Below are 144,179 nucleotides of genomic sequence, written 5' to 3'. Positions count from 1 at the left end.
TCCTTACTAGGTAGTTTTCCTTTATATTTTTGTGAATCTTCTTCCTGAGAACAATGGTTGGATCCTCTCTATCTTTGAAGATTCTATTGTTTCTCTCCTTCCATATGCTCCAGCAGTAGTGGGGTAAGATCTATTGAGATAATGGGTGTTGCACACATTGCATAATATTGTTATATTTTATAATTTTACTTTATCATGTAATGTTTTGCTTAGATGGATGTGCAACATGTAAAGATTCCCATGGAATATTCTTGATGAGTTGTATTCTAACATTGTGAAAATATTTCATGTAATTATTTAATATTGGGTAAAAGAATTAAATGCCCAATATTAAATGTGGGATCTGTGGGTTAGGTAGCACATGGTTAATGTAATACCACTTAGTGGTTTTGTGGAACTTGCTACTATATAAGTAGCCACAAGGGTAGTTGTTGATATGAGTGTGAGAAAGACAAGAGTCGAGCGGGACAAGGCTTGACAGGTTAGCCAAGGAAGCATTTGTGAAGGTTGGAAGCATCACATGGGACATGTGGATTCATGCTTGTTCACATAGTTTTCTCAGTTGTGGCTATGGCCATGAAGGCTTCCATGGTTGTATTGCAATGGTGTTTTTGCTGAATAATACATGGTGATGGATGCTTTTGGAGGCTAGGTTTTTTTCCCTCAATGGGGGTTTCCCAGGGTATATCTTGTGTCACAATTTTGTGGGTATGTTGTCTATTCTCTTGCATGTAAATTTTAATTTCGTGTTTATTTTAGATCTATTATGGGTTATGTGGAAATGGTTATATTCTTTGTTGCCAAGTTTCCTTACAAGATCCAAGTTCCTAATTCTTGCAAAATAGGGGATTTGAACAAGGATTTCCATTGGCAAAAGAAATCCAGGAGATTATCTGGTGTGCACTAGCTAATTCCTAAGTCTTGGGTCAAGAAGTCCTAGACCTCCCTAGAGAAGGAACAGTGAATGAACTAGTGGTTGTTTGTTTCTAGCTAGTTCTTACATAAACTACATTTGCTTGGTAGAATCTGTCCTCTTTTTATAAGGCTATCCTGAGTGAGAATTTTTTTCTGTAAGGCCAGCCAATAAAATATATTGATTTTAGGAGTGAGGCCTGGGATCCAAGCTTTTGACCAAGGAGGCTTCTCTTTTAAGCTCTAAAGAGCCATATACCTAGAAGAAATAGAGTAGTTTCCATGGGAGTTGTCCCCCCAGATCATTTCATCCCTCTTGTTGCTGAGAACCATTGAATTTAAAATTAACATGATTGGATTTAGATCATTAGAGATAATAGACAGATCTATCCAACCTTGGTCATTCCTATAGTTGCAAACTTTCAGCCCAAAAAGTTGAATACAATGGTTTGCCCAAACATCATAGATAGGATTGTTCATTAGGGGGGCCTAAATAAGCTAACTATTAGACAAGAACTAGATATCATCCCCATTTACCAATTTCCAAGATACGTTTGCCTTTGCCAGGTCCTTGGCTTTTAGAAAACCATTCCAGATAGCTGATCCTCTAGGAATGTCCTCACTAAAAAGGGTGAACTAAATAGAAGGTCTCTTAATGTACTTGTTGAGCAAGATTTCTCTCCATTCCCTAGTGCTATTGAAGATACACCATAATTGCTTTCCAAAAAGAGCCTTATTAAGATGAGTAAGCTTCCTTATGCCAAGACCTCCATAATTCTTTAGGAGACAGACTTTGACCTAGGCAACTAGTGGGCATCTTTTTTTCCCTTCAACTCCTATCCATAAGAAATCCCTCTGAATCTTCTCCATCCTCTCCATGAATTTAACTGGAATCAAAAAGAGGCTTAAAGCATACAGTGAAAAATTTTGAAGGGTGGATTTAACTAGCTGACATTTTCCAGCTTGACTAAGAATAGCTCCTTTCTAGCCAATAAGCTTTTTGCTAAACCTATCCATAATAGCATTCTAGAAGGAGTCAGGAGGAATCAAACCCATAGGAAGCCCAAGGTAGGTAGAGGGAAGCTTACCCACATTACAACCCAGAATCCTAGAAATTTTCCTCAATCTATCGTTTGGGGTATTAATAAAATATAAAGAACTCTTTTCCCATTTAATTAGTTGGCTCGATCCTCTGGAGTAGATATCCAAGACATCCTTCATGGCTTTTTCCTCCTTCATAGAAGCCTCCCCCACCCCCCACCCCCCCCATGATAGTATCATCAATGAAATGCTGATGCAAGAAAGGATCACTTTTAGAGGAAGGTTTTATCCCTTTGATTATACCTTCTTTCTTCTTACTATCAATAATCCTTCCCATACATTTAGCTAGGATAATGAAGAGTATTGGTGAGAGAGGATCCCCCTGCCACAGTCCTCTTGAGGGTTTGAAAAAAATTGAAGGAGCTCAATTAACCAATATAGTAAGAGAGGAAGTAGAGACAAGCTAAGATATCAGTTTACAAACTTTTAAATCAAACCCAAAAGCCTTGAGCACCATATCAAGAAAAGTCTAGTCAACTTATTCATAGGCTTTAGATAGGTCTAGTTTAAGTAGCATCCCTTCTCATTTGCAAGCTTCCATAGATTGGATCACTTAGTACACCAACATGACCAAGTCTAAAGTCTATCTACTCGAGACAAAACCCGATTGTTGCTATGATATAATCAAAGGGAAGAGCTTGAGCAACTTAGAGGTAAGAACATTTGAGAAAATCTTGTAAAAGGAATTGCACAAGCTAATAGGTTTGAACTTATCCAAAGAGTTAGCCCTGGGCACCTTAGGGATGAGGACCAGAAAAGTGGAGTTAATCTCCTTAAGAATGCTCTTGGCTCCAAAGAATTCCTGAACCGCCTTCACCACATCATCCATCACCACCTACCAATACATTTGAAAAAAGAAGGTAGGGTACCCATTAGGGCCAAGAGATTTATCCGCAGGAAAGGAAAAGAGAGCTTCACAAACTTCAACAACAAAAGGAATGGCTCAAAGCATTAAGTTATGAAGAGGTTGGATTATCTAAGGAATAGAAACAACCAAATCTTCTTGCTCCACCTTTGATAGAAGAGGATCCCAAGACAAGAGAGAAGAGAAGAAGGAGACAACTTCAGCTAATATTTCCTTCTCCTTAGTTAGTAGATCATGCCCTTTCATGATGCCAACAATTCTATTATTAGCTCTATTCTTGAGGGTGGTAAGATGAAAGAACTTTGAATTCTGATCACCATCTTTAAGTCAGTTGACCCTAGATCTTTACCTCCAAAACTTCTCCTCTTTGCTGATGGTATTATGTAAGTCTATAAGAATAGACAACTTAGCCTCCCTATTAAGCTCATCATACCCGTCCTACTAAATAGAGGCCTAAACAGAAATAAGTTTGTCAAACAAGACATCTTTCTCATGAAAGATATGGCCAAAATTAGACTTATTCCAAACTTTAACCATTCTCTTAACATTACTCAGTTTCCTGGCAACTCTAAACATAGCAGTTCCTTCCACTTCTAATCCCCACCAAAATTTGATTTTATCCAAAAGATCAGGATGAGAAGTCCACATTTTTTCAAATCTAAAGGGGGGGTTCCTTCTAGGTTCTATAGGAGCAACTAAGAGGGAGATGGGAGAATGATTAGATCCCGCTCTAGGTAGGAGAGCTAACCTACAAGAGAAAGAATTCCACCAATCAAGGGAGATTAAAGCTTTGTCCAGTTTGACCTAGATGCAGTCCTACCCCAAGCATTTGTTTGACCAAGTAAAGGCAATGCCCATAAGATCCAGATCCAGAAAAGCCAAACCATTGATGAAGCTAGAGAGGTCTTGTTTACTTTCCCATTTCGAGATCAGACCACCCATCTTCTCCCCATCCACAAGAGGAGTGTTGAAATCTCCCATAATGATACCTTTCTTTAAGTTACTACTTTGCACTAGGTTTCCTACTTTAGTCCAATAATTTTTTCTATATCTTTTATTGTTAGGAGCATATAAATTCAGCAAAAACCAATTTTCATTAGATTGAATATGATGAACATGACAGAGAAGAATATTACCCTCATTAAACACTGCTTCAACTCTGAAATGCTTGGTATTTAATAGGGTCATTAGACTAGCAGAGGCACCCTCTGCATCCAAAGCCTCCCCACTCATCATGCTACTAAACTTAACTTTCCTTAGAGATTCCTTTTTCATCTTAGTTTCTTGGATCATCAAAATATCAAGTCTTTGATCTCTGATCAAATTCCTTATAATTTCCTATTTGTGGGCTCCATTTAAGCCCCTTATATTCCATGATATGATCTTCATTTTCCATTCTTGAAACACTCCTGAATAGTTCTCTAGTGCCCATTCACCAAGCTTCTTCTGGTCTCCTCCTCTCTGGTTTTCTTCTTTGTTCTTCTACCTTTTCTAGCCACTGTTCCCACATCTGGTTTGTAGATACTTCTAGTTTCCACTGGAGAGGCCAAAGAGGGTTCTCTAAAAAAATTCTTCCTAGGTTTAGGGGAAAGAAAAGTTTCTCTTTCCAAAATAGAGTCCAAAGACCTAGGTGCTATTTGAGTTTTCTTTTGAGTTCTAGGAGGATCCTCCCATTCATCGAGCACCCTCACCAGAACTTCATTCTCGTTCTCCACAACACTTTCAGCTCCTACTCTGGAGGAAACAAAATTATCCTCTAGGCCTTGATAGATAATTATATCCTTATTAACTCTATCCTTTTCTTCGTCTTTGGTGGCTAAAACACTTCTCCCTTCAGACTCAGGAATCCCTTCCGAATCTGCTTCCTTCATAATCTATTGTGGAGCTCCATTGCAATCTTTAACCACAGGCTTTACCTATTGCAAATCTGTTGCCCCTTCCACTATCTGAGATTCATCTAACTCAACAAAGTCAACTTGGTTTCCTTCTAGGGCATTTGCCTCTGGCTTTTCCCTTAGATCAGTAGATACTTCACCATTTGAAGTTTTTTGGGCATGCTCTTCAGAATGGGGAAAATCCTTCTTACCTTTGGTCTGAGCTATTGCGGCAAAAGGTGTTGGCTTATGTGTAACATCCTTCTTAACTTCTCAAGCCTTCTAACCAACCATAATAGAATCAGCCTTGTGACCTATGCTAGTGGTCTTCCTCTTCCAAATTTTCTTGTCCCTATTGAGATAAGAGGAAGGGAGAGACATCTGCTTCTTGTCCACCTTCACTTTTGGACATTGAAAAGCCTTATGTCCAATCTTAAAACAATGATAGCAACCAAAAGGTATGCTCTCATAGTCCAACTATTGTATGTGGGTGCCAAGTTTAGACTCGAAGAACACCACTTCCATCATATCATCCCCTTCCCTTACTCCTATGCATATCCTCGCATAGGTAAGTCTACTCTTACAAGCAGTATTAGGATCAATTGATAATAGTTCTCCAAAGGATCTAGCCACACCCATAAAAACATCCTCATTCCAGAATTCCAAGGGCAGCTCAAGGAGTCTAACCCATACTCAAGCTTGTTGAAAAAAATATTCATTTAAGTCCAATTTTGAAGACCATTTCTGCAACACCAGATTTTCCTGTCCTATACTCTAGGGCCCTTCACATAGAATATTAGCCATGTCCTCATTACATGTAAAGTCAAAAGAGAGAAACCCCTTTACCATTGTAGTAACACTGACCTGACCTTTAAGATGTCATTTCTTCAAGGTGAAGGACTGCACCACATCAATGTTTGGTCTCTAACTGATAAAATTTCCAACCAGTGTGGATGCCATTGAAGCTATGCTATGATCAACTAATTCGTCTGGAATAGCAATCATGCACGATCCCTTTTTCAGACTTGATACAATCTTAACCAGAGGGAAAGATGACTTACCGGATGGTTTGACACCAAAGGTCGAGGCTCATTTCGCTAGAAGATTCCCTGGCCTGACCATATTGGGTTGCATTTTTGGCTTGATTTGGATTTTACCATCAGCACGTAGGTCCCCATCCCCATTTTCCTCCTCTTCACACTTTGCCTGAAAACCCTCCTTTGTACTTGGTTTTTGAGATCCTCCTCCCTGAGGACTCCCGCCCGAAACTAGGTTTGAATTTTGAATAGATGCTTCCCATCCGCTCCCCTGACCTCTCCCTCTCCCTCTCTCCATATCTTTATTATTAATAAAATGTTTCTACTTATTCAAAAATTATAATCTATCTTCAATATTTTTTTCCAATAAAAAAATTAGATAAACAAACTTTACATGGAAATAACAAGAGCTCTTTTGGAGCTGGAGTCCCTACCTTTTGGAGACATAGTGGAGGTCATATTTCTTTTGTATTGATGTTCAAGTAGTCTAAGTTAAAATTAGTTTTCTACATCTATGCATTTATGAATTGGTGTAGGAAAAACATAAAATATATTGTATACATTAGTGAAGTGGCTGGTCAAAGTGTGACACTGATCTAGTCAATGTCTAATTTTGAAGGTAGTCATTAGTACATAGAAATAAACACTGAAACAATGTACATAAAGCATTTTGAATATACAAAGTTTTTCATTTAAAATTAGCAATACAAGTATTTAATTAAGTCTATGAGCTATGAGCTATTTTTAGAAAGTTAAGCTATTATGTTGAAAATAATAATAATTAATATTTTCATTTAATTATTTCCAAATGTTTGACTCGATATTTTATTTCATAGTTTGAGTTGAATAAATAACTTTTACACCTTCCTGATTGATAATAAATGCATAGATTATATTTTATGAAAAAATAAATAAACACGAACAAAACTATTTTGGCCAATCATAAATTAAATTTAGTATATAATAATTTTATTTTTTAATCTAATTGAAATATGATATTTTCTTTGTCAAAAAGAAATAGGTGGAGAGTCAAATAAAAAAATTAGCGATCATCAGCTACCTGATATTACTCGCCATAATGAAGGTCCCTTTTGTAATGTTGATACACAAAAATCTTGTAGAGAAAAGTGCACCGTTGTTGAAGTAACTAGATTTCTAAGAGAGTGATTATACACACTTTTAATTTAATGAAGCAAAATCTATTGCTTGAATTCTCTTGTACTTTGTGAACTAATAGGATTTGTTTTGCAATATTTCTATCAAGATTCTGTCTATATGAATATGAACAACTATTTTATGGCCACAACAATCTAAATTATAGAAACTACAAGCCCCCAACTACAGGATAAACAAGCTATGTCTAGAAGAGGGCTTGTAGTATGCAAGGCCAAATGGTCCTATCTATCGACGCCATTATCCAACTAGGCAAAAGATTTGAAAATTCTCTAACATCTTCAAACTGCTATAGAATTCATGCTAGCTCTTATGAAAACCTTGTAACCATTGCAGAAGCCTTCCAAATCATGAAGAAGTGTATATCTCATGAATTGTTTCTCTCAAGTCTCTTTACAATGTTAGTTTAATGGATGTAGGAATCAAAGCCATGGCTAGTTAGCCTCACAGTCTTAAAATGTTGAATGTTTCAACACATTATAATTGCCCTTGCCTAGGTCTACACTATCTTAGTCTTTATGTTAGATATGTATAAACTGAATTGGAATCCATGTTATTAACTACGATGCAACATATTTGCACCCAACAACTGCCCACCTATGACGCCGTCTACATTGCAACTTATATGCATCATATTGCAATGAAAATAACATAGATTTATACTATTTAACACTAGCTATAGGTGCATGTAAGTTGCCCCATAGCCAAAACCTTCCACCTACATGTCCTATCCTGCTCGTCACTAACAGTAGTTAGTGAAATAAGTTTCTCTTACCGTGTAAATTAAAAGTTTATTTTTAAAGCCAATACATTATTTTTTAACCCAAAATATTTTCATATATTTTAAGATTTAGTTTAATGTGTAAAATTATGTAGATAATATATTTTTATTTCTATATTTATAATGACATGTCAAAAATATATATGTTATTAAATTTTAGATAAATATAAAACAAAAAATATTAAAATAACTTTAAAATAATTAGTCTTTATTTAAAATAATTAATTTTCAATACAAAATTTATTTATAATTAAAGAATTATTATTTCATAATTGTTTAGTTATTTCAAATAGGTACTCTATAATTAAGATTTAAATATTGCTTTATAATGTTGTAATTAAAGTATTCTTGAATACAAATTAAATAGAGTAATTATAAACTATTGACAACAATAATTGAATTATAAAAAATGAATTTAAAGGTTATATCTATATTAATATTTTTAATTAAAATTTGACCAAAACATTCTGTATTAATATATTTTTCATATTTTAATATATTGAAATAATTATATTATTAGATATGTATAATTATACAGAAAAAATAAACTTATAATTATTAAAAATATGTATTATTTTTTAATATTCTATAATATTTAAAACTAAACTATGTAAAGTTTTACCTATAATTCAAAATATTCAAATAAACATTAATCTATAATTTTTAATTATAATTTATAAATATTCAAATAAATAAATTATCTATAATTTTTAATTAAATTATTTAAATATCATAAAGAAAAATACTTTAAACTTGTCTTTCTAAATTTTCTTTATTAAATATTAAGTTAACTTATAATTTTACTTGGGATCCAACTAATTTTCATTTGTTGTCAGGCAAACAAATATAATTTTCAGTGTGAGAGAAGGATGATAGGCCAAGGGTAGATGGGCATTGCATCGTAGCCAATGCCGAAATCCACGGTATATGAGGACGCTTCAAAAACTTGCCTGTGGTTATACAGTCACGAAAATGCACTTCCTTTACATTGCTTTTTCTAACTTTTTAAAAAATTAACTAAGTCCTCTCCTTCGTATAGAAGTGCATTTTCGTGGCTGAAAAACTTTGCTAGAGAAAATAATTTTTATTATTATAAGACCATTGAATTTTTGCGTATGAAAATAGACATAATTCTTAAGAAAATATTCGATTGACTTGGTGTAGGAAAAACATAAAATATATTGTATACATTATTGAAGTGGCTGGTCAAAGTGTGACACTGATCTAGTCAATGTCTAATTTTGAAGGCAGTCATTAGTACATAGAAATAAACATTGAAACAATGTACATAAAGCATTTTGAATATAGAAAGTTTTTCATTTAAAATTAGCAATACAAGTATTTAATTAAGTCTATGAGCTATGAGCTATTTTTAGAAAGTTAAGCTATTATGTTGAAAATAATAATTAATATTTTCATTTAATTATTTCCAAATGTTTGACTCGATATTTTATTTCATAGTTTGAGTTGAATAAATAACTTTTACACCTTCCTAACTGATAATAAATGCATAGATTATATTTTATGAAAAAATAAATAAACACGAACAAAACTATTTTGGCCAATCATAAATTAAATTTAGTATATAATAATTTTATTTTTTAATCTAATTGAAATATGATATTTTCTTTGTAAAAAAGAAATAGGTGGAGAGTCAAATAAAAACATTAGCGATCATCAGCTACTTGATATTACTCGCCATAATGAAGGTCCCTTTTGTAATGTTGATACACAAAAATCTTGTAGAGAAAAGTGCATCGTTGTTGAAGTAACTAGATTTCTAAGAGAGTGATTATACACACTTTTAATTTAATGAAGCAAAATCTATTGCTTGAATTCTCTTGTACTTTGCAAACTAATAGGATTTGTTTTGCAATATTTCTATCAAGATTCTGTCTATATGAATATGAACAACTATTTTATGACACAACAATCTAAATTATAGAAGATTTGAAACTGCAAGCCCCCAACTACAGGATAAACAAGCTATGTCTAGAAGAGGGCTTGTAGTATGCAAAGCCAAATGGTCCTATCTATCGACGCCATTATCCAACTATGCAAAAGATCTGAAAATTCTCTAACATCTTCAAACTACTATAGAATTCATGCTAGCTGTTATGAAAACCTTGTAACCATTGCAGAAGCCTTCCAAATCATGAAGAAGTGTATATCTCATGAATTGTTTCTCTCAAGTCTCTTTACAATGTTAGTATAATGGATGTAGGAATCAAAGCCATGGCTAGTTAGCCTCACAGTCTTAAAATGTTGAATGTTTCAACACGTTATATTTGCCCTTGCCTAGGTCTACACTATCTTAGTCTTTATGTTAGATATGTATAAACTGAATTGGAATCCACGTTATTAACTACGATGCAACATGTTTGCACCCAACAACTGCCCACCTATGATGTCGTCTACATTGCAACTTATATGCATCATATTGCAATGAAAATAACATAGATTTACACTATTTAACACTAGCTACAGGTGTGTGTAAGTTGCCCCATAGCCAAAACCTTCCACCTACATGTCTTGTCTTGCTCGTCACTGACAGTAGTTAGTGAAATAAGTTTCTCTTACCGTGTAAATTAAAAGTTTATTTTTAAAGCCAATACATTATTTTTTTAACCCAAAATATTTTCATATATTTTAAGATTTAGTTTAATGTGTAAAATTATGTAGATAATATATTTTTATTTCTATATTTATAATGACATGTCAAAAATATATATGTTATTAAATTTTAGATAAATATAAAACAAAAAATATTAAAATAACTTTAAAATAATTAGTCTTTATTTAAAATAATTAATTTTCAATACAAAATTTATTTATAATTAAAGAATTATTATTTCATAATTGTTTAGTTATTTCAAATAGGTACTTTATAATTAAGATTTAAATATTGCTTTATAATGTTGTAATTAAAGTATTCTTGAATACAAATTAAATAGAGTAATTATAAACTATTGACAACAATAATTGAATTATAAAAAATGAATTTAAAGGTTTTATCTATATTAATATTTTTAATTAAAATTTGACCAAAACTTTCTATATTAATATATTTTTCATATTTTAATATATTGAAATAATTATATTATTAGATATGTATAATTATACAGAAAAATAAACTTATAATTATTAAAAATATATATTATTTTTTAATATTCTATAATATTTAAAACTAAACTATGTAAAGTTTTACCTATAATTCAAAATATTCAAATAAACATTAATCTATAATTTTTAATTATAATTTATAAATATTCAAATAAATAAATTATCTATAATTTTTAATTAAATTATTTAAATATCATAAAGAAAAATACTTTAAACTTGTCTTTCTAAATTTTCTTTATTAAATATTAAGTTAACTTATAATTTTACTTGGGATCCAACTAATTTTCATTTGTTGTCAGGCAAACAAATATAATTTTCAGTGTGAGAGAAGGATGATAGGCCAAGGGTAGATGGGCATTGCATCGTAGCCAATGCCGAAATCCACGGTATATGAGGACGCTTCAAAAACTTGCCCGTGGCTATACAGTCACGAAAATGCACTTCCTTTACATTGCTTTTTCTAACTTTTTAAAAAATTAACTAAGTCCTCTCCTTCGTATGGAAGTGCATTTTCGTGGCTGAAAAAATTTGCTAGAGAAAATAATTTTTATTATTATAAGACCATTGCCTTTGAATTTTCTGCGTATGAAAACAGACATAATTCTTAAGAAAATACTCGATTGAAATTAGTGTATTATAATTGTTTTTAAAAATCTAACCTTACAAACTTTATAATATGACATTCGATTTGTGTTGAATATCGATGAAGCAAGGGGGTCTAAGGGGAACATTAGGTCCCTACCAATAATACCTTTTATCATCTTCTACATATATTGAGAACTAAAAATAAATAAAACTTTATAAAGTATTATTCCTTATCACACATCGAAATATACATAAATTAATTTAAAATATTTGAAAAACCTCCAAGTCTTCACATAGAAAAAAGTATGCATTATTTTTACAATATTGTCTAAAGTCCTTCCTCCACATGTGAAAATGGCTAGGGCGAATGAAGTGCTTATTTGAAATGGAATGCAACTCTATGGCACAAAATAATTGCGACATGACGTGGATCTGATTGTGCCCGGCAAGGACCTGACTTTACCTATCATTTCACGTGGCGTCTTCTCTCTTTCGCTTAATTATCTTTTCTTTCCATTTCTCAAGGAAAAATATTGACTTTTGAGAGCACTTTAATAAAGTGCGAAAAGTATTTCCTTCTCTATTTTTCTTTTTAGAAATGGTCTTACGTAGACATTGCATTAAGCAGTTTCTAGCTTCCATCCTAAATATCAATGAAATGTTTTTTTTAATTTAAAGGTCAAAAGTCATAAAGTTTTTTCAGGCCTAACTTAAGATCCCAAGAGTCCATCATGAAGATTTCCAAGATAAAGGCTTGACCAAAGAGACAAAGTGAGGACATGAGGTGTAATAATTTGAGATTTGGCTAAAACGTGCAACTGTAATAATAATTATGAATCTTTTTAAAGGAGGATAAATGTTGTAGCCTATTATCTAGTTGTCATAATTTGAAATTTCAAGTGAGCCTTTAATGTTTCATTAATAGTCAAGATTAAACAAAGCACATATTTATCGTTGTTGTCATGGTTGGAACTTTTTAAGTTGTTTAAATTTGTGGATTCATAGTCTTGAACTTAGTGCCATTTTGATCTTCGTTCTCAACTATATCTACACGTGTCTTATTGGATTGGGTGGTGCTTAAGAGAACCACAATAGAACCTTTTAGTAAGTGGAAGAAGCATTACTTGTTTCCACTAAAATCAAGTCTTCTATGTTTATTATTTGATGTTGGAATAATATAACATGGTATTTGATTGAATTTTTAAAAAGTTAATTTAATTTTTTTTTTTCCATATTAGTATTGTTTAAATTGATATAGATTATTATAACATTTATTTTAAGTATGAGTTTGTGATTTAGTCACCACAAAATAGAAATGTGAGATATTTGATATAAACTAATAAATTTGTAATTAGATAAAGTTACAGTAAACATATCAAGAAGATATCACCTTCTATGAGGAAGTTGGAAGGGATTATAAGGAATTTTGGCTAATGTAGGGATACTCTTAGATAATTCTCAAAATAAAAATTATATTTCTCACGGAAAAGTGAAATACTAAAATAAATTAGAAATATTTCTTAAGAAACATCATTCAAAAGTAGAATGAAGTAAGGTGCAAGAAAATTATTTACAATTATATAAAGAAGAAACACTCGGAGAATATAAATACAGTTATAACAAAGTGCATCCTTCCCAAGCACCTACACTGACTAGCATAATCCATCTCTCGAATTGGCTACACAATATACTGAGGCATGGGCTTAAAACTAAAATTGTCGATAAAAAAAAGAAAATTAGGCATATTTTTAGGTTTAACCTCTATGTTATGCACATTTTCACATCTTTCTATTACATATAACATAATGTGCTAAAAAATGATGTACATAATGAGGGAAACTACAATGAACTGTTCAAGTTCCTTTCAAATGACTAGAGTAATATTCTCTATTGGTCATTGTGTGGCATAAAATCTATAAGTCGTGCATAACTCTTGTTGGATATGTTTTCTTTGTAGTTTTCTTGGCCTATAGAGGATTTCTAATATGAACATTTATTTACTGTCAAGTTCTTTAAGGAAAAATGCAGGTACCATGGATTGAATTCCTTGAATTGCCAAGATGAGCATGCCCTATTGCAATATCTCAATGGTAAGAAAGGGTAGATAATCCTTAGATCCAGATCTCAATCCAAGACATCATTTGTCCTAAAATAGTAGACATGTATATGATTTACTACCCTTCCAAATTTGTCAAGGTGACATGAATTTTTTATCCCTTCCTTTGATCATGGTTTTGTGTTGTTCGATTTGGTGAGTTTTCTTTCTTGTTATATATCAAAGGGATCATTATGCATTGTGGTATTAGAATAACTAGATAAATTAAATTGATAGTAAATTAATTATATTTCCTTAGAATATTGAAAGGTTAAATATAAGGTTGTTTAATTAAAGAAATTAATTAAATACTCATATTAAATTTAAGAGACGCAATTAAAAGTATAATTGTGGAATTTGAGAATTTAATTAAATAATAGAGTCAAATTGGAATTTAATGCATAAGTAATATAATAATAAATAGTGCTTGCATTGGGGCAAGGTGCAAGTGTATAGATGATAGGTTTGGGGGTTTGGAGAGTAACTTTAAGATTATGAAACTAGTTGCATTAATTTTGCATATTGTGTAACGTGGTAAATAGAGCTAGAGAGGTTTTAATGAATGTGAAGTTAGTAAGGTTGATGCTACACCTTGTTCATTAGTTTATGGAGGAGTTTATGTCTAAGCTCCTAATAACGCTTAATAGGTTGTCTAGTCAACAACATAAGGTATCAAACATTTTTGTATTTCTAAATTAATTCATATGTATGGATCATATTAAAGGACAAGACATTGTCAAGGAAATAAAGTGACATGTTAAAAGGCATCACTCAAGGGAGATAGATGATAGAAGAAGAAAAGGTTAGGACAAAAACACATCAAAAGATTAATAAGATGAACTTGGCACTGGAAAAATGAAGGATACATATTCAGATTAAGGACATCACCGAACAAGAGTTTACAACTAAACTAAGTAAACAACAAGAATATTAATGATCCATCATTTAGGAACTTATAGAGGAATATTTACAATAAACACATTTGAATTTTAAATAAGGTGGAACATAATTCATTTTTCCATTGGCCCATCAAACACTTAAATGACATCTTACAACAATAATAAAGTAAACATCATATGGTTCCAACAATAAAAACTAAGAAAAAAAAAGTCAATCTACCCTAAGTATATCAATTCTCTTAAGGAGCAAAAAATGTCTGGTAAAATTCCATAATTTTCTACTACCTTTGGAGGGGTTAAACATGAGAACAAATATATCTGTTACCAGTCATTGTAAGTATATTCTCATAGTCATTTTCCAGTGTTGGTGTAAATAAGTATTTACTATTTACACTTACTTAAGTTTACATAGGTTAATGCATATTTTTATTATTTATTTATTAGTCACCTAGGAGTATGCACACTCTTGTGAGTTGTCATGTTGACAACACAAGATTTAGCACACTAATTAAGCACATTGTGTCTACAACCTTGTCATTCTTATCCACTCATCTAGAATGTTGGATAAGGCATGTTCTTAGTCATTATGATGCTTATCTTATTTCTTGGTTCTTTCTAGAGACATTCTAGGTGCTTCCTAAGAGGCCTTTATGTACAGGCACTTCTAGTGTGTTTGTACATACTGAACATAGCAATGTATGAGGACATACTCTGTTTAATTCATCATATCCATTTTTGGTCTATAGTTGTGCTTGTGTTGAGTTCTATGATCTTGGGTGAATCTTGCACTAAGGAAAATTCTTACATGGTATTAGAGCTCTTAGAGAATCTCTCATCACAAAGTTGTTCGAGAGCATCTTCTTGCTTCAACACTATAGCCTGAATCTAGAGTATTGTAGCTATTGGGAGTGTCTAGAGCCAGATCTGACCTCACCATTGTGTTCAAAATGCTAATTTGGTGAAAATCGACTATAAATTTGGCTATCTTAGCCCAAAGTCGATCATCTGGCAATTTTTTTTTGCAAATTGGCACCTGGAGGCCCTAATTTGCAAGTTCAGGTATGATATTTAGATCTACAATTTTTTAATTCTGATCTGGTATTTTAATTTTTCTTTGCATTATTTTTAAAAAAAATTTTGGCAGAGATTTTTTTTTTTTGAAAAACCAGGCTGTTAGATCCTAGCCCTGCATAGGGAATATTTTGTTGAATATTCCATCCATTTTCATGGCATTAATCTGGAAGGATCATCACAGTACATAATCGGTGGCCTTTCAAAAATTGGCAAGTGGACTGATTGGCTACCACTATACACCAATGAGCTCACTTTATTTTATACGGCGAGGGCTTGTATTAAAAAACTCTAAAGTCTTCGTTGAACCCACAAATGTGGGATAAATAAAGAAGTTTTTTGACATCGAGCTTCTCCTTTTCAATTGCTCAATTCACTTTATATAGCCCATGCATTTAAACCCACTAGCATCCTGCCTGTTTTCTGGTAGCTGGATTGCTCCCTCCATCAAGTATTAGAAAATTTTATCCAACAATTGCCTTTTTAATCTTTGGCCAAACAAAGTAGCACCACACAACATATAGAGATGCTACCACATGGAGCCACCTATGACAACACATGGATCGACTAGCCTAGCAGACTGCCACATGGCAAATTTTGATCTAGTAAGTAGTACAACATACAATAGAGCCCATGTCAAATCCTCTACCTATGTTAGTAGCCACGTAGACAGCCACACAAACTGTCCACATTAGATAGATGCTACCTCTTTTTTCCATATTAGCATATGATATTTAACATGTGTCAGTCTGTACATCCATACAACCATGTCAACTTGCCATGTCATATCCTGGTATGCTAAATTTTTTCCTACATTAGCATTTCACTAGGTTAAATTTGACAACCATCTAACTGTCATTCCTAGTCATTTTTCAACTGCTGTGACGACCATTTGATTGTCAGATTTAAGCCAGCAGTTTTCCTACCAAACCCCTCTCCAGATTGTTTTTTGATTTGGTAGCCTAACTTTGAGAGGCCATAACTTGGACATCCAGACTCTAATTTGGTGCAAATTTTTTTGAAATTGGGTAGAATTTTATAAACTTTCCAGTGGTGGTGTTCTTTTCTAGTTTTGGTGCAAGAATTTGTTAGAAATTATATTTTTGGTGATTGTACCTATTCAATCCTACATTTTGCAACTTGAAATGCTCTCTATAGGCTCATTTGGACTCAAAAATAGGTTCCATTTTTTTTGAAAGTGCATTTTTTTGTCTACCTTCTAGATCTGTAGTTAGATTCTAAGGTTGTATGGACATAAATCTCACTTTCAAAACTAGGGCCTTTTCTGCATTGTATTGCTTTCATTTCTTTTCAGAATTCTTGCTATAGTGCTTAGTTCCATATTTAGGCCTCAAAAAATAGTTGTAAAAAGAAAAATTAGAAGTCAACTTTGTTCATTTTGACAAGTGGCCCATTGTACATGCACTACATATAAAGTGCCAAAGCATCTTTTTCGAGGGGAGTCTTTAATTCTTTGGAGGTTACATTGATTAGTCCATCATGGAAGAGGCAAATTTGATTTATTTGCACCCAGACAACTATCAGGAATGGATTCAAATTGCTATCAAATATCTCAGTCAGCACAATGCACTACCCTATGCGAGAGGACTTGACTATGATATTGAGACTTTCTCCTTCATTACTACTATTCTCTTTCTATATACGGATATGGAGGTTTTGGATTCATCGATTGACCTTAAGGAAACTGATCCATATGTTCATTGAATATATCTTTGGGAGATGTATGGAGATACAAACATTACTCCATTCCCAAAAGATCTCATACCTCTAGTTGTAGTTGATTGCTCTTTAGATGAGATCACACCTCCAGATACTCCTGTTGCTCCTATTGATCCTGTTCCAGCCATAGATGCTTTGGATTCAGTGCAGCAAGACCCTTTATGTCTTCCTACTCTACCTTCATGTGATGACTTCCTTCATACCTTGGCAGGCCTATTCATGAAGTCTCACATTGAAGATGTGGGAGACACTATTGATGATATTTGTCTTCTCTTTGAGGCGAATACTTCATCCATTGCTGCAGTGATAGATTCATGTACTTCAACACAATAGGGTGCACTTTGTCTTCTAGTTCTAGGCTTAGGTTGTGACTTCTTGACTGACATTTTAGGTTTGTTCGTAGAGTCACACACAATGGATTTGGAGGACTTCTTCGATAATCAATCTTTATAGGTTGGTGTAATTGTGGATACTTATGTACAACATCTATAGGAGGTCTCTTTGTCATTTGATAAGATAGTTGGTTCCTTGAAATATGTTCTACATCACTCCTTGTTTGATCTAACTTCTTCTCAGCATTGTTGGAGGGAGCCACCATTAGCATCGACATAGAGACAGTTGAATAGGTTTCAGAGACACTATTCATCATAGAGAATCCTTTTGATCATATCCATTTTTGGTCTACAATTGTGCTTGTGTTGAGTTCTATGATCTTGGGTGAATCTTTCCCTAAGGCAAATTCTTACAGCCAGAAAAAAATGGAAACAATTTTAAGAGACTACAAGAAATGAAACTTTGCATGCATGTGACATATCTAAAACCTACCTATTTTGTCCTTTTCACATGTTTCATGTTGTCTACCAAATCATTTTATGAGAATAGTCTTGTGTATGCCTTTTTGTTGTGAAGTCATTGAGGCTCACCTATTTGAGGCATTTTATCAAATATTTAAAAGGTCATGCCTATGCATGTTTGGTGGCTAAAACTTTGTAACAACCACTATACTTAAAGCCTACATATAAAATAATTTTAAATAAAAAGGAATATGTATGTGTGTGTGTGTGTGTGTGTGTGTGTGTGTGTGTGTACACACACACATCTACATATATACTAAGAGATGGTAAGAATGAAACATAATAATTAAATGTACTAGGAATATGGAAACCAAACAAAACATGCACTCAACTCTTTCTCTAGGGCCCATAAAGAAAATAATTATCCACACAATAGGTACAAATTTTCCAAATTTGCATCAGCTAGACAACTGATTTGAAGATTGTTATTTACACATGTTGTGATAATATGTGGTATAAGGTTACTAGGATATATCCAAATGAAATTTAAAAATAAATAAAAGAACCTCTAAAATGTAATAGGTGAAATGAGACTGCATTCCAACAAATGAAAACATTTAAATAAAATTAAAAAATTGAATGAACCACCCAAAAATGAAATAACCAAAAAGTTTATTTTTGTAGGTCTTCTCCAAAAACAAGAATTGTTTTACACTCATGCCCAAAAAAAATTCCTTAGAAAATAATTCAAAAAATTGAGCCAACCAATGAATTTCTTTTAATGGATTACCACTTCCTTCTCTCCAAAATTTAGGGTTGGACCAAGTTTTTTCAGTGAGAAAAATATAGTGGTATACACATGATCCTAAACCCTTACAGGAGATTTCATGCATCATTATTTAGAATTTTTTTCTTCCTCATGTTATATCTTCTTACTAGGGCCTAAAGCCTCATAAATCCTTTCCGGGATGTAACAAACATATTTCCTGAATTGATAAAAACATAATCTGATTTCAATAATGGGTCTTGGAAATGACAATATTTTCAACCTAGAAAGAAACTTAGATTTCTTCTAGTACTTTGCAAGCATCCCCTACAGGAATTTTTTATCCTATTAGCTACAAATATTTGGATTCAACCCATTTCCTGAGAAATAGAAGGCTTGGTGAGCCGAAAAACTCCAAAAAAAGTATAAGAAACTACAAAATGTCAAAGCCATAATAATGACATGCTTCTCACCACCCACATCCTTATTCTCAACTTCATTCTCCACTTTTGTTGTTTCATGTTGGTCCTCACATTGTGATTTTTTCTTCAACACCCATTTCTGCTTCTCTTTTGGGTTTTTTTAAACACACAAGGGACTTCAATTCATTGGCTAATACATCCGTCTCAAAGATGAAAAATGCAGAGTTGCCAAGTTTTAAAAGAACCCAAATACCTTTTCTTTGTTTTCTGCATAGGTTACTCCTCCTCTACCTCTTGAAGGGGAATGTTACCTTATATATTTTCTTTGATTTATCCTTTAGAAGAAGATCCAAATGCCCTCTTCACAACTCTAAGTTAGGAACTCCACTTTTTTAATCCTATTTTTTTGCATCAATCTTTACTCCATCTATCATTCAACTATAGGAGAAGCTAATAACATTCCTTGCCATGCCAAAAATAATCATTTGAAGAAAAATAAAAGTTTGGCGGCTGAATAGGAATTGACCTTCTTTTCAACTTACTTTGCATTAACTTTTCCATGTGAGAAGGTAATAGCCACTATGTGTCTATAGACATGTTCGATGTCTATCATTGCTCACCAAAAGTTGCACATTGTTCTATGAACTAATTTTTATATCTAACACAATCTTGTGTAAGATGGGGTTGTTATGAAGTTTATCTTTATTTACAAACAAGATATTTTTGAAACGTGTCACTAGTCAAGAATTTTTTTGTCAATGTACATCCATTTCTAATGCTAATAAAACCATTACTTTCTAGTTGTGTGAAATGATTTTAGCAGCTTGTATTGATAATAGATTGATAAAAGTATAATAAATGTATTTCAATCATTGTTTTATCACTGATGTCAAGCCTGGTATTTTCTAGTAAGACAATTGCTTATATGATTTAAGTATTGTCATTTATTTGATTGATGAAGAGGATTTGATCAAATGAGGTAACAATAGCACCTAGAGGGAAGGTTGAGTTATGATATGGAAAAGGAGTAAAAGGATTAGTTAAGATAGTGATATTATAGTGCATTGATAATCTACTTAAGGTACTAAAGGATGGTTACACTAATTAAGTTTAGAAGAAAAAGTTAAATAAAGTTTGTCTGCCAAGCTTAACAATCTACACAATAGGTGCCCAACAAAGTTAGTGTAAGCCAAGTAGAAAATTGCTTGGAGCCAGGAAAATTCAATTTCAGTGTAAACCAAGTGAAATAGTGTAAGACAAGTAAAGTTTATTTGATGTCGAGAAACACAGTATGTGCCAAACATCAGAAGCTAGTTAATGTCGAGTGTAAACATTATGAGAAAGATCAATAATTTGATGAATATGAGTGGAAAAGTTTGATTTCATGAATTGTGTGAACCATGTGGAAGATAAGATTGATGAGTTGGTGGGACAGAATTCATGATGAACCATTTTGAGCTAAATTCAAAGAGGACCAAAGGAGAACTTTATAGAAGGGAATATAATGAGATGATGGGTAGATTCATTGAATCCTACCTAATCTAACCTAACCCTAAAATGGATGATGGAGGATGAATAACAAAAGATCTTAATTCTCTATTTATAGAGATGACTAGTTAGAAGAAAAGGTTGTCATGTGAGAGAACCTAAATAAGACAAGAAGTCTAGGGTATTTCTTCATTCAGTGACATAAGAGAAGAGACTGCACTGAAAAGAAAAGAAAAAAGGTTTAAGGGTATGGATGCTTGAAGGATGAATAAGCTATCAGAGCTGAAGTGTGTGAAAGCCAAGTAGAATGGAGGACTTAAAAAAAGATCTGTAATATGCAAGTGTTTTGTAATTTATTATCGGATCAAGCTTTACTATTACTTTCTAATCATTGTATTGGTCCACAGTAAATCCTTTGGATTAAGGTTGACTTAAAAGTCATTTATAAATCCTTTAACTAGGTGACATTCCAAGTGAATGATATAAAGTCCTCTAACAAGGCCCACTCCTAATAAGGTGATTGAAATCCTTTAACCAGGTCACATTTAATAGTGTGCATTGTAACCTTTAATAGGGTTGGCCTTATACGGGAGATCACTTTAGAAGAGTGAGAATGAGTAGCATAGTACTAGTGGTTTTTCCCAAATTGGGTTTCCATTTTAAATAATTGTGTTAAATGTATTATTGAATCTGTTATGTTTCATGTTTACATTTCTACAAAGTTGATTTGATAGTAACCTACAAGTTTAAGTAATTGCATAACCTAATGGATGCATGCATGATGAAAATGTTTTATGGATATAGGTTCACTAAGATGTGAAAAGTTTTGATTGTACACCTAGGCCTTGGATAACTAATTCACCCCCAATCTCAATTATTCTAAATAATTCCAACAATTGGTATCAAAGCCATCTACTTAAGAGGACTAGTTTGAAGGTACTAGAAGTAAAATATCAAGATGTCAAAAAGAGAGGTACCCAAGCATAGTAGAGATAACTTTCCTACATGGAGAAGTATGATAAAGCTATACCTAGGAGGTCTTGGAGATCATGAATAATCTACTATTGTTGTTGAGCATGTTGATCCTGCTGGAGTCTTAACTATTGAAGATTTGAAAAAGAAGAAAGAGTACAACCATACAATGTTGGAGATTGCCTCTTTGCTAAGCTATGTTGAGTTTGATGATATCAAAGGTTGTGACAGTACAAAGAAAATGTGTGATTCTCTACAAACTATCTATGGAGGTGACAAGAATGTTCTAAGAGCCAAAGCTAAAAGTCTCAGAGGTAAGTTTGATGATATGAGAATGGAAGAAGGTGAGAATATTTCTCAATATTGTACTAGGATAAAAGATGTTGTTAATGCAATAAGAGGAGCTACTCGTAAAATAGATGATTATGTTATGCTAAGCAAATTTTTGAGAAAATTATTGCCTATTTAAGCTATTAGAGTTTTTGCAATACAAGAACTAAGATGTATGCAAGGGAATGATCTAACTATTGAAGGTTTGGTAGGTAGGTTCACTACTTTTGAGCTATCTAATTTTGACAATTATAAACCTAAAAATGTTGAATCTACTTTCCAAGCTAAGATATCATTGAAGGAACCTAATGAGAAGAAGAAGAAAAAGAAACAATATGTATCTAGTGACTATGATACATATGAGGAAGATGTAGACCAACTTGAAGCACTACTAGCAAAGAGATTTCACAAAGGTAAAGAAAAGTTCAAAGGTAAGTTATCTATTATGTGTTTTAATTGCAATGAAGTTGGCCATATTGCTGCTAGATGTCTAGAGAAGAAGAATTACAAAGGTAGTGACAAGTACAAAAGTAGAAGAGATAAGACAACAAAGATTAAAAAGAAAAAGTCAAGAAGTACTACTACATTGTTGAAGAGGAAAAAAAAATGGATGGATTTGCCGATCATCATCATGAAGTAGTGTATGTTGCAATGAAGGATGAATCTGATGAAGATGAGACATCTGCACTAGTATATTGTGTGAATAAGAATGACTGATGGATCATTGATAGTGGGTGTTCACATCACATCACTACAGAAAGGTAAGTTCATTATCTTGAATTATTATGATGAAAATAATGTAATTTTTGGTAATGATGCACCATGTTTGATAAAAGGCAAAGGTTATATCAAGCTCACGAAAAAGATTTTATGTAACAATGCTTACTATGTTGAAGGACTTAACTATAATATGTTGATTGTGTCACAACTAAATAATCTAGGTTGTAAGGTTGAGATTGAAAACAAGTTTTCTAACATATATGACACTAATGGAAGACTAATTGGAAAAGGTAATTAAACTAGAGGTAATCTATTCTACCTTAATATAGATGATGCTACTTGTTTAATTTTAGCATTTGATGATGTGCGGATATGACACAAGAAGTTATGTCATGTTAATTTTGATAACTTGGTTAGTATCAGTAATATGAAAAGAAGGTTTTCCTAAGTTGAAGAAACTTGATAATATAATTTGCAAACAATATCAGCTAGGTAAAATGACAAGGTCTAGTTTTAAGAGTAAGACTTATACCTCTAAAAGAATATTAGAGATTGTTCATACTGACTTTTATGGACCAATTGAAGTGTAAAGATATAAAGGAGATAAGTACATTATGCTACTTGTTGATGATTATTCTAGAATGATGATTGTTATGTTTCTGAAATAGAAATCTGTTGCTTTTCAAATATTTAAGTGGTACTTAGCAAGAGTTGAGAAAAAAATAGGTAACAGTCTAAAATGTTTGAGATATGGCAGAGGAGGAGAATTTACATCAAATGATTTTGAGATGTTTTGTAATGATAAAGGAATCAAAAGATAAACATCTACTCTTAGAACCCTTCCACAAAATGAAATTGCTGAAAGGAGGAATAGACCTGTAATGGATTGTGCTAGGACACTCACAATGGAGAAAAATGTTGCTTTGAAATACTGGAGAGAAGCTGAAGTATAGCTATCTATACCTTGAACCATGTGCAAGTCAAGAAAGGTACTCATTCAAAACCTTTTGAACTATGGTATGGATACTCACCCAATGTAAAATATTTTAAGGTATTTGGAATCAAGTGGTATATTCTCAAAGATTTTAAGAATTTAAACTAGATGCAAAAATTGAAGAAGGTATATTTCTTGGTCATTCCACAATAAGTAAAGCTTATAAGTGTTTAAATACTAACACTAACAAAGTTGTGGAAATTGCAAATGTGAAATTTGATGAATATACAGAAGTATATGATATTGAACCTATGAAGGAACTAGAAGAATACAAATCATTTGTATAATTTTATGAAGGTAAGCCTACTGATGAAAATGTTATAAATCAAGTTGCACACTAACAACAAGTTTCAATGACTATCGAGTCACATACTATAAATCTCAAGTTGCATTTAGGAACCGAGCTATATTCAAGTGTTGAGTTACATAATGAAGTTGAGGCACATTCTAGTTTAGAGATTAGTGTATATGAAAGAGATGTTGAACTACCTAACAAATATGTACATAGTGATTCAAAAGTTAAGAGACCAAGTGAAGAAAATAGAGAAGAACTAATATTATCTAAGTATGTCTAGGGACATCACCCTGTTGTACAAATCATTGGAGATAAAGATGCTGCACTAAGATGCCTTAGAAGATGTGGACTGGAGTAAAGCCATGGAAGAAGAGATTGAGAAAATTGAAAAAAATGAAGACATGGACTCTCGTTCCTATTGAGATAATGGGTGTTGCACACATTGCATAATATTTTTATTTTATTATTTTATTTTATTATGTAATGTTGTGTCGAGATGGATGTGCAACATGTAAAGATTCTCATGGAATATTCTTGATGAGTTGTATTGTAACATTGTGATAATATTTCATGTAATTATTTAATATTGGAGAAAAGAATTAAATGCCCAATATTAAATGTGGGGTTAGTGGGTTAGGTAGCACATGGTTTTAGCACATGGTTTATGTAATACCACTTGGTGGTTTTGTGGGACTTGCTACTATATAAGCAGCCACAAGGGTAGTTGTTGTAGAGAGAGAGAGAGTGTGACAAGGAGAAGACAAAAGGCAAGAGTCGAGCAGGACAAGGCTTGATAGGTTAGCCAGGGGAGCATTTGTGAAGGTTGAAAGCATGGCATGGGATGTGTGGATTCATGCTTGTTCACATAGTTTGCTCGGTTGTGGCTATGGCCATGAAGGCTTCCATGGTTGTATGGCAATGGTATTTTTGCTGAATAATACAGGGTGATGGATGCTTTTGGAGGATGGGTTTTTCCCTCAATGAGGGTTTCCTAGGGTATATCTTGTGTCACAATTTTGTGGGTATGTTGTCTATTCTCTTGCATGTGGTTTTTAATTCCGTGTTTATTTTAGATTTATTATGGGTTATGTGGAAACGGTTATATTCTTTATTGCCAAGTTTTCTTACAAGTGGTATCAGAGCTATGGTTTTATTATTGTAACCCTAGATTGAATCCATGGGAATGCATGAGAGGATAAAAGAAAAGGGCAAGATATATGAATAATTTATTGCAGATCTAAGAGTTTTGGGTTTGCTGTTATGATGGGATGTTAAAAGATTTGGGCATGTGAAATTGTTGGACAAAAGAGTTTTTCGGATGTTTCATTTAAATGAGGGTTTTGGGTGGTAGCTTGTAGAAATGACCTCCTGGGTAAAAATAGACCTCACCATTAGATCCGGGTCAACATTTCCATAAATTTTGATATATAATATGCCCTAGTTTGGCCATGTTTAGAGGAAATGAAAGAGTTTTTTGGTTTCAGCACATGATGGTCGTCAAATTTAATCCCGTCGGAATTTTCGTCACTAAAAAAATAAAAAATAAAAAATCATACTGAAAATGGTAAAAAGACTATTTTAGTAAAACAACCATAACTTTCTCTCAAAATATCGGATTTCAGAGTTCTTACAGGCGTTGGAAAGCTAATTCAGAGCACTACAAGATGGTGTAGGTTTGGTTCTATGGTTTTGAAATTTTGTCAGGTTTTAAGAGCCCTAAAATCAGATGTTATTTATTTTGAGCACGGATTGGGGCATAACTTGGGTATACGGAGTCAGATATTGGACTTCGAGTAGTCAACGGAAAGCTCTTGGATAGCTCTACACATTGGTTTAGATTTGGTGCAGGTTTGGCATAATTTATTTGTTGATATATTGATCTGAATAGTTTATAGGTATATTTTGACTATGGTAACATTGTGAGTTTATGGCATTGGAGATTTAAGTTTTGATGTCATTGTATACTTAGTTCATATTTCAGATTGGTCTCATGATGATATGGTTATTAGTGTTTGATTTGGATATGCATGATGACTTGTTGGATCTACAAGTGGTGCAGTGTTGTAAGCGGTCTATACTTACAGGTTGCATTTATAGCTTGGTTATGGGTTGTCTTTGGCCATTGATCTTCATTATTAATGCATATTCAGATTGGTGGCTTGGATTTGGGTTGTCTATGCCCTAAGTCACATGATTTTATCTTCATGTAGAAGGGATGAGATGTTGTTACCAAGTACAGTCATGGTGGAGGATTGTGGTTGACTATGCTGATAGGTTAGACATATTGAGAGCCAGATGCTCAGTTCATGGATGTGATCATGGTGTCATGGATTTTGGCATGACATGATTGGATATATAGGTACATCCTTCATGTTCATTAGCTTGGATTTTCTGATTCAGTTATGGTGGTATATCTTCTTGGTTGAGGATCATAGTTATTTAGTTTCTTTTGAGGAGCTCATGATGTGCACTTTGAGTTCTTTGATGGTTTAATGCCTTGGTTGATTCTCATGGTTAGAGGATGGATTTTTTCATCATTATGTCATGGATAGCTTGGATACATGGTTTAGTGGGAGCTTGTGACAATGATGGGGTGACAGTGAAGGATTAGTTATTGGTTTGGTTTATATATTCTTGGTTTGGAGAGGATGGATTTTATGATGCCATAGGTGACTTGGTACCACAGTTGAGTGGGAGTTGTTGGCATTGATATATTTATTGAGTGTTTGCAGATGTTGGAGGTTTGTCTTAGATCCTGTTGCTGCAGAAGCATCTTTGACATTTGCATGGTGCACTTGTTATCTTCATGGTGTTTGAAGATGGTTAGATCTTGAGGACTCATGGAGTTCTTGGTTATCTTCATGGTATGTGGAGATGGTTCTTCATGGTATGTGGAGATAGTTTTCTTCATGGTGTATGGAGATGGTTGCATCTTGAGGACTCACAGGGTTCTTGGCAAAGGTGTGGTTTATGCTTTTATTTGGCATGTTATCCTTGGTATGAGGATGGTTTCATTATTATGTCATGGTATACTCTTGATACGCATTTAGAGTTGTGACATGTTATGGTATGGTCATATGAAGCATTTTATCTCTTTAGTTGAGATGGTAAGATCATGTTGTCATGTTTATGTTCCTGAGGCCATGGTTGGAACTTTGACATTAATCTTGGTTTAGTTTCTTGGTATTGAGTACACTGATCATAAGCTGGATACTTCATGATATTGCTATGTTGCATTTGGAGTTGGCATGGATTGATTGGTTATAGGTGCTCATGGATACTTAGAGATGGTGGTGACACTGATTTCTCTTGGATTAGAGGAGTATTTGTTGGGACGGTTGATAGTTTCAGCAGGAAGTCCGAGGGGAAGTCACCTGATATGGACTTGAGAGGAGATTTTTCTTAGATGAGTCTTGGTTAGAGACTTGGGTATCTTGATGAGCATTCTCATTCCCCACTCTTGGTCTACTCCGCGGTTTGCTACTTGAGAGGTACAGCCCATTATTTTCTCTCAGTTGCATTATATTTATGCTTATCTTTCACGGATATGGATCTTGAACTACGGCACATGAGTTAGTTCTGGAGGGTTCATTTGAGAGATGGTTTAGCATTGGTTATCTCCATGTGCATATGTTGTTATGCTGGTTGAGTTTGGGAGATGGTTTTATATTGGGCATTTTCCTTGGATTAGGAATGGTTATTCCTTGGTTTAGGAATAGTTTATTGAGTTTGATCTTCTTGTGAGAGGCTTACATCCATGAGTAGTTATATGGTATGGTTTGGATGTTGTTGAGGCTTCTTGTTGGGGTTTAATGGAGGAGATCATACTTGCACAGTTTACATCTAGAGGTGTGTGTAGAAGGACATGATACAAGTTATGATTTGCATGGTTTCTCTGATCTTGGTTATCTTCCTGGATGTTTAGTTTTTCCTACATTGGATTTGAGATTGGTTAGAGATTGTGATCACTGGTTTGTGCTCATGTATGTCATGTGAGAGATGACATGGTTATTTCTTTCTCTTTCCTTTGTTGGTTGTGGCAAATTTGGGAGAGCATTGGAGACTTGTTATGAGAGTTGTTCTTGCAGGATATCAGTTTATGTATTGTGGATGTCCTTGATGCTACATGGATTCACTTCTTTGAGATGTTGTGAGTGGATTGGTTATAGATTTGACATTATCTTTTGTAGTGGGAGCTTCTTGGTATATATGTGGCAGGTATTTCTCTTGAGGCTTGTGATTGCAGATTATAGATTGGATATGTCGGTGATATGAGATTCACTTGTTATACCTTTGAGGTATGGATAGTTGGATGGGTTTGGCACTTTGTTGTGGGTGCTATTTCAGCTATGGATATTTTTTGACAACTACGGATACATGTGATTACCTTTGGATCAGGTTATTTATGCTTGGAATTTTAGTTGGTACAGGATTTTATGATCTTCTAATGCGACAGGTTGGGTGGCTTTCTCTTTGGATGGCTTCTATGTATGTCCAGTGGGAGTGGCATAATAGGAGGTGAGATCATTCATGTTTGAGATGCTGGATACTTTGATTTTGTCACGGGTACCAGGATAGAGCACTTGGTGTATTTTGATCCACGATGGTGGATGTGCTAGGAGGGATTGTTCCCTTGTTCATTTATGTGGCTACGGATTGTCCCTATGCAATGTATACAACAAGTGGGAGATTGTTGAGATAATGGGTGTTGCACACATTGCATAATATTGTTATTTTATTATTTTATTTTATTATGTAATGTTGTGCCGAGATGGATGTGCAACATGTAAAGATTCCCATGCAATATTCTTGATGAGTTGTATTGTAACATTGTGATAATATTTCATGTAATTATTTAATATTGGGGAAAAGAATTAAATGCCCAATATTAAATGTGGTGTTAGTGGGTTAGGTAGCACATGGTTTTAGCACATGGTTTATGTAATACCACTTGGTGGTTTTGTGGGACTTGCTACTATATAAGCAGCCACAAGGGTAGTTGTTGTAGAGAGAGAGAGAGTGACAAGGAGAAGACAAAAGGCAAGAGTCAAGTAGGACAAGGCTTGACAGGTTAGCCAAGGGAGCATTTGTGAAGGTTGAAAGCATGGCATGGGATGTGTGGATTCATGCTTGTTCACATAGTTTGCTCAGTTGTGGCTATGGCCATGAAGGCTTCCATGGTTGTATGGAAATGGTATTTTTACTGAATAATACAAGGTGATGGATGCTTTTGGAGGCTGGGTTTTTCCCTCAATGAGGGTTTCCTAGGGTATATCTTGTGTCACAATTTTGTGGGTATGTTGTCTATTTTCTTGCATGTGGATTTTAATTTCGTGTTTATTTTAGATTTATTATGGGTTATGTGGAAACAATTATATTCTTTATTTCCAAGTTTCCTTACAGTTCCTAGACCAAAAAAAAAAATGTGATTAGTACCAAGTGGGTATACAGAAGAAAGTTAGATAAAGATGGTGAATTCATAAAGAATAAGGAAAGATTAGTTTGTAAAAGATATGCACAAGAAGAAGGGATTGAATATGGAGAAACATTTGCCTCTATTGCAAGACTAGGAGTAAGAACTGTGCTTGCTTACTCTACATACAAAGGTTTCAAAGCTTATCAAGTGGATGTTAAGTTTTCATTTCTGAATAGTATATTAGAGAAAGAGGTTTATATAAACAAGCTAGAAGGATTTGTTGATGCTAACAATAAAAAAAATAGTACGTAGATAATACAAATCTTTATATGGTTTGAAATAAGCACCAAGAGCATGGTATGAAAGGCTTCATAATTATCTTATGAAGATTTGATTTGAGAATACTAATGATAACATTAATCTGTAATTAAAGACAGAGAAAGGAAAATGTATTTTGTTATTTGAAATTTTTGTTGATGATATCATATTTGGAGGTCAAGATACTTTATGTAATGCTTTTGCAAATGAAACGAAGAAAGAATTTGAGATGTCTATATTTGGAGAGACCAAGTTCTTTGTGGGTTTGCAAGTACATTATATGAAATATGGTATATACATCACTCAGTCAAAGTATGTAAAGGAGATACTAAATTTTTTTAGATTGGAGGATTCCAAGATAGTAAGTACACCTATGGTGACATGACATAAATTATCAAAGAATGATGATTCAACTAAGGTGAATCAAACATTATACAGATCCATGATTTGAAAATTATAATATGTAGTACATAATAGACCTAATATTGTATTATCTATAAGGGTAATTGCAAGATTCTCTACTATTCCTAGGGAGAATCATTTGATGTTCATTAAGAGAATAATGAGATATCTAAAAGGAAGACTATGGTCTATACTACAAGAAAAATAAGAAATTTGAATTGAGAGCCTACACCAATGCTGACTGGGTTGGAAATATTGATCATAGAAAGAGAACCATTAGAGAGAATTTTTTCTAGGAAAAAGGTTGGCTACATGTATTAGCAAAAAACAAAATTGCATTTCTCAATCTACTGTTGAAGCTGAATATGTTGCTACTAAAGTAAGTTGCATAAACATTGTATGGATCAAACAACTATTCCAAGGTATGAAGGAGGAAACTACCAAACTTGTGATACTTTATTATGATAATACAAGTGCTATAAATATATCAAAGAATCCTATGACGCATACAAAGACTAAACACATTGCAATCAAGTATCATTGCTTGAGAGAATGAGTTCAAGATAAAGAGGCGAAAATGGAATATGTTAACGCAAGAGTAAATAGATGATATCTTCACAAAAGCATTACCTAAGGATGCTCATGAGTATCTAAGAGGTAAACTAGGGATGATAGCCCTATCAAATGCTATCTAAGAAGCATGAGGAATACCTTACATCAAATAAATTGATTGACATATGTTACACACTAATGCAGTAGATCTTACTTTTGGAGTTGCCTAAAGTAATCAAAGAGTTAGAATTACAAATTAGTCACAAGCAAGGTGACTGAGGGAGAAACTAAAAATATCCATATCTGCATATGAATATGTTAGGTCTTTGGAATTGTTATCAAAGAGGGAGAAAGTGTACTAAGTCAAGGATAAATCATTAAGAGAAAAAGACATAAAGAGGGAGATATTTGGAAAGAAGATACAAAACTATGGAATATCTACTCAGAGGGAGAGAGTGTACCTTTTGTACCTAGTCAGAAGGAGATAATGTTGAGGGAGATATAATAAGTAATTAGGAGGGAGTCATAAGGATGAGTTGATTGATTATCTATTGATCATAATAGAATTTTGTAACCTTTTCAGAAGATGAAAGTTGCTAATAGAGGGAGAGATTTTAATTCAAGAAATTATTTATTTTTGGTATTCTATTGGTCATATTGATTAAGTTTGGCCAGCTTGTTTTTCCATCAATACCAAAGAGGGAGATTGTTGAAAATAGATTGATACAAGTATGATAAATGTGTTTCAATCATTATTTTGCCACTGATGTTAAACTTGCTACTTACTGGTAAGACAATTGCTTATATGATTTAAGTACTATAATTTATTTAATTGATTAAGAATATTTGATCAAATAAGGTAATAATAGCACCTAGAGGAAAGGTTGAGTTATGATATCAAAAATGAGTACAACGATTGGTTAAGATAGTGATATTATAGTGCATTGATAATCTACTTAAGGTTGTAAAGGATGGTTACACTAATTAATTTTAGAAGAACAAGCTAAATGAATTTTGTCTACCAAGATTAACAATCTACATAGTAGGTGCCAAGAAAAGTTAGTGCAAGCCAAACATAAAATCAATTGGAGCTGAGCAATGATATGAGAATGCAAGAAGGTGAAAATATTGCTCAACATTGCTCTAGAATAAAATATTTTGTTAATGCAATAAGGGGAGCTATTGGTAAAATAGATGATGATACTATACTAAGAAAAGTTTTGAGAACATTGCTGTGTATTTATGCTATTAGATTTTTTGCAATACAAGAACTAATATGTATGTAAGGGAATGATCTAACTCTTGAAGGTCTTGTAGGTAGGCCCACTAATTTTGAACTATCTAGTTTTGACAATTATAAACTTGAAAATGTTGAATTTTCTTTCAAAGCTAAGCTATCATTAAAGGAACCTGATGAGAAGAAGAAGAAAAAGACAAAATATGTATCCAGTGATAGTGATATAAATGAGGAAGATGTAGACCAAGTTGAAGCATTGGTGGCAAGGAGATTTCATAGAGGTGAAGGCAAGTTCAAAGGTAAGTTACCTATCATGTGTATATGTTATTATTAAAGTAGATCTAGAAGAGGAAATGTATAAGGAAGAAAGAGATGTTGTTTCTCATATTAGTAAAAATGATGCATAGATTATTGATAGTGGGTATTCACATCACATAATTAGTGTTATTAATAAGTTTGATAAACTTGAAGAATATGATCTAGTAGAACTGTTAATTTGGGGAATGATGCTCCATATTCCATGAAAGGAAGAGATTCATTGATGTTGAATGATAAAATTAAATATGATGATGCTTATTGTGTTCAAGGACTAAAGTATAACCTATTGAGTGTTGTATAATTGAATAACATAGGTCATAGACTAGAATTTTAGAACAAAAAGCTAAAGATCTATGATGATGATGAAAACTTGATTGGCATTGAAGAGAAAGAAATGTGTATGCTTATTTTACCTAGATCCTACTATCAATATATGTCTATTTGATAGAATTGAACATGTATTATTATGGCATAAGAGATTGTATCATGAATTTTTTTGAGATTATGGTTAAAGTGAGTAGAAGGAAGAAAGTAAGAGGCTTATTAATGCAATGTGAAAATAATATCAACTTGGAAAGATGACTAAGTCCAATTTATCTAGTAATTCACATTCATCTAAAGCTAATATAGAGTTGGTAGTTACTAATTTGTGTGGTCTATGAAAGTTGAGAGATACTAAAAAGATAGATATTTCATATTCTTTGTCAATGATTTTTATAGGATAATGACAATTGTGTTTCTAAAGGTAAAATATGATGCTTTTAAAATGTTCAAATGGTATAGGGCTAGAGTTGAAAAGGAAACTGGTAAAAAGTTGAAATGTTTAAGATCTCATAGAAGTGGTGAGTTTATGTCTAATTAATTCATTAATTTTTGTGTAAAGCATGAAATTAAGAGACAACTATCTTCACCAAGGAATCCATAATACAATGCAAATGTAGAGAGAAGAAATAGATATTTTTTTGAATGTATCAGAACACTACTAACTAAAAAAGGATTTTCAAAAATAACCTAGAGAGAGGCTATAAGGACTAATTTTTACACCCTTAATTAAGTTTAGTTGAAGGAAAGAACAAACAAGAAACCCTATGAAGTCTGATATGATCATACACTGAATGTAAGTTATTTCAAAATATTTGAAAGTAAGTGTTATATTCATAAAGATGCAAGGAATGGGAAATTTATTCAAAAGGTGATGAAGCTATATATAAAGGTTACTCTACTAGGGGAAAGGCTTCCAAATATTTGAAAAATTCTATGGTGATGAACCTAATATTGTACCCAAGAACCAAACTAAGTCATTAAAATGGTATACTGAGCAACAACAAAAAGGTACTGACCCAAGCCATAGACAAAACAACCCAAGCATAATGTTGAACCCCATCAAAGTGAAGATAATGCTAGAGATCATAGAGCTAAACATTTCTTAGAAAAGTGTACAAGAAGGAATCACTCACAAGATCAAATAAGTGGAGACAAGAGTGCTAGAATCATGACAAGAAGTAGGTTAATGGATAATACATGTTTATTCTTTGAATTTGAGCCAAGAATTGTTAAATTTGCACTAGATAATGATGACTAGATCAATACTATGAGTGAGGAAATAGATCAAATTGAAAAGAAGAATACATGTACACTTGTATTGAGACCCAAGGACAAGAATGTAATTGGAACAGTGTGGATATTTAAGAACAAATTTAATGAGAAAGGTGAAGTTGTAAAGAACAAATCTAGATTAATTTGTAAAGCTTATGCCCAAAAAGAAGGCATTGATTATGGTGAGACCTTTCTAACTATATCTTGAATTGAAGGAGTCATAACTCTATTAGCTTATTTAAATTACAAGAGATTTAAAGTCTATCAAATGGATTTTTTTGATTAAGGAAAATAGGCTTTAAGAGGGCCCTAAAACCTAGACATAGAAAGAATACTCAAAAGAATAACATTAAAGGCTACAGAGTGCTAGAAAACAAAAGAAATAATATTTCCATAAACAAAGAAATACATAGGAAAAAAGCCAAGGAGAGATGCCAAAAAACTAGGGAAGCCCACAAAAGGCCAAGGAGCTCAGACAACGTCTCTCAACATTTTAGCTGCATTGATCTCGAGCTTAGACAACTTACCTGCCACCTCCTTCATCTTAGAAAGCTCCTAATTAGGGGTCAGGGTATCTTTTTTCCTAGTGCTTGATCTGGTTGATTTCCTAGCTCCCTCATCAAGAGTCTTGTCCCTAAGGCTGATGTCAAGATCTTGCTCCCTGTAGATGTTCTGGTCATCCACATAGTGAATGAACTTCTTGATGTTCTCATTATCCTTGAGGATGTTAGTGCTCTACTCAACTATACCTTGCATAGTCCTATCCATCTCAAGAATTTTGGTATTCACTTTTTCCACTCTTCTATCCATACTTTTTTCATCCTTGCTGACCCTATTCTTTAGGCTATAGGTCTCTATTTCCAAAGTGCTCAATTTGTGTTTGAGGTTAAGGATTTCGTGGAATAGCCATTTAGTGGTTCAGTAGCTATCCACAACACTTTTTTTCATGTTTTAAAGAAAATTCATGTGTAGTGCCTACCCCTAGGTCATATTTTGTTATCATTGTTGAACTCTTTTAGGACTAGTTTTATGTTGATGGTTAGCAACATTGTTTTGAGATTATCAGATATTGTGCTATGGATTCAGTTGATATGTGATGAGATTACTTAGACTCTACATTTCATGTATGCATGATGATTATTACATTGCTTTTAGTTATTGATGATGATTAGATTAGATGGTTTATTATCACATGTGTCTTATTATGGATACTTACCCCATACTTGCATGTATATGGTGTGCATGTTTGTTCTTATTGTATGGCGTTTCTGATGTGGTTAAGGAAGGGAGTCGTAGTCACCTGCTAGTCGGGATCTACACGATGCACAACTTCCTGCCATTGCCTGTTTAGCTTAGTATATATATATTGTATGTACATGAGTGGATTTGATGCAAGTTGCAGGTACTGGGTATCGACTTCCTTGAATTGCCAGGATGAGCATACCCTATCACATTATCTCAATGGTAAGAGAGGGGAGATAAATTCTCAAGTCCAAATCCCAACCCTTTAAGCCATTTCTCCTAATTGGAAATTAGGACAAGTATCTGAGTTGAGTACCCTCCGAATATGTTGGATGACGTAATTCGTGATATTAACCCTTTTGGTTTGATTTTGTATGTGTTTTGTTATGATGGGTTTTCGTATTTTATTTTATGAGTCTTTGATGTATTTTCTATTAATTAAGCCTAATTAAAAGATTTAATTAATGGTTTAATTTAATGAAAAATTAATATGATATTTTAATATTTATTTTATTTAATTAATTAGGAAATTAATTAAATAAAATAATTAAATTTGAAGGTAAAAGTTATAATTTTAAAATTGGAATGTGGTAATATTTATTTAAGTTAATAAATATTTTAGCAATTGAGTTTCGAAAATGAATTTAAAAGTGGAAAATATATTAAAATTATTAAAAGATTCTAGATTTCATGTGATTAAAATATAAATATATTTAGTTTTAAATAAGTGGAGTTATTAAAGTTAGTGCATGAGATTTAAAATTTAATAAATAAATGAATAAAGTAAATATTACATTAATTAATGTGCATTATTTTAATATTTTCTCACATAGGAGTTGCAAATTCTCGAGAGCTGTCATGTAGACAACACAGGAGCTTGCACTCTAAGAATGCACAAGTTGTCTACACTTAGGAGTTAGCATATTATTTGAGCACATGGTTTCTACAACCTTATGAATCATCTAGAAGGTTGGAGAAGACTCATGCTTAGTTGTCATGCTTATCTTCTAGTTCTTTCTAGACACATTCTAGATGCATCTTAGAGGCCTTTAAATAGAGGCTCTCCTAGTGTGTTTGAGCAAGCTTCAAAGCTTACATGCATTTGAGAAGCCCATATGCTTCTACATGCTCATATGCTTCTACAAGTACTTCTAGTCACTTGGAGGTTTGATTGGCTTGGATCTTCGAGGAATTGCGAATGTTGGAGAAGGAAGGGATTTTTCTAGGGTCTTCTTAGGCATGGCAAATTAGCATTAGTGTCCAAGTGCACTTGTGATAATCACATATTCCATTTGCACTCTTTCTCTTCTTGTCTTCTTCGTGACTATTTTGTGTGTCTAAATATTCTCTATGATTGAATCTGCAATTTTGAAATTGGATTCTAGATATGTATATTTCTATTTGGTTGCAAAGAAAACATTAGAAATTTCCTAGTTTCAATTTAGGAAAGAAACTAGATCTAAATCGGGTTTAGGTTCGAATTAGAATTGAATTGAGAGATAGATTTGAAAAGGGTTTTAAAATTTATAATCAAACCTATTAGAGGAATTAATAGGTAAATTTTTAGAGAACAAATATGTTGTAGGAAAATTCTCAAAATTGAAAGAATTGTACCTATTTATATCCACACACACATATATATACATTTATGTGTACATATATGTGTGTGTGTGTTTATTATTAAAATGTTGTTGTGCTTTAAAAAGAAAACTCTGCATGTATATATATATATATATACACACACACACACACATACAAGTATACATATACACACACACACACACACACACACACACACACACATATATATATATATATATACATATGTATATACATATATATATATGTGTGTGTGTGTGTGTGTGTGTGTGTGTGTGTGTGTGTATATGTATATATATATACACATACATACATATACATATATGTATATACATATATACATATATATATACACATACATACATATACATATATATATGTATATATATACATATATATATACATACATATATATATACATATATATATACATACATACATATATACATATATATATATATATATATATATATACATTTATTAGAAAATTGAATATTAATCGCAGTCAAAAAATATTTTTTTAAAAATCGAAATCGCACAACATTTAATGTTTTTATGAAAACGTTATATATAATATAATGTATTGAGGGGTGGGGGGGTTTCACCCCACCCCTTTCCCTTACATATGTCGGCAATGGTCTGCTGATGCAACCATACCTGCGACTTCGGTCGCAGGGCCAACTGCGGCAACAACCATCAGAGCATGGCCACATCAATGCAGCGACAACAGTCGCAAGTGAGCGTACTATGGTCACAGAGGGTGGAATGGACTCCGATACTATGCCAGAACATATAACGGTGACAATGTTATATATATATATATATATAAAATAATGTAATTCAATTTTTTAAGTATGATGAAGTTATTTGATTATTATATATATATATATATGTAATTAACAAAATTTTATTTAAGTAATTAATCAAGTCAATTAAATTTCAAATAGTGATATAGTTAGAATTTATGAGTTAAAATATTTAAGTCATCAATTATTTTGGGGTTCTTGAAATTGTAAATGGATTGATTGGAAAAGATAAATGATTGATAATAATTTGTGAATTATTATTAAAAATGAGAGATATTAATATAGTTTTATATATATTTAGAATTTAATAATTAACTTAATTAAATTTAGTTTAATTAAGGTTAATCAATAGAATATATTATAAATTGAAGTTTTGAATTATGCAATCATTGTTTTGATAATATTGGGTTCATTATAATTGCTAATTCGTTATTGGAAATTGATAGGGGTCTTTTTCAAACAACGTTTATACAAACAAAATATTATTAGAACAATTAAAAAATTGAGTCTAATGGTTGACTTTTAATATTAATTATTTAATGTATATTAAATATTATTTAATAGATATTAAATAATTAAGAGGTGGTAATTTTATATTATGTTAATAATAGTTGTTTAATGAGGATGATTTTAAATTAAGAGACTTTAATGATATTGGGTTAAGATTTAATTAAGTATTATTAAATTGACAAGGAGTCATTGTTACATTATAACATTGTTATAACATAGTTACGATTTGAATTATTATTATGTTATTGATTAATACGTTATGTATTATTAAATAACTTATTGATATACCCTAATGGTGTTAAGAGTTAGTACAATATTAACTATTGAAGTTTATGGAAGGTTTCTCTGGATCGATTAATAATAGTTTTGATAAGTTTATTAATGTTTGTTGGGTCTAACAAATTATTAATAACTAATAGTATAATGGTCTAAATGATGATCGATAATACGGATTTGTTAAGGAAATATTAGTATTCATTGAAAAGAGTGACGAACGTGATCATTATAAATTTATTAATAAGATTCCCAATATGACTTGTTATTAAATATTAACAAGTCATTATTGAACTAGTAATATTAGAAAATTGGATTATGGATTGGCCTTTAACTTACAAATTATGGCTAGTTATTAATTGGATCATTGATATGGATATGTAATTATTAATTAAATTAATTAATTAGAGTTAACTAAATTGAATTGATAATTAAGTTATGTAATAGAGTTTTGGTTGATATAATTATTTTAGCGAAGTTGTAAAGTATTTACATCGAAGTTGATAAGTCTTATTCTAATGACTTGAATAATGACTTTAGATATTTTAATGGTTGTTAGTGATGATTTAATCAAGAGACTTAAGTTTTAGTGATATTTAATTGAGAACTATTATAATGTTAAAAAGGTCATGGATTGTGTACCTATGTTAATTGATTGATTTAATTAATCATTTTAATAAAGTTATAATCTTCTTATTCAAAGATTGATAACTAGCTTTCTTATATTTAAACGAATAATGATCCTTTGATTATGTTGAAAAGTTGAATTAATGATAAGGAAGAGTTAATCAATTAGTAACATTGATCTTAGAAAAATAAAGTGAATGATTTTATTAAGTGTCAAATGATTTAATGAGTAAATATTTATCCTTCAGTTATTCTGAGAATATTATTTTAAATAATGGAAAGAATAATACTATCGGGGAAACAAATGGGTTGACATGTAGGTCAAATGGTAAATCTTATATACTCGAAGTATACTTGCAAACAGAAATAGAAAACCTCTACACTTAATTCAACTATGTGATTTTAGTAAACCAAAACATGTGTTTGCATTGTGTTTTCTCTATGCTTCTTGTTTTGGGTTTTTGGGTTGACTAGTGTTGACCAGTCTCAGGTTGTTACCAGAGGCTCAAAGGTTATGAGATGTGATGGCATGTTGATCTTATTTGGTCTTGATCTTTCTAAACCCAACCATGGTTATGTGATGGAATGCTCTATGAGATGTTTGTATTACTGATTGCTATTGCTCATCAGTCTTCTTGAGTGAAGCTGAGTTATATGTATCTGAGACACTTAACCATTTTTGAGTCATCGATCAGTTAGCCTTGGATTACTTTCCAGTGACCATGATGGGACTGAAATGTTGATTTATTTCTTGATGATGTCATGTGGTGACATGTTTTGACTCAACCATTTTGGAGTCTTCAATTAGTATGATTTTGAGATATATTTTGGTTATTGAGAACCAATGGATACTTTTGATTATTAGTGATACCTTCAATTGCCAATAGAGAACTGTTGTGGTCATGATTTTCTATGGATGCTTTTCAGATGCTCATGGAGATTTGATGCTTTTATTGTGGATATTTGATGATTCTTATTGTGGATTATCTTTTGGTATTTCTTTACAGTTGCTCGTATAGGACTGGGGTGATTTTATGATTCCATGAGCTTAGGGTAGGTTATCTACTTGTAGTGTTAGGAAGTGGCTTGCAATGGGGGTCGAGGCCCTAAGTGGCTGCCAGGGTAACTCATTGTAAGTTTTGTTAATAAGTGATAACATTTACACTAAATTGAGATTAAATGAACCTAAAAAGATAATTGTTTTGTTCTTTCCCATGCCTTGAGTGCTTGTATAGACTAGGATGGGAGTAGAGAGAATGCTTGGTTGTGACCTTACATTCCATAGTATGCCTTGTTTATATGAGAGGATACTAGTGGCCGCATAAGGATTAGTAGGGACCTATGGAGTTGTAAGCTAACTACCAGGGTAACTTCTACATGATATATGAAATGACACTTGCCCACTTACAAAGTAGGTTTCCTACATGTCTTTATGTGCCTCTGGGAACTAGATGTCAGTTTTTGATTGGAACCTTTGAGTTAGTATACTTTTAGGATTCCTCGACTTAGAGAGTATTTTTTTTATGCTATGTGTTTGATAACCTATTTGGGACTTGAGATTATCTCCTCAGCACGGTGGGAGTGGACCATTTAGGTTCCACGCGATCGGGTGGTAGTGCTATTTCACTCTTACCATTTGAGATCCATTCGCAGACACCGTGGCTGGAGCATTCTTGGTTGGTATTTATCTTCATTATGTTCTTGGATCATTATGATAGATGATATACCCTATGATGGATGTATTTACTGGTATGTTTCTTATATTGATGATTTGCATATGTTAGATGATGTTATCTTATGCTTTACTTTGCATGTTAGATTACTTTCTACATATGATGTAGTATGTTTTAGGAGTGACATTCCTACTATAATAATACCAATGATCTCTTTGGTGATTTGGAATGTTACGCACAGAGGGATGACTAGGATCCATGATGGTCTAATGATGCTATTTATGATTGGGAGGAACCATGCACTTAGTTATTTATGTTTGTGATATATGGTTGTCCTTTATGATGGATGTTTTATGATGATGTATCATGTACGAAATGTGTTTTCATTTACTTTAATTGCATCATGGATTAATATTGGATGATGATGTACTTTATTTACATGGATGTTTATTCTTTCAATCCTTTCATACCTAGTGACATGTGCAGTGGATGATTGAGCATTTGAAAATGTAATTTAAGAACATTGGATGTATCCTTGTTATTTCATAAGGATGTGATGTTAGATGAATAGTTATGATTAGATGTGATTCAACATTAAGGGATACTTACAAAATGTAACCTGTTATGTATGTTATGTTTACTTTTATTCGAATTGTTGCTATTGCTTCCGTTATTAACTATAAATGGTAAATGGTTTATCTTTCTTGTTAAATAAAAAAAGAAATTGTTGGGAAAACTTAGTGAAATTTTAGATTAATTCTTTGGATCCCTTGGCAGGGCATTACATCATGTCCAAATTCTCCCTAGCAATGTCACTAAGGATAACTAGAGCTAGATCAATTAGCTCCTCTAGCTAGATTTTGCCCTCTTCATTTTCTCTAACTTGGGTTCTAATAAGTTCCCTTTTGATACCCAAATTAGCCAAGGCATGGTCAAAGCTCCTCCAAACCACCTTCCTATCCTTCCCTATAACTAAACATCTGTAAGTGGTAGTGTCCACATCCTCATAGACCTATTTAGGTTCCACCATGTCGATGTGATCCTCCTCCACTTTCTCACTTTCCTCCCCCTTTTTGTCCTTTTTGTCAACTAGGGTTTTCCTTTTGCACTTTCTAGTCCTCATAGCCTCCTTCTTTGCTAGTTGGCACACTAATTGTTATGGTTCTCTTTATCTTCCTTTGTTCCTTACCTTCCACCTCCCTAATTTTCTCCTCTACCTCTGCACTTTCATCTCCTGTGTCCATCCCTTCATCCCATTCATTGTAGCCCCTGTTTAAAGAGGTATCAATATCTTGTGTGGGCCTGGGGAGAATATTTTTCTCCTTGCTATTAGTATCGAGGGTTTTTTTCCCTGAGCCCTATTGCAGGATCTCAGAGTCCTCCAAGCCTGTGTACATGTCAAGACTTTCCTCTGTATCTGAAGGTGAGTAAATCTCCTCATACTCTTTAGAATCCCCTTTAATTTTCTTTCCCTCTTTCCTATCTTTGACATTTGTACTGATAGACCTAGCTTTGAAGTATTAATAGATTAACAATAGTAGCCCCTCACGAAGCATTGGGTTCCTTGTTTTCTTTTCTTGATACTCATTAATATTCTCATTTATAGAAGAACAAAGGTAAAAGGGAATTGAGATTTTTGACCCGTACCTAAAATGGTTGAGTAGCACAAAATGGTATGTGTAAATGTGGTCAAACTTGGTGTCGAGAGTAATATATTTGATGATGGCTTAAAGCACAAATCTCCATAGAGGCTTGATTGATCTTAGGAGGTAATGGGTAACCTTTTTCATTAGCACCTATTTCTCCTCTTGGTTTTTTGTGAACTTTGTGATCACTTTCCTAGAGACCTTCTGATCTCTATAGAATTTCTTTGCCAATAATAGGGATGCCAGTGAAATGGGAGATAATTTCTTCTATGATAAAGAACTCCACCCTGTCAATTTCAACCATGCCCTCGTTCTAATTTTTGACCATGCTTTTAGTTATCAAGGGTTTCCATCTATGAAGGCATTCAATATAGCTTGTAATTTCACCCTTCTTTAGGATGTTCCACACCTTAGTTCTTCTCTTCCACTTCTGGTCTTCATCCTCTAGCTTCCTTTTGTGTCATTCCCCAACCATGATGTTCTCCTTGTCATTGTCTCTATAACCAGTAACCTTCTAAACCTACAAGTCTTTGGCTCTCCTCATTTTCTTATCCCTTTTTCCTCCTTTTGAATTTTCTTCCGTCCCATGATACTTGACATGGGTTGATGGATTTTGTAGATATGGAAAGTATAAGAAATATCATACTTCCACCTCACAACTCTACATATTCCCAATAAAAAATTGATTATCATATTAAGTTCACACATGCTAGTACTGATCTTAGCCCAAAAACAACTAACTTTCATTATGGCATTTAATTATTCCCAATCTTCCTGGGATACAATCCCTCTCGATGACTTCATTAACTTCTAAAGGGATGTCATTTCCATCCGTCCATTTGGCCACCTCGTTATGCTTAATAGCCCAATTTGCCAACCTGTCTACCACATTGTTGGCCTCAAGGTACTCATGTGCCATATAAGTTTTTTAAAAAGTTTGGAGGTCCTAGATACATTCACAAATAATATTGGCTATAGTCGAAGTTAGCTTATTTTTTCCATTAAGGGAATCAATAATGTTTTTAGAGTCTCCTTCCAACCAAAGAAAATTCACTCCCATTTCCTTAGCTAACTTGATAGTCTGATGTACCACAATAGCCTCTACATAATGATTAGGTTGACTCCCAATGGGGGAAGCAAAAGTAGCAATACCTTTCCCATGGCCATTATTTATGATGCCACCAACCTTGGCCTTTCTTGGGTTTCCTTTAGTAGCCCCATCAAAATTAGCCTAGAAACAACCCTTAGGCAGAAAGGACCAACAACATCCCTCTCTTTTGTCTATGACCTTAGTTTTAAGAGTGGGGATGGGACCTTTAGAGTTGGTGAAATTTTCCAACAGATCATTGAAACATTTATGGAAAACCAACTTCAAATTCGACTCCTTATCCTTGAAGATACAGTTGTTCCTATCCTTCCAAACTCCCTAGAAACATGGGGTAACACCCATAGCCATAAAGTCTTGGAGTACTTATCATCCAACCCAAATTGCCATTGAACAAAGAGCTCCAAAATGTTTGAAGGAAAACACCAGGAAAAATTTAAAAAGGATAGGAGAAGGGACCAAATAGAAATAATGAAAGGGTGGTGTAAATATAAATTATCTACACTCTCAATGTTATTCTTACATAAAATACATCTATAGAGCATCATGTTACCTCTTTTGGTGAGGTTATCCATAGTGAGGATGTGGTTTTGGAGAAGGATCTAGAAGAAAATGTTGATCTTAGGGATAAGCGTACCAGGCTTTAGCCGAAATAGGGGTTTGGACCTATAATTGTAGAGACTCATAGCCAAAGGCCATAGAATTAAGACCATTTATAGTCTCCCCCAAAATAATGGCATCTTTATTTTGAGAAAAAGGAATGTGTCTGACCAAGTTCATTAGCAGCTTTAGATCCTCAAACACCTCAGTCAGGTCAATCCACCTATTGTGGATTCTATAGTCACTCACCCTACTCCCATATCTTTTAGTGCAAACATTAGCCCATCCATTGAAAGCCTCATTATCCTAGAGAGGACCAAAGCTAAGCCAATCATCTAGCAAATAGTTGATATCTTCCCCATTACCCACAGGTCACTTGGCTTTTCCAAAAGCTAAATCATTAGTTCTCAGTAGACCATTCCAGATGAAGGATCCACTGGGGTCAGTCACCTTATTGATGAACTATTTAAGATTGAGGTTGTTAGCATATTTAGACATCAAAATATCTCTCCATTCACCTTTTTTGTTAAAAATTCTCCATATTTTTTTAGCTTGAATGACTAAGTTAAACTATTTCAACTTACAAATCCCCAAACCCCCAGGCTTCTTAGATTTATAGATAGAGTCCCAAACCACCAATGGGTATTTCTTGCTCTCATTAGGCCGAAACCACATAAAGTTCCTTTGAATAGCTTCAAGGTGCACCTTAGAAGTAATAGAAAAAAAGGCTGAGGGCATAAGTAGGTAAGTTCTGAAGAGTAGATTTAATCAAAATCATTTTTTCCACTTGGCTCAAAGTAATACCTTTCCAACCAAAAAGCTTCCTATTGAATCTATCCAAAAGATTGTCCTAGAAAGAGTCAAGAGGTTTAAGCCCCAAGGGAAGCCCTAAATAAATGGATGGGAGCATACCAACCTTACACCCTAAAGTATTAACTATCTTCTTCTCCCTTCTAGCTAGGGTATTGAAGAAAAAGATTGAGCTTTTGTCCCAGTTAATAAGTTTCCCTAAGGCCCTAGAGTAAGTGTCTAGTATTTTTTTTATTGATCTTTCTTCCCTCACTAAGGACTCACCCCCATAATAGTATAATAAAAAACTACTAGTGAGTAAACACTGAAGCACTAGAAGAAGGTTTTAAACCCACTAGAGCCCCTCTCCTAGTATGGGAGTGAATGAGCCTACCCAAGCCTTTAGCTAGAATGATAAAGATGATGGGGGATGAAGGGTCTCCCTGATAGAGACCCCTCAAAGGTTTAAAAAAATCAAAGGGGGCACCATTCACAATGACAACCCCGATAGGAGTAGAAACTACTTGGGAGAACAACTTCCTCACTTTAGAATTGAAACCAAAAGCATCAATTTATACTATCCAAAAGATCCCATTCCACCCTATCATAAGCCTAGAAAGATCTAACTTGAGAAGAAAACCCTTCTGCTTCCCCACTTCCAAAGAATGCATAACTTCATTGATTTCCATGATGGAATCTAGAATTTTCTTGTGAGGGACAAAGCCCAATTGTTGGGGAGAAATAATATCTGACAAGATGTTGATATGTCTATTAGCTAGGACTTTTACAAAAATCTTATAAAAAGAGTTGTAGAGAATAATAGGCCTAAAAGAACCAAAGGTATTTTCCCCAACAAGCTTAGGGATGAGAACCAAAAAAGTAGCATTAACTTCTTTCAACAGGTCTCTAGCACCAAAGAATTCTTGGATAGCTTGAACAATATCAGTATGAATGATATCCAAATGCAACTAAAAGAAGAAGGTAGGGAAGCCATCAAGGGCAGTGGTCTTTTTAGTTGGGAGATCAAAAATAGCCTTTTTAATTTCCTCATATTTAGGGATAGCCAGTAAGTCCCAAATTTGCTCATAACAAATGATTTTAGGAATGGAGTTGATAACCTCATACTGATCCTCTACATCCAAGTTGAGGATTTCTATGAGCATTGTAGAGAAATACCGGATGGCCTCCTCAAAAATCACATTATCATCTTTTAAAGTCTCATTACCCTTTTTGATATCATTGATTCTATTGGCTGCCCAGTCTTTCATAGTTGATAGGTGGAAGAATCTTTAATTTTTTTCACCTTCCTTAAGCTAGACATCTCTCGACCTTTCCCTCTAGAATATCTCCTCTTTTCCAGCAATGTTATGAAGCTCAATTAGGATTTATTTCTCAGAGTTAAGAGAGATATCATCATATCTCCAAATTTGGACACCATTCTGCACCTTTGCCAAGTTCCTCAAAATCCTATCTTTGTCCTAGAATATGTTGCCAAAGTTAGATTTGTTCCACTTGTGGATCTCAGATTTAATGTACCTTAGTTTCTTAGCAACCTTAAATACATAGCAATCCTATCCACCTCAATATCCCACCAATATTTAATTTTATTATGCAAGCCAATATGTGATGACCACATTTTCTCAAACCTAAAAAGGTACAAGGTACATAAGAACCTAAACTAAACTAAACATTGCATGGATTGAAGTAATCACCAAGAGCATGGTATAAAATGTTTCATTCATATATGATCAAAATTAGATTTATTAGAACAATTGAAAATGAAAGCAAGGTCCTAAGAGCTGAAATATTTTTTGATGATAAAATATTTTGTGATGATGATTTGTTGTGAAAATGATTTGTCGATCAAATGAGAAGAGAATTTGAGATGTCTATGTTTTTTGAGATCAAACTTTTCATTGGTTTACAAGTATATCAAACACAAGGTGGTATATATGTGACCCAATCTAAGTACATAAAGAAGATATTGAAGAGATTTGGTATGGATAAATCAAATCCAACTAGAACACTTATGGTCACTAGATACAAATTATCTAAGGAAGATTGCTACTACTATTAATTATTTAAATATTATTTGGATTAAGAAACTATTGGAAGGTATGCAAGAATTATTAACCAAAGATATTACTATCTATTGTAACAATACTAGTGCTATGTAAATTCAGCTGGTAGGCTCACTCTGGCAGAACAAAGGATACATAATCTAGAAAACTACAATCACAACCTTGCTAGCTAGATGTTTTCCTTGTTAATCTCCATCAACAACAACATCATCTCTCTCATGCGCTGGATCAAAGACAAAGAAACACACGAGGATGAGGATGGTAATGATAGAGACGAGGCCAAAATAGAAGATGACCTTGCAAAGGACAACTCCACTCCTGCACAGGACCAGGGGAATCAAAGAGGGCAACAGATGGAAATAGAGGAGAATCAACAGGTCTTTGAGGCTACTCAGGTGATGCAGGATTTGGAGTGAAAGAATGAGGAATAACTCTTGCTTGTTCCTTTTTTTTTCACTATCTTTTGGCTTTTTGTGCTGGCTTTTGGCCGTGGCTTTCTTGATTTCCTTTTCCTGGTCTTTTCTCAGTACTTTTTCCTTTGGCTGAGCTTAATGCTTATTATTAGCCTTTGAACTTAAATTTTTTTGGCTAGACTGTCACGCTTATTATCAGCCTTCTTATGTACTAACTTTTGGGTTTCAGGTTCCCTGTAAAACCTATTTATCTAATAAAAAAATATCAAATAATATTTTGATGCATGCAAAAACCAAGAAAATACCTATCGAGTATTATTACTTGAGAGAAAAAGTTCAAGGGAATAAGTGAGACTAGAGTTTGCAAAGTCTAAGAAAAAATTTGCATATATGATTTTAAGTATCTGAGAGGTAAGTTAGAGGTGCTTCCCTTATCTAAGAATCACTAGGAGAAGAAGCACGTTGCATCGATTCATGGAAGGAGTTGATGCAAGAGTTCACTCTTTAGGGATTGTTTCCTAGAGTTGTAAAGATGATTGTTATGAAATTAAAGAAATCAATGCATGCAAGGTGCAAGGTATTACTACAAGTTTTATAGGTTTCTCATTGAAAATTATAGGTATTCTTGGAATTTCTATCAATGTGGGAGAAGACTATGAAAAGGAGAGAATATCAATATAGGAGAAGATTATGAAAAGGGGAAGGATATCAATAAATGAATATCAGAATATAAGAGTTTCATGAGTTTATTATCAAAGGGCAGAGTCAGAAATATGTATTGAGAAATGTATTCAAGATGCTATTGAGCTCAAGGGGTACACTCAAAGGGGGAGAACATGTGAAGAACAAGATGCAGAACCTATTTTAGAAAACCTAAATAAATTCAAATATATGAAGATGTTTTTGACATTTGATATGATGTAATATCTTATGTGTTTATGTGTTTCTATCAATGCTAAATTAGGAGATTGTTATCCCCAATTGATAATATTATTAGTGCATGTAAAAGATTCATATAAGTTGTTATGTTGTCATTAATGTCAAACTTTAGTTGGTTAGACATTATGCTAATTCACTAGAGTATCATATCATTTGATTGATGAAGAGGATTCAAAGTAAGTGTTGATAAGTGTATGGTATTCAGTAGGCACTTGAATGAGTTAGACTTCAATAGTAAATTGTTGGTTTAGTTATCTTACATGACTTGATTAAGTGTTAGAATTTTTATAAGAAAGAGAGTTTGGTTGGTGAGTGAATAACCATAGTATTAACTAAGCTACTAGAGTTGTCACAATAACTTGAAGAAGAAATAAAGGAAATTTAGTGCCAATCGAGTGATTACAATATTAACCAAGTCTAGTGTCGACCAAGCGAGATGTAAAGTAAACTAAGCATGAAAAGGAAAAACAATTTTGAGGCAAAAATTTGTTGAAAATAAAGATTGTTTAAGAAGTTTCAAAGATAAGGGTGGAGTTAGTTATGAGATCAATGAGTCACAAAATTCAAAGAAGATCAGATGAAGTTAGTTATGAGATCAATGACTCAAGAAATTCAAAGAAGATCTAATGAAGTTTATTTGATGATCTAAATCAAAGCATAAATCTCAAGTTGAAGGCATGATAATTGAGTCCCTAGATTCAATAAATTTGAACTTGATGAATATTTAAAAATTATGATTAAGAGAAAAAAACTTGAATATTCTAGAAGGAAGGGAAACAACTTGATTTAAGGGATGAACTTATTATTCATTGTTGTTGATCAAATAGAAGGCCAAGTCAACTAAGGAGAAGAAGGAAGAGGATAACTAAGAAGAGATGCATTGTGAAGATAAAGTGTTATGCTCACCCATAGTTTTCTTTTTGTTTATATTTACCAAAAATATTTTATTCCTATTTCATGCATGTGTTAGTTTCAAAGATATTGAATTTATAATTATGACATTATTTCATGACTTAGATTACATATAGATCAGTTAAGAATCACTTAGTTGATAATATTTCACACAATGATTGATGATTATGATTACTAGCATATTAATGATGCTTTAATGATGCGGTTACTCTCATGATGATATCAAATGATGAATATTTTATATTTGCAATGATGATTTTTCCATGTTTGAATATGTGATGATTTGTACTCAATATATATTATAGTACTTACCCCATACTTGCATGTATCTGGTGTGCACGATTGTTTTACATTTCTATCTGATGTGTCTAATGTGGTCAAAGGAGTGAGTCATAGTTACCTACTAGTCAGGATCTACATGATGTACCACTCCCCACTATTATCTATTTAGCTTAGATATTTATGCACATGTATATGCTCATCTTTTATACAGGTTTGTAGGTATTGGGCATTGACTTCCTTGAATTGCCAAGATGATCGTTCCCTATCGCAATAACTCAATGGTAAGAATGAGGAAATAATGTTCAAGTCTAATCCCAACAATAGCTTAAATACTTGTCATACAAGGAGGACTTGTAACTAACTTTCCACCCTTTTTAAAACCACGAGTTTATCTTTGCTTGTGTTGTTTGATTTTGAGTTTTGGTATGTTGTTTTTATGTGGATTTGACTATGTGATTTATTTGGTAAATGACTTAATTATAATATTTAGGTTAATCACATAATAATGAGAATTAATAAATATTATTTGATTAAAAAGAAAATATTATAGTATGTGAATATTTAATTAATTATAAACTAATTGAATATGTACTTCAATTTAAAAGTCTAAATTTAGTAAATTGGTTAAAGAAAAATTATAATATAATGATATTTAATTAATTAAAAATGTGCTTCAATTTAAAAGATTTTAATTAAAAGTCTAATTTAAGAAGTTGGATAAAACAAGAATTAACATATTAAAAGATTAAAGATTTAATATTGCTTTATTATAAATATTTAATTAATAATAATTAAATTAGATTTTCATTTAAATAATTATCTTTAACTATTATTATTAGTTTAAATAATAAAGTATGCTTTAAATAGTGCTTGCACTAGTTAATAAAGTGGAGGAAAATAAAATAAAAGAGTATTTTAATTTAGAAGTTCTTTAAGTGTGCATGAAAGGATTATAATAAAAGTTTATTTTAGATGAGGCCTTTTCCATGTTCAAAAACTAGAAACCCTAGGTAGAGTTGAACTCTTTATTAAGAGATTCAAACTCATTTCTACATAGAAAGGTTTTGGGAGCAAAATTGAGAATTGGATCAAAAGAACTATTGAAATTTTTAAACAGTTTGAATTTGTGTGCATTTACAAATTGTCTAAGATTTTAACTATGATTTTGAGGTAAAGTTTGAAAACCCATTATAAAACTTTATAGAAAGATCTATCTACTTCGTATCTTCCTAGGTGCTTGCATAATGCTTATTAATTTAGTGTATTGATTTTATTATAAAGAATTGTGTTGTAGATTTTGAAAATGAAAACTTGTTAATCAAGAAAACTTGACCTCAAAAAAAAAAGGTTGAAAATTAGTATAGCTTTATTCTTTTAAACCCCTTTCTAATGTTGGAAGAATTCGAATATATAGAATTGGAAGAAAAATAAATGAATAGTTGGGTTTCAACTTTAAACTTATCATTAGATCCATGTGAATATAATGAATTTTCTAAATATACACAAATATTCTTCTTACATCTAAAATAATCTGGTTGCAAAATTATTGAAAAAGTAAAAGACTATTTGAGAGGAAAGCATGTTGTAATAAACTTATATATGCATGTGAAAACAAATATACTTAAAATAAAAGACTAAGTATATTATGGTTGCATGATTTGAGAGATCAAAGGAATGTCAAACAGTGATTGCAAATTTATTTTTATCTTATAAAAATCTAATATAATTTTTAAATTTATTTATTTTAAAAATAAAAATAAAATAAAATATTTTAATGATCATTTATTAATTTCAAAAGTTTAATTTGTGGATTTATTATTTTAAAAAATGAAATTATTTATTAATTCTAAAAAATAAAAATATTAATTAAAAATAAAAATAAAAATAATTTGTTAATTTAAAAAATTAAATTAATACTACTCATTTAGTTATAAAGTGGACATTGGTATTAAAGTATCCTTTAAGTCTAGTTAAACTATTAGTTTCATATAAATAATTTTATATTTATTAATGTAAGTGGGAATTCAATAAATATACAATTGTGATTTGGTTATATTTTAAGAGAAGTTATATTCGATTTCATTATATAATATTCTAGTTATGAATATTTAATATTATAAGAGAAATTGTAAATAAGTTACTTAAATTATAATTTCAAGTTTGAGTTATCTCTAGTTACATCATGAATTAAAGAAAACGTAAATATTAAAATTGGACTTAGTATAAGTCAAATTAATATTTTAGAAATAAAATTGATATTAATATTTAATATTATAATATACACGTTTGTTATTAGTTAAATCATTTATGATTTAATATTATTTAAATTTAAAATATGATAATGTTGCATGGCATTTTAAATGCACAAAGAGTTTTGACATTTAAACACTTGTTGGTTTAAATAAGTATATTAGAATAACAATTTATATTAACATGCATATTCTTGCTTCATTTCTAAACACATCCTTGTGACCCAAACTAAATAAGAGAAATTGATGGAATTAAATCATGTGGCCAAAAACTCTGTGTTTTTTAATATTCTATTTATAGTCATGTGATGCTTATTTTTGTAATGATTTTTCTTTGTGGGTTGTTCAGTTGATCAAGTTAGGATGTGCACTAGAAGTTTTTTTTTTGAGATTTATGATTTGAATTGAGATTTATATTTTATGAGCTTTATGCTATTGAGCATTTATGAGAGCTTAGTTTTGAGTTCCATTATTATTTTTTAGATTGTCTATTATGGAACTGAATTCGATCAATATTACTTTTGTGGTATGGGACACAATTATGGTTTGTGAGTTTTGAAATGGTAGTCTAGGTACAAGTCTATGGGACTGGCTTGTGATGGGGGCTTGGGCCCAAAGTGGCTATCAGGATAACTCATTATAAGTTGTGTAACAAGTGATAACATAGTAATTAAAATATCTTTACTAGCCCTTTCCTTGAGATACATTAAAAAGATAAATTATATTTTTTTCCTCATTCATGCCTTGAGTGCTTTTATAGACTAAGGATGAGAGTAAGATGATACCTTAAGATATGAGTAGTCTCCTCATCTTCATGAGAGGATATTCTGGTTCTGCATAAAGTTACTAGGGGGCTATGGTCCTCATGAGAGAATACCACAGTAACCTTAGAGTTGGCTCATGTGATGACACTCCATAGTATATAGTCTCAGTCCCCTTCATTTTTTTTAATATTTTCCTCTAGTGGTGTACTTGTTGGATATTACTTTTGATGGTGTATTTATAGTGAGTTGTTACTAATTGATTGGATGCCATTTATTATTGAAAGTTGACTTTTACTATTGAATTATTAGTTGTTCATTTGTGGTTATTTTGTTGTTGGAGTTAGTGATTGGTGGTTTACTTTTATTGACAATATATAATTATATGTTGGTTATCATTCTTGTGACACCTGACATTGATTTGGAGGTGGTTGTATCTTTTTGGTTTTGATACTTGAAATATACTTGGTATTTTTATATTGACTTGGTATGTGGTGTTGGTATTGGTATGAATGTCTTTTTGATTTTGATTACCTTTTCTTCTTGAGTAGTTTGTGTTACCCTTGAAGTAGAATTGGCTATTAGGATTCCTTTTCCTATGATTATTTTATGATTTGATTATTTTTGTGTGAATCTACATTATCTCTCTTGCATGGTGAAGTGGGAGCTTGATTAGGTGACCACATGGTTGAGAGGTAGTACCTTCTTACCATTTGGGTCCCCATCAATTTGATAGATTTTGGATGTCCATTGATACAATGGTACCATTATCATTCTTATTCTTATCTTGGAGACTTCTATTTATTTGAGGTATCTATGTATCATGTGTTTTGATATCCTACGAGATATTATATTAGATATTGATGTACTTGTATTTATTTTCACATACCCTATAATATGCACGCAGTGGATGTTATTCATTAGATGTGTTTTCATATTATTAGTTTTACTTATGCATTTTCTTATGTGATAATGTATCTTTTATTTCTTTATGATTGGAAAAATTTGTATTTGAGACTTAAACTTATTAATAAAACTTTTTAATGTGACTCAATGTGAAGGAACCCTTGAGGAATGAAAGTTGTATTTGTAATTTGCTTATGTGTACTTGATGTGTATCTATATATTACTTCTGCATTATTATTACTTTGATGTTGTTTAAACTTAAAAAATAGTCCAATAAACATTGTGACATGTTAGGTTTATTTAAAATTCCCAAGTGGGGCATTACATCTGGTGTTAGAGCCCAAGTTTATTTTGAGTTCCCAAGTAGGGCATTACATCTGGTGTCAGAACCCAAGTTTCAACACTGGGAACTTGGGGCAATATTGTGTGCAATCAGTTAACAAATAGTTAAACTTGTAATATGATTTAAAAAATAAACATGTATCAAAATCAAACTTGAACATAAACAGTTTGAACAAAAAATTAGAAGCAGTGGAACTATTGAACATGAAACTTGGAAAATCATAACATTTATGTCTATGCATTATAACTTTTATATTTTTCAATCAATTAAGAGATGTTTATATTTTTTTGTAGTGTTTTAGGGCATCTATTTTAGTATTTATTAAAAAGATGAATATTAGATCAATATGGTTTTCAATTTATTATTAATCTAGAATCATATTGCTCAAAGTGATTAAAAGTGTATACATAGTTAACTCAATTATATTAGTTTCTTAAATGATCATTTTGTTTGACATTATAGATAGTACTCTTTAGCTTTTAGTTACCCTAGTCATTGTAGTAGGCTTCCATGAGTAAGCCTAATTCTAGGGGAGTGGATGTAATGCCCACCCATCGTTTTATTTTTTTTATATTTACCAAACTCTTTCATGCCTATTTCATGCATGTGTTAGTTTCAAGGATACTGAATTTATAATTATGACATTATTTAATAACTCAAAGTACGTATATATCACTTAAGAATCACTTAGTTGATATGTTTCACGTAGTGATTGATGATTATGATTACCAACACACTAATGATACTTTAATGAATCTTTAGTAAATGTGGTTTCTCTCATGATGATATCAAATTATGATTTTTTATATTCATAATGATGATTTTTCCATGTTTGAATATGTGATTATTTGTACTCAAGATTTATTATAGTACTTACCCCATACTTGCATGTGTATGGTTTGTGTGTTTGTTTTACTTTTCTATCTGACATGCCTAATGTGGTTAAGGGAGGTGTTGAGATGTCATTGTGTATGATGCTTAATGGAAGGAATTCTTTCAAATCTCCTCTCTTGAAACATCAATCTTTGGGGATCAACTCCAAGGTTCTGGGTGATCTTGTGACCTATTGGAATCCACTTAGTTGAAGATAAATGTGAATTTTCACGAGGAGGCCTTTGTTGGTTCGAACCAATTCCAAATCAAATGATCAATCTGCTTGTTTCAAAATTCACCACAAAAGAGATATGTTTTTTGGTATTTTCTATTTTTAAATGAATGTAATCTAACAATGCGACTAGTATGAATTCCTATTTTAACAATGGGTTAGTGAAGAAAATAACATGAAATTGAAAACCTAATAGACATAAGCTACAAAAACAACATGTCTGTGAGTAAAGCTTTCAAAGAAATTGATGGATAACCAATGAAAGTAGGAGCAATGCTTCCTTAATCCCACTAATGCAATTGTCAATAGAAATTCAATAACTATAAGATGTTTCACTTTTCATCAAATTGCAAGGCCACAAAATGTGCGCTCATGTGAGACAAAATGTTATGAAGGAACAATTTGGTGACTTCTTCTCAAGCTAGATACGTAAGCGAAATTCATAAAATCATAGCAAACACTAAAATTAAAAGATCACACAACTAGAAATAATGCAATAAAATTTTGGCTCAATCACATTCCATGAATGTAAATTCACAAAAATATGACACATTAAGCCAAGAATCACTACACTCTAAATGCGAGCACCAAAAGCATAATATTATTGAAAAATAATGGCAACCCTAATTATATATTATAATGGAGTATTGATAAGAAATTGTCTCCTCAATTTGTGTTGAGAGAGAGATATCTTCATGTAATAATATCCTTTTAAATTAAAGTAATTATATACAAACTAACCATCTAATTGGTGCTTAGTAGGACTACTCCATCCATTTTATATTCATTAATTGGATGCATGGGCCTTTACATGTCGAGGAACAATAAATTTATGATAGGAGAAGAATAAAAAAACTGTTGGTCAAAGTAGAAGTGTCTGGAAGTGTCAAAAATAGAAGCTGATCCTTCACTTGGCATCTGCCAAAGTTAAACTATTGTCAAAATGTGTTTCCAATGCATGGAAAGCTCTATTTTTGGAACTAGTAGTTAACTGCCAGTGCACCTCTAGAAAAGCACACTTGGGAAGAAGCACACCAAGATACTAGTGTACTTGCATGAATTCTTCAAAATTCTTCTAACACTTTATTGCAAAAAGCACACCAGTGCACTTGTACACCAGTGCACCTGCACACCTATGCACCTGTATGAATTCTTCAAAATTCTTCCAATGCTTTGTTGCAAAAAGTGCACTTGCGCACCTCAAGGGTCCAAAAATGCAAAATTTTACTTAGTGTCAAAAATGAAATTCTGACTTCTGGGTTTTGTCTCCCTTCATACAAGAGCTATATATTGGATGTTTGCCCTTGAATTTCTCTATTATTTTAGTGACCTTTATCAAATCTAGTAAAATTAAGGCATTCTATTTGTCATTCACTTTTTTCCTATAGTTTCCCACTTCTATACAAGTTTTAGTAAAATCCTCGAGCTTGGTATCCAGTTCTAGCAAAGCTTCTTTTGTCCTATGTATCTTTGATCTTTTCTTCTCTCCAACTACCCTGTCCTTCCCAATGAGAGACTAGGTGATCTAGATTATACAAAATGATCAAATGTTGGAAATTCTTTTGCAAGATTTACTAGACTTTTTTTAATGACTTTTTCAGAGGTCTTCTACTCAAAATTTCAAGTTGAAACTTTCATCGGTCCCTAAAATTGGGCAGCTGAAGGCTCACTTTTAGAGACGTAAATGGTTTTGAATTCTGAGCTCTAGGTCAAAAGATATGACCCTGATAAGTTAAGGATTCCTTTTTTACCTAGAAAAAGAAGCAAACATTAGTTTGGAGAGTCGAAAAAATAAATCAATTAATCCAATACCTACTACTGACATGAGAAAAAACCTAGAAAACTCTATGATGGAAAACATTAAAAAAAACCTAGTTTTACCCTCTTTTCTTGCAACAGGGCACACTTGGTGTACCTAATAGGTGTGCTCGGCATGCACATTTTTTGTAGAGAACTTAACAGATACGATGTACAAAAGCACACCTCATGAGGTGTGCTGATGCACACCCTATGTTCTTTTAAGAAAATATAAAGGTGTAGGCATTTAAATTGCATAGTGGCACACCCAATTAGGTGCGCTACTGCACACCGTAAATGGTTTTTTTGTTTGTCTGAGTTTTTTAGGGTGCACAATAGTGCATCTAATTTGGTGCGCTACTATGCACCCTAGTCAAGTTTTGTGTTAGGATTTGAAGTGAAGGAGGTGCACATCAGTGCACCTAGATAGGTTGCTGATGTACACCTTCTTTTGTGTTTAATTTTGGTTTGTAGGTTATAAGGCACACCTCATGGTGTTGTGCAGGTGCACAACTATGCATATACACATCACCAAAGGTGAATGTCCCTTTCTTAGTAATTTTGTGCACAAGCACACCTCTTAGGTCCATTGGTGTGCCTCTCTTTTTTGCAAGTAAATAGCTTATGCACTCTAAAATTTGATTCTCAAAAATTAAACTTTTGAACTGGGATTCAAATCTGACCAAAGGCACTAAAAAAAGAATCGGACCATGGACTAGGGATCTAAAAAGATAAAAACTAAAGTAGGGGGGCCCCATTTCTAGGTGAAATGGGGAATGCATTATGAAAACACAAAAAATATCCCCAACAAAAAGGAAGAAATGACAAATGCATTTCTTCATTAGCAAACACTCCTTTTGGTATGTATTAAGCACCAACTGAATCTTGAACATTCTAGGCATATTTTGAGTCCTTTTATAGTCAAAACCTCAGAATCTTGAATCTCCAAGTTTAGTGTGTGTTTAATGTATCCATTTCCTTTGAAATCTTTGAATGTAGTCTATCAGAATTTTGGACGACTTGGAAACAATCTTCCACCTCATCTGATCCATTAGTTGGAAATCTTCATGAAAACTGTTTATCAATTCTTTCTTTGGCCAGATGAGAGAATTAGTTTTAAGGGCTCTTAATGGGTTGTCACTTTTCATTTAAGTCCTAGGTAATCTTCTAAATAATTTCTTCGTATAGCTCACATGTTGACATTTTATTCTTTGATGCAACAATTATTTTGATACTAGATAGCTTATTTAGAGTGCATATCCCTTTAATCAAAATACCTTTCTTAGATTTTGTTGAATCCTTCATTATTAACACCTTTCTATCTTTCTTTCTTTTCTTTGTGTATCCTAACCATGCTTAGACTGTGTGGCCAAGATATTGGTGTCATTTTTTGGATTTGATCTTTTGTGAATATCCCTTGCATTGCTCTTTTAAGAACTTTTAGAAAATGTCACGCCAAACAATGATCTTAGCAATTCCTTTGAGAAGGCCCTTCTATTTGAATTGGTAGAGTTTGGACCATCCCTTGCTGTATTCAACCTTAATTTGACAACACTTGAGACAATCGATCTTTAAATTGTAAAGTGTAGAGAACTTGTTAGTCTACAATTCAGAATTCAAGACTGAAAGTTCCATATTATTGCAAGTAATATTTGTTCCTTAGTTGGTATAAGACACAATCATCAAAATATTTTGACAAAGAAATATCTCTTCCTAAAAGTTGAAACCACAAGGAGTGATTTATAAAATGCATCAAGAATGAGTCTTGATTGTACCTAACCCTTGGACTGTCACAACTCTAAAAGTAAAAGAAATGAAACCTAAACAAAAGACTTGACTTAAAGAAAACTAACACCTAACTAAAAAAGACTAAAAGGACAAAAAAAAAAACAAAAACAAAAAAAAAAACTTATCTATAGAAAAATTTGAATAATAAGAATGTCAAGTGGTTGTTAGTATATTTCTCATGATGTGCAATACTAATGAACCACCCCATATAGTCCTAAGAGAAGTTGATTTGCCGTTGTCCTCAAAAAAATAAAATTTGAACAATCTCGATTCAAATTCTGAGCACGAATCACATAAAATCAAAAGTTGTGGTAACTCTCCATGACCATGATAAATCCAAAAACAAGTTCTCTTACCTTTAGCATCATATTCAAATTGAAAATCATCGAACTAAGAGGGATAATAGAAAAATATTACCTGATCTAGTGAGTCCCTCACCAAAGGGGTACAGTCACACATTGTAATATCTCCTTTTGGTGGTTTTATCTCATGGTACATGACTTCACATGGACATGAAAACAATTTAGGTTCCTTCAAACTAGAAAAATCAATCACCAACCTTCCTTTCAAATTACAAGATTCATTAATATCATTGACCAATATGCTTTCTACCTCATATCTGTAATGGCCCTTGCCAATAGGCCACTAATAACCACTAATACTAAACTGTGAAATTTTTCCAAACACTTGACATGCAAACTAAATACAATGCTAAAAGTAAAATGCTGAATAATGGAAACTCTTGTGCAACAAATCTACTCAAATAGCTGATGTAAAAATAGTGTCAATATACTTATTCAATGATAACCAAATGCTTTTACATATGATATGCGATTTTGAACTCAAAGCATTACAACATGGCACATCCAAAAAAACCCTCACTGGCTGAATGCAACCAAGAATTTCTTGCAACTACAAACTAAAATGAAAGAACCTAGATTGAGCAAATGATGGAAACTGAATGCTAAAGATGAAATGATGAAAATGGAACTCCAACCCACCCTCAAACTTGCTAATTGTACATCCTATAAGTACAATTGTACATGTATGGAATGGTACAACACCTGGCAAAAATAAATGCCAAGCTAAAAGGTGCAAAAATTGCTATGGAAATAATCACCAGGTTCTAAGGAAAATTCTCCTAGAAAGTAAAAATCAAACTCCTAGCCAACAGTGAGATATGAGCAAAAATGAATGTCTAGGCTGAAAATCAAACCCTATTGGAAATGTCCAAATAAGCCCAACTTGAAGTAGCTAAATACCACTTCCAAAGTGCAACCCTTCAAAGTAAATTTCACCTCCTTAGTTATGCAAACCCTTAGGAGACTCTATTCCTAATGATCAAATGACAATTTGCAGACCAAGATGGTGCCACAAATGCTCAAAGAGAAAAGTAGTGTAAACTCAAGTCATAGGATGTCCAAATGAGACGCCAAGCACTCTATTTATGCACTTTTCTAAGAAGCCACTAAGAACTTCTAGAAGTATCTATAAAATATTCTTATGAAATCCCTTTGTCATGCACTTTATATAAAAAGTAGCTTTATAAATTAAAAAGTGCAACTCAACTCAAAATTATAATATTTTGGGCCCGCATATCACATAAAATAAAAAATATGATAAACCCCATATCTTTAAGATTAAAATAGACTATCCAATCCCTAAATAATCATCAGAATGACTCTCTCACCAAAATCATCTACCTAGGAGAGTCCGTGATAGGAAAATTCACTAAAAATGACATGTCACTAAAAAGGGGACATGACAGTCTGCCCCTCTTGAAATTGCTTGCCCTCAAGCAATCTCAAAGTTGGATGTTGCAAAATATCTTCTCCCTCCATGTAGCATCCTCCTCGGGTAAATCTCTCCACTTCACCAAGTACTCTCTAATAGTCCTACTATGAAGTTGTCTGTCTCTATTGTCAATGATGTACTCAGGAACAAGAACCAATTTCCCTTCATCATCTAATGGAGGAAGAATTGTTGAGGGCACAACATGCTGACCCAATGCCTTCTTGAGCCATGAAACATGTAAAACATTATGCACCCTGATGTCTATTGGAAGCTCAAGCTCATAAGCCATCTCACCTCTAAGCCTAATAATCTTGAAAGGGCCATAGTATCTAGGCTTAAGCTTCTCTGACCCCCTCTTCTTGAGAGTAGACTATCGGTAAGGCTGCAACATGAGGTAAACCCTGTCACCAACCTCAAAACTCCTCTCTATCCTCTTCTGGTCTACATACTGCTAATGCTTATTCTATGCTCTAGCAATATTATCTCTGAGAGCATTAACAATGTCCTGAAGCAAATACCCAGCATGAGGAACTCTAACATCACTCATAAGCAAATCAACAAATGTCAATGCATTATAGCCATATAGTTCTCTGAAAGGAGTCATCTAAATAGACATGTGATAGGTAGTATTATAGTAATACTGACATAAATAAATCCATCTAACCCATGCTTTACGCTGACTAGCCATGTAGTTCCACAAATATCCCTCCACCCACTTATTTACTATCTCTGTCTGCCCATCAGTTTGCAGGTGGTAATTGGTGCTAGGTGTGAGCTCAGTGCCACTTAAATGGACACCTCCTACAAAAAATGACCCAAAAACCTATTGTCCCTATCACTCACTATGCTTCAGGGTATCTCATATAGTCTAAAAATTTCCCTGAAAAAGACTCTAGCTACCTGCACTGTTGTGTAAGTAGTAGTGATGGGAAGGAAGTGTGCATACTTTGTCAACCTATCCACCACCACATAGATGCAATCTTTCCCTTGGGCCTTAGGAAAGCCCATAATGAAATCTATAGATATGCACTCCCACTTCCTGTTAGTGATGGGAAGTGGCTATAGGAGCCCTACTGAAAAGGTGTGCTCTTGTTTGTTCTATTAGCGAATAGGGCACTCTCTAACATATTGCAACACATCTACCTTGAGCCCTTCCATGTTAATCATTCATGTACCTACCTACATGTTTTGAAGTATGTAGGATGTCCAATTGTAGGTGATTCATGAAGTGCTTTCATAACAATACGCTTCTCCTTCGATCCTAGGACTAAGAATATCATGTTCTTGTAGGTAATCAAATCATTCACAAGCGTATACCTAGTATCAACAACTGTCCCATCAACAATCTTGAATGCCCATGAATCTCTAACATACTCAGCAATGATCACATGTCTCCAATCTTTTGATATCTAAATCATAGCACTGAGATGTGGTCTACATGACAATGCATCTACTACCACATTTAGAGTCCCTTTCACATAGGATATGTCAAAATCATAAGCATGCAGTTTACAAACCCATTTTTTTTGCCTATCAGTGAGATCTCTATGTCCAAGGAAATGTCTCAAACTATTGTGGTTAGTTTTAATGCAAAGCTTACCACCCACTATATACTATCTAAATTTAACCAATGCATGCATAATAGCCAACATCTCCTTGTCATATATACTAAATGATCTCTCTAGCCCACGAAGCTTCCTACTCTCAAATGAAATGGGGTGCTTGTCCTGCATCAGAATAGCACCAATACCCTCTCCAGATGCATCACATTGAAACTCAAATGGATTTGAAAAGTTAGGTAATGCTAACACAGAGCATGTAGTCATGATCTCCTTGAATCTCTCAAAGAAAGTTTGTGCCTTAGGTGTCCAAATGAAGACTCCCTTCTTCATCAAATCTATCATAGGAGTTGCATGGCATGGATACCCACTGACAAATCTATGGTAGAAACCACAAAACCCAAGAAACCCTCTCAATTGTGTCAAGTTCTCTAGAGTAGGCCAATCCACAATAGCATAGATCTTATTAGGATCCATCCTTACTCCCTTTGCACTAATGATGTGACCCAAATACAATAGCTCTGTCATGCCCAAATCACATTTGGACTCCTTAGCATACAAGGACTTTGACTATAGGATCCCCAAAACTATCTCCAAGTGCTCCATGTGCTCCTACCAAGTTTGACTATAAATCAAAATATCATCAAAAAAGACTAACACATACTTCCTCAACTGGTGATGGAAGACCATGTTCATGGTGGACCAAAAAGTAGCTAGCACATTGGTCAGCCCAAATGGCATGACCACGAACTCAAAATGCTCGCAATGACATCTAAAGGTAGTCTTCTCAATATCCTACTCTCTAACTCTGATATGATGGTAGCCAAATCTCAAATCAATCTTCATGAAGTAACATGCATCGTGAAGCTCATCAATCAACTCATCAATACATGGAATGGGGTATCTATTCTTGATTGTCATTTTGTTTAGCACCCTGTAATCAATGCAGATCCTTAATGTACCATCCTTTTTCTTCACCAACACAACCAAAGAAGAAAAAGGAGACTTTCTAGGCCTAATGTGTCCCATCAGAAGAAGCTCCTTGATGGTTTTCTTGATCTAATACTTAAACCTCTTAGGATGCCTATATGGTGTAATCATCATAGGTTTAGCACCCTCCTCCAACTCAATGATGTGCTCAATTCCTTTATCTGGTGGTCTACTAGGTGGAATGTCACTGAAGACTCTATTGTACTTCACTCTTAACCTTTGTATGTCTAGGTGATACTCTATCTTATGCTATCCCTCCTATCTAGGCATGAGAGTACATACAAGTACCCACTCAATATCATTATGTATGGTTAACCTTTCTAGCTATCTAAATGAAATAGTCCTAATGTTCCATTCCTGATGGCTCTCAAAATGTGTTTCTTCTTGTCCACTTCAAACTTAATCTCCATGTCCTTCAATCTAAAGCTGACCTCTTCTAATGAGTGCAACCACTACATCCCAAGAACAATATCTAGATCATCCATGTTGACAACATGGTAGTCTTCCTTGAACTCATAGTTGTTCAAGTGTAAGGGAAAATTTCTAGCCATTCTATTACACTTAAGAGTGTAATCATCAACAACCTATACTTGTAGTCCCTCAAACTCCTTAGTCATAATTCCACAATGTTCAACAAAATGTGCATTAATGAAATTGTGCGTAGCACTCATATCAACCAAGGTAATAACTCTCTGCCCTACTAGAACACCACACAATCTAAAAGATCCTTCCTATTGAATGCTAGACAAGCGTGCGTCTTGAAAGTGCAACTCAAGCTCCTCCTTAGTCTCTGGAGCTTCTACTTCTGCCTCGGGCTCTGCATCACTATGATCAACCTCATGTTGAGAATTATCAAAATCTAAACCCTCATAGTAAGCCCACATAACCCTATTGGCCTTCCCCTTAGGCCTCATAGGACAACCACGATCTTTGTCATAGGGACCCTTGTAGTAAAAACATAGCTTCTTCTTGCGCAAGTCATTCAGTGTCTCCATATCCAAAGGTGTAGTAGAATTATCTTTGGTGTCACATTTTTTGCCCTTGTTTCTATCAAACTTCTAATTGTCCTTGCATGAAGAAGTGCTCCTAGAGGTGAACTTGCTGGAGGGTGTTGTGAGCTACATGCTCTGTGCCTTCCTCATAGCCTCCTATAATGAAGAGGGATTGAATGCCTTGATCCACCCCTTTAGAGGTTCAGACAACCCCTCTATGAATAGTATAACCAACCTCCTCATGGACACATCTTGTACCATCACTGATAATCTCTAAAACTCACTGATCTAGACTTCCAAATTGTATGTCTATCTCAACTGTGCAAGATCATATAAAAAGATATCCTTGTCTTTCTTATCAAAGCACTCTACCAATCTATCCACAAAATCCTGATAAGATGTCACTTGATTATGCTATAATGTGACCATACCATGTGATCACCAATCATGTGCTACACCATCTAAATGCAAAGTAGCATAACTGATAGCATCCATCTCTAACATAGGCCTCAATACTAGGAATGTATATAAATTATGGATTCAAGCTTGTGCTATCATCTGTCCACTGCCATCGAAAGATGGTAAGATGAGCTTGTTAGCAGCTCGTTGCAACTTACTATCCTGACCTCCTCTAGGCCTCTAGTTCCACCTACTACTCCTCATGTGCTCTCTTCTCTGACTTAGGTAGGAATAAAAATTTAGTAACTCATGAACATGTGGAGGTCGTGCCTTCCATTCTACATCTATAGCTTGAAGATCATCTTGAAAGTCCTTTGACATATTGTCCTCTACTGCCTCCTAGGTTACTTCTCTAAGGAATGTGGGATGTGTAGGCCTATTTGTAGTCCATGACCTTTACCTAGGAGCACCTTGTGAACCTACTACACTCCTGTTATCCTACTTTGGTGTCCCCCTACCCTGTTCTTGATTCCTTGGTTGAGCAACTCTTTCCATCATAGTAGTCAATGCACATATAGACTAAACTATATCTTGTTTTCCAATAGCCATAGCCTGGAAGAAGTTTCTAGCCTCATCCTCATCAGTCTTGGGGACTCTAGGTGGACTCTATGACTATCTTTCACCCATAGTAAGTATATCTCTAAATTCCTACTCCTCTTTAGGCGCCACTCTCCTGCATGTATAATACTTTTGATACCCAAAAGCTAAAGAATGTATAAAGATTCTTTACCCAATAGGATAGAAAGAATACCAATCTGATACCACTATAACGGCCCTTGCTAATAGGCCACTAATAACCACTAATACTAAACTGTGAAATTTCATCAAACACTTGACATGCAAACTAGATACACCGTTGAAAGTAAAATGCTAAATAAAGGAAATTTTTGTGCAAAAAATCTACTCAAATAGCTTCTGTAAAAATAGTGTCAATATATTTATTCAATGATAACCAAATTCTTTTACATATGATATGTAATTTTCAACTCAAAGCATTACAACATGGAACATCAAAACAAACCATAATTGGCTGAATGCAACTAAGAATTTCTTGCAACTAAAAATTGAAATGAAAGAACCTAGATTGAGAAAATGTTGGAGATTGAATGTTGAAGATGAAATGATGAAAATGCAACTCCAACCTGCCCTCAAACTTGCTGACCGTATGGCTTGCAGGTATAGTTGTACATGTATAGACTAGTATAGCACTTGGAAAAAATAAATACTGGGCTGAAAGGTGTAAAAAATGCTATGGAAATAATCACCAAGTTCCAAGGAAAATTCTCCTAGAAAATTAAAATCAAACTCCCAACCAACAGCCAACAGTGAGATATGAGAAAAAATGAATGTTGAGGCTGAAAATCGAACCCTGTTGGAAATGTCCAAATAAGCCCAACTTGAAGTAGTTGAATACCACTTCCAAAGTGCAACCCTTCAAAGGATATTTCACCTCCTCAGTTATGAAAATCCTTAGGAGAGTCTATTTCTAATGATCAAATGAAAATCTACAGAGCAAGATGGTGCCACAAATGCTCAAAGAGAAAAGTAGTGTAAACTCAAGTCATAGGATGTCCAAATGAGAGGCCAAGCACTCTATTTATGCACTTTTCTAAGAAGCCACTAAGAAATTCTAGAAGTATTTGTAAAATATTCTTATGAAATCCCTTTTTCATGCACTTTATATAAAAATTAACTTCATAAAATAAAAAGTGCAAGTTAACTCAAAATTATAATATTTTGGCCCCGCATAACACATAAAATAAAAAATATGATAAAACCCATCTCTCCAAGAGTAAAATAGACCATCCAATCCCCAAATAATCATCAGAATGACTCTCTCACCAAAATCATCTGCCTACAAGAGTCCATGATAGGCAAATTCACTAAAAATGACATGTCACTAAAAATGGGACATGACAATATCCCAAAGAAGCCTATTGAAAAACCTAATTTCCCTCCTTTGAAATATCCCAAGCTAATAAGAAATTAGGAAAATTTTCTTCTAAATGGAACCCAAATGGATGGATTTTACATGACTTGGTTATTGCATGGTTTGATATATGTTTAGAATACCTGCAAATAGACATTTCTTGAGTCAAGCTTGAGACCAAATTGAACATTCTATTCATCTCTTCTATTGACAAATCTTGTTTTGGGGGAGGTATCTTATCATTATCCAGTGGGGGATAAATATCATAGAAGAAAGAATTGGTATCTTCATCTTGATGACTTTTAATCTCACCAGCCTTAGGATATTTTGCATTTCCATCACTATTTGCAACTTTATGGAGTTTTGGAACTTCAAAATTTCTTGTGTTCTCAGAATTTCTTGGCATATGCACACTTATTGAAACATTAAAACTTGGAAGAATTTATTCATTCAATGCAAAGACAAACTCCTCTTGATCATCTTCATCAATTTTTCCTCCTGCAGATTTATCACATGATTCAAACACCATTGCACTAAATTGCAAGGGTTGTTCCTCCATGATTTGGTGAGGCAGCTGATCTAAAACATCATTGTGCTCATACAAATTTTCACTTGGACTCATACCTGTAATACAATTATTCTCATTGTTGATGTTCTTGTAAAGGCTAAAATTTTTTCTCTGATTTTGAGAATAATTGCTTTGGGTAGAAAGTTGTCTTGGATGATTGCCTTGGTCTATTGAAGAATTCAACTTTATTTTGATGAGTTCATTAGATAAAAGAGACATCATCTCCTTCATGGACTTAAACTCTCAAGCCATATTATTTTCTACTTCAATGGATGCAACTACCTTTTGCTCAAAGAAAGTAATCTTTTGAGACTCATACCCTAAATATGTAATTAATGGCATTGGAGTAGCAGTAACCTACTTCATGAATGCAATAGCCTCCTTGAAGACCTTTTCAATGGTATCATTGTCTCTGGGTGGGATCCTTCTTAGAAAAATAGAAGTTAATGAATCCATTGTTCCAAAATAGATATAGATGGCAACCTCTTGTGATATAATGTAAGGAAACTCCATTCTTTGATACATCCTGTAGAAACAATGATTAAATTGTGAAATAGTCTCATGGGGATCCCTCTTATTTGAGATGAACTGATGATATAGGAGAGCTGGATCAACATAGATCTTGAATTTTTCCAAAAAAATTGGTCTCAAAATAGTTCCAATCCCTTATTGATGTTGGTGGTAGATTGAGGTACCAATTGAACATCATTTCCCCCAAAGTGTAAGAAAAAAGGTGGCATACCATGTCCATATGTTGAATCTAGTTTTGATTAAAGATCTCCTTAAAAATTTTAATATGATCTTCTATTATTTGTGATTCTAAATAAGTGAACCTTGGGAAAAAAAAATTCAGATTTTTGGGCAAGTCATGCAATGGGCCAATTAGATTCAAAGGTGAGCTTTGGGAATTAAAGAAAGACATGGTGCATAATGATGGGAATGTGAAGTAGAATGTAAAGAGGATGATGATGATGAAATTTTTAATGCAAATAGGTGGAGTTCTTGGTATCCTATTATCACTGTGATGCTTGTGAAAGTGGCTAAGTTCTAGGAACTTTGTGTTTATTCTAGAAAAGTGCACCTCTAAAGAAGCACTCTTTCTCAAAATAGTGCACCTGCACACCTACTAAAAATTCACATACTTTTTTCTTTTTTTTGCGAAATTGTAGAATTTTCAAACAACTTGGGTTTTTTTACCCAAATGGTTTTTAGGCCCCCTCCCTCTAGCACCACTTCTATTGAGCCGTCATTTTGCACAATGCTTAATGACAAGAATTCTTTCAAAATCCTCTCTTGAAAAGTCAATCTTTGGAGATCAACTCCAAGGTTCTAAGCAATCTTGTGACCTACTAGAATCCAATCAGTTGAAGATAAATGTGAATGTTCATGAGGAGGCCTTTGCTGGTTCAAACCAATTTCAGATCAAATGATCAATTTGCTTGCTGTTTCAAAATTCACCACAAAAAAGATATATTTTTTGGCATTTTCTATTTTAAAATGAATGCAACCTAACAATGTAACTAGTTTGAATTCCTATTTTTAAAAGCAGTTAGTAAAGAAAATAACAAGAAATTTAAAGAAAATAACCTAAAATTAAAATCCTAATGGACATAAGCTACAGAAACAACACATCTACAAGTTAAGCTTTCAAATAAATCAGTGGATAACCAATAAAAGTAGGAGCAATGCTTCCTTAATCTCACTAATGCAATCGTTGATGGAAATTCAATAACCTTTTGATGTTTCACTTTTCATCAAATTGCAAGGCCATGGAAAGTGCACTCATGCGAAACAAAAAGTTATGAAGGAAAAATTTGGTGACTTCTTCTTGAGCTAGATACAACACTAGAATTTGTGATATCATAACAAACACTAGAATCAAAATATCGTACAACCAGAAATAACACACTAAAATTTAGGCTCAATCACATTCTATTAATGTAAATTCACAAAAAAATGACACATTTAGGAAAGAATCACTACACTCCAAATGCAAGCACCAAAACCATAATATTCTTGCAAAATAATGGCAACCCTACTTACATATTACAATGGAGTATTTATAAGAAATCGTCTCCTCAATTTGTGTTGAGAGTGAGTGATATCTTCATGCAATAATATGCTTTTAAATTAAACTAATTATATACAAACTAACCATCTAACTGTTTCTTAGTAGGACTACATCCATTTTATATCCATTAATTGGATGCATGAGCCTTTGCATGTCAAAGAACAAAGAATTTATGAGAGGAGAAGAATAAGAAAGCCTTTAGTCAAAGTAGAAATGTCTAGAAGTGTCAAAAATAGAAGCTAATCCTTCAAATGGGAATTTGTCAAAGTTAAATTGCTATCAAAATGCATTACATTTTTGATGCATTGAAAGCTCTATTTTTGGAACTAGTAGTTAACTCTTGACATGTCTCTAGAAAAGTGCACCTTGTAAGAAGTGCACTAGCGCACCTGCATGAATTCTTCAAATTTATTCCAACACTTTGTTGCCAAAAGTGCATCAACACACCATGCACCTGCACACCAACGATGAATTCTTCAAAATACTTCCAAGACTTTGTTGCAAAAAGTGCACTGGTGCACCTGTGCACCTCAAGGGTCCAAAAATCCAAAATTTTACTTAGTGCCAAAAATAAAATTCTAGCTTTTGGGTTTTGTCCCCCATCATACCAAAGCTATATACTGGATGTTTGCCCTTGAATTTCTCTATTATTTTGTGACCTTTGTTCCATCCATTAAATCTAAGGAATTATATTTTTCATTCACTTTCTACCTATAGTTGCCTACTTCTATATGGGTTTTAGCAAAATCCCCAAGCTTGGTATCTAGTTCTAGCAAAGCTTCTTCTGTCCTATGTATCTTTGATCTTTTCTTCTCTCCAACTGCCCTATCCTTCCTGGTGAGAGACCAGGTGATCCATATTATTCAAAATGATCAAATGTTTGAAACTTTTTCACAAGATTTTCTAGGCATTTTTAAATGGCTTTTTCAAAGGTCTTGCACTCAAAATTTCAAGTTGAAACTTTCATCAATCCCTAAAGCTAGGCAATCAAAGGCTCACTATTTTAGGGACTGAAATTAGATTTTTAGTTCTTCTTTCCAACACTGTAAATGGTTTTGAATTTTGAGCTCTAGGTGAAAAGTTATGACCCCGACAAGTTAAGGATGCCTTTTTTACCTACAAATAAAAGAAAACATTAGTTCGAAGAGTTGAAAAAAAAAAACAATTAATCCAATCCCTACTACTAACAAGAGAAAAAACCCCAGAAAACTTTATGACAAAAAACATGAAAAAAACCTAGTTTTACCCTCTTTTCTTGCAAAAGGGTGCACCTAGCACACCTAATAGGTGCACTTGGTGTGCACATTTTTTGTATAGAACTTAATAGATATGGTGCACAGTAGCACACCCTATGCTCTTTTAAGTGCATATAAAGGTTTAGGCATTTAAAATGTGTAGTAGCGCACCCAATCAGGTGCACTATTGTGCACCATAAATGGTTTTCTTGTTTGTCTGAGTTTTAAAGGGTGCACAATAGTGCACCTAATTTGGTGCACTACTACGCACCCTAGTCAAGTTTTGTATTAGGATTTGAAGTGAAGGAGGTGTGCATCAATGTACGTAGATAGATGCACTAATGTGCACCTTCTTTTGTGTTTAATTTTGGTTTGCTAGTGATAAGGCATACCTCATGGTGCTGTGTAGGTGTGCAACTGCACATCTATGCATCACCAAAGGTGAATGTCCCTTTCTTAGTAATTTGGCACACTAACGCACCTGTTAGGTGCACTGGTGTGCCTCTCTTTTTTGTAAGAAAACAACTTATGCACTCTAAAATTTTATTCTCAAAAATTGGACTTTCAAACTAGGATTTAGATCTAACCAAAGGCACTAAAAAAATAATCAAACCTTGTAAGGAAACTTGGCAATAAAGAATATAACCGTTTCCACATAACCCATAATAGATAAAAAATAAATACAGAATTAAAATCCATATGCAAGAGAATAGACAACATACCCACAAAATGTGACTCAAGATATACCTTGGGAAACCCTCATTGAGGGAAAAACCCAGCCTCCAAAAGCATCCATCACCATGTATTATTCAACAAAAAATACCATTGCGATACAACCATGGAAGCCTTCATGGCCATAGCCACAACCGAGCAAACTATGTGAACAAGCATGAATCCACACATCCCATGCCATGCTTTCAACCTTCACAAATGCTCCCTTGGCTAACTTGTCAAGCCTTTTCCCACTCGACTCTTGCCTTTTTTCTTCTCTTTGTCACTCTCTCTTCACCCCAACAACTACCCTTGTGGATACTTATATAGTAGTAAGTCTCACAAAACCACCAAGTGGTATTACATAAACCATGTGCTACCTAACCCGCTGACCCCACATTTAATATTGGGCATTTAATTATTTTTTCCCCAATATTAAATAATTACATAAAATATTATCACAATGTTACAATACAACTCATTAAGAATATTCTATGGGAATCTTTACATGTTGCACATCCATCTAGGCACAACATTACATAACAAAATAAAATAATAAAATAACAATATTATGCAATGTGTGCAACACCCATTATCTCAACAATCTCCCACTTGTTGTATACATTGCATAGGGTCAATCCGTAGCCACATAAATGAACAAGGAAACAATCCCTCCCAGCACATCCACCATCATGGATCAAAATACTCCAAGTGCTCCATCCTGGTATCCACAACAATATCAAAGTATCCAGCATCTCGAACATGAATGATCTCACCTCCTATTATGCCACTCCCACTGGACATACATAGAATCCATCCAAAGAGAAAGCCACCCAACCTGTCGCATTAGAAGATCATAAAATTCTATACAAAAAACTTGATCCAAAGGTAATCACATGTATCTGTAGTTGTCAAAATATCCATAGCTGAAATATCACCCACAGCAAAGTGCCAAACCCATCCAACTATCCATACCTCAAAGGTATAACAAGTGAATCTCATATCCCCGACATATCCAATCTGCAACCTGCAATCACAAGCCTCAAGAGCAATACCTACCACATATATACCAAGAAGCTCCCACTGCAAAAGATAATGTCAAATCTATAACCAATACACTCAAAACATCTCAAAGAAGTGAATCCATGTAGTATCAAGTACATCCACAATACATAAACTAATATCATGCAAGAACAACTCTCATAACAAGTCTCCAATGCTCTCCCAAGTTCACCACAACCAACAGAGGAAAGAGATAAAGGAATAACCATGTCATCTCTCACATGATATACATGAGCACAAACCAGTGATCACAATCTCTAACCAATCTCAAATCCAATGTAGGTGAAATCGAACATCCAGGAAGATAACCAAGACCAGAGAAACCATGCAAATCATAACCTGTATCATGTCCTTCTACACACACCTCTAGATATAAACTGTGCAAGTATGATCTTCTTCCATAAAACCCCAACAAGAAGCCTCAACAACACCCAAACCATACCATATAACTAATCATGGATGTAAGCCTCTCACAAGAAGATCAAACTCAATAAACCCATTCCTAATCCAAAGAATATGCCCAATATAAAACCATCTCCCAAACTCAACCAGCATAACAACATATGCACATGGAGATAACCAATGCTAAATCATCTCTCAAATGAACCCTCCAAAACTAACTCATGTACCATAGCTCAAGATCCATATCCATGAAAGACAAGCATAAATATAATGCAATTGAGAAAAAATAATGGGCTATACCTCTCAAGTAGCAAACCGTCGAGTAGACTAAGAGTGGGGAATGAGAATGCTCATCAAGATACCCAAGTCTCCAACCAAGAATCATCTAAGAATAATCTCCTCTCAAGTCCATATCAGGTGACTACCCCTCGGACTTCCTCCTAAAACCATCAATCGTCCCAACAAATACTTCTCTAATCCCAGAGAAATCAACGTCACCACCATCTCTAAGTATCCATGAGCACCTGTAACCAATCAATCCATGCCAACTCCAAATGCAACATAGCAATATCATGAAGTATCCAGCTTATGATCAGTGTACTCAATACCAAGAAACTAAACCAAGATCAATGTCCAAGTTCCAACCATGGCCTCAGGAACATAAACATGACAACATGATCTTACCATCTCAACTAAAGAGATAACATGCTCCACATGAACATATTATAACATGTCACAACTCTAAACACATATCAAGAGTATACCACGACATAATAATGAAACCATCCTCATACCAAGGATAACATGCCAAATAAAAGCATAAACCACACCTTTGTCAAGAACCCTGTGAGTCCTCAAGATGCAACCATCTCCATACACCATGAAGAAAACTATCTCCACATACCATGAAGATAACAAAGAACTCCATGAGTCCTCAAGATCTAACCATCTTCAAACACCATGAAGATAACAAGTGCACCATGCAAATGTCAAAGACGTTTCTGTAGCAATAGGATCTAAGAAAAACCTCCAATATCTACAAACACTTAATAAATATATCAATGTCAACAACTCCCACTCAACCATGGTACCAAGTCACCTATGGCATCATAAAATCCATCTCCTATATGAAGATCCAAACCAAACTAGGAACTAATCCTACACTATCACCCCATCATTGGCACAAGCTCTCACTAAACCATGTATCCAAGCTATCAATGACATAATGATGAAAAACCATCCTCTAACCATGAGAATCAACCAATGCATCAAACCATCAAAGAACTCAAAGTGCACATCATGAGCTCCTCAAAAGAAACCAAATAACCATGATTCTCAACCAAGAAGATATACCACCATAATTAAATCAAAAATCCAAGCTAATAAACATCAAGGATGTACCTGTATAACCAATCATGTCATGCCAAAATCCATGACACCATGATCACATCCATGAACCGAGCATCTGGCTCTCAATATGTCCAACCTGTCAGCATAGTCAACCACAATCCTCTGCCATGACTATACCTGGTAACAACATCTCATCCCTTCTACATGAAGAAAATAGTAAATCATGTGACTTAGGGCATAGACAACCCAAATCCAAGCCACCAATCTAAATATGCATCAATAATGAAAGATCAATGGGCAAAGACAACCCATAACCAAGCTATAAATGCAACCTGTAAGTATAGACCGCTTACAACACTGCACAACTTGTAGACCCAACAAGTCATCATGCATATCCAAACCAAATACTGATAACCATATCATCATGAGACCAATCTGAAATATGAATTGAGTATACAATGACATCAAATCTTAAATCTCCAATGCCATAAACTCACAATGTTACCATAGTCAAAATATACTTATAAACTATTTAGATCAATATATCACCAAATAAATCATGCCAAACTTGCACCAAATCTAAACCAATGTGTAGAACTCTCCAAGAGCTTTCTTTTGACTACTCGATGTCCAATATCCGACTCCGTATGCCCAAGTTATGCCCTAATCCGTGCTCAAAATAAATAAAATCTAACTTTAGGGCTTTTAAAACCTGACAAAATCTCAAAATCACAAAACCAAACCTACACCATGTTGTAGTGCTCTGAATTAGCTTTTCAACGCCTATAAGAACTCTGAAATTTGATATTCTAAGAGAAAGTTATGGCCATTTTACTAAGACAGTCTTTTTACTATTTTCAGTATGATTTTTCATTTTTTATTTTTTTCAGTGACGAAAATTCTGACGGGATTAAATTTGACAGCCATCATGGGCTAAAACCAAAAAACTCTTTCATTTCCTCTGAACATGGCCAAACTAGGGCATATTATATATCAAAATTTATGGAAATGTCAACCCGGATCCAATGGTGAGGTCCGTTTTTAACCAAGAGGTCATTTCTGCATGCTACCCCCTAAAAACCTCATTTTAAATGAAACATCCGAAAAAATCTTTTTGTCCAAAAAATTCACATGCCCAAATATTTTAACATCTCATCATAACATAAAATTCAAAACCCTCAGATCTGCAATAAATCATTCATATATCTTACCCTTTTCTTTTATCCTCTCATGCATTTCCATGGATTCAATCTAGGGTTACAAACAATAAAACCATAGCTCTGATACCACTTGTAAGGAAACTTGGCAATAAAGAATATAACCATTTCCACATAATCCATAATAGATAAAAAATAAATACAGAATTAAAATCCATATGCAAGAGAATAGACAACATACCCACAAAATGTGACTCAAGATATACCCTAGAAAACCCTATTGAGGGAAAAACCCAGCCTCCAAAAGCATCCATCACCATGTATTATTCAACAAAGAATACCATTGCCATACAACCATGGAAGCCTTCATGGCCATAGCCACAACCGAGCAAACTATGTGAACAAGAATGAATCCACACATCCCATGTCATGCTTTCAACCTTCACAAATGCTCCCTTGGCTAATTTGTCAAGCCTTGTCCTGCTTGACTCTTGCCTTTTGTCTTCTCTTTGTCACTCTCTCTTCACCCCAACAACTACCCTTGTGGTTGCTTATATAGTAGCAAGTCTCACAAAACCACCAAGTGGTATTACATAAACCATGTGCTTCCTAACCCACTGACCCCACATTTAATATTGGGCATTTAATACTTTTTTTCCTAATATTAAATAATTACATAAAATATTATCACAATGTTACAATACAACTCATCGAGAATATTTTATGAGAATCTTTACATGTTGCACGTCCATCTAGGCACAACATTACATAACAAAATAAAATAATAAAATAACAATATTATGCAATGTGTGCAACACCCATTATCTCAACAAACCTCAGACTAGGGATCTAAAAAGCTAAAAACTAAAGTAGGGGGTCTCCATTTCTAGGAGAAATGGGGTGTGCATTGTGAAACTAGAACAAGATGGAGTCATTATTTGTTTAGCTTAGATATATATATGCACATGCACATGCTCATCTTTTATATAGGTTTGTAAGTACCAAACATCAACTTCTCCGAATTGTTAGGATGAACATGCCCTATTGCAATAATACAATGGTAAGCATGAGGACACAATGTTTTGGTCCAATCTCTACCATAGCTTGAATACTTGTCCTTTAAGGAGGACTTGTAACTAACTTTCCACCCTTTTTAAAACCCATGAGTTTATCTTTGCATGTGTTGTTTGATTTTAAGTTTTGGTCTATTTTTGTAATGTTGCTTTTATATGGATTTCATTATGTGATTTATTTGGTAAATGATTTAATGATAATATTTGAGTTAATCGTATAATACTAAGAATTAATAAATATTATATTTAAAAAGAAAATATTAAAGTATGTGAATATTTAATTAATTAAAAACTAATTGAATATGTGCTTTAATTTAAAAGTCTAAATTTAAAAAATTGGTTAAAGAGAAATTAGAATATAATGATATTTAATTGATTATAAATTAATTAAATATGTGCTTCAGTTTGAAAGATTTAATTTAAAAGTCTAACTTAAGAGGTTGGATAAAACTAGAATTAAAATATTAAAAGATTAAAGATTTAATATTGCATTATTATAAATATTTAATTAACAATAGTTAAATTAGATTTGCATTCAAATAATGAGCTTTTTAATTATTATTAATTTAAATAATAAATTATGCTTTGAAAGTGCTTGTACTAATTAATAAAGTGGAGGAAAATAAAATAAAAGAATATTTTAATTAAAACGTTCTTTAAGTGTGCATGAAAGGATTGAATAATAAAAGTTTATTTTAAGGAGAGGTCTTTGCATGTTCAAAAAATGAAAACCTTAGGTAAATTTAAACTCTTTACTAAGAGATTCAAGCTCATTTCTACACACACAAGTTTTGGGAGCAAAAATTTAGAATTGAATCAAAAGAATTGTTGAAAGTTTTAGAGGGTTTGGATTTATGTGCATTCATAGATTGTCTTAGATTTTAGCTATGATTTTGTGGTAGGGTTTGAAACCCCATTATAGAATTTTATAGAAAGATCTATCTACTTTGTGTCTTCCTAGGTGCTTGCATAATGCTTATTAATTTAGTGTATTGTTTTTTGTTTTAAGAATTGTGTTTGATATTTTGAAAATGAAAACTTATTAATCAAGAAAACTTGACTATGAAAAATTGTAAAAAAATATGATGACTTTATTATTTTAAACGCCTTTCTAATATTGGAAAATTTTGAAATAGAAAATTGGAAGAAAACAACAAATTGAATAGCTAGGGTTTCAACTTTAAACTTATCATTAGAACCATGTGAATATCATGAATTTTCTAAATATAAATAAATATTCTTCTTGTATCTAAAATAATCTGGTTACCAAATTATTGGAAAAATAAAAGATTATTTGAGAGGAAAGCATGTTGTAATAAACTTATACATGCATGTGAAAAGAAATATACTAAAAATAGAAAACTAAGTATATTATGGTTGCATGAATTGAGAGATCAAAGGAATGTGAAATAGTGATTGTGTGTTTATTTTTATCTTATAAAAATATAATATAATTTTTGAATTTATTTATTTAAAAAAATATATTTTTATTAATTATTTATTAATTTCAAAAATTCAATTTGTGCATTTGTTATTGAAATATTTTTAAAAATTATTTATTAATTCTAAAAGTTTTTAAAAATAATAATTAATATTTCTAATTATTATTATTTATTAATTTCAAAAATTAAATTAATACTACTTATTTTGTTACAAAGTGGACATTGGTATTAAAGTATCCTTAAGTCTAGTTAAGCTATTAGTTGCATATAAATAATTTTATATTTATTAATGTAAGTAGAAAATTAATAAATATATAATTGTAATTTAGTTATATTTTAATAGAAGTTATAGTGGAGTTCATTATATAATCTTCTAGTTATGAAAATTTAATATTATGAGAGAAATTATAGATAAGTTAATTAAATTATAATTTCAAGTTTGAGTTATCTCTAGTCACATCATGAATTAAAGAAAAAGTAAATATTAAAATTGGACTTAGTATAAGTCAAATTAATATTATAGAAATGGATTTGCCATTAATATCTAATAGAATAATATACATTTATGTTATTAATTAAATCATTTAAATTAAAACCATCATAATGTTGCATGATGTTTTATATGCATAGAGAGATTTGACATTTAAACACTTACTTATTTAAATAAGTATATTAGCATAACAATTTATATTAACATGTATATTTTTCATTTCTAAACACATTCTTATGGCCAAACTAAACAAGAGAAATTGATGGAATTATATCATGTGGCATAAAACTATTTATTTTCTAATATTCTATTTATAGTCTTGTGATGCTTATTTTTGTGATGATTTTTTCTTTGTGGGTTGCTTAGTTGGCCAAGTTAGGATGTGCACTAGAGACTTTTTTAAAGATTTCTTTTATGATTATTTGACTAGATGTCATGATGAACTTTATGATTTGAGTTGAGATTTATATTTTATAAGGTTTGTGCTATTGAGCATTTATGAGAACTTGGTTAGCATCCCTCAATGCCCTTATATGTGTTGTCCCTATATCCTCTTACTAAAACCTTGTTTACATGCCTCATACTCTAATGTAGGACCCTATACTAGCCTCTCTCTATGAACACAAGTGTAGTGTGTTACTCCTTGTGTCATCCTTTCCATTAACCAAACTGTCTAACTACCCTCATGAAGAAAAATATATCAATCACTAATGGTATTTGGCCAAGAAAACAATGTGGAAAATACAAATAAGCCATCTCATCATCATACTCCATGCATGGCTCTGTATACCTATAGAGCCTCCACACAACCTTATCCATGTTAACCAACATATGTCTCCAATAATCTATCTTTCTTAGATGGGGCTAGACAATGAAAATTGAATAAATATATATGAAGAGCATGTCATCTAGTCATTGTCCATTTAGGTGGGGTGATTTCTCCCATGTCTATATTTCTAAAAGAACCATGCCAATAAGTAGTGTTGCAGCCTCTGAATACACCACCTGATGTAAATTATGATACAAATGGACTAGAATGCAACAACCACATGAAAATATATGTGGTTGATCAATCATACCCTAAATGATGTATCCCCATCCAACATGAAATCCACACCCTCACCTATCAGGTAGGAGGAATCCTTTTGTCAACCCTATACAACTAGTAAGGGATCATACTAAAGTATCTAAAACCATGGCATCTATCATCCCCAACATCATCATCTACAAATAGATAATTTTAGGTTGTACAATCATCTATATGATTGTAATATACTAGATCCCCCACTATAGGGATCCATAGAATCATGTACACATCCTCATGGCTGATCATCATCTCCCTAAGAGGCATATGAAAGGTGTTGTGGTCTGAGTACCATTGCTTAACCAAAAATGTCAATAATTCTTAATTCACATAGAATCATGGCATTTAGAGTAGATATGTGAATCCACATCTATCAATTATCTATCAATCAATTGCTAACAATCTACCAATGGAATCTAGTGGCCATGGATATAACTACTATACCATGAGCTTATTCCCATGTACATATTTAACAAAACAATTATGGCATCATTTTTTCATTACAAATGGTTATCCTACATCAATCTAAGTCAACCTTTAGATATCTAGTTAATAGTTTGATCCTCAACTAGTTATTTGTCCTAGCCTATATCTTGAGATGGACATGTTAGTTTTACCTACTCTATATCCTAAGGTGGGCACCCATTTTTTGATTGATCCTACATGCCACTTTGTGATTACACTACTATGCTGTTAAGGTTATTGTGTGAACAAGTTTATGAGTTGACATCAATGCCATCATTATCCATTGGAAATTATAATTCTATATATGACAATGATCAAATACTTGTCATGTTCACATTCACCTATCTAGACCCTTTGATATTCAAAAAACCCTACATTGGACACTACAACATCAATCAGACCCTCCAAGCTCTATTTACAATCTAAAAGAACTGCTTTAAAGAATGAATGTGTTATACAATTCAAACAAACTATAAGATATAAATGATGTAGTCTTTGCAAAAAATATGTTGTTATCTATCAGAAATGCATTAAATAATTCAAAGATGCTATTTTAGTCAAACTATACACTATTCCATGCACAAAAGAATTACAAGCTACAGATGCACTTTAACAAATTGCATATATACACTACAACATTATAGGCCTATGATCATCACACTTGTACAATTCATATAAAAATCATATGAACTATTTTAAGCTATGAATGCACTATAGCATTTTTCTTATGCACTAAAACAAATGGATGTCTCTTATATGATGCATATGTGCTATAGTTTTACCTTATGTGTTATTTTCCTACCCTAAGGCATATCTAAATATGTTATTTTTCACTATGGATGTGTTATTACATGCTACTTATGCACTAAATAAATTTAAATGTGCTATAGAAAGAACTAATAGCACTAAAACATGTAATACAAGAATTTGCAAGTTAAATTTATGCAAAAATTCAAACAATTCCTATAGTATTCACAAAATTCAAAATCAATGAGGTTCTCAATGACTTACTGGGTCTTTACATCAGTAGACACTCATATATGTGACCCCTCTCAAATTTGTGCTCTTGTAATGGGACTATAATCTTTGTCAGCACAGAGATAAAAAGGTGGAAGAGTGAAATCGAAGTATAAAAATGAAAAGGATCAAAAGTTTTTTGACCTATTTAACCCTTACTAGGGGCATTTTATAGCATATTTTAACATCTTTCATCCTATTTAATGCCTTTTGACTTATTTTCTCAACATAGGTAATTTTCCATCAAATTCAATGATATCCCTCCTATCCAATTCGTCTTCATATTTTTCATCATAGTTTTCCTAGAATAAAATTGAACTCTCCACATATTGCAAATCAATTTTTCCAAATTTATATATGAGGGGACAATATACCTATATAAAACTAGGGCATCAAATTTTTTCAAACATAAAAAATGTCCTACCGTAGCCAAACTTTAGCATCAATCAAATCAACTGCGGCATCCAAGAAAATGTTTCTAAATAAAGGATTTTAAACATCACAATATTAAGATTAGACATTGAATCATCAACAATTAGGCATCTTGTAAACTTTGAATCAATGAAACATCAACAATTAGATACTCAACCTAATGTAGGAGTATCCTAGGGTAGTTGGCCATCCTACATGTTGGAGCGATTTTGGTGGAGTTGATTGGACCTATTTGGGTTTGGTTAATTAATTTTGATGTATTTAATAATTTTTGTAAGCCTTTTAAGTCATTTGGTATTTAATTTCTATTGGAGGATGACTTGTGGCTCTTCAAGTATTTGATGTAAGGGATATTAAACATGTAGCTTACTGGGCTAAATTTTGGTTTAGTTGGGTATAGTTAGCAGGGTATTGTGAAGTCTTTAGTCATTATTCATCCATCTTGAGAAGAGGAGGTGGTAGAGGATCAAATTTTGAGAAGAACTAGTAGCTGAGGCTTAGGAAACAAGGAGATCATTTGGTGGGCTTGCGAGCACTAGTTTGGGTCTTCCTTGGAGATTTATACTAGAGTGTGGATCTAGACTAGCTAGGGTTTGGAGGGAATTTTTAGACAAAGATAATACTAAGAGGGGAGGTGAATTATTATTCTACAAATATTTTTCCACAAATGAATATTGTTAATTACTTTATAACTTGCATATGAAAGTAAACCAACAATGTTGAACAGTATATATAACCATACACATGGAGAACTTATAACACCATTATTTATTAAGCAAGCAAACCCTGGCTAAGGGAAAACCTTGATGGGGATGATGTCCACTAGATGATTCACTAAACAATATTATCTGGTTAAGGATATTGACCTTGTTAGGAGTCTATAAAGTACATATAGTGTCTCAAGTCCTTGTTAAAGGGTAGGCCTTATTATAAGTCTCAACCCTATTAGGATTTGGTAGATCAATTACAATGTATGCAAGAAGAGCCCACTTCCCTAACATGCAATTATGCAATTTAGTTCCTTTACAAAATAGATATACATAAAATACATTTTTGCTATTGTAATTCACACATGCTCCAACCTTCACATCATATTTTGCATCACATGAGCTTTGCAAATAGTTTTTAGAATAGTTCACATGTCACATCTAAGCATGCAACTTCTAGAATATCTACATATCACATTTATTCACTACACAATACACTTTTTCACTCTATTTACACAATATAAGGTCTTTACTTATATCTTGCACACTCACAAGTTATTTCTTAGTTGACTTCCATGTCTTCACAGGCTTGATATAATATAAAATAATATCCACATAGTCATCTTAACATGACTTGGTATTTATTTTGTAATCAAAATAATTTCTAAAGTCGTACAACTTTATTTGCTACAATGTCGTGTTCTACATTGTTAACTACCAACATAATTAAACTTATTCTAACTTCTACTGTATTGATTTTATAGACATGCACATTGGTACATTTCATCATGACAAAGTTATTAACCTTTCTTAGGTATGCATAATATTAACTCTCTATACATCATTTTTACTATCAATATTTGTACAGTGTACTCCTGTAAACTGTCTAATACTTAGATAATTTTTGATCTTTGAATGCATAAATAAAATGTTGATTATATGTTGTCATAAATTTCAACCATTAATACATCTGACTTATATATTTCCAACAATCTCCCCATTTTATATTGATGACAACATTTGGGAAAACTAGATAAGTCCCAAAATGATGTCATACACAACCAAAAAAAATGTATACTCAATTGCCTTCAAAACATAATAATTTTATTCATGTTTTGATGGATTAGTACACTCTTTATCACTCCTTTACATTGATACTAGATAAGCTCCCCCTTACACACACACACGCACACACGCGCGCGCGCGCGCACACACACACACACATTTATACAATTTTCTCTACATAATACTCCCCCTTTGACATCAATGGAAAAGGTGCCAAGATTTTTTTATCTCAAAAACTTGTTGTCTACTATTGATTAGGTTGTCATTTGGATATGCAATCTAGAAAATCAATCTTTAGCCTATCAAAGTCCTTCTTCCAGTTGCTTTTGACTATATCTGACATATTGATGAGTGCACAAAGTGAATAGGATTCCACTTCAATTTCTCTCAAATCACTATAGGAGAATTTTTCATAAGAATTATTTACTAAAAGACATCCCTCCAGTTGCCTCTACAAAATCAAACTCTTGGGTGCCAAATATTCTCTCAGAACATAGAATATTTTTATTACCCTCTCCTTATCAAATTCAATACTTCTAAAAGCATTATGGATCTTCTCAATTTCTTTCTCAATATCTTCAATTTTGGTCTCAATTTTCTACAATCTTGTAGCAAGTGACTGAATCTCACTTGTATGGCCTTTGATCTCTACATCAAAATCAAATAAGTAAGTATAGGAAATTACACACATTCCATATAACTTCTTACCTTCAGCAATACACTGCCTCACTTCCTTGATGTTTTCATCAAGTTCCTTCAAATCATTGTGCACATTGTTGTATACTATGTTGAATAGTTTTGCATCATGATTACTCTGTGCTTGTGTTACTACTACTTCAACTAAGGTTGTGAATTCTCCATCAAATTTCTTCACCAACTCTTTTTAATTAGCTTGCAAGTCTAGATTAGATATAGTTGTAGAAGTTTTCTTTTGCATGTGCTCCAAGACTTCAAAAAGAGTCTTCTCCAAAGACTTACAAATATATTTTTCTCAAATTATTCACTCAAATTACTATTAGCTCTTTCTAGTCTTCATCATTAGATGGAGTACATACTATTGGTGATGTTCCAACTGCTAATACTACTGAAGATATAGTAGTCTTTATCATCTATTCCTCTACACTCTTCTTTTCCTTAGCCTCTTTCTTCTTCTTCTCTTCTTCCTCTAATATTTTCATTTCCTCTTCTTTTGGCTTCTTCTCATATTCTTATTTTCTTCGTCTTCTTTCCTTTCATTTTATTCAAGTTCATTTCTCCCTTTTTCTTCTTCTTCCTTCTTCTTTTTCTCATCCTCTTCATCATCAAAATTGATATAGTTAGTGATATTTCCAACAATATTTTCCCCATATTCTATAAATGGATTCTTCTTTGTGTCCATAGTTATATGTGTACTATTAACTTGCATGGATTCAGTACCAATAACAATGTGGGGTAGAGCTTGGGATTGTTGTGTCCCTTCTACCTCTTCCTCTTTACTGGAAGGTGTGTTTGCCTATATATACACTGGATAGTCAATATTTTCTTTCACACTCTACTTGGGTACTTGTTGTGGTTCCACAATGCATGAACCATTTTTTTTATCAGAAAAGGGGACCCCCTACTTAAATTTTTTCCTTTTTAGATCCCTAGTGTAGGGTTTGAGTCCTTTTGAGGTCTTCCCTAGTGTCCTAGTTCATGTTTAAGTCCCAACTAGAAAACCCAATGGTTAAAAATCAAAAGTATTAGAAGAGATAAATTAAATTGAAAAATAAAAGAGGCACACCTCCCAGGTGCGCTAGAGCACCAAATTTCTTGAAGAGGGGGCATAGAGCATCAGTGATGCATAGCTGCACACCTGCATAGCTATGCACCACCTAGGGTGCTAGGATCTATTTAACCCCCCCACCTTTATCTTCTCTTCCACACATATTTCATTTACCCTCTGCTAGAGCTCCAACATTGAACTTCGTAGCATAATGAGGTGTGCCTTTCTCCTTCACTCACCCTATAAAAGACAAGTAGGACATCAAAAGGTGGTGTACATTAGTGCACCTACCCAAGTGTGCTAGTGCACACCGCTCTTCTTTGTAAAGCTAAAAAATATAAAAAAGAACCTTTAAAAAAATGCTAGATCCTAAATTAAGGTGTGCATCAGTGCACCTAATTAGGTGCATGGATGCACACCTCAAAAGCTTCACATAACACTTAGCGCCAAGTTAAATGAAGGTTATGCATTAGTGCATCCCACGAGATGCACTGATGCACACCTCATTTTAAGATATTGCTATGGTGAGAGGCACACCAGGCACACCTAGTAGGTGAGCTACATGCACAATTTTTTTCATTTTAGGGCATAATCAAGTTTTTGTATTTTCAAAGCATCTAGGGTTTTGGGTTTTTCTTGTATCAATACTAAGGTATGATTGATTCATTTTCCTTCAATTCTAGACTAATGGATGTACTTATTTTTTAGATACAATGACATCTTCATCATCCTCCCTTGATGAGAAAATGACACCAAAACCATTGGTATTCAAGTTTCAAGGTGTTCCTACAAAATCATAGTTTCAAGATGCCTACTTATAGATTTGAGACACAAATTTAGGTCACAGAGATTTGGGAGAGTTCTTAAAGCTATGAAACAAACCAATTGAGAGGTCCCAAATGATCTCTGCATTAATTCGATCAGGGGTTGTTAATACAACATCACACTTGGTGGTAGTATAGTCCTCAGAACTAATCATGACACTCACAAAACATTTTATTCCTGAAGAGATGGTATTCAAGAGGATAATGGAAGAGATTGTTGTTGATCTCTAGCCCAAGAGCATTGAAGAAATACTCCATCTCCCAAGGGCAGATCTATTCATTAGACTAACCTATGGGCAAGTGGAGAGATGGTATCAGGAACATATTGATGAGGCTTCTGAAATAATCCAATCTTCATACTTATAGAGAAGACTCCTCTCAAAAAGAAAATGGGAAAAGTAGACATTACAAGAGGATGCATGAAGGAATATATTGGATACTCAATCATACTCTTGAGTAGAGTTATGGGTTTACCAACAGTCGAACACCTAAACATTTTTATGGTGCATTTTATAGAAACAATAAAGAGTGTAGAGATGCCACTAGATTGGGCTTCTACTCTTAGTGTAAATTTGGGTGAGTAGTTGGTAGTAGCAAAGAACAAAAGGAAATTTTACATGACATCATACTTGGTGTACTTGTTAGCCACAACAATGATGGATTATCCTAGGCTCTACAAGAGGGCTAGCATGTAGTATGCTAATGCATGGCCATATATTGTATATCCTCAACTAGTGAAGAAGAGGTTTTTAGAACAAAGAAAAGAATATATAATTATAAATGATGCTTTTATATTGGTTCATAGAAGGAGATTATGTATAGAGAATATCAGAGGAGGTAGCTGCATAGATATTACATATTTAAAGGTATCAAATACAACTACTAATCCTAAGAAGCTCCCTAGGTATCCCAATGATAGGCTTTTTCTCTTGGAGATCTCTTGACAACTCTTGTCTACATATGATAGAGTTAGGAAGTAGCATAAAATATATTGGAGGTGGCCTATGACTATAGGACCTTTTTAGATAGATCAATGGATTTCCTTTCTTTTGAATGTAAATGAGATTAATATCCCTTGGAAGAGTATAATTCTCCTCAGCCATAGGTTGATAATATTGGTAGAGTGCAATACTTAGCGAGAAAATATTTCAGCATGAAGAATCCATTAAAGATCACTAGATGAATGTGACAAATGACTACGATGTCTACATAAGGGTTATTGTAGGATGACTTTGTATTAGGTAGAGAAGGACTTGAAGATAAAGATTATATTGAAAATAGTGCAATAGGATATAGAGGAGTTTCTTGATCCATTATTCAACAAGGATAGGATTGGTGAATGATCTATTATGAATGCTGAGATTGATAAAGTAAGAAAACTTAGACATTAATCATAGGGCAAGGCATGTCATCAAGTTGACAAATGATTAGATCAAGAGATCTTTCAAACTTGATCCAATTTTGGAGATAGTGATCTTCCATACACAAGCCCATCTAGCTAGAGGTAGAGGAACAAAGGTCATTGTGCCTATGTTCTCAGCTCAGTCACTAGTAAGGCTAGAAATGATGCACCAACTTTATAGGCTAGTTGGTTATTATCAACATCAAAAGGGTAATGGTAGGGGCAAGAGGAAGAAAAATTCTCATCAATGAGTCAAACCAAAAGAGGGAGAAATTTTGGCACCTCCATAGCAAGGAGAGGAAAACATACAAGGGCAAAAAAATGTAGAATTCACACAAGCCCAAGGTGATCCCTAAGTACTAGTAGTTGCACAAAGTCAAGGAGAAGTAGAAGCTAAGGTATAAGAGATTTCCCCACCTAGAAAAATAGAGAAAGCATCCCCCTCCATGCCTAAAAGAAGAAATACTAAGACTCCAATAAAGGGGAGGAAAAAAGTGATCAAGAAAGTAATTTCTTTCCCATCAATCCCAAAACCTATTTTAGAAGAGGTAGAAGAAGAGGATGATGAGGATGAAGAGGATAATATACCTTTGAGTTTGAGGACTCAGCTAGCCAAAGCCATATAGGAAGAATGAAGGAGAAGCTCTATAGTTATTCTACCATCTATTCTTGATAAACCCATGCAAACCACTACATCAGAAGATGAAATGCAATACTAGATAGATGAGCAATATGTGGAGGGAACTGATGTCTTTTAGATGACATATTTTGACTTTTTGCCCATGGGTACTAAGTTGGTCAGAGATAAAATAAGAGAAACTACAACCATTCAGCCTCAACAAGATGATTGGAGTTAGATATCTTCCAAATCACAAGGACTTGAGATAGTTCTGGAGCCCCAAATGCAACTCACATTTTGTGTAGACAAGGAATCAGCTACCCCTTTGCCTCATATAGAATCCAAACAAGTCCAAGTGGAAAATGAAGAAGAGCCACAAAAAATATCCACAGTTAAAGTGTCAGAAGAGGGGCAGATAAGTGAACAACCTCAACAAACTTCTCAAGACACTGAGGTAAGGACAGTGGACTCTATAGATACAGGGATTCCTAGTATAGACCTATCACAAAGGGAGAAGACTTCAAAAAGGAGTGATAAGGGGATGAGTATAGCTGAGAAAACTCCTTCATCTTCTAAAGGTAAATCCATAGTACAACATATCCCAAGGAGGCTCAAAAAAGAAGTGATAAGAAACAAGAAATAATAATTCACTACTAAGAAGGAGGATACGATGGAATTAATAGAAGTTCTAAGGAAACCTAATTCACCTCCAAAGGATGTGCTAGCATTAGCCTTTGTTATGAGTGACTAGCATCAGGACCTTCATGGTCAAGTAGCTATCTCTCCTCCGCAATAAAACTTTGAAGAATTGACTCCTAGGGATTATCAGATCTAGGAAGTTATGCTTGGGAAGCCAATCTTGGAAACTGTAAAGTTGATGGTTACAATAGGGATGAAGGAGGTTTCCAGGAGCCTAGAACAAGATGGGGTAGAAATAATAATGATTTGGTGTCAAAAAAAATCTTAAAGGCATATTTGACAAATTTTTTTGGTCCCTTGGATCCTGCTAACCGCAAGGAAACTTTAAATGAAAAAATTGAAAGAAGAGATCGGGGAGTAGTATAGTTGGACCCATTTTGAGAGCTTATCAACAATGGTGAGAAATTTTTGAGGAGAAAGGCATACTTATCATTCAAGGAAATTTAAAGTTATTGCATGTTATTCAGGAAAATGTGGACAAGTTAGTATCCATTTTGAATCAAGATTTTGGTCTTGTGAATGAAGTGCATACCTGGGGGGAAATATTTATAGGCATTATAGGAAATCAAAGACCAAAGGTATTAGATGCTAATGATTTATATACAGTTGAGGAGCTAGATAAGATAGATCATTGGATTGAAACTTGTGAATAGTAATAAAGTAATGGAGTCATTATTCACAGGCTCAAGGACCAAGACCGAGAGAAAATTTTGGAAGATATGAAACATTATAGTGATGCGTGTCTAGATATTTTTGAGGATGATAAACGAGAAAATATGATTCTACTAGAGGTAGTAGTGGAGAAATTTTGAAAGACTTTTGAGGAAGTTTCTAATGTTGAGGATATCTAGCAAGCATTCAAAATAGGAGAAGCTTTATTAGAGCTTGATGTAAAACTTAGGGATTTTGTAGAAACCCGTATAGAAGTGGATAACTACAAGTAGAAAGTAAAGGATAAATATAATGCCTTAGATTTACTAGATGTGGCTAAGGTCACTGAGATAACTGATAAATTCAAGGATAGATACATAGATATAGCTCTAGTATAAAGGGGAAGAAAACCCATAAACCACAATTTCAAATTTGAGACAGTGAAATTTGGCATTTTTTTGGCCTCTGAGGTACACTACTGTGCTACTGCACTAGGTGTGCTTGTTCAATTTTTGCAACAATTTTTTGGAAGATTTTGGATAAGTTAGAGGTGCACCAAAAGTTAATTGCTAGTTCTAAATCTAGAGCTTTCCATGCATTGGAAACACATTTTGATAGTAGTTTAACTCTGACAAATGCCTAGTAAAGATGGTGCTTCTATTTTTGACATTCTTGACACTCCTACATAAATTCAAGGCTCTCTTCTTCTTATTTCCTCATGTTTTCTTTGTTTTAAGACATGTAAATGTGCATGCATCCAATTAATGATATAAAATGGATGGAGTCCTACTAAGCACCAGTTAGAGAGTTAGTTTGTACATAATTAGATTTGTTTTATTAATTTAGAAGCATATGATTGCATAAAGATATCTCTCACTCTCAACACAAAATAAGGAGATGATTTCTTATAAATATAGGATTGCAATATGAAATCAAGTTGCCATTATTATGCAATAATACATGCTTTTGGTGCTTGCATTTGGAGTGTAGTGATTCTTGCCTAAGTGTGTTATATTTTGTGAATGTATGTTCATGGAATGTAGTTAAGCCAAAAAATTATTACATTATTTCTAGTTGCATGATTTTTTAATTTTGGTGTTTTCTACAATTTTACAAATTCCACTGGCATATCTAGTTTGAGAAGAGATCATCATATTGTTCCTGCATAGCCTTTCATCTCGCATGATCACACTTTCTATGACCTTGCAATTTGATGAAAAGTGAAACATCTTACAGTTACTTAATTCCCATTGACAACTACATCAATGGAATTAAGGAAGTGTTGCTTCTATTTTCATTGGTTACCCACTAATTTCTTCGAAGCATTAACTCAGAAACACATATTTTCTGTAGCTTATGTCAGTTAGGATTTTATTTTCATATTATTTTCTTAAAATTCTTGTTACCTTATCTTCATTATTTTTTTAACTAACCCCTTGTTAAATTAGGAATTCATATTAGTTATATTGTTAGATAGCATTCATTAAAAAATAGAAAAATAGAAAAATATATATTTCTTTTTGTGTGTTTACTATTTTGAAGCAACGAATAGATTCTACATCTTATCCAAAGTTATCAGAACCAAAAAAGGCCTCCTCATGAATATTCACATTTATCTTCAACTAATAAAATTCTAGTAGGTTTAAAGATCACCCATAACCTTGGAGTTGATCCCCAAGATTGACTTTTCAAGAGAGGAGTTCAAAAGGATTCCTACCAATAAGCATCATGAAAAATGACAACTCAACAAAAGTGGTGCTACAAGGAGGGCCTCTTAACTTCCAAAATAGAAGAATTTTTTTTCCTAAACTTCAAAATTTTGCACTTTTTACAAGTACAAAATTTTTTATGAGTTTTTGAGATTTTGAGGTGAGTTGGTGCACTAAAGCTTGATGTGCACCTTATTGTTTGAGAAAGTGTACTTTTGCAGGGGTGTTCTTTTTCTAGAGTTGATGAAAACTAGAAGATTTTGATCCAAAATCCCTATTTAAATGAGCTTTAAGATCTTCACCAAGTACAAACGAGTTCCTCGAGCTTTCCCAATTTAGGAAGCCCTGCACTAGCAAAGGAATAAGTTAAATTCAAATACTTCCATTCAAATTTTCATCATCTTCTTTAGTTCCACCTCCACAACAACCACCTTTCATTCCACGAAATCCTCCAATGGCCTTTTTCAAAAATTTTGTAGGCTCACCAATCAACTTAGTAGGCATACTCAATGACCTTCCTAAGAATCCTAAAAACTTTTTCCGACGGTTCATCTATGGAGAGACAGGAACTACTGAAGATCACATCAAAGCATTCAAAGAAATTTGCAACTAAAAGTAGATTGCTAATGGAAATGTGATTTTTCATTTATTCCCCTACTCTTTGGGGAAGTTTCCTTTAATTGGTACATTAATTTTCCATCGAGATGTATTGGAGACTGAGATACTTTCGAAAGATTATTCTTGAAACAATTCAAAACTTTTATTAACCTAGCTATGATACATCAAAAAATCAAATCAATAAAAAGGGACCCAGCTAACTCATCTAAGGATGTCACAAGGATAGAATAAAAAATTTCAAAGAAACAATGTTGGTCCTTAGAACAACAATTATGACCAGAATTATAATAGGAATTACATAGGAACAACAATGCAGGAAACAATAATGGAGGAAACAACTTCAATCCTCCTAATTGTAATAATGGCTTCCAAAGACAAATTTGGCTATGGAACACTCATCCAAATAATGGAAGAATTCCTGTAGATAAAAACAACAAAAATGTCTATAATTAATATGATGATGGTCAAAATACATCTAACAATGATGGTTCATACTATAATGGAAACAAAGAGATGAATCAAACTTCAAAAGTGAATAACAATGCTCCTCCTATACAGTTTAATACTATGTTACTAGAATCTTATTATTCTACAAAAAATATACAGGTGGAGCAATCACCTAATGAAGAATTCTCTTTTTCTTCTAGTTAGAAACTAGACATTCAACCTGCAGAGATGTTTTCTTTTCGCAATGACAATCAAAATGCATACAATCTCAGAAGTAGAAAAGAAACTATAACAAACAAAATTCCTCTTGCACTACAACCAACTCCTCCTGATCTGAGACCAAGTAACAATGTAGTATTAGTTAGGCCACCATATGGAGGAAAATAAAATTAGAACCAAGGGAATCTACCAAAAATAATAAAAAATCCTATTTGGTCTACTAAAAAGTATAGTGTCATAGAAGATTTGAAAAAAACAAAGGCCAACATGTCCATGTTTGACATGCTGCAAAACTATCCACAGCAATGAGAAGTGCTCATGAAAACTCTCAATCATACAAAGGCACCCCATAATCTAAATATTTTGCCTCAAAAGATTGTATTTGAATAGGTTAACACTTCGGAAGCAATTCCAACTATGTTTAAAGGCAAGGTTGGGGTGCCCCTATTTTTGCTTAGCATCAAGATATATGGGAAGAATCTTCACAATTTCCTAATTTATTTAGGAGCCTCATGTAATATCATGTAATTATCAATAGCACAAAGGTTGGGATTCATTCCTTAACCTTCCAATTAGATAGTGATATAGTTGGATAAAATAGAGGTAAAAGTCATTGGTGTGTTGAAATATGTTCAAATACAGTTGATAGTTGACCCCCAGATTCAAGATGTCATCGATATACATGTGGTTGATATTCCAAAAATATATGGATTTCTTTTAAGTAGAGAACGGAAAAAATACCTAAGAAGATGGTTTTCTATGGATTTCACTCAGTTATGGTTACCATGGAAAGGATTGAACAATCAAATCAAGATACATGTAGAGCCAAAATAAAAAATGATGATTACATAATACAATACTTTGAACAAGGTGGCATTCTTACAATCAAATTTAGGATCTTACTAAGTAATGGCATTTGATACTATTTTAACCAAAATATCAGATGATCAAGATGGAAAACTTGAGATTCTAATCCCACAGGATGAGGTTGTTACACAATTCATAGATAATATGGTAGCTAATTTATAGTGTTTAGGAGAAGAAGTTGAGTCTAGCATCCTACTTCTCCTAGAGTTTTGCTGATTGCATAAACTTAGCCACTTAGAATTTGAATGCTCCTTGTGTCAAGAAGTAGTCGCTAAGGTATTAACACACATGATGGGATTCAAGAGTGAAAATATCCCAAAGTATGGACCCATAAGAAACCCAAGTCCTATGAACATATCTAAATATGTTGAAAATATTGAAGAGGAAATTGAAGACCTAAATCTATCATATAGATATCTCTTTAGACGATGGAGCTTTGTCTTCTCCTCCCCCAAGAGTGATCAAAGTTTTGAGAAGAAGATGGTACATAAAAGGTCAATGATGGAATTCATTAGTCATCCATCCTAAACCAAAAGTTGATGAAATTAAAGAGTTGATAGGGGAAGTTTCAGACAAACAAGAAAAACATACACTTCCTCTATCAAGGGGTCACAACGGAGAATCATCAAGTCCACCCCACAAAAAATTAAATGGGTTCCTAAGAAAAAATCCTTCCAGGCCCAAGTGAAAGAGAAGCTAAGAAAAAATAAACATAAGGTTATAAAACCTAATGAAGATCTAATTTTGACACTTCACTTCAATGGTTCCAAATGTAAATTAGGAGCTAGTGTAGGTATTGAGTTGATCAACCCAAAAGGTAAGTTTTTCTACACAACATATCAATTATAGTTCAAATGTACTAATAATGCTCCAAAATATGAGTCATTGATCTGATGACTTATTTTCACACTATAGATTGAATCACATCTCTCATAATTGAGGGAGATTCTTAGCTAGTTATATGACGAGTAAAATCAATATACTCTTGAAATGATACGAGGTTTCTTGCTTATAGAAAAAGAGTATTGGATTTGATGGATGCATTTGAAGCTTTAAACATAAAGTCTATTCCAAGAAGGAAAAACATGGTAGCAGATGCTTTTTCTATTTTAGCTAGTGCATTACAACCAGTTGAAAGAACAAAATTGAAATTATTATTAGTAGAATTGGTTGATGCTCCATCTATTTTGGACAATATTACAAACTCTGAATTCTTTAATGACTATCAACATATACTCAAATTCATCATATGCAATGCCCATTTTAAAGGGCAATAAATTGATGACATTCTGGACGATAAACCTAAGAATGATGAACTTGAAGATGAAGATGGGATATTAAATTTCAAAACAAAACCTATTCAAAAGGGAATGGTTCAATTAGAATGCATTTTTTATCATGACAAATTAGCGCTTCATAGAAGATTGGCCCAAGAAAAAGAGATCAAGGAATGTGACTCATACAACTTAGGTACTGATGAAGATCCTAGAATGGTAAGGATAGGAAAAGCATGCAATGCACAAGAGAGGGAAGACATGCTCAAATTACTTGCTAAATATAAGGATGTTATTTCTTGGAGCTACAAAGAGCTAAAGATGTATGATCCTAAGATTATTACACGTGATATTCCATTAAAACCAAATGCCAAACCTTTTTGATAGAGTCAAAGGCCTATTAATCCTATCACTAAACCATTGATAAGGAAAGAAGTTAAAAAGTTACTTGATGCCAATATCATTTTCCCCATTCACCATTCTACATGGATGGCTAATTTGGTTTCGATACGAAAAAAGACTAGAGAGGTTTGTCTTTGTGTGGATTTTGATAACTTGAACCTTGCATCTCAAAAAGATAACTATCATTTTCCTTCATTAGATGAGGTTTTGAAAATTATAAATGGCTCAAAGATGATGTCTTTCTTGGATGGATATTTAAGATATAATTAGGTAATAGTTGATGAAGAAGATATGCTAAAGACAACCTTTACAACTAAATGGGGAACTTTTTCCTGTTGAAGAATGCCTTTTGGGCTAATTAATGCAAGGGTTACATTTCAATGAGCCATGGAAAAATCTTTTAAAGGATTGATAAACAAGTGTATAGTTATCTACATGGATGAATTAACCATCTTTTCAAAGGATTGAAGCACTCATATTTCTGATTTAAGATAGGTATTCAATCAATGTCATAAATATGACATTACTCCCAATCACAAGAAATGTTCATTTGGGGTTACTAAAGGAAATCTCCTAGGCCATATCATCTCTGAAGATGGAATCTCGATTGATCCTAATAGAATTGAGTCTATTATGAAGTTATTTTTGGATACAATTGTTCAATTATGTGTTGTCTTTGATGTCACACAAATGTCATATCAATTATTAGACAGTGTCTACCGAGCTGAGAAGGTAAACAAGGCAAAGGAAAGTGTCTACCGAGCTCAGAAGGTCAGCAAGGCAAAGGACAATGTCTACCGAGCTCAGAAGGTCAGCTAAGAAAAGATGCATTTCTTACTGTGTTCATTCGATAATCAAAGGTAATATGTAAGAAGCAGTTCTTACTAAGTTCACTCGGTCATCAAAGGAAAATAAGAAATTTAGTTCTTACCGAGCTTTCAAGGTAATCAAAGAAATTTAGTTCTTATTGAGCTCACTCGATCATCAAAGGGAATTTGGTAGAAGTAGTTCTTATCAAGTAAAACTCGACAGACAAAGGATTTTAAGGATATTGCAATGTTAACTGAGTCAAGATGGTTAACTTAGGAAATTCCTAAAAGCAATATTTACTGAGCAGGGTTGGCTAGTAAAGTATTTCATTATTTTATGAAATAATGTTTAAGAGTAATATCTGTAGCTAACTAATGAATGGTTTGTTGGTAAATGTAACATGTAAATGAGCCGACTTAACCATCTGAATGGTATAAGTAAGAGGTCAAGTTGCGAATTTAAAAAAGAAGTATGTGGAGGTATGAAAAGTTAATGTGATATGAAGACTAATTGTTGTGGAAGTGAATTTGAAGGATGATCAGAGATCATTAAGGAGTAGCAGAGCCATATTTGATCAAGGAGGATCTAATAATGTTGAATAGAGACTTGTATCCAACAAATTTAGTCGCATCTTGTTCAGGTCAATTCATTGTTGCTTTCTAACCTTTGTAGTAGTGATTTCAAACCTCTTAATATAGTTGGTTTAACAACCATTTTTTAAATCCTCTAACAAAGTGATAGTTTAGTTGAATTTTTCTAAAGACCTCTAGCAAGGCCACTCCTAACAAGGTGATTAAATCCTCTAACAAGGTCACACCTAACAGTGTGTACTGTAACCTTTAATAGGGTTGGCTCCTACTAGGGCTCACTTCAGAAGAGTGAAAAATTGGTGACTAGTTACTTGGTGGTTTTTCCCATATTGGGTTTCCATGTTAAATTTGGTGTCTCTTGTGTTCATTTATTTTAACCTTTGCATGCATATTAATAACTTTGAATGCTAACTAGTTAATCTACCAAGTTACAGTATTCCTACATTGTTTACCGAGTTTCAACAGTAAATAAGCATTATAGATATCTAAGGGATTTATGGATTGTTTTTGCGATAATTGATTCACCCCCCCTCTTAGTTACTCCATCTATAATTCCAAAAATTGGTATCAAAGCTCTTGGTGCTTTCAGGAAAAGATTTCAAGGATCTAAGCCAAAGGTCAGGATGTCTTATAAGAGGGTAATTCCAAGACTTAATAGGGACAACTTCTCAGTATGGCAAGGGTTGATGAGACTTCATCTAGCTTCCATTGGAGATATAGGACTGAAGTACCTTGATGAAAAATATGCAAAACCTACTAGTACATTATCTATCAATGATATTGATAATAAAGAAGACTCACAACAACATGATGATAGATATAGCATCTACTCTGAGTTATGAAGAATTTGATGACATCAAAGATTGCAAAACTGCCTTTGAAATGTGGGAAAAGCTAAAAGAAATCTATGGAGGAGATGATAATGTAATAAGAGCCAAAGTAGAAAGTCTAAGAGGACAATTTGATCAAATAAGGATGAGAGAGAATGAAAACATTGCAAAATATGTTGAAAGAGTCAAAGCATGTGTTAGTGCAATCAAAGCATCTAGAGGAGATATCAAGGAGGATACAATTATAAGTAAAGTTCTTAGAACTCGACTTCCCAGGTATGAAATCAGAGTCTCTACAATTCAAGAAAGAAGATGTGAAGCAAATCATAAGATAAATCTAGAAGCCATAGTTGAAAGATTGACTACATTTGAGCTAGACAACTTTGACAATTATGTGCCAGCTGCCAAAAATGTTGAATCAACATTTGAAGCCAAGATTTCACTCAAAGAAAAAGGGAAAAAGTTGAAGCATCTACAATCAGACAATGATGAAGAATTAGAATAGAGTTTAGATAGTGATCTTGAAGTGGTTGAAGCTTTTCCAGCAAAGAAATATTCTAGAGGCAAAGGCAAATACAAAGGTAAGGTTCCTCTATTCTATTTTTCTTGCGAAGAAATTGGACATATTGCTACTAGATGCCCAAATAAGAAAAACAAGGATGAGAAGAAAGGTCACAAGTACAATGGAAAAAGAGATTCCAAATCATTCAAGGATAAAGGTAAGAAAACATGTTTTATAGCTAAATATTTTAATGATTCTAGTGATGAAGAAGCAGATGAAATTGTTTACATTGTTGTGAAAGATGAGTCTAATAATGATGGGGAAATGGCACTTATTTCTCATATGAGTAGAAATGATACATGGATTATAGATAGTGGTTGTTCTCATCACATTAAATGTGATAAAACTAAGTTTGAACACTTTGAAGACTATGATGGTGGCAGTGTAAGATTTGGTAACAATGAACCTTGTTGTATAAAAGGAAAAGGAAGAATCTCACTAACTAAGGAACTTGTATGTGATAATGCATACTGGGTAGAAGGACTAAAGCACAATTTTTTGAATGTGGAAAAACTTCTCACTAATGGATTCAAAGTAGAATTTATGCATGGAAAAGAAGATTGCTGGATGGCAAAGGAAAACTGATTGGATCAGGCACTCAAACAAAAGGTAACTTATTTTATCTTGAACTTGGTGAATGTTCATGTTTTATTGCTCAAATTGAAGAAAGTTGGTTATGGCATAGGAGGTTGTGTCATGTAAACTTTGAAAACTTAATAAATATTAGTAAATTCAAAAAAGTAAGATGTATTCTTGACATAAAAAAACCTGAGGTTGGTCTATGCAAGAATTGTCAAATTGGTAAAATGGGAAGGACCAGTTTTAAAAGCAAGAACTATCAAACTAAAGAAGTTCTAGAAATTGTGCATGACTGTCATGTACCTAAGAGAGAAATCAAAAGCATTTGAAAAGTTCAAATGGTATTTGACCAGAGTAGAAAAGGAAATAGGAAAAAGACTAAAATGCTTAAGGTCTGATAGAGGTGGTGAATTCATCTCACATGAGTTCAATAACTTTTGCATTGAAAGGGGAATCAAAAGAAAGGTTTCAACACCTGTAACTCTTGAACAAAATGGAATAGCATAAAGAAGGAATAGATCTATCATGGATTTTGCAAGAACCCTAATGATTGAGAAAGGCATTGCTATCAAATACTGGAAGGAAGCCATCAGCATTGTAGTTCATACTTTGAACCGAGTACAATTGAAGAAGGACTCATTCAAAACTCCCTATGAGTTGTGGTATGGCTACAAACCAATGTAATTTATCTAAAAGTATTTGGAAGTAAATGTTACATTTTGAAAGAATCTAGAAAAGACAAATTTTATGTAAAAAGTGATGAAGGAATATTTTTGGGATACTCTTGCAAAAGCAAAGCATATATATGTTTGAACTTATCTACTTACAAAGTCATAGAAAGTGCACATGTGAAAGTTGATGAGTTTGCTAAAAGAACAAAAATAGAAATAAAAAAGGAACTTGAAGACTATAGAAGATTTTTTTACATTGAACCAGATACAATGCCAAGTATACCTATTAATTAGGAATCCTCAACTCCAAAGTCATCATTAATCGAGTCATAAGAAGTTCAAACCGAGTCAGCATCTACTGAGCTGCAAGAACTTGAGCTAAAAGAACCTAAGTTGCAAACTAAAGCTACTGAGTTAGTATTTACCAAGCTTGAGCAACCAGATCTAGGACAGGAAGTTGAGATGCAGAATGATAACTTAAAAGGCAAATAGCCTGTGTTAGCCAAGTATGTCAAAAAGCATCATGCAATAGATCGGATCATTGGAGATAAATTAGAAGGAACAATGACAAGAAGTAAGTTGAAAGGCACTTGTTTACTTGCTGATTTTGAACCTAGAAATGTCAAAGATGCACTAGAAAATGAAATTTGGATTGAAGCTATGAATGAGGAAATATAATAGATAGAGAAAAACAAAACATGGACTCTTGTACCTAGACCCAAAGACAAGAATGTGATTGGAACAAAGTGGATATTTAGAAACAAACTAAATGAAGATGGTGAGGTATCAAGGAACAAAGCTAGACTAGTATGCAAAGGATACTCTCAAGAAGAAGGTGTAGACAATGGAAAAACTTTTGCTCCTGTTGCAAGATTGGAAGGTGTCAGAACCTTACTTACATATGCTGCATTCAAAGGATACAAAGTCCATTAGATGGATTTCAAGTTAGCATTTCTCAATGGCATATTGGATGAAGAAGTTTATATTGAACAAACTGAAGGTTTTATTGATCCAGACAAGAAAAACATGGTCTGCAAACTGCATAAAGCATTATATGGTCTAAAACAAACCCCTAGAGCATGGTATGAAAGATTGCATAACTATCTTATTTAGATTGGCTTTCAAATGACTAATGATAATAGTAGTTTGTACATAAAAGAAGGACCAGATAATAAGATTGTTTTGGTAGAAGTATTTGTAGATGATACTTTGTTTACAGGAAATGATGATCTTTGCAAAGAATTTTTAGAAAAAATGAACAAAGAATTTGAAATGTCAATGTTTGGTGAAATCAAATTCTTTGTTGGTCTTCAAATTCAATAAAGTAAGAATGGCATCTACATCAGTCAATCTATATACATCAAGGAGATACCAAAAAAGTTTGGTATGGAAGACTACAAACTAGTTGGGACTCCCATGTGCACCAGATTAAAACTTACCAAGGATGATGAATCAAAAGAAATAGATCAGACATTGTATAGATCTATGATTGGAAAGTTACAATATGTAGTGCACACAAGATCAGACATTGCCCTTACAATAGGAATTGTAGCAAGATTCTCAACTAAACCAAAAGAAAATCACATGATGGCAATCAAAAGGATCATGAGATACATAAAAGGAACTGAAGATTATGGATTATGGTATAAACTTGGAGGAAAATTGGATTTAAAGGTGTTCACTGATGCAGATTGGGTAGGAAATATTGATGACAGAAAGAGCACAAGTGGAGGAGCTTTCTTTCTTGGAAAAATGTTAGTTTCTTGGACAAGTAAAAAGTAGAATTGTATATCTCAATCCACAAAAAAGGCTGAATATGTTGTAGTAGTAGTAAATTAATCAAACATTGTATGGTTTAAACAATTATTGGAAGGTATGAAGCAAGAAATTAAAGAACTTGTTTTTATGTTTTGTGATAACACAAGTGCAATTAACATCTCCAAGAATCCAGTGCTGCATTAAAAAACAAAGCATATTTCCATAAAGTATCACTTTGTTAAAGAATTGGTGTAAGAAAAGGAAATAAGATTGGAATATGTGCATACAAAGGAAAAAATTGCTGATATATTTACAAAACCTTTACCTAAGGATGCATTCTTGTATCTAAGAGGTAAGTTAGGGGTCATTCCCCTATCAGAAGCTCACTAAAATATAGTTTTAGTAATGCATCAACGAGAACAAAATTGGAAATCTATCAGTTGATGCAGCAAATCAATGAAGACATTGCATATGAATCAATACATTAGCTACAATACTATTTAGTTGTTTTGAGCTATCTTTGGCATGTGTTGTCAAAGAGGGAGAATATACTGTCATATCTTTCTAAAATTTTCAAAAATATTATTATGAAAGAGGGAGCTTTGTATTCTGTCATTAAAAAGACTTGTTTTCAAAATTTCATCCTGCTATGACATGTTGTGTTGCCATCAATGCCAAAGAGGGAGATTGTTGGATACAATTGTTCAATTGTGTGTTGTCTTTGATGTCACACAAATGTCATATCAATTATCAGACAATGTCTACTGAGCTAATAAGGTTAGCGAGGCAAAAGATAGTGTCTACCAAGCTCAGAAGGTCAGCAAGGCAAAGGACAGTGTCTACCGAGCTCAGAAGGTCAGCCAAGCAAAGATGCAATTCTTACCAAGTTCACTTGGTAATCAAAGGTAATATGGAAGAAGCAGTTCTTATCAAGTTCACTTGGTCATCAAAGGAAAATAAGAAATTTAGTTCTTACCAAGCTTTCAATGTAATCAAAGAAATTTAGTTCTTACCAAGCTCACTCAGTCATCAAAGGGAATTTGGGAGAAGCAGTTCTTACCGAGTAAAACTCAGCAAACAAAGGATATTGCAATGTTAACCAAATCAAGATGGTTAACTCGAGAAATTTTTGAAAGTAGTATTTACCAAGCAGGGTTGACCAGTAAAGTATTTCATTATTTTATGAAATAACATTTAAGAGTAATATCTGTAGCCAACTGATGAATGGTTTGTTGGTAAATATAACATGTAAATGAGCTGACTTAACCATCTGAATGGTATAAGTAAGAGGTCAAGTTGCAAATTCAAAAAATAAGTATGTGGAGGTATGAAAATTTAATGTGATATGAAGACTGATTGTTGTGGAAGTGAATTTGAAGGATGATCAGAGATCATTAAGGAGCAGCAGAGCCATATTTGATCAAGGAGGATCTAATAATGTTGAATAGAGACCTGTATCCAACAAATCTAGTTGCATCTTGTTCAAGTCAATTCATTTTTCTTTCTAACCTTTGTAGCAATGATTTTAAACCTCTTAACAGAGATGGTTTAATAGCCATTTTGTAAATCCTCTAACAAGGTGACAGTTCAGTTGAATTGTTCTAAAGACCTCTAACAAGGCCACTCCTAATAGGGTGATTAAATCCTCTAACAAGGTCACACCTAATAGTGTGTATTGTAACCTTTAATAGGGTTGGCTCCTAATAGGGCTTACTTCAGAAGAGTGAAAAATTGGTGACTAGTTACTTGGTGGTTTTTCCCATATTGGGTTTCCATGTTAAATATGGTGTCTCTTGTGTTCATTTATTTTATCTTTTGCATGCATATTAATAACTTTGAATGCTAACTAGTTAATCTACCAAGTTATAGTATTCCTGCATTGTTTATCAAGTTTCAATAGTAAATAAGCATTATAGACATCTAAGGGATTTATGAATAGATAATTGATTCACCAAACCCCCCCCACCCCCCCACCCTCTCAGTTGCGCCATTTATAATTCCAATAGTTATCACCTCCTCAAAGTCAAAAATAACTTAAGTCTTTCTTTAGGAAGATAAGTTTTGTGCAAAAATTCATAAATGGATTTGTAGAGATAGTTCATCCCCTTAATGATTTACTAAAAAATAGAGCTAAAATAGAATGGGTTGTGGAGACTAATAAATAATTTGTGGATATCAAAGTGATCATTTCCACAACCCTAGTACTGGTGAGTCCTGACTATGAGCTACCTTTCAAAATATACTCCTTTATTTCAGAACATTTGTGTTCTGAGATTCTAATGTAGAAAAAGGAAAAGGAAGATGAAGGGCCTATCACCTTCATGAGTTTCCCTCTAAAAATTTCCCAGTTGAATTATTCTAACCTTGATAAATAGTCTTTTACTTTAATTGAGGTGGTAAAGAAATTCTGTCATTACATATTGAGAAGCAAGGTATATGCAATTGTACTTGATCCAACAGTCAAGACATTATTGATGAAAAATGAACTTGGTGAAAGATGAGGGAGATGGATGGCAATACTTCAAGAATTTGATTTAGAGATCCAACCCATGAGGTTAGTTAGAGGTCAAGGATTATCAAAAATGATAGTTGATAACTAGGTTGGGGATGAAAAGAAATCTAGGTTTGATAATGAAACTGATATGAAAGATTAGAAAAGGATGATAATATCTCAAGTTGATATTGATCAGGGTGTACTTATAGATGTCTAGAACTAGGATATTGTTTACTATCTTTTACAAAATTAGTATCCCACTTGGATGAATAGTTCACACCATAGGGGACTCAAAATGAAGTGTGAATCCTATATGCTTATATAAAAGGAACTATGAAGGAATCTATCTAACATGCTTGGGATGTGAGGAAGTAAAATTTTTTTTAGAACAATTCCATGATAAGTATGGTGGAAAGCATGGTTCAACAGAAGCAACTAGTCATATGATTTTGAGATCAGGTGATTTTTGGTCCATATTATTCAAAGACACTTTTGAGCATGTGAATACTTGTCACATTTGTTAGACTAGTGCTACCAAAGAAAAACATTAGGCAATGCCATTACAATTGGTATTTGAGATACGCTCCTTTGTAAAGTGGGGGTTGGATTTCATTGGTTGAGTCAATCCACCATCGTTAATAGGACACACTTTTATTCTCATAGCCACTTATTATTGTATGCAATGGACAAAAATAGAGAAATTTAGAAACTACATAGCCAAAGTGGTAACAGACTTCTTGGAAGAACACATTGTTACTAGATTTGGGATGTTATTCTCCCTAGTGTGTGATAACAGATCAGCTTTTGCATCAGTATTCTTAACTCAATGGGCATTAGAAAATTAGGTTATTATCAAATTCTCTTTAAATTATTATCCACAAGGAAATGTGTTAGATAAACCTAAAAAAAAAAAATTGATCACAATAATAAGATGTTTGTTGAAGGAGAATCCTAAAGATTGGTATATGCAGCTCAAATATGCTCTATGGATAGATCAAGTAAGGGTCAAGAATGATTTGGGGACATCTCCATATTTTCTTGTTTAGAGACAAGAGCTAGTATTCCCACTTAATCTCAAGATTCTTGTTTTGAAATTCATGAGTATGTTGAAGATGCTGATAGAGTACAAATTAGATTGATGAATCTTTTAGAGATGGAAGAAAAATGAATAGCTATTTTGGAGCACATGGCTAAACATCAAGTTGTCATCAAGAGGTGGTTTGACAAGAGGGCCACAATAAAATCTTTCAAAATATCTGACCTTGTTCTACTTTGGGATAAGGCAAAAGAAAAGTTAGGCAGTCACACTAAGTTTCAATGCTTGTGGATTGGTCCCTATCAGATCACGAATTTTTTTGGAGAAACAAGGGGAATTGGTTCTATTGCCAGTCAATGAGAAATTTCTAAAACATTACTTTGAAGCCTAGAAGATCCCAAAAAAAGGTTTCATTTCTACAAGTGGGTTTATTTCTACAAGTGTGTTTCTTTTCAGTTACATGTTTTCTTATAGTCATGCATTTTTTCAAAGTTACATCAATCTAGGGGGTAGGTGCACTCAAGATTTTTATCTTGACATATCTTACTGACTACTATTTTGGTTCTAATTTTAGGAAGATGTATTTCTTTGTCAAAACATTTTGATTATTTTGTGTCTTATACCAATTGAGGAATGAATGTTACTTGTAGTAATAAGGGACTTTCAACCTTGAATTCAAAATTGCAAATCAACAAATTTTTAACACTGTACAAATATAAAGATCGACTATCTAAGGTGTTTTAGGTTGAAGACAACAAGGGATAGTCCAAACCCCCACTGGTTCAAACAAAAGGGTCTTCTCGAAGGAATTTCCAAGATCATTGTTTGGCATGAAAGTTTATAAAAGTTCTTAAAAGAGGAACACAAGGGATGTTCAAATGAGATTAAATCCAAGAAATGACACTAATTTCTTGGCCACACAGTCTAAGTTGGTTAGGATACAAAAAGAAAATAAAAAGAAAAGAATGGTGTTAAGAATGAAGCATTCTACAAGGTCTAAGAAAGGTAATATGATTATCTAGATATGCATTCCAAACAAGCTATCCAAGAACTAATTCTCTCATCTAGTCAACAAAGGATCAAGGAATAGCTTTTGTGAAGACTCTTAATGAATGGATTAGATGGGGTGGAAGATTATTTCCAAGTTTTCAAAATTTTTTGATAGATTACATCCTAAGATGTTAAGGAAATGGATACATTAAACACACATTGAACTTGGAACTCAAGATTTTGAGCTTTTGACTATAAAGTGACTCAAAATATGCATAGAATATTCAAGATTTAGTTAGTATTTAACAAATGTCAAAAAAAATTTTTGATGAAGAAATGTCAAGTAAAAACAAAAATCTGTGTCATTTTGTAAAGGAAAGGGCTAACAAAAGTATAATTGTTCACCTTCAATAACATAAAATTGGTATTATTATTTTGAATTTGTAAATGAAGTAAACTAATGAAATGTATAGAAATGGATGAATTTGAGGATTATAATTTTTAATAATTATTTAGAATAAAAATTGACAGATTTTCTTAATTTTTATAGATAATTTTTTAGGTGCTAAAAAATGCTAAAAAATAGGGGTCTAGTTCCCACCACAAAACTATATGAAAATAAACTTATTTCCCTTTGATCTCAAACTATGTTATAGATAACATATATATCTAAAGAAATCAAAAATAAAAATTGGCTTTAGAACTATTTTTTCTCTTTTATAAGGATTGAAATTCCAACTCACCTAAAATTGATAGTTTTTCATCTCCTACCACGTTTAAAAAAATATATAATTCTATTAAGGAGAAAAAATTATACTTTCTAGAAGAGGACTCTCTCCTCTAGAATGTCATATATTTTTTGGATTTTTTTGATATGATTTAATATTTTTATCTTTCTCAAAACTGACATTTTTTATTGTTAAAATACGTGGTTGTGTAATTTTTTAATTTCAATATACAATATCTAATTAAAACACTATAAACTCTACATGAGAATATTCTTAACTCTGAGCTCTATAAAATAATATTTATATGTTATTAAAAATATATAATAAAAAATAGTAAGAGTTATTGAAACACCACTTTTCTGAAATAATTTTATTTCTTTAGTAATTGGATACAAACTAGTATAAAACATGCATTTAATAGACATTGCCAATTGGAAAAATTTGAGACCATATATAACTTAGCTAGAAGGAATTTATCTAGATCATATGTTTAAAAAAGAAGAAGATAGAAATACTCAAATTTAGAAATTTTGATAAGTCAGCCTAAAAGGTGACACAACTTTGTACTTTTGCCCTACCTTTGTCATTTCTTCCTTTTTGTTGGGGCTATTTGTTGTGGTTCCATAAAGTACACCCCATTTTTTATCAGAAATGGGGACCCCTTACAATTTTTTCTTTTCTTCTTGGATCCCTAGTCTAAGGTTTGAGTCCTTTTGTGGTCTTCCCTAGTGTTCTAGTTCATGTCTAAGTCCCTACTAGAAAACCTCATGGTCAAAAATCAAAAGTATCATAAGAGATAAGTCAAATTACAAAAATAAAGAAGCACACCAGTGCACCCCCAGGTGTACTAGTGCACCAAATTTCTTGAAGAAGGAGCATTGAGCATCAATGATGCATAGTTGCACACCACCTAGGGTGCTAGGATCTATTTAACTCCCCCTTATCTTCTCTTCCTCACCTATTTCATTGAACCTCTACTAGAGCTCCAACACTGCACCTTCATAGCACAATGAGGTGTGCCTTTCTCCTTCACTTACCCTATAAAAGACAAAGTAGGACATCAAAAGGTGGTGCACATCAATGTACCCACATAGGTATGTCGATGTGCACCACTCTTCTTTGTAAAGCTAAAAAACATAAAAAGAACCTTAAAACAAAAAGCTAGATCCTAAATTAAGGTGCACATCAATGCACCTAATTAGTTGTGTTGATGTGCACCTTAAAAGCTTCAGATAACACTTAGCACCAATTTAAATAAAGGAAGCACATTAGTGCACCCCACAAGGTACACTGATGTGAACTTCATTTTAAGATATTGCTATGGTGAGAGGTACACCATGTGCACCTATTAGGTGCACTAGGTACACAAGTTTTTCATTTCAGGACATAATCAAGTTTTTGTATTTTTGAAGCACCTAGGGTTATGGGTTCTTCTTGTATTAGTACTAGGGTGTGATTGATTCATTTTCTTACAATTCTAGACTAATTGATGTACTTATTTTGTAGATACAATGGTGTCTTCATCATCCTCTCTTGGTGAGAAAATGACACTAATACTAGTGGTATTCAAGTTTTAGGGCATTCTTACAAAATCATGATTTTAGGTTGACTATTGAAAGATTCGAGACACAGATTTGGGTCACAGAGATTTGGGAGAGTTGTTAAAGCTATGCAACAAACCAGCTATGAGGTCCTAGATAATCTCTACATTAATTAGATCAGGGCTTGTTAATGTAGCATCACAGCCAGTGGTAGTATAGTCCTCAAAAATAATAGTGACACTTGTAAGACATTTTGTACCTGAAGAGAGGGTAGTCAAGAGTATAATGGGAGAGATCATTCTCGACCTCTAGCCCAAGAACATTGAAAAAGTATTCCATCTCCCAAGGGAAGATCAATTCATTAGACTTATCTATGAGCAAGCAAAGAGATGGTATCGGGAACATATTGACAAGGCTTCTAAAATCATCCAATCTTCATACGATATAAAAAAGACTCCTCTCAAAAAGAAATTGGGAAAAGCAGACATGACAAGAGGATACATGAAGGAAGATATTGGATACTCAATACTACTCTTGAGTAGAGTTATGGGTTTACTAGCAGCTGGGCACCTGAACATTTTTATGGTGCATTTTATTGAATCAATAAAGAGTGGAGAGATGCCACTTTATTGGGTTTCTACTCTCAGTGTGAATTTTGGTGGGTAGTTGGTAGTAGCAAAGAACAAAAGGAAATTTTACATGACATCATACTTGGTGTACTTGATAGCTGCAAGAGGGATAGATTATCTAGGGCTATATAAGAGGGGTAGCATTCAAGATGCTAACGCATGGCCATACATTGTATATCCCTAGCTAGAAAATAAGAGGCTTTCAAAACAAAGCAAAGGATATAGAATTGTAAATGATGCTTTCATATTCACCATAACTTGGTTCATAGAAGGATATTATGCAAAGTGAATATCAAAGGAGATAGTTGTATAGATATTACTAGTTAGAGCTTATTATATCCTATTCTGAACATTTAAACATTTAAGGCTAGTGGTTACAACTATTAACCCTAAGAAGCTCCCTAGGTATCCTAGTGACAGGCTTACTCTCTTGGAGATCTTCTAACAACTCTTGTCTATATATTATAGAGTTAAGAAGCAACCAAAAACATGTTGTAGGTGGCCTATTACTATAGGACCTTTTTAGGTAGATCAATACCAAGATATCCCTTCTTTGAATGTGAATGTGATTAATATCCCTTAGAAGAGTATAATTCTCCTTGGCCATATTTTTATAATATTGGGAGAGTTCAATACTTAGTGGGAAAAACATTTTAGCATGAAGAAGCCATTGAAGATCAATGGATGAATGTGAAAGATGACTATGATGTCTACATAAGGGATTATTGTAGGATGACTTTGTATTTGGAAAAGAAGGCCTTGAAGATAAAAATTTCATTGAAGATAGTGCAACAAGATATAGAGGATTCACTTAATCTATTATTCAATAGGGATAAGATTGGCAAACAACCTATTATGAATGTTGACATTGATAAGGAAGAAAAATCAGACATTAATCATAGGGCAAGGCATGTCATCAAGTTGATGAATGATTGTATCAAGAGACCTTTCAAACTTGATCCAATTCTAGAGATAGTGATCTTCCATGCGCAAGCCTATCTAGCTAGAGGTACAGGAGCAAGGGTCATCATGCCTACATTTTAGCCCTATCACTAGTAAGGCCAAAAATGGTGCACCAACTTTATAGGCTAGTTGTTTATTATCAATGTTAAAAGGTTAAAGGTAAGGGCAAAAGGAAGTTTAATTCTCCTCAATGAGCTAAACTAGAAAAGGGAGAAATTCTAGCACATCCATAACAAGGAGAGAAAAGCATAAAGGGCCAAAAAATGTAGAAGCCACACAAGCCCAAGGTGATCCCCAAGTACCATTAGTTGCACAAAGTCAAGAGCAAGAAGAAATTGAGTTACAAGAGGTTTCCCCACCTAGACAAATAGAGCAAGCCTCCCCCTTCACATCTAAAAGAAGAAATATTAAGACCCCATTAAAGAGAAAGAAAAAAGTGATCAAGAAAGTAATTCCTTTCCCATCAATCCCTAAACCTATTTTGGAAGAGGTAGAAGAAGAGGATGATGAAGATGAAGAGATATTCCACCTTTGAGTTAGAGGATTTTCTTAGCCAAACCCAAATAGGAGAAATGAATTAGAATCTCTATAGTTACACTACCATCTATCCTTGATGAACCCATGCAAACCACTACATCACAAGATGAAATGCAATAGTGGATAGACGAGCAATATGTGGAGGGCACTAATGTCTTTCAGATGTTAGATTTTGACTTTATGTCCATGGGTACATAGTTGATTGGGGATAAAATAAAAAATTGAACAAGAGGATTTGAGTTAGATACCCCCCGAATCACAAGGGCCTGAGATAGTTCTTCCATCCTAACTGTAAGTCACATTTTGTGTAGACAAGAGATCAACTACCCCTCTACCTCCTAGTGCAAAATATAAATAGGTCCAAGTGGAGCACGAAGAAGATCCACAACAAGTATCCACTAATGAAGTGTCAGAAGAGGGGAAGATAAGTGAACAACCTCATCAAACTTCTCAAGACATTGAGGTAAGGACAATGGACTCTATAGATACAAGGATTCCTAGTATAGACCTATTAAAAAGGGAGAAGAATCTAGAAAGGAGTGATAAGGGGATGAATATAGCTAATAAAAATCCTTCATCCTCTAAAGATAAATTCCTAGTACAAAATATCCCAATGTGGCTCAAAAAGGAAGTGATAATAAATAAGAAACAACAATTCACTATTGAGGAGGAGGATATGATGGAATTAATAGAAGTTATAAGGAAACCTGATTCACTTCCAAAGGATGCATGAGAATTAGCCTTTGTTATGAGTGACCAAAATCATGACTTTTTCTTCATGTAGATATCCCTCCTCTGTAATCAAATGTTGAAGAATTGACTCTTAGGGATTATTAGATCTGGGAAGTTATGCTTGGGAATCCAACCTTGGAAATTGTGAAGCTAATGGTAACAATGGGGATGAAGGAGGTGTTCAGGACCCTAGAATAGGATGGGGTAGAATTTATAACACTTTGACATCAAAAAAAATCCTAAAGAGATATTTGAGCAAAATTCTTGGTCCCTTGGATCCCACTAATCCTAAGAAAGTTTTAAATGTGGTAATTGAAAGAAGAGATAGCGAAGTGGTATAGTTGGACCCATTTTGAGAGCTTGTCAACAATGGCAAGAAATTTTTGAGGAGAAAGGAATACTAATAATTCAAGTAAATTCAAGGTTATTACATGTTATATAGGAGAATGTGGACATGTTAGTATCCATTTTGAATGAATCTTTTGGGCTTATGGATGAAGTGCATACCTGGAGGAAAGATTTATAGGGATTACAAGCAATCAAAGGCCAAAGGTATCAGATGCTAATGGATGTATATATAGCTCAAGAGCTAGATAAGATATATTATGGATTGAAAATATTGCTAATAGTAATAAAGTAATGGAGTCATTACATATGAAGATTCACATGCTCAAGGACCAAGCTCAAGAGCAAATTTTGGAAGCTAAGAAACATTATAGTGATGCATGTCTAGATATTTTTGAGGATGATGCATGGGAAAAGGTAATTCTAGTAGAGGTAGTGGTTGATAAGGTTTGAAAGAGTTTTGAGGAATTTTCTAATGATGATGGTATCTGAAAGGCATTCAAAACATAATAAGGAGCTTGATATAACAATTGGTGATTTTGCAGAATCCTATATAGAAGTGGATAACTAAAAGAAAAAAGTAAAGGAAAAATATAATTCCTTAGATTTAATAGATGTGACCCAAGTCACTAAGATAATTGAGAAATTTAAGGGAAAATTCTTAGATATAACTTTGGTATAAAGGGGAACAAAACCCAAAAGCTAGAATTTTAATTTTGACACTTGGTGAAATTTTGCATTTTTTTGCCTTTGAGGTGCATTGTTGTGCTAGGTGTACTAGGTGTGCTGGTGCACTTTTTGAAACAATTTTTTGGAATACTTTGAATAAGTTAGATAACTACTAGTTCTAGATTTAGAGCTTTCCATGCATTCAAAATACATTTTGATAGCAATTTAACTCTAACAGACACCTAGTAAAGATGGAGCTTCTATTTTTGACACTTCCAAACACTTAGGTACATCAATTAAAGGCTCTCTTCTTCTTATTTTCTCATTTTTTCTTTGTTTTAAGACATATAGAGGCTCATGCATCCCATTAATGATATAAAATGGATGGAGTCCTACTAAGCACTAGTTAGAGAGTCAGATTGTACATAATTAGATTTGTTTTATTAATTTAGAAGTATATGATTACATAAAGATATCTTATACTCTTAAAAAAAATTGAGGAGATTATTTCTTATAAATACAGGATTGTAATATGTAATCAAGTCACCATTATTTTGCAATAATCTATTCATTTGTTGCTCACATTTGGAGTGTAGTGATTCTTGCCTAAGTGTGTTATATTTATTGAATGTATGTTCATGGAATTTAATTGAGCCAAAAGTTTATTGCATTATTTCTAGTTGTGAAATCTTTTAATTTTGGTGTTTTCTATAGTTTTACAAATTCTACTAACATATCTATTTTGAGAAGAGATCATCATATTGTTCCTGCATAGCTTTTCGTCTTGCATGAGTGCACTTTTCATGGCCTTGCAATTTGATGAAATGTGAAACATATTATGGTTACTAAATTCCATTGATGATTGCATTAGTCGAATTAAGGAAGTTTTGCTCCTATTTTCATTAGTTACTCACTAATTTCTTTGAAGGCTTAACTCCTAAACATGTTGTTTCCATAGCTTATGCCCATTAGGATTTTACATTCATGTTATTTGCTTAAAATTCTTGTTACCTTATCCTTGTTATTTTTATTACTAACCCCTTATTAAATTAGGAATTCATATTAATTGCATTGTTATATTGGATTCATTAAAAAACAAAAAACAAAACACAAAAATATATAGTTTTTTTGTGTGTTTACTATTTTGAAGCAACAAATAGATTCTACATCTTATCTAAAGTTATTAGAACCAGAAAAGGCCTCCTTATGAACATTCACATTTATCTTCAACTAAGTGGATTCTAGTAGGTCACAAGATCACCTGGAACCTTGGAGTTTATTCCCAAGATTGACTTTTCAAGTTAGGAGTTCGAAAGGATTCCTTCTATTAAGCATCATACAAAATGATAGCTCAATAGTACTAAGGACATATATTTCAATATAGTCTCCTCTATTTCTCTTCTTACCTTGTCATAATTGCCCACTATAAAAAAAATTGCTCTTCTTTTATTCCTCTTCAAGGGCTCAATACCCTTCAAAATTTTCTTTGATTCCTATTTTGATCCAACATCACATAACTTTTTTATGGATGATATCCTCATATTTAGATCTTTTTCTACTACCCTTCTCTTCCTATTGATCAATGTATTGTATAGGTCTTCTGGCATCTTATTCTAAATATTGTCAAATCTTTTATTCCTTAAAATCATATTTCTAATTAAGGCATTTTCTAATTGCCTCCTATCCATACTGCTATACATGCTATAAATTTTTTTCAACTAAACAAAATTGTCATCATTTATATTTGCATGTTTAGATTCTCTACCTTAGGTTTCCATACCATCTTGCTCGTGGTTGTCTTGGCTTTGTGCACATCTTTCTCAATAGGTTTATCTTCATCATCATCATCTTTTGAGCTTTTAGAACTACTCACTTGCATGGTTTTTATCCTTTTTCCAAGTCCACTACTGATTTTATTCACTTGTTTCTTAGCTTGGGGTGTAGTTTCTTTCTTAATCTTCATCAATCTTCTTGAGTTCCTCTCCATAGTAGATGCTTCCACCTCTCAACACCTCCTAGGTTGCTCATAGCTTGCTCTTATAGGTTGCACATGAACAACTATTGTATATGGTGCAATTGGATCTTGCACACATGGTTGTGACACTCTTACACCTTCTAAATATCTTGTCATTGCAATAGGTGTTGCTTTCAATACTTTTGTTATCCCACTGGCCTTCATCTCTAGCACAATTCCCTTTCTCTCATTGAATTCCTATCTAGTCATGCTAGATTCCTTGAGTATGGAATCTATCTCCTTCTCTACTTTCTTTTCTGTGGAGCTTAGACTCTCCAATTCATGACCTTTCTGTTGGTCTCAGATTGGTTTAGACAATTGAGTGTCAACACACTTAACCAATTTTCATATAGAAGCTAAGTACACTATATAAGTTGAGGCATAGTCTATGCTAAGCAAGAATTCTAATAGGTGTTGAGTGACCTCAGGTGTTGAGCATGATACAGGTGCCAAGTGATATATAGGTGCTAAGTCACATTTGATCCTGAGTAAACCAGAATGCTACATGTGCCAAGCAAGCCAAAATGCTATAGGTGCCGAGTAAACTAGAATCATATGTGTGCTAAGCACTAGTAATCCAGTATGTGCCAAGTAGCACAAAATCAACATATGATTTTGTGCCTTCAAAAAATTAGATGCAAACCATTTTCAAATGAATCTTGAAAGACTCTAAAGATGATTTTGAATCTTTTCTTTTACCAATGCAATTAGCATGCAGCCAATGAGAAAAGTAGAGATTGCATGCAACCAATAGGATAAATATAAGGATTTGAGTAGGAAAAATAAGTTCATGGATTCATAGCTAACCCTAAGTCTTTGAAGCCTTTATAAGAAGGAAAAAACCCCTCGATTTGAAGTTGCTAAGTAGATGAATAGTTGAAGGAAGAAAATTGCAGAATAGGGCAAGCAACAGGGGTGCTAGAGACTTAGTGATTAGATTAGCATTGCATATCCAGTTGGTCAGAATAGAGCAAGGGTTATGAATAGATATTAGATCTCAAAGGATCAAGATCAAAGTGAGTAGATCAAATGCCCGAAATCAACAATCTTGGATTGTAAGCTATCAAGTTTATTAATCTAATACTTTCTAGCAATTGTATTAGAAGGAAAATCCTATGTTGATAGGTTAGCTTAATAGCTAGGTTGTAGATCCTTTGAAAACATAATAAAATCCTTTAACATGATGACAGTTTAAGTAAAGTGTTTGTAAATCCTTTAAATAGGTCACTATTGACATAGTGTAAAACCTTTAATAGGGTAGACCAACAAAAGTGGTCAAACATTATTGCTACAGTGATATTTTGTGGGTATCATCCCCACCCTAGTTTTACCTTTTCATTTTGGAGGTTTTTTGGGTTACAAAATTCAGGAGTTATGTGTGTTCATGCATGTGTTTACTTTATGCTTATTTGATATGTTTACATGCATGCAATTTATTTTTAGTTAAAAGTTTTTAAGGCTAACATGTGATACTTTTGATTCACACCCCCTTTCAGAAGTATTCTTCTCATTTGATTATTCCAATAATTGGTATCAAAGCAAGGTTCTCACAAGGAGAAGCCTAACAACTTAGAGAAAAGATCTAAAAATGAAAGTCTTCAAACTTGGGAAGATTATAGAGAATCAAGTTATTGATGTGCACCTCACTCTACACAACTTGGAGGAAGCTAGAGAAGAATTTAGAAAATCCTTGAAAAGAAGGAAGGATATAGTCATAGCTGAAAATAATGCACACTACAAGGATATTGATGCCACAAAAGTGTTTGCCAATGTACATTCCAAAGACTTTGATGCAGAAATAGTAGAATCACTAATAGATTTGGGAGTGTTTTGCGACGTCAATTTGCATTTGGCTTTTTTTTGCCTTATAGCCCGACGATGTCACAATTGCGACATCGTTGGGCTATAAGAAAAAAAAAAAAGAGGCGCATTGCTAATTATCTACTATCGCCGAATCGAGCTCCGCTGCCGCCGAGAATTATCACTGCCTCCGAATCGCCAAATCGAGCACCTAAGGTATGGAAAAGTTTATGCTGCTTCTTTCTCCTCCTTTTTCCTTTTTATATGCTCTGGAAACAAACTTAGTAGGGACACTACAGAGATATTATCATAATGGCCCGGATTCACTTTTCACAAAGCCAAAATTCTTTCTTTAACATACTCGCTTACCTTGTCATGGAGCTCCATGCCTATCATCAGGGTCGATGGGAAAATGGGTGAAAGCTGCACCAGAAGCCCACCAAAGCCGCAGCCAATATCTGCAAACCGAATTTTCTTTTCTTGACTAGTTGAGGCAAAACATGCATTTGGTGGTTTCAAATCCTTAGAGTTTGAGACTTCATGTTCTTCTTGAGCTTCACCATTAGGGTTAGGCGCTGGAGATTTTTTGTCTTGGAGATGTTTTCCAGAGAAATATGAAGGGAAATGGTCAGCATAATCAAATTGAGCCAGATAGACAGGTACAGGAAAGTGCGAATCACTGAGAGGATTGTTGTGAGCTCGCACTCTATAAAAATGCTTCCTTGGATGCTTCACAGATGCGCAATGCTCTGTAGCATGCGACATTGCTCAAATTCGAGGGTTTTTCTTCACATTTCTTGATGAGATTGGAGAGAAGCTCTGTGGTGAAGAATGGCTGTTGCAGAACCTCCTGGATGAATGCCTGTCGTAACACGCCTCCTGTTGTCTTGTCATATTTCTTCAAGATCTTTGCAACCCCTGTGTAGTCATGGTCTCGCTCAATGGACAAATTTGACAAAATGGGGGTTTTGAATTTGAGAAAGAGGGAAAATTAGGGACATAGTCCATTATTAACCTTACATACCTCTGATAAACACATTTGAAAACCTTTTGTCTTTTCAGGAACCCCATATACATCTGATAAACACATTTGAAAGCATTTCATCTCTTTTGGAACTATTGGAATACTTTCAGCAACATTAGTGATACTAGATGATGCTCCAATAGGTCCAAGGCAGATGTTGCAATGACTAATACAAAATGAAGGTGTTGCAATATTTAATGTAGAGAGTCCGTTTGAACTTGATACTGGTATTGTGTTTTCTATGGAACAAATGAGAAGCAATTATTAGAAAATAAATAAAATATAAACTATTCAAATGCAAGAAAAAATTAAATGAAAATTTATTGCTTGTTAAATATACTTTCAGATATAAAATGGAGGTTTTTTAGTGTGTTGATATTTAAAAAATCACATTAAGTATTATTGTCGAGATGTTATCATTGTCTGTTTATTATGATTAGTATTATTTTTCTATCTTCTTTGTGTCATCAATCAACAACATTTTTCTTTCATGTCATTTTAAGTTAGTATTTAATGCTGAAACAATACAATTATGTACAAGGTCTTGAAGGATTGGAGAACAATGGAGTCTATTCGAACAATGTGTGAGAAGGTATATTTGAATTATTATATATTAATGTATTTGATTTAGAGCTCTACTAGAATTGATGTTTTTTTTTTAGATTATAGGCTTGTAATTGAGCTATTAACAGTTTACAATACAGTTACAATTGGATTGAAAAAATGAATTACAAAACTATCACATAAAATTAGATTTAAAATTTGATACATGCCCAAAAATCTTGAGGAAGCTGTACCTTTAATTGTCAAAGCCAAAGGTTCTAGAGATCTTGATAAAATTTGACAATCATCATTTGATTTTAAATGAGTTGAAGATTTTCCTTTAGAAAATGACTAGAAATACTCCACATGCTCTAATATCTTACGAGCTGCCACTCCAGATTGTTGCGACACTAGAAGTTCATATGCCAACAAAACCCCCTGCTTCTCTATTTCCATTGGTTTCTTGATAACTGCAATCAAAAGAAAGAAAGAAAACACTTCTGTTATAATCTATGATATCAAGTAATGTGTACATGGATTTATAGAAACTTACAGCAATATAAGCATATTCGGTACTTCTCAAAAGAACTATTTAACTTTGTTACAAAGAAGACGTGCATACATGTTTCCTATAAGATTTCAATTTATGACCTCTCACCCATGTATTTAGCCTAAATGTATTAAATATAATAAATAAATAATTTATTTGATTGAATTGTTAAGTAGCTGATTGAAACGCACCAAAATTACCCAATGGGAAGTCAGAGCTTGTCCTTTGTCGGTTCATCCTCAACGGCATATAAGAGCGTCTCCCACTTTTTAACAGCTGAGATGCAAATTGTATCATGTCAACAACCAATATTTTATCTCAAATAGCCAGAATCAAAGGCAATCATGGAGGGGAAAATGTTGTGTTGCCCACCTGTCGTCCACCTGTAATTGGAAACTGTATGGGCAACCACTTAGATTCTGTAGTGCTTACAAGCACAATAAAAATATTCATGGAATAAAGGACACTATAACTTTTTAGAAATTTTAGAAGTAAAATAGGTATTCATATGGAGGAGATATTTCTTACATATTTAGTATTCATTCTTTTATAAATATGAGCAGTACATTTAGTGGTGATTGCATTTAGAAGATGTTTACAGAAAAGAACATTAGATCTTGCTAACCTCTTTAAAGTGAGAGCTACCATCATCTATATCCCTTCTTGCCCTCTTCCTCATGTGATCTTGCTCTACATTTTGCATGTTATTTGCTTCCTCTTCAACCTCTTTAAAAGTGCACTTCCTAGAGATATATGAGTTGAACCATTTCAGTGCATACTCTCTAAGAAGACAACTCTTTTCATTATCTCCTTTGCAACTACCATTACCCTCTTTGAAATTCTTAACAGAGTTATTTCTTGATTTTGTTCTTTGTGCAATGTGATGCTACAGTAAATGTTTCTTCTTTGTTTGAAATCTAAATTTTATGTAGAATGAATGTATGTTTCCAAGTTTCCTCTTCTATTTCACAAAGATCGCACCTTTTCCACTGTGGGTCTGAACTTTTTAGTTGCAAATTGCTCGTCTAGATAAGCTTCGTCAGGAAAAAATAATCAAACAACAGATATCCGCTGTTAAATTTTGTGGTTTCTAATTTGAACTGCCTTTTCTAATCTAGGTGATATGGCCTTTAGGAATACAGTTTTGCAGCATCTATCCAGCCAAAATTAAGCATTTTTACAGAAACAATTATTGGCGAATAATTGTATTATGATTTATTTGTGGTTTTCACTGTCTGTTCGGTTTTCATCCTATAAAATAATCACTTGTCAGTGATTGGAAAAATTGGCTTTCAAAAAAGTCATTAAATAGAATGCCAACCGAATCTTAGTCTTGAAATAATGTAGCTTAGAAATAACGGCCGACATTTGAAGACTTAAAACTTTTATTACTCTTAAATACAAAACCTTCATTTAAAATCTAAGTTTCCCTCTTTGTTTTCATCTCTCTTTTATTAATTTTGCCAATCAATTTTTTCAATCCTGAAGTTCATATATTTTCACTTTTATTTTTATTTTTATTTTTAGAGTTATTATTATTTTTAGTAATTTTATTATTCTAACTATTTATCAATAATAATAATATATATATTTTCTATTAAGATAGTTTAATAAATTTCTACATCACGAGTTCAGAGTTTCGAAAAGAAAAAGAAAAAAAAAAGGACTTTTCACACCCCCTTGAATATATAAAATTACAAAATTAGGGGGTGACGGTATCAGTTCTTTTTAACTAGCTATACTTAGACTACAATCCATTTTCATTACAAATATTAGCAAATTTATAATTTGAAAATTCACTATTGAAATTGACCCCATCCATCCTTGACGTTGGACACCTCTGCGTGAGCCACTTGATCAGCTTCACTCTATCTATTATCTTGATTGGGCATTGTATTCCAACCATCATGCTAAACTAGTCCCTGCTCTTCATGATTATGGACTAAACCTCCACCAGATTGCTGATCAGCTCCCCAACCGGATTGAACAACATCAACCTGATCCTCCTCTTGATTATACATATTTTCCCAACCTGTTTGAGGAAGCTCAGTTTGAGGGACATCTTGCAACTGAAATTCACTAATATATTTGTTCAATTCTTCCATTTTTGTTGGAGCCAAGAAGGATTGGAATCCTAAAACATAGTTTGCAGCTTGAACTTGATCTTTCTTTATCATTAAGCACCCTTCACAGATTAGCCTCATAAAGTCTGATCTTTTGATTTGAAGAACCAATGATACTTGTGACATAATATTAAAATGGGTGAGTTTAAAATTAAACTCAGTAAGCTTACTCCTCTCGGCCTGAAAGATTTCTTTATTCCTGTCCTTCCATAGAATCCATAACACCTCAATAGTCAGAACAAACCAAAAACTATTGAATTTAGAATCAAATCTATCCACATATCCAGCAAGGATCTCTGACTAGGAAAAACTATTAATACAGTTCTACTTACATGGAGACCCCAAAAAAATAGACCATATCTTACGTGCATATAAAAATTCAAAAAATAGGTACTCAAAAGACTCATGAACATTACAAATATTACAACACACAGGAGCAAGACCAATTGATGAAAGGACTTTCCCAAGAGCTAACTTCTTAAATAAGAGCAACCACTTGAAACAAAGTTTTTTTTTGGCTCTGCTTTACTTTTCGATATGTATTCAAAGAAAAAAGACCAAATAGAAAAAGGCTTAATTTTCCCCCAACACTGAGATACCCTGGCTGTGAGAGAGGAGTCATTTTTCATACAGAGATAAACATTTTTGGTAGTACTTTCTGACAACAGATTACCATTAATCTATTTAATCTTCTTTAAGGATCCATTAGCATCTAACAATTCTTTTGGCTTACAACTAAGCATTGCTTTCTTAATAAGGGTATATGTCTTTTTCTACGAGTCAAGAATGTTAAATCTGTATTTGATATCCTCCCACTCCCTTAGCTGCCCACCATCCATAATGTCCTATATCAACGAGATCCCCTTTAAGTTCCAAGCCTTGGCTAAACAACTCTGTGTTAAAGCCAAAGGTTTACCATTATAGGAAAGCCCCCACCAAATAGATCTATCTTTGACCAGATAGTGTGGAGGACCTCCTACTGCTCCAATTTGCAATATCCTCCTCTTCACATGCATAAAACAAAAATGAAAATGTTATAATCTATCATAACAATGGTCTTTATGTAATGCATATACTACCATAGTCCATACACAATTTTGAAAGACTACAATCAAAATCTAGACTCATATAATTGTGATCTCTCTAGCACTATGATGTTGTTTAATATGTCTTGCTAACACTTGTAAATTTTGTTCCTTTTGCCATGTCATATAATATGTCTTTCCTTGTAGCTTATATGTTTTGAAATTGTTGTTAGGCCTTGTAGCTTGTATGATTTGATTTCTGGAGAGCTTCTACAGCTAAGCAAGAAGGTCGTTGCATGAGTTATATAGCCACACACTCATGTATGAAAATTGCATATTTTTTAATCTAATGTATATTTTAACTAGACTTTTAGCTTATATGTTTTGAAATTGTTGTTAGGCCTTGTAGCTTGTATGATTTGATTACTGGAGAGTTTCTACAGCTAAGAAAGAAGGCCGTTGCACGAGTTATATAGCCACGCACTTGGGTATGAAAATTGCATATTTTTTAGTGGCTTAATGTTGTAAGGTCTCTTGAAATAAGACCTTCAGGCAGTTGGTCAAAGTTTTACAAATAATCTTATCCAAAAATTTTCCTAGAGCAATTGATTGAATGTTATAAAAGGTGATTGGATTAAATGTCTTAGGAATAAAGTCAAAGAAAGTATTTTTTAAAATATTAAAGTATTTAGCTAGGTCTAAGAAGATTTGTGTACTTTTGACAGTTTTTCTTAGTTTGTGAAAGTTGTAAACTAAAGTTTTCATAGCCCAATTTTTGCTTCTGCAAAGAACGATCATGTGAAAAGAAAAGGTGATGGAAAATGTTATTGTCCTTGCAAAATTTGTAAGAGCTTAAATTGTAGAAAACTGCTAATCAAAACAGCTAAGAGACATTGCAGGGAGAATGGTCACATTGAAGGGGGGCATGACTATCATCCACTGGTAATTCGTTCATTATATCATTTTAACAATTTATATACATATGAAATCACTTGATGATGAGTTAATGATCATGGTTTATTTATGTTAATCAATTTTATATAGGTTGATCTCCCCAGGGAAGTACATGATATGAACCAAAATAATTCGAAGAATATAGTTTTTGAAGTGGAGGAACATGGAGGTGCAAATATCCAAGGTTAAGACAATGATCCCATGGAAGATGACGATCATGCACTAGAAAAAACAATTGAAGATGATGGTATAAATACATTGATCCATGACACATTTAGTCCAAGCGTATCTGATGATGATGATGATGATAGCCTCGATGTACCTCTACTTGAGAAGGCATACGAGCCCCTATATAAAGACTCCCAAACAACTCTTCTCTCTGCTGTATTGTTGTTGTTGAACTTGAAGGTTATGAGTGGTTTATCCAACATAACTATGTCACGTATGTTAAGGTATGTCATATATGTCTTTATAGTTAACAAAGGGTGAATAATATACCACTAATATTGTTTATACTAACAACTTATATTTTTTCCTGTAGATTGATAGGTGAGTTTCTGTTACCATCATCAAATATTCTACCTCGCTCATATCGAGAATTATCTACTATTATGAAAGATATTGGAATGGAGTATCAAGCAATACATGCTTGTCCCAATGATCATATTATATATTATAAAGAACATGAATTTGCAACACAATGCCCTGTATGTCATACGAGTAGATATCGAACAGATCGACTAACAAAAAAGGTGCCTCAAAAGGTTCTTCGTTACATCCCCATTATTCCACGGATGCAACAATTATTCAGGTGTAGTAGCTTGGCTCAATTTATGGATTATCATGCACGCAATAGAAGTTGAGATGACATTATTCGAATCCCTGCGGATGGTTCGACATTTATGCACATAGAAGAAAAGTGGCAACACTTCAAAGAAGAACCTTGTAATCTCAGGCTTTCATTGGCAGTGGATGGTGTCAATCCATTTGGAGAGATGAGAACTATTTACTCGATGTGGCCTATTTTTGTTATCAACAATAACGTTCCTCCGTGGATGTCAATAAAGAGGGAGCACATTATATTGGCAATGATTGTTCCAGGTATCTTATCATTTGATAGTTATTAATTTACATGTACTTACAAATCTTGCAGTAAAATGGTCACAATAATTATGTAATGTTACTGTTCATTCAAGTAGGTAAATATCAAGTTAAAGATATGAATGTATATATTGAGCCTCTTATCGATGAGTTGGTGGAGTTATGGAACGGTGTCACTATGTATGACGTGTCTAGACCAATAGGACAAAGACAATTTCAATTCCATGCAATACTTGCATGGACAATACATGATGCCCCAGGGCTAACACATTTTTGTGGTATGTTATAGTGAATTCAAGTTGCACACGATAATTCATTAATGTATAAAAATCAACATATTTAATAATCCAATTATATCATTATCTTGTAGGTCTTCAAACAAAGGGAAAATTTGCATGTCCAGTTTGTGGTCCAAAAATGAAATCTCGTCATTCAAAAAGTTTAAGAAAGCAGGTGTTTGATGAGTGTAGACACTTCCTCCACAAGAATCATAAGTATCGAAGTACGGAAAAACATATTTTCAATGGGAAAGAAGAGACTACATCAAAGCCACGAAGAATGACACCTCGCCTATGGAAGTTGGAATATAATAGAATTAATCGTTGAGGTAATTTCGTTCCACCTAATGGTTTATGTTTGTAATTTATATATTTCTATTGTGATTTTTATTTACTAATTGTGTAATTGATGACCGTGAAGGTCGTCAAGGCAGTACTGACAACCTTCCAAAGGGACTAAAAAGCTATCCCAGACAATTTAGCAGGTTGCCCTACTATGAGCACTTACAAATTGTGCATTTGTTTGATTCTATGCATATTGGAAAGAATATAATAGAGACATTGTGGAAAATATTGGATGGAAGGCGTGACAAAGAAAAAATTGTCAAAATTTGTAATGACATTCATGAATCCAATCATGCATTGAAGAATTTCATTCACTCAAATAGCAACAGAGATCAGATTAATATAAGTGCCCTTCCTTGGTTATTAACGGAGCAACAAAGTGATGCCATAAAAGAAGTCATACGAAAAATTCAATTTCCCACAGGATTTGCTGCGAACATAAACAATCTCGTATCAAAAAAAAGTGAATTTGGGCCAGGGCTCAAAATGCATGATTGGCATACTTTCATCAAGGTAAGTTATGTTCTTCTATATTTACAATATATTCATAAACTACGTGTACTATTCATTATGTTATGTTAGAAAACAATGAAATGATTCGTTTATAATTACTGCAGTATGTGCTTCCTCTATCTCTCCCAGATCCCTTCAACAATAACATCAAACAAGTGATATACGATCTTGGGAAATACATGAGGTAAGTAGTAATATCTGTTCAACTTGTATATATTTATTATATTCGTGATTGTTTTTCTTGCTATGTAATCTATTGTATATTATTTTGTAAAGTCTCGTATCTATATACTTTTTGTGACTTGAATCTCTTAATGTAGGTGGTTGTCATCTAAAAAAATCCATAAAGAAGATATAAACTATTGGAAGAGAAGAATTCCTCATTTACTGTGTGAAATGCAAAAGTGTCTACCTCCAACTTTTTTCAATGCACAGGAACACTACCTCATACACCTAGTTGAGGAGATTGAATTGTGTGGACCTATACACAGTAGGTCAATGTGGATGGTTGAGAGGCACTTGAAATCTTTGAAGGCTTTGGTTCGACAAAGAGCACATCCTGAGGGTTCTATGGTAGAGGGATATATGGTATACCAGACTATGGTGTACATTACTGAATATCTTCCTAAGTTTGCATCAAATATCTATGTAGATTAGATTTGGGATCTCGAGCCTTTTAAAAAATTAGAAGGGGAGTACTTGATTGGGAAAGGTACATTGAGGAAAGTAAAAGGTGCTCGAGAGTGGGATGCACTACATTTGTATATTGCAAACAATCTTGATTGGATGATGGTATGGATTGAACAATGTCAACATTCTGGTCAGACATTAACGTGGGAAGGTGTATCTTCATTGGTTAAAGAAGCTCATCGTAATGGAGATTCCAATGTTACGCAAAGGGAAATAGATTTAGCATGTGGTTTAAGAGATTTCCAAGTACGTAAAAATTTATTAATCACCCGTATGTTTATCAACTCATGATACAATAATTTTGACATGTTTCACATATTATTGCAGGTTAAACACCACAAGGCTATGTTCTGTAATGGTCAGAAATTTCACGTCAAAGTGTTGGATGACACGAAGAAAACTTGTGATTTAGGAATAACTGCAATCTTTCAAGTGACTAATATTTCATCTAGAAACAACTTACATCCTCGAGAGTCTAAAAATCGATACTATGGCATTTTGGATGATATACTAGACTGTGATTTTAGTTCCTTCAAATTAGTACTCTTCGTTGTCAAATGGTACAGGCTACGACTTAATCCAAATGATCTTGATAGAACTGTTATTGAACATAATAATGGGTTTACAATGGTTAATACAAGGTCGTTTGAGCCAGTTGGGGATGAGCCCTATGTTCTTCCAAGCCAATGTGAGCAGGTATTTTACTCAGAGGTTCCACATAAACTAGGTTGGTCATTTGTTGTTAGACATGAACCGAGAGGAAGGCCAATAAAGTATAATGCGATGGAAGAAGAAGATATCGAAGAAGTAGAAGATGATGTAGATGTTGCTACTGATGATGATGATGAAGATGAAGATGATGTTGATGTTGATGATGATGATGTTGATGATGACGATGACAACGATGACGATGATGATGGTGAGGATGATGATGATGATGAGGAGGATGATGATGATGATGACGAGGATGATGATGATGATGAGGATGATGATGATGATGATGATGACAACAACGAGGATGATGATGTTGAAATTTAGAGGTATGCTAATAGAAATAGAATAGAATACTGCTAATCTAAATTAACTATTAATCTAAATTAATTAAATAAAACTATTTAAAACACATATTGATGCATGAATGTATTGAGCCTTATTTTCTTTCAGGTCAAAAGCATTTGTAAGTGTTTAGTTTGGAAAAGGGAATTCATTAAATATCTATAAAAGGGAGTTGTAACTAGAATAATATCTATAATGTGAGCCTGATTTAAGTGTTATATTGTGTACCTTTTAATGTTTTTAATTTTTATGTGATGCTTATGATGGATGTGATTATGATTATGATGTAATTATACTCATGATAATTGAATTACATTTGCAGGAAACTGAACCCCTTTCAGGAGCATCCTGCATAGTCTCATGGATCGACAGGTATAAGTCAATACTCCTTATAGACAGTCTATTTAATACACTTATCAATAGTAAGATTGATGTCTTCTAAGATCTCTCCCATTTGCAGGTAGCAGTTAATAGGTATTTGTCAGAAGTGTCTTCCTCGAGTGAGGGAAATATAGGAATAGAAGAGGAAAGCAAGACATGCAGTTTATCTAGAACAAGGAGATTAACTAGAGGTCAAAGGACTAGAAGGAAATTCAATAAACGCATGAAATTTTTCCTTGCTCAAGGGGGGTCATGTTCTTATGATGATGAGATGGAAGGTGACATCGACGTGCCCTTGAGGTACCAACATCTACAGAAACATTGGGTACCCAAGGAACTTCCTCCAATAAACACTGATTTTTGTGTTAACGAGAGGATATATCGCATAGCACCATCATCATTACATGGTTTGGGCCTGTTTTCTATGGACGGCATAAAGGTAAACAACAAATTTTCTGAATTGATGGAGTATGTTGGACCATGTTATGATTACAAAAGTTGGATGCATATTTTTCAATATAAAAAAAGTATGCATAGGTATGCCCTCTCGGCAAATTATATACAGCAGTAAGACAATAATCAAAGTAAAAGTGTGGCTATATACATTGATGGAAGGCCAAAAGCAATAGGGAATATTGTGGTTTTTATAAATAGTACATGACCCGGGTCAACTATAAAGCAACCCAATTGCATATTTGAGGTGTGCGAGGGAAATCGTGTATTCATTTGTGTGATAAAATCAATACGTGCAGGGGAAGAGCTTCTTATTGATTACAATTTGAACCGCATAGATACAAATGAGGCTACTATCATGGGGGTGGTACATACTATTAAACCAACTTCTAATCAATGATTCCAACATACCATTTAGTCAATAAATTTTTGGCTAACATTTTTATACTTGATCTTTGACATAGGGGCACAATATGGAGCAACCACCTGGAGGGGATGCTAGCGATGTTCTCGGCTCATCTACACATGAGCAAGTAAAACTCATTGTAATTGTGCAAACTAGATAGAAGCAAAATGTTATTTTTTTAATATTGTTTTCTTCATTTTTTTGGAGTAATTTTGATAATACTAATACTATTGTTGTCACAGAGGGCCAGTGGTCGGAGGGAGGGAAAGGAACCTGCACTCCCTCAGCAGTCCACCCCTGAGGAGGACCCATTTTATATTGATTTAGCAGAGACCGATGACCCGATCGGTTTGATTAAAAATTTGCTAAAGAAAATTGGCAGAGAAATTATACGTTTGGCAACCATTAAGCCTACTACTCAGGAAATAAAAAATAGGGCATCTGAATTGTTGCACACCTCTGAAACTTTAAAAGTAAGTATTAATGAAATTTTTAATTATAACAAGAGTTCAATAATAGTTTTTATGTTATGCTCTTTTATGCCATTAATTAAAATATGGATGTGTTGTCTTTACAGAGTTTTTTGCGTGATTTCAAGCCCCATTCCCATGATGAGGGTGTTGCAGGTGGTTCAGGTAGATCGCATGTTCCATTCCCCACTTGTGTTTTCCATTGAATATAGATAGAAATTATCATAATCATTGACAATACATGCAATTAAGACCGAATTTATGCACGCATTCTATATTTATGCATGCTCTAACAATTTTATTCTTTAGCTTCAGATCCTATGATGACACCGCCTCCATCCAGGACAACCACAAATCTCTTTCCGACTACTGAGTCGACAACACGCAGTTTATAGGCATCGACTATTGCACCATCTACTAGGACACAAATCCCTCTTTTTCTCTCTTTTGTCATGCACATGGTGTCAATGTATAATAAAGGAACAACTGATTTGCAATATCTTTCATTTTTACATTTAAAATATTCAAAATGTAGCAAATGAAATGATTTATCCCAAACAGAAACAAAATGAAATGACTTATCCCAAACAGAAACACAAATGAAATGACATTCCCTAATAGAAACACAAATGAGAAGCTGTGCCTGGTTTGCAAATAGCAGAATGTAATCATAAAGGAGAAACTGATATGTTTGAAAGCTTAAAATAAAAAAAATCTTTATAACTTAGAAACAAAATAGTCAACAAAATGTTCTGTTGATATTAGGCATTAAATGCCAAGGTGAAAGGCAAGATGTATTACAGAATCTGCAGAACAGATTAGAGTTGAATCTGGGACCCAGAATTTATTTTCTCTTTGAAGATTTTGTTAGTGTAGTTTTTTATTTTTCTTATTTTGCTAGGTTTTCCCTACACTTTTAATAATCTCGCTTAGGTTAATAAAGAATGTTTTATTAGGTGAATGGTTGTGAGGTGTCACCTTCCTACATGTGAGCATCAATTAGCTATCTTGGGAAGATACTTTGCTATCTTTAGTCCGGTAGATGGTTGCTCCTCATTGGTTGGTGTTGCCACCTCCTCCCTCTTCCTAGCCTATATAAGCATGCTACCTGGCTTGTATTTGTATCTCTTATTTTTGCATCCTTTTAATGCTATTTTGCTTCTAGCATTTGCATTACTCTCTTGGAGACTAACTCTATGATGCTATTTTGATTTTGTATCATTTGCATTCATAGTTTAGATATTTACTCTTTGCACTAGTTTTTTGGGTTATTAATCTTTTCAGATTCTAACATGGTATCAGAGCAAGCTTGCTGCTCGCTGTTCATGGTTTGTTGAAGCATTTCAGAAGTTGCATTTTTTTGAGGGTTTCAATTTTTAGAGTTATTTTGTATTGGATTTGGAGGGGTCATTTTTTTTCGGTGCATTTTGAGCCCAAATGGACCTCACCGTTGGATTCGTAGCACCCAAAAACCCCTGTTTCCATATAAAATTTGTCCAATTTGGACACAGTTGAAATTTGATGCAAAAAATTGTTACCAGATTTGGGCACGCTTTCTGAAGAAAAGATTTTTTTTTTATTAAAAAAAAAAATCATAAAATCAAAAGTTTTTTATTAAAAAAAGCATTTGCTTTTTTTGCAAAAATTCTTCAAAGTTTTTTGTTTTTTGTTTAAAAAAACATTTTCAAAATCTTCCAAAAAAGGATGCTGCATCAGCAAAGTATGATAGAGAAGTGACATCAGCAAGGTACTGAAGCAGGTCTGACAGCCGCAGGTGCTGACATCATCCATCTTTGGGCTGAAATTTGACGGCTTTCAAATCATCATTTCTATAATTTGTTTTGTTTTAAAAGCTGTCTGTGGTTTTTTGGCCATATCTTTGTCATACGGAGGTATTTTTTGATGAATCTTATATCGTCGAAAAGCTCTTTCCAAGCCCGTCATGATGGTGCAAGTTATTTGGACTTTTGATACAGTTTGGTTACTTGTTTTGGCAGTCAAAGTTGGATGTTCTATTTTGCACTCCGGGAGGCATATCTTGAGCATCCAATCTCTGATTTTGGACTTCTTTATATCGCTGGAAAGCTCTTTCTGTGCTCTTTCCAGTGATGCTGTTTGTTGTTCCAAATTTTGTTCTAGGTACATCCTATTCAGTCTTTTGCATTTTAGCATTCTAGTGGATATCCTGTTTGTTTCAGGTCCGGGGATCGATTTTGTTGCTTCAGTTGCTTCGTTTTGGGCTCTACCTTCTGTTGTTTCAGCCTTATGTTTTTTTTTTTTTATCATTGTTGATATTCATTGTAAGCATCTTTATGCAACACACTGAGATAAAGTGCCACTCTTGCGTTTCGGGATCCTTTTCATCATTGTGATTCGTTGTACTCGCACTATTTTATAAAGTGCCATGGGGGGGATAGTTGTTTGCCGCTTATAGGCCCTCTTTCTCTAATTCCTCATGCAGTGTCGATGACACGTGCCTTTGTTTGTGTTTGTACCTCACTCTCGATGTGTTTGGCTCCTATGTTGTAGGAGATTTTTGGCCCATCTTTTCAGCTGCCTGTCACCTCACCTGCCTTAAGGGGAGGTTATATTGCTGTTCTATACTTCTTTGGTTGATGGTTCGTGCCTTCTATTTCCATGGAGGTTCCTTTGGTTGATGGTTCGTGTCTTCTATTTCCATGGAGGTTCTACAGATCAGCATTTTGACAGAGTTTTGCGGTTCTTCATGCTTCAATGATTCTCTTCTGATCTCTTTGTTCCTTCTTCTGGAACATTCTTTGCTATCTCTTTTTGGAGTAGGGTTTTTCCCATGTGGTTTTCTCTATTTCTCCTCTTTATAGATATTTTGTTGTGATTGGGTACCTGATCTGGCCTTGTTGCCGGGACCCAATTCTCTTTCATAGCTGTGCTAGGTTAGCTTCCTCCCAAGCTTCGCTTAAGGGGGGGTGTTAGAGTAATGATTTGTTCTAACTTATTAATTAAATCACTTTGATTTAATTAATTAATTTTCCTATTACTCTAGTTTTCTTAAGCTATCTTGTAGGTGCATATAATTAATATTTTATTAATTATATTGTGCAACCCTAGCTTTTTTAGGCTTTAGTTTCCCTTTTCGGGTTTCGTGATTCCTTTATAAGGATTCACCTCTTTGTATTTTATTCATTCACTTATTGGATTATATGAGATATTGCTCTTTGCATGTCCATAAGATGGATCTGGCTTTTTGGCCTTAATGATTTTTCCTTGCCTCTGTTCTTTGCTTCATCCATGTGACAGGTTTATGCATGCAGGTGTTCTTGGGAGATTAGTTTTTCACCTAATCTAACAATCTAAAACAGGTTAATTTATCTGAACTTATGAAAATTTTTGCAATAGGAGCTGCAGCATCATTCCCTGGATGTTCCTATGTTCCCAGCACAAGAACAGTGAAGGATGTCATATTGATCGTCAGCAACGATGAAGGCATTCCATTAAAAGTAGCCAAAGTTCCAAGTACTTTAAAGTTATTATTCTATAGTGATATAATAGTAATTTAGTTTTTGATCACTCTTTATCGACTAATGATCCCATGATTGTTTTGTAGGGAATGATGTTTTTTGGAAAAAACTTGGTGATGAGTGTTTGCGAATATTCTGGCCCACCGTGCATACCTGGTAGAACATCATATCTTAACTAAAACCCCAAACCACTATTTTGATTTCATATCATTGCTAGAATAGTTTTCTTTTTCATCCATTTCTTGAACTATATTAAAGGTAGCTTCACTTCAGTTATGAGTCTAACATTTTTTTACTTAAAAGGTGGAATCAACAAGGCAAAAAATTGAAGGATGATCTTCTAGAGAGCATGACCCAACTCTTTGGACCTTGTGCATTCGAGAGAAACAAGCTCCTTGAAAAAGCTAGTTTATGTTTGAAGTATATTAGGGACCAGTACAGAAAAAATTTACGAGATAACCCTAGGTATGAGCGTCCACCCTATGTTCCTGAGGCTGAGTGGCAGGCTCTGATTTTGGATGGAAAGTATAAAGCTGACAAGAAAAATACAATTACACCAGTAGAGAGTACACTGCCAAGGTATGTGATACTGTTGAGAATGTAATTATGTACTAATTAACCTCTATATTTATATTATCTAACATATTTCAAAATTTTCATAGATTTCCTGACACATCAAAGGCAACAAAGGCAAGACTAGAAAAGAATGGGACACACAAGCTCAGCTCTGGTGGTTTTTCGAAACTTCAAGCATGAGTTGTAAGTATTCTTGATCCTCAACTTTTGCAACTTTTGTATTTCCTTTTGATATTTTAACTACCCTCCATTGGTTGATGAAACAATGCAAGTAAAATTCACCATACCACACAAAAATGTAGGGCTCAGAGTTCAAGAGATGCCTCACAGAAGAGGATAAGAGAATTGGCTTCCAACAAGGCTATAGAGTCGTGGTTGAACAGCTACGATATGAAATTAGTGTGGAAGGTTTTAATAATGATGCATCTGAGCCACAGGTAAATAAGCTAAATGAAATTTATTTCAAATTGAATACTTTACCAATTAGTCTATTTGATGTTAAGCAAGCAATGATAACAATGCGTAGGATGTTGGAATGCAGCTTGACGATCCTTCTACACAATCTGTGAATGCTGAAGGTTCGCATGATGTGCATCCTAGTGGTGGAGGTATACATTTGCTATTAAATTTTTTATATGTAATTGCAATTGGTGTTTGGATTAATGTAACATTTTGTATAGCAGCTATAGAGGATCGAGGCATCGATGTTCATGAGCGTGTTGACGTTGAGTCCAAACAAAATGATGTGGTCAGATTAGGTAAAGAGCACCACAGTTATGTTATTCAAAATAATTAAATACTTGTAACAATTATAATAAATTATTTTTAATTTAACTCTTTTATTTGTTATTGCAGAGGACCCCCCTTTGCAACAACATATGAATTTGAGATCATCAAGAACAGAGAAAAGAACTGATGAGGGGGGAATTGATGATGACACTGATGCTCCTCTTAGAGCTTACATAGAAAAAAGAAATAGAAAGAAAAAAAAGAAATTATTGTCATCTACATTACCTTAATTGATAATGATTGAATTTCATGTCTCAATGAATTTAATTATGTGCTAATGAATGTTCATGAATTATGTGTTAATGCAAAATATTGATGAATGTTGCATGTTTATGAATCTAATGTGTTAATGAATGTTATCATGTGATATTGATTGAATGTTTCTTCATTGATAAAGTGGTGACTCTGTGATCCCTTATTGCCTCTGTTTGAGTAGTCTCTTTGTTTTTAAAACAATAGCATTGACATCTTCCTATGAGACCAAAGCCTCAACATCTTAAAAATATTGAAGAGAGTTTTTGCTGGAGCAAAAGAGGCTACATCTCCTCTTGAACTTGCAAGAGTCAATTGTGGCGATGAGTTTGGACTAGGTGGACTAGGTCCATACTATCTAGGACTTTTGGACCTTGTCTAGGATGTAGGCTCACTTTATCTATGTTGTTGAATCATGGAATAAGTGGCATTGGATGACAAAGCAAAGGAAACTAGGTGGGTTGACAACCTTAGTCACAGATCATGGTCCCAACAGACATCAAAAAACCCAAGAGTCCAAGAACTACTAAAATGCCAAGCTTCTAGAATTAATCTGGGTGATTAGTAAGCTACATTTCATCTTACTCTACCCTATTTCGTCAATTGGTTTCCTATATTTTCTCTAACAGTTTACTTGTAGACATGTATGTAAAACTTAGAAGCCTGCATATATGATTAAATTTGTGGGGAGCTATTTTTAATTCTTTCCTAAATCTCAAAATGAATTATTGTAAAATTTTATTTTAAAAACAATTTGTATATCTCTCAACTCCTTTTATCAAAAGTGTTAATTTTTTGTTTCTATATTCTCTTGTACTCTAAAAGAGAATAGTAGAGAGCTTCCTTAGAAGCCTTGGGTAAAATAGTTGATGATGCTATCTTGGTGCCTATTGTTTTACAGGCACTACCATTCAGATACAAGGCATTTGTGACAACATTGAATGTCACAAAACATATTCCCAGTTTTGAGGAACTAGTAAATCTCCTCCAAAAGGAAGAGTCTATAAGACAAGATTGTGGTGAGGATGAAGAAGCCTATGAAGCAATTCGGTGGACTTCCCAACATCAGTTGCAGAATCAGCTACATATCTTGATGAAGATTGGAGAATAGTTAGAATCATTTTTCAAAAAGATTGCTGAGTTGAGAGCTTCACAAGCTTTGTTTAAAACAGTTAACGATGCTATCTTCAGACCTACTGTTTCACAGGCACTACCATCTAGATACAAGGTGTTTGTATGTCCCCTTTTTGGTATATATGAGACACTACTTAAAATATACAATTCCTACTTAAATAATTGTTTTATTGATCCAATTTTAATTAACAAGTAGTAAATAATGCAAATGATTCAAATATACAAAGGCATACACAATTATGATCAGAATGAAATGTCTTCCTGGTAAGTCCAAATGCAAATGCTGAATTTTTGTACAGTACAGAATGTAGCATACAAATAAGCAAAGGTTGTGCCAAATATAACAATGTAAAAATATGCTCAATAACCTGAAGGGCTGTCTCTGATCTCTCTATTTAATCCATGCTGCAAATACACATTGGTATGGTGTTCATGGACAGAGATAGGCTGTCTTCAGTATATCTTTGAATGGCTTATGCACTGATTATCTAGATTGTGAAGCTGTCTCTGATATGGAAAATATGGTTTATGCTTCTCCAATGGATGTTGTCTCTGATATACAATTAAATAACTTGTACCAATGTTTGTGGTAGTAACCTTCTATGCTCCTAAGTTGAGCACTTTCCACAAGGGAATATATAAGTTATCAAACGTCAATTCTTCACTGCCTCTTGGAGAGCTAATTGACCTGTATATATATGTGCATTAAACTATGAAATTGTGCGGGTGGAAAGATGCCACCCTTCATAACAACTGCTAATTATATTGTTACCCAATAATAATTCATGATTATTCAGTGAACTAATCATGAGTTATTATTGCTAACAATTGTCAGTCGATTATGCTATTAATCATGAATCACTAATTGCCAGGTGGATAATACTATCAGCGTATGTTATTGTACTATGGTAAACTTATAAGGCCGATATATGAATCGAAAGTGATGGCTGATCATATTTTTATTTAGTCTAATGATGTATGGTGATTCATTAGTCTTATGATCTATGGTTATTGTTGTATTAGATTTGATGATTTTCCTTTTTTCAGAGATATGTGCATACTTATATGATGCTTAATGAAATGTGGATTGGAATGCAATAATGTGACAATGATAACATGATGTGGATGATGCATTTACATCTAGATGGATGTGTCTATATATGGTGTGGGTGTCATGAATATATGTATGCATGTGATGGAACATCATAAATGGATGCATTTATGTGGATGACAATGCATGTATCATGAGTGGATGCATATCTGTGGATGGCAATGCATATGAAGTTCAATGCATATCATGATGATTATCACATAATGGTTGCTACCAGTAATCAAGTCATTGGTCCATCATGCAGCTCACTAGCGTCAACGATATAGACAAGTGATTATCCGAAGTTCACTTGTACATAGCATCAAGGTTAAGTGTCTCCATGGTGGATGGGTGCCTTGTTGATCAATTCTAACTATTATGCAAAGATGCAGATAATGTACGAGACAAGGTATGCTTCTGATCAAAAAATACATTCTTACAATATAAAAAATACATTGTACGAGACAAGATAATGTACGAGACAAGGTATATGATCAAAGAATACATTCTTACAATATAAAAAATTACTTGTTTATATTGTAAGAATGTATTCTTTGATCATATCATTTATCAACATTCAATTTTTTGGATTTGTGGTTAGATGAGTTCAATCTTTTAATGGCTTTGGTAGGTAGAAAGAGAACTTTTGGTTTAGATTTTTGTTTAAACATCTTAGTGTAATATGCTTGTTTAAAATTTTTTTATTTTTCATAAACAAAATGTCATAGTTTAGAAAGTGTATTTAATTATTTTATTTATGTTGCAATAAATTATGGATAGTAATTTAAAGGTCAAGTAATTTTTTAAAAATTATTAGTTTTGAGCCAATATTTTTTTTTTGGTTTAACTTCCACATCCGTCACAATTGCGACGAGGTTGTCGTCGCATGCACGACAACCCCATCGAAATTGCTGGGGATTCCGTCGCTATTGCAACGGCAACCCCAAACATTGCGATGGGGTTGCCGTACATGTGACGACAACCCCATCGCAATTGGAGTTGCAATTGCGATGGCTGTGGAAGTTAAACCAAAAATATATGGCTGCATAGCGATGGATGGGCATCGCAAATGCAACGAAAACCCCGTCGCAATGTCGACAGAAAGAAGAGGAATTGTGACGGGGTTGGTGTGACCATAAGGTGGTTGCAAAGTGATGGATGGGCGTCACAAATGCGACGGCAAGGGTAGACGTCGTAAATTGCAACTAAATAACTACAACGTCTATGTCTGTCATAGTCGTGACACATTTTTGTCATAATTGCGACACATAGCCATCGCAAATCGGTGCCGAATCTATTAGTGAATTAATGGAAAAGAATAGAGTGCAAGTAGAGGAGATAAGATCTCTCAAAATTGAGCAAGAGTCACAAGCCATGATGTTGAGTGAGATAACTAAATAGAAGGAAAGAGCTATTGAGGATAGGGCTATACTTGAGGATGATAAAAGAAACCTTGCAAAAAGACTGGAGGAGAAGTCAATAGAGCTTGGAAAAGTCTCCAATATGCAGCTAGATACCCGTAGCCAAATGATAAATGCTCATCATGAGCTAAATGTTAAGGACATTGAGACCTCCACCTTGAGAATGAAAAATGAACAATTGTAGAATGAATTGAGAAGAGAAAATGAGATAGAAAAAAGCTTCAACGAATCAAGTGAAGCCATCAAGAACTTTGAACAACTGCTAAAGTCACCAAGATCTAACAATGACACTTTAGGACTAGGTTTCACTTGTACTAAAGAAGGAAAGTCATCAAATAGTGTAGAGGAAAGAAGTAACAAAGGTAAGAACACTAAACCCACTTGTCATTTCTGTGGTAAAAAGGGACATACTTCTAATGTATGCAGGAGTAAGAAGACCAATCAGTAAGTCAAACCCAAGAACAAGGGTCACTATCACAAATGCAATAAGTAGGGACACCAAACACAAAATTGTAGGACTAGGACTATCAGGAAACCAAGATTTGATGGTCATTGCTACAATTTCAAGAAGTATGGTCATAGAGATTTTGAGTGTAGGTCAAAGGCTATGTGGACACAAAACCAACCAGAAAAGCCTAAAAGGCATGGACACCACTACAATTGGGACTACAATACCAGGAAGAGCTATCATTATTGTTAGGAGTATGGGAGTATTCCTAAAAATTGCATAAGAACACATTTTAGAGGGAACTACAGTAGATGGTTAAGTCAAACCACATGTTTTAGTTGCTTGAAGACTAGCCATATCAACAGGTATAGCCCAACAAGGTCTAAGGCACCAAGTTCTGATTTCAATAAATGAAAGGGAAAGGTTGATGTTGAACACATCAAAGCATATATGAATAGAACATGGAAAAGAAGGGATGGAGCCAACACATCCAATGGAGGGATCACTTCACCCAAGAGGTCAAGTGGTTACACCTCATCCAACTAAGCAAGGATAGGTGCATGGGGCTGATATACAAAGCTATACCATACATCAGTCCCAAGACAAACAAGCACTACAAAGAAGAAAACAACATAAGTAAAGATGCAAAGTCAAAACCTAAAGTTTTTGCAAGTACTGTTGAGTTTCCCTTAGATGTCGAGTAAATGTCAGTGTATGACGAGTAAAGAGGAAATCTAGTAGGAGCCGAGTGATGGAAAACCAATGGAAGCTGAGTTATGTTGAAATCTTCAAGAGTTGAGTGTATAGCTGTATGCACTAAGAGTTTAATGCTATGTTCTGAAGAGTATAAGGTCAAATTTTTGATCATTTCTTCTCATTTAATGTAGAGCAAGAACAAGAAGAGCACAAAAGTGATTGAAGAGTAGCATTGAAGCTTTTGCATAGGTTTCAACATAGATCAAACATCATTTTCATTGATCTAAGGTATTCTTCAAGTGTTGAGTTGAGTAGTTATAAATTTTATACCTTTTGAAACCCTAGATCTATAAAATGGCTTCTAGTTCTAAAAATCACGAGGAAAAGGAAGGTCATGAGGTCTAGTTAGTTAGTAATAAAGTTAAACAACTCAATTTTAGGCTAATTCTAGAGGTAGCTTATAAGAATGACCCTGTCGATGCACTCTCCATCATTCCACGCAAAGTTGAGAAGATGAAGGATGTTAGGAAGTGCTATAATTGTAAGGTAGGTGTAATAGGAGACCTAGATTTTTTCAGTCATATGATAAACTATGTGATAATGGAGTGTTGAAAGATGAATTTCAAATAGTTGAGAAAAAGGGTTTAACCAATACCCTAATTTTCCCACAGTTTTCAAAACTGAGTGGATACAGATTATTCTAAGAAGAATACATAATGGTTACTTATTGTTAGAAGGAGGCCTCATCAAGATAACAAAGAGAATTGTACATAGGGTTATAGGCTTTCCAACCCTAGATCGGTACAAGACCCTATGTAGTGATTCAAACGAAGCTATTGAAAAGAAAATTGGAGCTAAATTGAACAAAAGGGGCTTGACCATTGATACAATCATAGCTCCCATTGTAGATTTTGTAGTAAGATTGATTTCACACAAATTCTATCAATTAAGCAGATTGAATAGTGTTCCTTGTATTGTTGTGGATGTGGTTCACAAACTTGTTATGAAAGATCATACATATGATCTAGCAGAATTTTATTACATCAGATCATGGAGAATTTGGGAGCAATTAGAAGATCAAAAGGTGCTCAGTGTAAGTTTGGATTAATTCTAGTCTACATATTCTTCTATGTTTCGAAAGAATATCCATCAATTGGAAATGTTAATTGGAAATCAAACAAGTCAGCCATTACTCAAATCAATGAGTATATAGAGAAAATGGGAGACAAATTTGAAGCCCAAATGAAAAGTTACTTTGAGGATTTTAAGAAATCCATGAAACAAAGACTGAGGATACCAATTTCCATAGTGGAACAACACATCAATGACATTTTCTTCTTAGTTGACATTGATCATACTTACATCCAAGTAGTAGTTCTAGGGGTTAGATGGCTAAGGTCATTAGGTTATGAATTAGACATTGATGAAGCTTCAACAATGATCACAACATTGCTAGTATAGGAAGTTGATAAGACTGCCAAACCTTTTGGCACATTTGATGTTGTAAAATCCAAAGTTGAGATGGAGTTAAAGATAGCCTCTATGATAAAGAGGAAGGATAAGTTAGTGAGGAAGATAAAGAAGAAATTTGGTGAAGGTATTGAAGGGACAGTTGAGGAGGAAGAAGAAGAAGATGAGAGTGAAGAAGATGAATAGGGGCAAGGCCCATTGGGAATAACTCAAGTCTTAGGTGAGGATAAAGAAAAGGAAGAAGGTGCAGAGGAAGAAGAAGTTGAGGAAGCACCAACTCAAGCTGAGTTCAAGAAAAGAAAAGCCAAAACTCAACCTATAGCCCAGCCCAAAGCCAAGAAGGTTGCCAAGCCAACCCATGCTAAGCCAAAGACACCAATGACAAGAGCCACCACAAGGGCCTCAACTCAAAAGGCCAAGGAGAAAGTGAAAGAGAAGAAGAAGGCTACTATACAAACTAGTCCAGTACAGAAGAAACACCAAGGAGGAAATACATTGTAGAACTAGATTCTAATGATGAGGAGAAGACAAAATTTGAAGACATCAGCTAGTTAAGAGTAGTAAGCCATCATCCCAAGTCAAATGTTGATAAAATTTGTGAAAATGTTAGGAAGAATGCAGATTTCTCTTATTTGAAAAGTATTGATTTTAATAAACTAAGTAGAGAAGATTAGAACAAGGTAGAAGAATCTATATATGCCATGATGGTAAAATTCAAGAACACTCCTCTTGAATTGGACAATACAATGCCGAAGGAGTTGTATGAGATTATTGAAAATAAATGGCATTATTGTCTAAAGATGGAAAAGGAAATAAGAGAATCCACACTAGTACAAGTGATGCCAGAATTGACTAGAGGTGAAACTAGTAAGGCAAATAAGAAACATGGGGGAAAGTTTGCACCAAAATATAGAGCCTTTAGCATCCTGCAAAACAAGATTGAAGAAGTTATCAATAAATCCACAAGATTTTTAAAGTTAATATATAACTTTACCACTGAAAAAGATGGACAAGAAGAGGAAAAAAACATTGAGGAAGATCAAGATGCAAATAAGGCTGAGGCCAGTGAGAAGGAGAAGGAAGAGAAAGAAAATGAGGAAAAGGAAACAAAAAAAGAAGAAGAAGAGAAGAAAGAAGAAAAGAAGAAATAGGAAGAGAAAGGAGAAGGGAAGAAAGAGGAAGAGGACAAGGAAAAAGGAGAACATGCGAACACAAAAAGGAGTTGAAATGGCAACAACTGATCAATAGTAGTAGCAAATAGATCAGAGTGTGCAAGATACACAATTGCCACCTCCTAGCCCTCGATGTGTTATCACCACATCTATAGATACCATAACTATGAAGAATGTTCCTAACAAATCTTGTCAGAACATCAATCCACTGACTATAGAGTATCTCAAAAAAATCTTTGACCAATCAACACAAAAAGCTAAGCTATGTACAAATCTAGTATTAATCAGTGCGGATGACTTGTAAAAGGTAGTATTAGGCTCAATTAGAGACAAGGTGAATCCACAAGAACCACCTTCTATCATCTCTATAGCTACTAGTGCTTAGCCCCTAATGCTTCCATCACCATTTCCAATAGTTGACACATCAAGAATAGGTGCTATCATGCAGTAGAAGCTAAGTGTAGAAGCAAATAATGAGATATCAAAAGAGAAAACAAGATAGATTGATACATTTGATCCTACAGTACAAATTGAAGGTACACCCCAAATTATTGTAATTGATCAGGGGAAATTGGATGAAGAAAAGGACACATCAAAGGAGGAGTAGACTGTAATTCAAACATTAGTAGAACTACCAACTACCAACACTCCTACAAAATTCCTTCAGAAGCCAAGCACTGATGTAATGCCATTACAAATTTCTACACCAGGCTCAAGCTCAACAAAGGTGAAAAGGGTACTTCACTATGGAGACCCTTAGTTATATGAAGGGATAGTAATACCTAGTTATGACTCAAAAACAATAAGCATTGAGAAAATCATTAAATTGCAAGATGCATTGAATAGGAGAAAAAGGAAAGAGATACTTAGGAAAGAGTATAAACAAAAGAAAGCATTACATGAGATCAAGGACATCTTTTTGGATGGCTTTAGCTTGCCAACACCTGGTGAAACCAAGCCAATAATGAAACAATTGTTAGACATTGTAGAATAGGTGACAAATGAAGACCAGGAAACAAATGTGATACTCATGGAATGGTCTAAGAAGAAATTCCAAGGAAAAGTCAATGAGAAAATATCCAGTGATATAACACTTTCACAATTTGAATTGGTAAAGAAAATTGAAAAGGTAAAAACTATACTTGACAATATATTCTCATTGTATAAAAAGTTATGTGATTTCTCAAATTTCACACAGGAGACAAGAAAAAGAATACTAAGCTTGGAGAAAAATCTAAAGATTTATAGCATGCAGCTACCCAAAGATCTAGCTCAAAGTGAGATGCATTTTGCCCATATGCTTCACACACAGAAAGAATTATCTGCACTAATAGCTAAAGAGGCCAATATCAAGGCCAAACTAATGCAGATACAATCTTCCATTACCCCAAATTTGGAAGTACTCCATAAAGAAGAATCCTATGTAGAAACTATTCTTAAGAAAGATCATATCTTTCTAATTTAGATGGACTTGTACATCTTGTAGCAAAAATTGCCATCCAAAATAAATCATTTGAAATTGCTTTGGAGAATTGGGATGTAGCTCTTAAGATGATTATGGAGGTAAATAGTACATTTTTGGCAAAATATGGTCTTAAACTTTGTACCATTTGACATCAGTGTCAAAAACAGGGAGATATAATAAAGGGGAGATAAGACATAGTGTGGGGGAGATGTAATGTTTTGGGGGAGTTGTAAATACAAATGAAAGATAACACAGATATATAGCACAAGAAATAGAAATAGGGCAAAGGTAAAGAGTATCAAATACATTAGCATGAGACAAATTAAACAAAAGAATTTTGGTTATAGGAATGGAAATGGCACAATCAACTTAGGGGAAGTTATAATAATTTTGAGGTTTATTGTTCCTTACAAAATTTTGAACAAGTTTTTGAAATTTTATACATATGCCAAGCATAATGAACAATGTACTCATAATATCAAGTGTAGTGCTTAGTTAATTGTTTTTGACACTCATGTCAAAGGGGGATATTGTTGGTCTCAGATTGGTTTTGACAATTGAGTGTCAACATACTTAACCAATTTTCATATAGAAGTTGAGTACACTATATATGCTAAGCCATAGTATGTGTTGAGCTACAATTCCAATAGGTGCCGAGTGACTTTAGGCGATGAGTGACTTTAGGTGTTCAGTGAACTTTATGTGTCAAGTGATCGATAGGTACGGAGTCATAGTTGATGTCAAGCAAGCCAAAATTCTATAGGTGCCGAGCAAACCAAAATCATATGTGTGCCAGGCACTAGTAATCCAATATGTGTCGAGTAACACAGAATTAGCATATGAGTTTGTGCCTTCAAAAACTTAGATGCAAACCATTTTTGGATGAATCTCAAAGGAATCTAAAGATAATTTTGAATCTTTTCTTTTACCAATGCAATCAACATGCAAGCAATGTGACAAGTGGAGATCACATACAACCAATAGGATAAATCTAAGGATTTGAGCAAGAAAAACAAGTTCATGGATTGATACCTAACCCTAAGTATTTGAAGCCTTTATAAGAAGGCAAAGAACCCTCAATTTGAAGTTGCTAAGTAGATGAACAGTTGAAGGGAGCGAATCACAGAATAAGACAAGCAATAGGGGTGTTAGAGATTTAGTGATTGGATTAGGATTGCATATCCAATTGGTCAGAATAGAGTAAGGGTTACAAACATATATCAGATCTCAGATGATCAAGATCAGAGTGAGTAGATCAAGTTCTTGAAATCAGCAATCTTGGATCGTAAGCTATCAGGTTTATTAATCTAATACTTTCTAGCAATTGTATTAGAAGGAAAATCTGATGTTGATAAGTTAGCTTAACAGCTGAGTTGTAGATTCTTTGAAAAGGTGATAAAATCCTTTAGAAGGGTGACACTTCAAGTAAAGTGTTTGTAAATCCTTTAAATAAGTCACTATTGACATAGTATAAAGCCTTTAATAGGGCATGCCTTTAATAGGGTAGACTATCAGAAGTGGTCAAACATTATTACTATAGTGATATTTTGTGGGTATCATCCCCACCCTAGGTTTACCTTTTCATTTTGGAAGGTTTATAGGTTACCAAATTCAAGTGTTACATGTGTTGATTCATGTGTTTACTTTATGCTTATTTGATATGTTTACATGCATTTAATTTATTTTTAGTTAAAATTTTTAAGGCTAAAGTGCGATACTTCTGACACCTCCCCCCCCTCGCCCTCTCAGAAGTATTCTTCCCATTTGATTATTCCAACACTTTTATCATATGTCCCCAATCTAGGAAATTCTATTTCCTTCTTAGACTTGAGTATTATCTACACATACCCTTCAATAAATCATGTGCTCATCTCATAGCCCATAGGAATAATGAACTTCACTCTAGGTATCACTACTTCTATGCATGTGTTATCATTTTCCACCATGAAGCACAAATCATCCTTGTACTTATCTACCATAGAGGGAGGTATCTTGTACCTCAATTTCATATTAGATTTGAAATGCTTCATCATTCTTTCAATATCAATGTCTTTGACATTCTTAGGTTTAGATATGTAGCTTTTCATTACAATCTTTATTGTGCACTTACTGCTATGCCAAGTAATTATTCTAGGAAAAATCTTAGTAACATAAAAGAATAAATGATTCAATAGGGACTCAAATCTAAATATTGTACTCTTAATTTTCTTTATCTTCACAATATTGTCTAAAAGTTACACTCTAACAATATTGCACAAATTAACTTTTCTCCTTTCAATGGCCATCACATATGTTGCATTAATAAATCTAGTTGGTATATAGTTTACCCTTGATCCATGTTTTAACTTATACCCTAAGATTTTAGTCAACAACTTGATGACTTTATCCTGAATACGATTAACCTTCATATTTCTTCTATCAAACTTGGTTTGTAGGTTTGTCTCCACTAATTTCCTTACATTTTTCTCATTAATAGGATTAGAACCATGATTTCTAAATCCTATGACCTTGTGGATTAGGTTATTGTCAATGACAATATGGGTATCACCTAACTACAACATATCGTCATGAAATCTACTCAATATAATAAGGGTCAATTGATGATTGTCAAATTCTATGTAGAACATATAATTCACCAAATTAAAATCCTCAAGGTGTGCATACTCAAAATTTAGGGATAATTCATTATTACACATGACTCCTAAGTCCTTGTGAATCTCCCCATCACCTATACTCTTGATTTTTCAATGTATATAATTCCTTATATCCTCTATATGTAACACATTTTCTAGTTAATGTAAAAATCTTCCTATAGATCATTAAGTAAAGAAACAAATGGATGTTTCTTGAACTCATACCTTGGTCTATCACTAATATTAATCACCCTTTGACTAGAAATTCTTCAGTAACTATAAATACTTCAAAAAATGGATTCAATATTTTGTAAAATACCTCAAATTTACAATTTTAGGACTTCTACAACTTTTAAATTGACAAACTTTCTTTGCACTTCAAGTACTATCAAAAAACTCTTCAAGTCACTCGAGACAATTTGTATGAAAAATGGTACATTAAATCTTGTTTGAGATCCTTAAATCATTTCAAATTGCATCTACCACAAACTCAAAATAGCATCTTTATTTATCAATGACCTTGATCTTAGAATTTCCACTTACTGCGACCACATCAAGACTTCTCCACTAAGTCATAGTTTTCTCTCTATTTCTTATACCTTCTATTAACTAGGTAAACTCTAACTCATTCTCTAACATCAGTTATGACCACTCATGCTTAGCTTCTTACTGCAATAGCTTAATTCATGTAGGTTGAGTCACAAACAATCCGTGACTTCAACTTTCCATCAAGTGCATCAACGAACTATTCTTCCAATACTGTATGTGAACTTTTGTAATTGCAAGCCTTCACAAATGCTTCTTTGAATTCTTCAACATGTTCCTTTCCTACTTCTTTCTGACTGTAGTTTCCTCCATTTCCATTCCTTCTATCATTCCTATTATTCCTTCTACAATTAGGGTTCGTGATGAAGTTCCCTCTATCATTCTACAAAATTTTGCTATGTGTCAAAATTTATTGCATAATTGACATATAAGTGCATTCCTCCTCTTATTTTTTCCATTCTAACTATTAGGTACTCTTTACTTCCTTGCAATATATCTAGGATTGTTACATTTTTAACAAACAAAATGCCTCCTTTCATCATTAGATCTTCTATGTTATCTACTTCTTCTATTACCTGTAGGTTAGTATTCCTAAACATTCTACTATTCTTATTATCATCAATAAATTTAGGTTTCTTACATTCTACTACCTTAAGTCCATAACCATGATAATTATAGCAGTAGAAATTAGTAATGGGTTTAAAAGACTTACTTGTATAATCTCTCTTCATATGTCCAACATCATTGCATGTGAAACATCTATTGGAAATATAAGAGGAGTAACTAAGAGGGGAGGGGTGAATTAGTCATACTAAAATAAATCCTAGATCCATTATATGTCAACACAAATTGTAATCTAAAAATTGATTATTGGTGTTTGACATACACACAGTTAGTGTTGAAACTCGGTAACATTGAATGTACTTAGTAACAAATTAACTTTATTGA

General features: G+C 33.5%; 1 protein-coding gene across 1 annotated transcript; it reads right to left on the bottom strand.

Moving 5' to 3' along the window:
• Nucleotides 1-60,579: 60,579 nt before the first annotated feature.
• On the bottom strand, nt 60,580-114,895 carry LOC149546556 (tRNA (guanine-N(7)-)-methyltransferase-like). The gene is made up of 2 exons (XM_089793998.1): nt 114,500-114,895; nt 60,580-60,720 (listed from the first exon to the last, which is right to left on the bottom strand). Exons 1-2 carry the CDS (start codon nt 114,893-114,895, stop codon nt 60,580-60,582), a joined length of 537 nt encoding a protein of 178 aa, XP_089650124.1.
• Between the last annotated feature and the right edge of the window lie 29,284 nt (nt 114,896-144,179).

Source organism: Cupressus sempervirens, chromosome 7 (assembly GCF_028749045.1).
Source record: "Cupressus sempervirens isolate cs-2001-9-10 chromosome 7, ASM2874904v1, whole genome shotgun sequence".
NCBI lineage: Eukaryota > Viridiplantae > Streptophyta > Pinopsida > Cupressales > Cupressaceae > Cupressus > Cupressus sempervirens.
This window is presented reverse-complemented; position numbering and strand designations above follow the sequence as displayed.

Coding starts and splice junctions, on each gene's coding strand:
- LOC149546556 (XM_089793998.1), bottom strand. CDS start 114,895: ATGTCGCATGCTACAGAGCATTGCGCATCTGTGAAGCATCCAAGGAAG. Junction 60,721..114,499: donor GCATGGAGCTCCATGACAAG/GTAAGCGAGTAT, acceptor ATGTCTATTTAG/ATGACTCCTTTCAGAGAACT.